Source organism: Anomaloglossus baeobatrachus, chromosome 10, assembly GCF_048569485.1.
Source record: "Anomaloglossus baeobatrachus isolate aAnoBae1 chromosome 10, aAnoBae1.hap1, whole genome shotgun sequence".
Taxonomy (NCBI): Eukaryota; Metazoa; Chordata; class Amphibia; order Anura; family Aromobatidae; genus Anomaloglossus; species Anomaloglossus baeobatrachus.
In genome coordinates, this window is record NC_134362.1 from 9,391,764 (window position 1) to 9,535,942 (window position 144,179).

The following is a 144,179-nucleotide window of genomic DNA, read 5'->3' on the forward strand; positions in this document are numbered from 1 at the left end:
ACAATGTGGACATACTAACGTTCACCAAGATGAGGAAGTCATGGCTCTCAGAGGACTTTTCTTCCCCTGGGTCAGCCAGGGGAGGCGAAAGGCACGTGTATTTTTGAGAGTACTTCATGCAAAGCATCTTTTTCATTTTGAAAATGGGGGTCAACTGATGCCAGTCAAGTGGGGTGTGTGTGGCCCAATTAGTGGAATTGAGGGAGATTGTAGTTGGAGTCCCCTCACTGTATTTTACATGCTTTTAGAAGGGCATGACATGGCTTAGAGGTTGACTTTCAGCATCTGCAAACTGTTGGCTACCGAAATGCTGCCTTTCCAACCTTTTTAACCGAGGATTTTCAAGACCTTATGCCCATTGCAGTGCCCCAAGAGCCGATGCCCAGGCGCCACTCCTTCTCCAACAAAGGCCTGCCCGCGTTACACCAGCATGTCGCACAAAACATCACTGCTTCTTAGAGAAACTGTGTGTGACAGGATGCATTTCACCACAGATACTTGGCCCAGTAAGCATGGACAGGGGCGTTACATGTCGCTGACTGGGCAATGGGTTACTATGGGGAAAGATGGAGAAGGGTCTGCTGTAGAAGTCTTGCCGTCCCCACGAGTTGTGTCAATCCTTCTTCTGTATGTTGAAGTTAATACACTGCTTCTGCCTCCTCAACCTCGTCTGGGTCCTCCACCTCAGCCCAAACCCTGTGTGGTCAGGCCACCCTTCCTTGTAACTGCGCACAAGGAATCCCACACACCTCCTTACTATGCTGGCAGCAGAGCTCAATGCCATCAGGCGGTCAAATGTTTACTTTCAAATGTATGGGAAATATGAGTCACACCGCTGAGTAATTGTGGACGGTTAGCTCTGGAGACCGAGTTTCATCAATGGTTGTCTCCACTCAACCAGCAGCCAGGGAAGGCCGGGTGCGACAATGATGCAAACATGGGTGCGGCCCTTCACCGTGACAATGTGACACACGTGCCTTGTGTGGCTCATGTGTTGAACCTGGTTGTCCAGCAATTTTTGAAAGCACTATCCTGGCCTACATGGCCTTCTGCAGAGAGTACGGTGTAACGCCTTCCTTGATCCACACACTCAGATGGGCTGTAAAGGATAGGCTAGAGGGAAGCCACTCACCAAGCAGGACCCCCAGAACCCTGAAACCCTTTAACCCCTATACAGGGATTTGGAATTACCCAGGGCCCAAGTTGATGAATACCTGTGGAAGGCTGCAGTAGAGAATAGTAGTCATGCAGGGTCAAAACATTAATTGAGGAAGAGGAACAGAATGGGATGGCCAGGACTTAAGCAGAAAACAAGCAGAGGTGAAATGCGGATCGGCCAACGAGGTACATAAACAGTAAGCAGGAAAAGTAGTCAGGTAACAAGCACACAAAATCATAAAACTGAACTGGGGGTAACAGTAACCTGAGGTTCATAGCTATGTCTGACAGTGGTCTGCAGACAGGATGGGCCTAAAAAAGGGTGTTGTGTCTTCCCATTGGTTGTAGCTGAATGATGGTACTTCATCTGTGAGATACCCACCACCTACATTCAGCCTGTGGTTCTGCATCTGTCAAGGTAACGCAGCCCAGTGGGTGAGCATAACCTGCATCCACCTGCGCCGCTGGCATCGACTCCTCTCCCATCATCAGCACTATGCACGAAAGGAACACGTTGTCACCTGGCGACTGGAGTACAAATTGATGGAGCGGACTCCGGTGGTGACTTAACATCCGTGTGCGGCAATGATGCAAACCTGGCTGCGGGCCTTCGTCAGGGCAATGTGACACACGTGCCTTGTATGGCTCACGTGTTGAATCTGATTCTCCAGCAATTTTTGAACCACCATCCCGGCCTACATGGCCTTGTGCAGTGGGCATGCTCGCTATGTGCTCACTTCCATCGTTCGCACCCAGCAGCTCAACAACTTTCATCGCTCCCGAAGTCTTTTGGTCTGGAGGTTCAACGCCTGAAATGCGATGTGCCGACACGTATGAATTTGAAACAGCACATGTTGCAGCGTCTGTGGCAGCACCGCCGTGACCTGCTGAAATACGTTATGATGTATACCCTGGGCTAACTTGATCCAGAGGTGGTGCAGATCACTGTTGTGAACGTTAGTTATGTTTTGGCTGCTGGGAGGCTCCCTCTGGTGGCCAGGAATGGTTTGGACTTGGACCAGTTGTGTTGTGCAGTGTATGTTTCCTTTGCTAACTCTCTGCTTATTTAAATCCTGGTCTGATTGTAGGATGTTGCCGGATGTCAGTTGTTCTTTGTATCTCCAGCCTGCTTAATCCTGCTCTACACCACATCTTCCCCAGATAAGTGCTTGCTTTTTATTTATTGTCTGGTTGTTTTGTTTATCTGGGTTTGTCATTTGCTGTGGTTGGTTTCAGTTTATTTGCTTGCAGGGATTTTCCCCCTTAGTGGATTGTTGAGGAACTCCCTGCAGTTCTGTGTGGAGTATAGCTCCTTTGGGTCCATGTGTTTGTGGCTTGTTGACTTTGTTATGATTCTTGTTTTCTGTTCATTGGTATGACAAGGGCACCTGGTATAGGACGGAGTTCAGATCATGCGATCTGAGGGCCTTTTTGCACTATCAGAAAGTTGGTATTTTGCAGGGTTTTTCTCTGGCCACCATCAGTCCCTTTCCGGTCCTTTCCTATTTTAGTCAGCGGAGGCCTCACCTTTTGCTAATCCTGTCATCTACCTGTGTATTGTGTTTTTCCTATATCACCGCAGTCTTTGAATGTAGGGGACATGGTGTGGTTGTCCTCTAAACATATTCCTATGAGAGTTCCGTCTCCTAAATTTAAGCCCAGATTTAGTGGACCTTATAAGATTTCGGAGATTATTAACCCTGTATCTTTCCGTTTGACTCTGCCTGCGTCATTTAAGATTCACAATGTCTTCCATAAGTCCTTGTTGAAGAAACATGTGGAGCCAGCAGTTCCTGCAGCAGCGCCTCCTGACCCTGTTTTGGTACAAGGGGATCTGGAGTATGAGGTTGAAAAAATTCTGGATTCCCGTCGCAGTAGGCGTCAGCTTCAGTACCTTGTGAAATGGAAGGGTTATGGGCAGGAGTATAACTCTTGGGTTGTGGCTTCTGACATTCATGCGGACAGGTTGGTTCGCGCCTTCCATCATGCTCATCCCGATTGACCCGGTGGCGTGGGTGAGGGTTCGGTGACCCCTCATCAAGGGGGGGTACTGTTGTGAATGTTAGTTATGTTTTGGCTGCTGGGAGGCTCCCTCTGGTGGCCAGGAATGGTTTGGACTTGGACCAGGTGTGTTGTGCACTGGGTGTTTCCTTTGCTAACTCTCTGCTTATTTAAATCCTGGTCTGATTGCAGGCTGTTGCCGGATGTCAGTTGTTCTTTGTATCTCCAGCCTGCTTAATCCTGCTCTACACCACATCTTCCCCAGATAAGTGCTTGCTCTTTATTTATTGTCTGGTTGTTTTGTTTATCTGGGTTTGTCATTTGCTGTGGTTGGTTTCAGTTTATTTGCTTGCAGGGATTTTCCCCCTTAGTGGATTGTTGAGGAACTCCCTGCAGTTCTGTGTGGAGTATAGCTCCTTTGGGTCCATGTGTTTGTGGCTTGTTGACTTTGTTATGATTCTTGTTTTCTGTTCATTGGTATGACAAGGGCACCTGGTATAGGACGGAGTTCAGATCGTGCGATCTGAGGGCCTTTTTGTACTATCAGGAAGTTGGTATTTTGCAGGGTTTTTCTCTGGCCACCATCAGTCCCTTTCCTGTCCTTTCCTATTTTAGTCAGCGGGGGCCTTACCTTTTGCTAATCCTGTCATCTACCTGTGTATTGTGTTTTTCCTATATCACCGCAGTCTTTGAATGTGGGGAGCTAGCTATTCTTGTCTATTTTCTGAGGCAGAGAGTTATTCATCTTTCCTACCTTTAGGATAGTTAGTTCTCTGGCTGGGTTCGCGGTGCACAGGATGTTAGTTCACCCCTCGGCTACTTCTAGTTGTGATGGTTAGTAAGGGGATGGCGGCCAGATTAGTTGCCAATGCTCTTGTCACCTTTTGCCAATGATTTGTGGTGGTCTTCCATGGTTCCGGATCATAACAGATCACGCTGCTGGAGTGATGTCAGATCAAGGACCTATGCACCCTTCTACACAGTTTACAAATGTCGACGAAGATGTTTAGCACTGGCGATGCCATGCTCAGCGTGACAATTCTGGTCATCTACATGATGGAGCACACTGTAAGCATTATTCTGAGTCAGGTGTTGGGACAAGAGGAAGGGGAGGAAGTACAGGAGGAGTCATATGCATGCGGAAGGGATAACAAGATCTCTAAGGTCCAGATGGTCAGCGGCACCTAGGCGGCAGTCATGGGACGGTGGGGGAGAGGGATTAACAAGGGCGCATAGAATTAGCAAAACTGTGGAAGAAGGTGCAGGAGCCAATGAAGAAATGGAGCACGAACTAGCGATGGGCATGGAAGACTCAGCAGATGAGTGAGAGCTTGCTCACATTTCGGTTGTACGAGGTTGGGGGGGAGAGGGCAGAGGAAGGAGGCATGATTTTCACCTCTCCGCCACCAACATACCAAGGACTTGGTCCTCCTGGATGCACAAGACACATGAGCGCCTTCTTGTTGGACTACCTACAACATGACCCTCGGATTGTACGAATTCCAAGTAATGCTGAATACTGGGTTGCCACACTGTTAGATCCCTGGTACAACACAAAATTTTGCGAAATAATTCCGGCCATAGAAAGGGACGCACGTATGCAGGAGTATCATCAGAAGGTGGTACGCAATCTTAGATTTGCTTTTCCACTAAACACCTGTGCTGCACAGAGTGAATCTCAACGCTTTGTCATGGATAGGAGGAAATGGGCTTTTACTTGTCCACATCTAAGGGACCGAGGGCTGGCTGCTGTGCTGAGACGGCGTTGAATACGGTGTCCCCACAGATTTGCATTTTTGGTCATATACAAAATGAGTTGAAAAAGGACAGATGCTGGTGGAAAGGGGAACAGGTGTGTTGGAAAGGGGAAAAAAGTTTGTGTGCGTGGATTTGGTGGTTAAGCAACAGTAACATTTGCTGAAGAAACATCTGTTATTTTGGGAATGGCAGATTTGGATAAGGTGATATATACTATGTTACCGCTATATAAAAAAATTAAGAAGAAAAGAAAGAGAAATGTATATATCCCCATCACCAGTAGATGTCCACCGTGCTCCCAAATGGAAAAAAAGAGGTTTGACACTGGAAGGTTAGGTGGAGGATACAGAGCTGGGTGACTCTGAAACTAATAGTAGCCTGAACAGAGTTAGACGACACTCGTATCTGGAGACTGGGAGCCCTGTTAGCATCACAGGGTCCACACGCCCACCCAGCCCAGGAACTCCCTGTTAACAACACAGGGGCCATTGAGAACGCTGACCGTGTACGTAGGGGACACACCTGTGGACAGCAGGCGCATCAGCAGCAGCAGGCCTATTAATGCCACTGGGCTGCACTAGCAGGACTGGTAGGACAGGGGCTGGTCTTAACCGTTCTGCGTTACCAACTGTGGTGGCGGCCTGCATCGATGACCTATCCCTGCCTACCTCTGGCCTAAAGCCGCAATGGGTTCAACACATGGAGGTGTGCTCTTTCAGAGCATAATAGAAGACTGCGCACCTCCTTGTTGGCTCCAGCCACTTTTACAACCTGGGTCCGCCCCAAACCAGGGTGGACCACAATGCACCTCCTGGAGACAAAAGCAGAGTGACACGTCATGAGTGGCATAACTAGCGTCCTATTCGGAACCGCCACTTCAATGATGACCTCATGGCAGCCACGACCCAAACACCTCACTAGTCATCGTCTGACCAACAATAATGAGGTGACAAGTCATAGGGGCGGGCCTCTGCAAGCCAGTTGGGAGTGGCCTGGCCACATCATCAGGACACCTGATGCCCTGTGGTCTATATGGGACCCCCTCATCAGGGGCAGGGCCAAAGACTTCATTACCGGACCTAGCCTCTGATGGAGTAACTGCCTGAGCATGCTCAATAGCATGAAATACAGTCTCCGAAAAAAGACTATCAGCTTCAGCATACTGTCTAGGCACAACACAGGACTTAGAACCGGCACGGAGCGCAAGTACCTGTGCAAAGTGGCTTTTCGCACTAAGTGTGGGAGCATGCGCTGTAGCCCAAAATGAAGACTAAAGCCTGCTTTACACGTTACAATTAAGCATACGATATCGTATGCGATCGTAACCGCCCCCATCGTATGTACGGCATGTTCAATTTGTGGAACGTGTCGCACAATCGAGTAACCCCCCGTCACATGATATGGGGGTTACATACAGAATACATATACAAGTAAAAATAGACAGAGTGGTACAGAGGGAAGAGGGCCCTGCCCTTGTGGGATTACATTATAAAGGATTTTTGGGAGGAGACAGTAGGTGGGGTGTAGGTTGGGCATCAGGTACGCACGGTGGTGGTGTCATTGAAGGTTATAGTCATTTCTGAACAGATGAGTTTTCAGATTCCGTTTGAAGCTTGCGGGTGTAGCAGATAATCTGACGTGTTGAGGTAGCGAGTTCCAGGAGACAGGGGAAATGATCTGCACAGATGGCCAGAAGCTTTGTGAGTCAGATCCAGGCCCCGATGAAGAAGGTGCTGAGCCTAATCTACACCCTCATTTCCAAACAGTAAATCCTCCTGGTGGAGACAATGGGGAACATGATGAGGAGACACAGATACCTGATTGGAGCGACAACTTTACTATTCGGTCAGGGCAGGAAGAGGTTGTCTCGGAAGACTCAGGACGAGGGGAAAGAAAACACACAGGGTGATTGATGAGGTTGGAGACCCCACTTACTGTCAAACCAAAGTCAGCCAGTCAATGAGGTCAGCAGAGGAGGTGGAGGAGGATGCTACTGACGACGAGGGTACGTTGCGTCTTCCTGGCCAGAGACAAAGTACTGGAAGCTTGTCAACAACTGAATCCTGGGCCACAACTTTGCCTCTGAGCAGAAGTCGTGTTGGCTATGCAGGTCGCATGGGCTGTGAGCCTCGCCTAGCCTGGGACTTTTTGGACATCGCAAAGGATCACCCAAGTGATGGAATCTGTAAGATTTGTCAACAATCTCTAAGTAGAAGGCAAAAACTCACACCTTTGACTACTTGCTCCATGAAGTGTCACATGGATATGAATTGATAGCATGAAGGTGTATTGCTCAGCTTTAGCCACTGTCAATGCAACATGCTTATTTGCCGTTCATTGCATGCATTGTTGCAGACTACACACTAGGGGCTGCTGTTTTTTTGGATCTGCCTTTGGTCACTATAGCAAAAGCAAATTGGTCTTCGGGTGTGGACTTGGAGATGCTGTCTATGAACAGAAGGAAAAACGAAAGGTGTGTGTTACAACAAGGAGCCACCGCGGAAACACTTCGTTCAATTGTGAGGGGAGTCGTGTTGTACTTTGGTGAGGAGCACTGTAACGCCAGTGAGCAGCATCCGGTGCCACAGACTAACATTCTTCCGCTGCTGTCTATACTGTTTACCGTGAGAGGAGTGTAAAGTCTGTATTTCTGGCAACTGGACATCACAGTACCTGCGTACGGTAGGCTGTGCCCAGACAGTAATGCGTGCACGCAACACTTTGTTTTATTAGCAAAACACATATCTGTTTTGGGTAGGCCGACTATATAGACAATCACACTTGCTGCCTCTGCACTGTCAAATTGTCACGTATAGTTTAAATGATAGAGGGACAGCGACACATGTTTGCATTGACTGTTGCTTTTCAAGATTTCCATGACTGTGTTGCAGAGCTGTGTGGTTTGCATTCACACTGTTATCATCTGCCTTATCTGTGAGGCTTCAGCTAACAAGGGTATTCAGTGGGGGTAATGTGTTTTGGCTATGTTTAGGTAGATAACTTTGAAGCTCTTGTGATGCGCCACAGGTAAGTCGTGTTCGCACACACACACACACACGCACAAACACACAATTACTGCTGCTACACAGAGGGATTAGCAAGTAGTAGGCAACTGAAAAGATTGTTCTATTATTTCAATTTTAAGCATGGTTCTTATTGTTTGTTTTGGGAAAGTTAAACAATCTTTTATCAACCCAACTGCCTAGAGTGCATTTCCTGTTGCGTGGTTTTGCTGCATACTGAGGAGCCCACCAAGTACAAGACTTAAAATGAAGCATAAGTCGCAATGGGAATTTCACTGTGCTACAATGCGGCCTAGCGGGGCTGTGCAACCACCGCCTGCCCCATCACGTGCATCTGCGTGCTCTTCATCCTCTGTGACTGTGGGGACAGCAGTCACACATGCTTTTTCAAGCTGAACTTCCACCCCTTTACCCGTAAGCGGGAGTGTGATTGGCAGGTCGTCACTTGTTTTAGAAGTGGAAACAGATGGTATTGTTGAGCTGTCAGACAACGAGAGAACCACCATTGGATGAAGGCAACATTATATGCACGCCTGCACCTTCGTCACAGATTGGCTGGACTACCTGCAGTTAATAATTGCGTTCCACAAATGAAAAGGAGTGTAGAATGCACATGTGTTGCACCTTGCTTGGCAAAGGAACACTAACTTACTGTTCCAGACACTTTTAGGATGGAAGAAAAAGTTACAGCTGTTTGGGCAAATTAAATAGCGTAGCAAAAGTGGGCAGGTGGGTACAGTGGCTGTGTTCTGTGGGTACCAGAACAGTAAAGGAAGCCTCACTTTCTATCCCTCCTAATGATGAAATGCAGCAAGGAATTCCCTTACTTTGCTATAAAATTTGCGCAGCAAAATGAGCAGGAGGGTGGAATGCAGACGTGCTGGAAATTGCTTGGCACCAGTGGGACACTAATGGAGTCCAACAGCCACTTTTTGGATGCCACTAAGTTTCAGCAGTGTTTGCTATTATAATAGCTTTGTAAAAATGAGCAGGAGGGTGGAATGCAGAGGTGCTGGAAATTGCTTGGCACCAGTGGGACACTAATAGAGTACAGCAGTCACTTTTTGGATGCCACTAAGTTTCAGCAGTGTTTTCTATTATAATAGTGTTAATGTGGTTCATAAATTTACTGTGATGAAATTCAATCATGCATCCCTCTTAAACTGTCTGCAGTCCAAATTATGAGTCACTTGTGGTAGCATGCATACCACTCTCTTTCACACACACCAGAGACGTACTCGGATATGAATAGAAAGTAAGACTGATTTAATCCAGAAGTTGGACAAACATTTAAACGGAGTTATTGGCTAGGTGCCAAGAATACGTAACACGTCTCCTATTGGATAAAATAGAACAGCTTATTCTGTGATATACAATTTACTGTAATGTGCTTGGTTCCTCATTTATATTAAGCAATGTCAGCATGATTCACTCATCACATGAATAGTCCAGACTGTCTGAGTCTTATTTCCAAATGCAGAACTAGGTAGGGTACACAGTCTCAAACAGCATCTTAAATCCTGTATTTGGATATCTTCATATATACTCCTAATAGTTCATAATCTTGTCCTTAACAGTCCCCCCTTTGGAGATAGCCAAAAGTCTTTCCTTACTTTCCCAAGTCTATTGATCTGTCCTAATGCCGATGGTTACCTCACTCACATACGAGATAACCCATCCCTTGTGGATGAATCTCCCCACCAAACACACTACGCATAGGAAGCCAGATCCTGACCGTATTCTCTAGACTGTCCTCATGGCTATGTTCTGCTGGCACACGTTATTCAGGAAGGGGAACGTGAACGTAGTCCTCTAATTAGCTCATATTTATCATGGTTGGTTTCACCCAAAGTCTCATGCTCCTCAGTCCTCAGGCGGTAATGGTGGGACATCATCAAAAGGTGGGATGCACAGTCATCTTTTGGGCCACAGGCTTGGATATCATCTTCTTGGCACAAAGTATCGGGTAGAAGGGGGAAGACAGCCATCTCCTGGTCCCAGGTCCGCCATCTTTTGTAGTGGGATGCATGGATCTTCGTAAGAAAGAAAAAAGAGAGACAGAGAGAGAGAAAAGAGAAGATTGAGATGAGAGAGAGAGAAGGAGAGAGAGAGAGAGATATTGAGAAGAGAGGAAGAGAACGAGAGAGAGAAAAGAAGAGAGAGAAAGAGAGAAAAGAGAGAAATCTAGATCTGGTTGGATCTGGAGGAGAAAACTCAAAAACATATATTAGGCAAATGTTTAGTTAAACAAACAACAAGCTTAGTTGAAGTATCTGGGGGTACTTCTAAACAGGATTTCATAGGGTCTCAACCTAGTGGTCCCTGCTGGGGTGTGTCTGACACTGAACAATTCAAGGGGAAGACTCTCATGCCCTTGCCTTCTACACTGCCCCATCTTCCCAACCTTCCCTTTATTCTGTGGCTGGTATGGGGTGTGTAGAGTCAGTTCTGTGTTTAAGGCCTACCATATCTCTTTGGCTGGCAGTAAAAGCAGGTCACTAGCCACTTTCCATGGTCTCCGGGAGCCCACAGCTGCACCCTATCTCAGTCCTCTTCTTCTTCTGAGACTTGCTCTTGTAGGGTCAGGACAACGTTTTCTCAAGACTTTCCATCTTTCCTTTGTTCTTCACATCTGGGTCATTCAAAGAACACAGATTGACTGACTGTTTCTTTGGTAAGTGGTCTTGGGGCTTCTTTGGATGTTCTGTCAGTGAGGGCACTTCTTACTGCTTCCCTTGACTCCTCCAATGTGGGCCTCAACCCTGCTCACCGCGACTCTGCTGGCAATAGCAAAGCTTCCATCCATTCTTCTATGGCCTCATGGCGACGTACAGTTCCATTGGCAGTGATCAAGTCTCTTGTCTTCCATACAGAGTAGATGCTGGCTGCCATCTTGCAGGCTTCAGCGAGAGCACATACATCTGCTTCTTCACAGACAGGCATGCAGGTAGTGACTGCTCTATCAGCACAGCGTCTTCTGCTACCACCAGCATACCCATGTGGAACCGTCTTCTTGATGCACATCTTGATCCATTCGCAAAAGGGTTAAGTCAGGGTCCAAAGGTGTATCCGTCACTGTATCGAATCCAGAGTTTCCTCAGCTATGCCAGAGTCGACTACCTCTTCCACCAAGGTGTCCGAGGTGGGACACTCCTCTGTTACGAGGGGGACCCGGGGAAGCGTGCCAAGATGGTATATGGACAGCTTCCGCCGGTCAAGGTCCACTGTGCGGTGTAAGGGACCGCTGCTATGGTGGGAGAAGAGTGAGCGGGTTGCTGCTAGCGATCGTCTGGAATGTCACAGACGATCTGCGTACACCTGTCCGCCCTAACCCGTGAGGGTTGTATGGCACGGGGCTCACAACTCGTGTACCTGTTGCACGGGGACGCACAGAGGTGCCTACGCACGTGTGCCAGTGGGAGTCACAGGAATATGGCACGAGGGTAGCACAGAGGTGCCCACGCACGTGTGCTTCAGAAACCAGGTGAGTCCGACAGAGATTCAAGGAGCTCACCAGGGACAGGAACACAGCCTGTTCAACGGAATACTGCCGGAGCAGCAAGGCAGGGGCGAGACCTGCAAAATACAATGACGTCTGTACAGTGGCGTGGCAGCACGCTGCCAGACATCCAAACATAGAAGGACGGTCGCGCGCCGCCATGATGGCAGGAGGGGTTTTTAAGGAGATGTAGCTCCAGCCAAGGGCGGGCGCGAGACGGATGTGACCCAATCATGATCTGTGACGTCCTGGCCCGGCCAGTCAGGATTCAGCACATCACCAGCCTCATTATCTGGCCGTGTGATACCAGTGAGCGAATCAGAAGACGTCACGTGGGGCACATGCTCAACCTCCTGCCTCTGGGTCATAAAGGCGGGATCTTCGGTTTCACAATGTGTAGAGCTAAGGGAAGTCTTGCTGCTTCCCTGAGCATCTATCCTTTGCACACTGTGCAACCACTCCGACCCTCTGTGATGCCGAGCAGGAGGGCACGTGGCAGGCAAGGGATGGGAGACCACTCCATTCCTTACAAGGAGTAAACCACTAGGTGTCACCCTACTGCTGCATCTAGGAGGAGGAAACTCCTGCAGTCTCCCAGACCTTTGGCGCTGCTGAGCAGGAGGGCTCGCGGCAGACAAGGATTGGGGGACCACCTCATTCCTTGCAAGAGGAGAGCCACGAGATGTAACACTCCTCCCCCCTTGGAAGAGGGAGAAGTTTAGCAGGATTAAGGACCCCACACCGGGAGATGGTGACTTTGTCAGGGAGCAGTTTGTCACTGGTGCTTTAGGTAGGTGTTCAATCTGGCTGAGTAGTAGTATTCAAAGGGCTGCTGTCTTCCTCCTTGGCAAACGGGTAGAATGACTTCTGGGCTGGAGATGACGTGACGATACTCTTCAGGTGACTGTGAATGCAGCACATCTGTATGTGGGGTGATCTTGTAAGCTGCTAGATTCATCTCCACACGTCTTGCCACTTGAATGAGGGTGTCTTGGTCCTTCACTCTTTAATCAGGAGTTACCAACTGTAGTTTGTTTGCATATGGGCTCTCGGAGACCTGATACAAAGGACTATACCTAGGTTTGTAAGAAAGAGCAATGAGTGTAACTTGGGGTCAGGAGAACACTGAAATTCTAAAAACTAAGACTCCCTAAAACCCCGGGGAAAGAGAAAAGAGCAGAAGAGGGTTTGGAAACTACCAAGCAGCACCCCCTGACTACATATACACAACTAGGAAAAAGCAGTGGAGCGTATCTACTCTACCTCTCCTGTGCTGACCCTGTAACTGGGGGCCCTGCACTCTCCCTCATCCCGATGGTAGACCTGATGGTGGTCAGGGTCGGGCCTCCAGCGTATCCCTCTCTCCTGTCAGACCCTGCACAGACACAAAGGATTACTGGGTGCTGCCAACAAAAACCCTAATATATGCCAACTCCTGATGATCAATGTCCCCTTGGGACCACATGAACCTCCACCCTCTCTATCAGGGAACTCTTGTGCAAGATACCAGGCAGGATAACATACAAGTGAAAATATCTCAAACCAGGCTAAGCAGCAACTGCCATAGGCAGAAAAATATTCACTGTCCACCAGGACTAATAGTGAGCAGTCTATTTGGTCTACTAAATTGTATACTAGATACAGCAAAAACAAACATGCAAAAGTGAGGGGAAAAGGTTTCCACAGGACTATCAGCAATAACCCCTGCTAAGGTTCATTAGTGGGAACACAATGAGGCACAACTGCATATATGACCAAAAATGGAGTGCGTGTTTCAGGTCCCTATGTCCCCCCTCTGCAGTCTCTGCTATATCAGCAATAAACAGAGCAGTGGCTTTGGCCGCTGAAACAAAAATGGGGAACTGGGTGTCGGCTGGACTAAAATGGCGTCAATAGATGAACTATGTAGTGTCTGAGTTAAAACGGCCGCTAAAGATATTTACCGATAAGAAACAGCTGCTAAAAGAGGAAGTAGGTGTTTGCCAAAAATGGCGCCTGAAGAGGCCTGGGAGGGAGTGACATGTATTGTGACATCTACATTTAGGAGGTATTCAATCTGTCACTGGTAATACGGATTATGTAGGGACCCCTGGGCTGACCCTGTAACTATCCCCATACCATACCCCACCCAGGACCGGGCAAAACACTGAGTGACAGAAAGAAATCTACATTCAGGACAGGAAATAATGGGGCGGGCTTACGTGGACACAGTGCTCCACAGACAGCACACAAGTCCACCCTATATATCAGCTTATATCATCTTATATTCACAGACAGGTAAAATACACATAGTGTAGTTACTAGATTCAGAATTACATCTCTTCAAATCATCTCAATACTTTCACTATATTGACATTCAATATAACATCCTGTACCTTCAATCAAGTCTCATCTAATCTCCTCTCTTGGGAGAATTCTCTTTTTCAACATACGTGTGTCATTACAATTAAACTTCACAGAAGATGAAATAGAAACTAACACTTCTCTTTTTTTCCCATTTCAACTCTCCTACGGTGTTCCACACCAAAAACTGCGTACATTATACATACAAACGTCTTCCAGGAAAACCTAGAGCACCAGTGACACTTGGGTGATAATAAAGTACACTCACCACTCACCCTTACTGTAACACTGTAAACCTGGTTCCATTAATGGCCAGAAAGAATCCCCAGCTTTAATTTGGGTAAGCCCATACAAATCAGCATATGTGGCAGAGTGGGTTTTCTGGATTTGGCACATCTTCCTATAGAAAGGCATGGGATGCAAATCAGGATCAGGGAGAGAATTCACAATACATACACCTCCATGAGGACGGTCCATCCAATACTCAATAATTCTGATTAAGGCCAAAGTTTAGGTTTCTTCCCCAATGTATTCAATTCCAGGTAAGAATACATTGACATCCACTAAAACAAGACCAGTAAGTACGCATACAACGTTCAACTCACTGCTTAGCAGGAAAACCATACCAGGTAACAGTCAGGGCTTCTAAACCCTCCTTTTCCATAACACTGCACCTGTACATAGAAAACCCCCTCCTTGCAAATCTTCTATCCACAAAGACCAGGTCCAAGGCCTTATCAAACATCAATTATTGATGACACGTCACTCATCGGAGTATATATCTCAGTGTTCCTTCACAAGGACTGCAGCCTCCTGAGGCTTCCATGTCACATATTTAGGGCGTTCTTGTCCGGGACTATAGGAATAATGGTGCGATGCCATGTGTGGGCTGACATCCTCAAATAAGGACAGCACCTGTGGTTTATTTCTATAGCTGGAGGTTGTGGGTTTGGTCTCTTGTGGGGACAGTTTTGGTGGTGGGGTGGATCATTCTTAAATCATTGTCATCTTCCTGCCCCCCCTCCCCTCGGTGGCTTCGGTTGCTCCAGCCACAAATAGGCCAGTGGCCTTGGGACTTAAGATGGCTGGAAAAGGGAACTAGGTGCGGCCCGACCTGAAATGGCATCTGGGAAGGCTAGGGAGGGCGTTAGACAACCCTCTGGGGACGACTGATGAGGAGGGGGGCATTGTTTCCTAATGGGCTTGGCCACTTCCTGAGGTGCCATTTTCTGAGCTGATGCAATATAGAAATATCTGCCATCTCCATCACATTCCTCTTTCCATTTTTTTTTTTAACATCTTTAGACGTCCTTCAAAATCCCTCGCTTATTTAACAAGACATTTTTCCATTCTTGCTCCTCTAATCTCCCTTTCTTTGCAGTGATTCCTGCCACATTCAGGAGCGACTTCATATTTTTAACATATTTCCTTCCTTCTCGTTCGCTTACTAATTCTTCTGCCATTAACTTGACAGGTGTAGATTGATTAGACCCCATATTCAAAAGGGTAAACAACCTAAACTAACACGTCAACCTGGATGTCTGGTCTGTGCCGTAGTGCACTTCCTCTCCTGGACCAGCAACTATACACATCCACAGAATACCCAGATTTCTATCTCAATCCACAAAACCACAACACAAACGGGTTGTCCTACCAGGAAGAAGTGTCACGTGGGTGATAGAAACTAAATTCACCCTCACTATATCTTACTTCAAGTGCTAGTAACCTCTGTTCACACTATATACACCTTATTTGAACGGTCTGTCCAGAACATCAATTGACACTGATTAAGACCAAAGTCAAGGGATTCTGCCAATGTTCCTCCTACCTAGGATCGCGGAGAACACATCGAATTCCACCAGATACAGTCAGGGCTCTTACCATAACTCTGTACTGGCCAAAACCAAAGTCAACCCCCTTTTTCGTCTCCTCTCTGTGGGAGACGTACCAGGATACAGTCAGGGCTCTTACCATAACTCTGTACCTGGCCCTCAGCCTTATCAACTACTGACTATCGACCGGACATGTCACACACCAGTGTATCTCACAGTATACATAAACAGTATACATAAACAGTTAACCTTCTCAAAGTAAAGCTGCAGTTTTTTTTTTTTCTTTTCTTCTTCTTTCACTCAAAAGAAAGCTCTATACATTATCGTGACACTTCCCCTTTTTCTGCCGTATGAACAAAGCACACAGGACTTCCCGTTCCAGGCAGCCAGCCTGCTGCAACCACAGCGATTAGCACGATAAACAGACATTTCAACAGGTAGACACAGGTAAACACAATGACATAACAATAGGGACACTATATATATATCATCCAGGTGGCTGATCTCACCTGCACATATAACCATATATATATATATCCATATAACCAGCGTATATAACAACTTCCTCATTTTCCTCTACCGTTAACTCAGAGAAAAACAAAACTTAAAACTTCTGCTTTCTCCAAAGAGCAGACAAAAACCCAAAACCACATTACATTATGTGATTTAGAATTACATTTATACAGACAGCTTAAGGTGAACCTGGCCACCTTGGTGTGGGATCTCTTAGGACGGCTTATCTCATGCGAGATGGCAGTCATTAGATGTCTAGACTGGGACAGCCCAACCCCCCCTTTCGAAATGCAAGTACACGCATGAGGTTTGCAAGGTGAGATTAGACATATTTTCTCACCTGCATGTGGAGTGCGCAATTCTCCCCTCTCGTGCAGTTGCCTTTCGAATCAAGGTGTCAGCACGGCCGTCCGTCATCCAGAGCTCCGTCCTAAGGTTCGTTGGGCGCCACTGTTAATGTGGTCCATAAATTTACTGTGATGCAATCTAATCATGCATCCCTCTTAAACTGTCTGCAGTCCAAATTATGAGTCACTTGTGGTTGCATGCATACCACTATCTTCCATACACACCAGAGACGTACTCGGATATGAATAGAAAGTAAGACTGATTTATTCCGGAAGTTGGACAAACATTTAAACGAAGTTATTGGCTAGGTGACAACAATACGTAACACGTCTCTTATTGGATAAAAATAGAACAGCTTAATCTGTGATATACAATTTACTATAATGTGCTTGGTTCCTCATTTATATTAAGCAATGTCAGCATGATTCACTCATAACAAGAATAGTCCAGACTGTCTGAGTCTTATGTCCAAATGCAGAACTAGGTGGGGTACACAGTCTCAAACAGCATCTTAAATCCTGGTTTTTAGATATCTTCATATATACTCCTAATAGTTCATAATCTTGTCCTTAACAATAGGTTAGTAAAAATGAGCAGGAGGGTGGAATGCAGAGGTGCAGCAAATTGCTTGGCACCAGTGGGACACTAATGGAGTACAGCAGCCACTTTTTGGATGCCACTAACTGGCAGCACTTTTTGCAATTAAAATGGCTTTGCAAAAATGTGCATGAGGGTACAATGCAGAGGTGGTGGAAATTGCTTGGCACAAGTGGGACACTAATGGAGTACAGCAGCTACATTTTGGATGCCACTAAGTTTCAGCAGTGTTTGCTATTAAAATAGCTTAGTAAAAATGAGCAGGAGGGTGGAATGCAGAGGTGCAGAAAATTGCTTGGCACCAGTTGCACAATAATGGAGTACAGCAGACACTTTTTGGATACCACTAAGTTTCAGCACTGTTTGCTATTAAAATTGCTTAGTAAAAATGTGCAGCAGTGTAGAATGCAGAGGTGCTGGAAATTGCTTGGCACAAGTGGGACACTAATGGAGTACAGCAGCCACTTTTTGGATGCCACAAAGTTTCAGCAGTGTTTTCTATTAAAATAGCTTAGTAAAAATGTGCAGGACGGTGGAATGCAGAGGTGCTGGAAATTGCTTGGCACCAGTGGGACACTAATGGAGTACAGCAGCCACTTTTTGGATGCCACTAAGTATCAGCAGTGTTTGCTATTATAATAGCTTTGTAAAAATGAGCAGGAGGGTGGAATGCAGAGGTGCTGGAAAATGCTTGGCACCAGTGGAACACTAATGGAATACAACAGCCACATTTTGGATGCCACAAAGTTTCAGCACTGTTTGCTATTAAAATAGCTTGGTAAAAATGTGCAGGAGGGTGGAATGCAGAGGTGCTGGAAATTACTTGGCACAAGTGGGACACTAATGGAGTACATCAGCCACTTTTTGCATGCCACTAAGTTTCAGCACTGTTTGCTATTAAAATAGTGTAGTAAAAATGTGCAGGAGGGTGGAATGCAGAGGTGCTGGAAATTGCTTGGCACCAGTGGGACACTAATGGAGTACAGCAGCCACTTTTTGGATGCCACTAAGTTTCAGCAGTGTTTGCTATTATAATGGCTTAGTAAAAATGTGCAGGAGGGTAGAATGCTGAGGTGCTGAAAATTGCTTGGCACCAGTGGGACACTAATGGCGTACAGCAGCCACTTTTTGGATGCCACTAAGTTTCAGTAGTGTTTGCTATTATAATAGCTTTGTAAAAATGAGCAGGAGGGTGGAATGCAGAGGTGCTGGAAATTGCTTGGCACAAGTGGGTCACTAATGGAGTACAACAGCCACTTTTTGGATACCACTAAGTTTCAGCACTGTTTGCTATTAAAATAGCTTAGTAAAAATGTGCAGGAGGGTGGAATGCAGAGGTGCTAGAAATTGCTTGGTACCAGGGGGACACTAATGGAGTACAGCAGCCACTTTTTGGATGCCACTAAGTTTCAGCACTGTTTGCTATTATAATGGCTCAGTAAAAATGTGCAGGAGGGTAGAATGCTGAGGTGCTGGAAATTGCTTGGCACCACTGGGACACTAATGGCGTACAGAAGCCACTTTTTGGATGCCACTAAGTGTCAGCACTGTTTGCTATTAGAATAGCTTAGTAAAAACGTGCAGGAGGGTGGAATGTAGAGGTGCTGTAAATTGCTTGGCAAGAGTGGGACACTAATGGAGTACAGCAGCCACTTTTTGGATGCCACTAAGTTTCAGCACTGTTTGCTATTAAAATAGCTTAGTAAAAATGTGCATGAGGGTGGAATGCAGAGGTGCTGGAAATTGCTTGGCACAAGTGGGACATTAATAGAGTACAGCAGCCACTTTTTGGATGCCACTAAGTTTCAGCACTGTTTGCTATTAAAAAAACTTAGTAAAAATGTGCAGGAGGGTGGAATGCAGAGGTGCTGGAAATTGCTTGGCACAAGTGGGACACTAATTGAGTACAGCAGCCACTTTTTGGAGCCACTAAGTTTCAGCAGTTTTTGCTATTATAATGGCTTAGTAAAAATGTGCAGGAAGGTAGAATGCTGAGGTGCTGAAAATTGCTTGGCAACAGTGGGACATTAATGGAGTACAGAAGCCACTTTTTGGATGCCACTTAAGTTTCAGCACTGTTTGCTATTAAAATAGCTTAGTAAAAATGTGCAGAAGGGTGGAATGCAGAGGTGCTGGAAATCGCTTGGCACAAGTGGGACACTAATGGAGTACAGCAGCCACTTTTTGGATGCCACTAAGTTTCAGCTGTGTTTGCTATTATAATAGCTTTGTAAAAATGAGCAGGAGGGTGGAATGCAGAGGTGCTGGAAATTGCTTGGCATTAGTGGAACACTAATGGAGTACAACAGCCACTTTTTGGATGCCACAAAGTTTCAGCACTGTTTGCTATTAAAATAGCTTAGTAAAAATGTGCAGGAGGGTGGAATGCAGAGGTGCTGGAAATTTCTTGGCACAAGTGGGACACTAATGGAGTACAGCAGCCACTTTTTGGATGCCACTAAGTTTCAGCAGTGTTTGCTATTATAATAGCTTTGTAAAAATGAGCAGGAGGGTGGAATGCAGAGGTGCTGGAAATTGCTTGGCACCAGTAGAACACTAATGGAGTACAACAGCCACTTTTTGGATACCACAAAGTTTCAGCACTGTTTGCAATTAAAATAGCTTAGTAAAAATGTGCAGGAGGGTGGAATGCAGAGGTTTTGGAAATTCCTTGGCACAAGTGGGACACTAATGGAGTACAGCAGCCACTTTTTGGATGCCACTAAGTTTCAGCACTGTTTGCTATTAAAAAAGCTTAGTAAAAATGTGCAGGAGGGTGGAATGCAGAGGTGCTGGAAATTGCTTGGCACAAGTGGGACACTAATTGAGTACAGCAGCCACTTTTTGGATGCCACTAAGTTTCAGCAGTGTTTGCTATTATAATGGCTTAGTAGAAATGTGCAGGAAGGTAGAATGCTGAGGTGCTGAAAATTGCTTGGCACCAGTGGGACACTAATGGAGTACAGCAGCCACTTTTTGGATGCCACTAAGTTTCAGCACTGTTTGCTATTAAAATAGCTTAGTAAAAATGTGCATGAGGGTGGAATGCAGAGGTGCTGGAAATTGCTTGGCACCAGTGGGACACTAATGGCGTACAGCAGCCACTTTTTGGATGCCACTAAGTTTCAGTAGTGTTTGCTATTATAATAGCTTTGTAAAAATGAGCAGGAGGGTGGAATGCAGAGGTGCTGGAAATTGCTTGGCACAAGTGGGTCACTAATGGCGTACAGCAGCCACTTTTTGGATGCCACTAAGTTTCAGTAGTGTTTGCTATTAAAATAGCTTAGTAAAAATGTGCAGGAGGGTGGAATGCAGAGGTGCTAGAAATTGCTTGGCACCAGAGGGACACTAATGAAGTACAGCAGCCACTTTTTGGATGTCACTAAGTTTCAGCACTGTTTGCTATTATAATGGCTCAGTAAAAATGTGCAGGAGGGTAGAATGCTGAGGTGCTGGAAATTGCTTGGCACCACTGGGACACTAATGGCGTACAGAAACCACTTTTTGGATGCCACTAAGTTTCAGCACTGTTTGCTATTAGAATAGCTTAGTAAAAACGTGCAGGAGGGTGGAATGTAGAGGTGATGTAAATTGCTTGGCAAGAGTGGGACACTAATGGAGTACAGCAGCCACTTTTTGGATGCCACTAAGTTTCAGCACTGTTTGCTATTAAAATAGCTTAGTAAAAATGTGCATGAGGGTGGAATGCAGAGGTGCTGGAAATTGCTTGGCACAAGTGGGACATTAATAGAGTACAGCAGCCACTTTTTGGATGCCACTAAGTTTCAGCACTGTTTGCTATTAAAAAAACTTAGTAAAAATGTGCAGGAGGGTGGAATGCAGAGGTGCTGGAAATTACTTGGCACAAGTGGGACACTAATTGAGTACAGCAGCCACTTTTTGGAGTCACTAAGTTTCAGCAGTGTTTGCTATTATAATGGCTTAGTAAAATTGTGCAGGAAGGTAGAATGCTGAGGTGCTGAAAATTGCTTGGCAAGAGTGGGACATTAATGGAGTACAGAAGCCACTTTTTGGATGCCACAAAGTTTCAGCAGTGTTTTCTATTAAAATAGCTTAGTAAAAATGTGCAGGAGGGTGGAATGCAGAGGTGCTGGAAATTGCTTGGCACCAGTGGGACACTAATGGAGTACAGCAGCCACTTTTTGGATGCCACTAAGTTTCAGCAGTGTTTGCTATTATAATAGCTTTGTAAAAATGAGCAGGAGGGTGGAATGCAGAGGTGCTGGAAATTGCTTGGCACCAGTAGAACACTAATGGAGTACAACAGCCACTTTTTGGATACCACAAAGTTTCAGCACTGTTTGCTATTAAAATAGCTTAGTAAAAATGTGCAGGAGGGTGGAATGCAGAGGTTTTGGAAATTCCTTGGCACAAGTGGGACACTAATGGAGTACAGCAGCCACTTTTTGGATGCCACTAAGTTTCAGCACTGTTTGCTATTAAAAAAGCTTAGTAAAAATGTGCAGGAGGGTGGAATGCAGAGGTGCTGGAAATTGCTTGGCACAAGTGGGACACTAATTGAGTACAGCAGCCACTTTTTGGATGCCACTAAGTTTCAGCAGTGTTTGCTATTATAATGGCTTAGTAGAAATGTGCAGGAAGGTAGAATGCTGAGGTGCTGAAAATTGCTTGGCACCAGTGGGACACTAATGGAGTACAGCAGCCACTTTTTGGATGCCACTAAGTTTCAGCACTGTTTGCTATTAAAATAGCTTAGTAAAAATGTGCAGGAAGGTGGAATGCAGAGGTGCTGGAAATTGCTTGGCACAAGTGGGACACTAATGGAGTACAGCAGCCACTTTTTGGATGCCACAAAGTTTCAGCTGTGTTTGCTATTATAATAGCTTTGTAAAAATGAGCAGGAGGGTGGAATGCAAAGGTGCTGGAAATTTCTTGGCATTAGTGGAACACTAATGGAGCACAACAGCCACTTTTTGGATGCCACTAAGTTTCAGCACTGTTTGCTATTAAAATAGTTTAGTAAAAATGTGCATGAGGGTGGAATGCAGAGGTGCTGGAAATTGCTTGGCACCAGTGGGACACTAATGGAGTACAGCAGCCACTTTTTGGATGCCACTAAGTATCAGCAGTGTTTGCTATTATAATAGCTTTGTAAAAATGAGCAGGAGGGTGGAATGCAGAGGTGCTGGAAAATGCTTGGCACCAGTGAAACACTAATGGAATACAACAGCCACATTTTGGATGCCACAAAGTTTCAGCACTGTTTGCTATTAAAATAGCTTGGTAAAAATGTGCAGGAGGGTGGAATGCAGAGGTGCTGGAAATTACTTGGCACAAGTGGGACACTAATGGAGTACATCAGCCACTTTTTGCATGCCACTAAGTTTCAGCACTGTTTGCTATTAAAATAGTGTAGTAAAAATGTGCAGGAGGGTGGAATGCAGAGGTGCTGGAAATTGCTTGGCACCAGTGGGACACTAATGGAGTACAGCAGCCACTTTTTGGATGCCACTAAGTTTCAGCAGTGTTTGCTATTATAATGGCTTAGTAAAAATGTGCAGGAGGGTAGAATGCTGAGGTGCTGAAAATTGCTTGGCACCAGTGGGACACTAATGGCGTACAGCAGCCACTTTTTGGATGCCAATAAGTTTCAGTAGTGTTTGCTATTATAATAGCTTTGTAAAAATGAGCAGGAGGGTGGAATGCAGAGGTGCTGGAAATTGCTTGGCACAAGTGGGTCACTAATGGAGTACAACAGCCACTTTTTGGATACCACTAAGTTTCAGCACTGTTTGCTATTAAAATAGCTTAGTAAAAATGTGCAGGAGGGTGGAATGCAGAGGTGCTAGAAATTGCTTGGCACCAGAGGGACACTAATGGAGTACAGCAGCCACTTTTTGGATGCCACTAAGTTTCAGCACTGTTTGCTATTATAATGGCTCAGTAAAAATGTGCAGGAGGGTAGAATGCTGAGGTGCTGGAAATTGCTTGGCACCACTGGGACACTAATGGCGTACAGAAGCCACTTTTTGGATGCCACTAAGTGTCAGCACTGTTTGCTATTAGAATAGCTTAGTAAAAACGTGCAGGAGGGTGGAATGTAGAGGTGCTGTAAATTGCTTGGCAAGAGTGGGACACTAATGGAGTACAGCAGCCACTTTTTGGATGCCACTAAGTTTCAGCACTGTTTGCTATTAAAATAGCTTAGTAAAAATGTGCATGAGGGTGGAATGCAGAGGTGCTGGAAATTGCTTGGCACAAGTGGGACATTAATAGAGTACAGCAGCCACTTTTTGGATGCCACTAAGTTTCAGCACTGTTTGCTATTAAAAAAACTTAGTAAAAATGTGCAGGAGGGTGGAATGCAGAGGTGCTGGAAATTGCTTGGCACAAGTGGGACACTAATTGAGTACAGCAGCCACTTTTTGGAGCCACTAAGTTTCAGCAGTTTTTGCTATTATAATGGCTTAGTAAAAATGTGCAGGAAGGTAGAATGCTGAGGTGCTGAAAATTGCTTGGCAACAGTGGGACATTAATGGAGTACAGAAGCCACTTTTTGGATGCCACTTAAGTTTCAGCACTGTTTGCTATTAAAATAGCTTAGTAAAAATGTGCAGAAGGGTGGAATGCAGAGGTGCTGGAAATCGCTTGGCACAAGTGGGACACTAATGGAGTACAGCAGCCACTTTTTGGATGCCACTAAGTTTCAGCTGTGTTTGCTATTATAATAGCTTTGTAAAAATGAGCAGGAGGGTGGAATGCAGAGGTGCTGGAAATTGCTTGGCATTAGTGGAACACTAATGGAGTACAACAGCCACTTTTTGGATGCCACAAAGTTTCAGCACTGTTTGCTATTAAAATAGCTTAGTAAAAATGTGCAGGAGGGTGGAATGCAGAGGTGCTGGAAATTGCTTGGCACCAGTGGGACACTAATGGCGTACAGCAGCCACTTTTTGGATGCCACTAAGTTTCAGTAGTGTTTGCTATTATAATAGCTTTGTAAAAATGAGCAGGAGGGTGGAATGCAGAGGTGCTGGAAATTGCTTGGCACCAGTAGAACACTAATGGAGTACAACAGCCACTTTTTGGATACCACAAAGTTTCAGCACTGTTTGCTATTAAAATAGCTTAGTAAAAATGTGCAGAAGGGTGGAATGCAGAGGTGCTGGAAATTGCTTGGCACAAGTGGGACACTAATGGAGTACAGTAGCCACTTTTTGGATGCCACAAAGTTTCAGCTGTGTTTGCTATTATAATAGCTTTGTAAAAATGAGCAGGAGGGTGGAATGCAAAGGTGCTGGAAATTTCTTGGCATTAGTGGAACACTAATGGAGTACAACAGCCACTTTTTGGATGCCACTAAGTTTCAGCACTGTTTGCTATTAAAATAGTTTAGTAAAAATGTGCATGAGGGTGGAATGCAGAGGTGCTGGAAATTGCTTGGCACCAGTGGGACACTAATGGCGTACAGCAGCCACTTTTTGGATGCCACTAAGTTTCAGTAGTGTTTGCTATTATAATAGCTTTGTAAAAATGAGCAGGAGGGTGGAATGCAGAGGTGCTGGAAATTGCTTGGCACAAGGTGGTCACTAATGGAGCACAACAGCCACTTTTTGGATGCCACTAAGTTTCAGCACTGTTTGCTATTAAAATAGCTTAGTAAAAATGTGCAGGAGGGTGGAATGCAGAGGTGCTAGAAATTGCTTGGCACCAGAGGGACACTAATGAAGTACAGCAGCCACTTTTTGGATGCCACTAAGTTTCAGCACTGTTTGCTATTATAATGGCTCAGTAAAAATGTGCAGGAGGGTAGAATGCTGAGGTGCTGGAAATTGCTTGGCACCACTGGGACACTAATGGCGTACAGAAGCCACTTTTTGGATGCCACTAAGTTTCAGCACTGTTTGCTATTAGAATAGCTTAGTAAAAACGTGCAGGAGGGTGGAATGTAGAGGTGCTATAAATTGCTTGGCAAGAGTGGGACACTAATGGAGTACAGCAGCCACTTTTTGGATGCCACTAAGTTTCAGCACTGTTTGCTATTAAAATAGCTTAGTAAAAATGTGCATGAGGGTGGAATGCAGAGGTGCTGGAAATTGCTTGGCACAAGTGGGACACTAATTGAGTACAGCAGCCACTTTTTGGAGCCACTAAGTTTCAGCAGTGTTTGCTATTATAATGGCTTAGTAAAATTGTGCAGGAAGGTAGAATGCTGAGGTGCTGAAAATTGCTTGGCAAGAGTGGGACATTAATGGAGTACAGAAGCCACTTTTTGGATGCCACAAAGTTTCAGCAGTGTTTTCTATTAAAATAGCTTAGTAAAAATGTGCATGAGGGTGGAATGCAGAGGTGCTGGAAATTGCTTGGCACAAGTGGGACACTAATGGAGTACAGCAGTCACTTTTTGGATGCCAATAAGTTTCAGCAGTGTTTGCTATTATAATAGCTTAGTAAAAATGTGCATGAGGGTGAAATGCAGAGGTGCTGGAAATTACTTGGCACAAGTGGGACACTAATTGAGTACATCAGCCACTTTTTGCATGCCACTAAGTTTCAGCACTGTTTGCTATTAAAATAGCGTAGTAAAAATGTGCAGGAGGGTGGAATGCAGAGGTGCTGGAAATTGCTTGGCACCAGTGGGACACTAATGGAGTACAGCAGCCACTTTTTGGATGCCACTAAGTTTCAGCACTGTTTGCTATTAAAATAGCTTAGTAAAAATGTGCATGAGGGTGGAATGCAGAGGTGCTGGAAATTGCTTGGCACAAGTGGGACATTAATAGAGTACAGCAGCCACTTTTTGGATGCCACTAAGTTTCAGCACTGTTTGCTATTAAAATAGCTTAGTAAAAATGTGCAGGAGGGTGGAATGCAGAGGTGCTGGAAATTACTTGGCACAAGTGGGACACTAATTGAGTACAGCAGCCACTTTTTGGAGCCACTAAGTTTCAGCAGTGTTTGCTATTATAATGGCTTAGTAAAATTGTGCAGGAAGGTAGAATGCTGAGGTGCTGAAAATTGCTTGGCAAGAGTGGGACATTAATGGAGTACAGAAGCCACTTTTTGGATGCCACAAAGTTTCAGCAGTGTTTTCTATTAAAATAGCTTAGTAAAAATGTGCAGGAGGGTGGAATGCAGAGGTGCTGGAAATTGCTTGGCACCAGTGGGACACTAATGGAGTACAGCAGCCACTTTTTGGATGCCACTAAGTTTCAGCAGTGTTTGCTATTATAATAGCTTTGTAAAAATGAGCAGGAGGGTGGAATGCAGAGGTGCTGGAAATTGCTTGGCACCAGTAGAACACTAATGGAGTACAACAGCCACTTTTTGGATACCACAAAGTTTCAGCACTGTTTGCTATTAAAATAGCTTAGTAAAAATGTGCAGGAGGGTGGAATGCAGAGGTTTTGGAAATTCCTTGGCACAAGTGGGACACAAATGGAGTACAGCAGCCACTTTTTGGATGCCACTAAGTTTCAGCACTGTTTGCTATTAAAAAAGCTTAGTAAAAATGTGCAGGAGGGTGGAATGCAGAGGTGCTGGAAATTGCTTGGCACAAGTGGGACACTAATTGAGTACAGCAGCCACTTTTTGGATGCCACTAAGTTTCAGCAGTGTTTGCTATTATAATGGCTTAGTAGAAATGTGCAGGAAGGTAGAATGCTGAGGTGCTGAAAATTGCTTGGCACCAGTGGGACACTAATGGAGTACAGCAGCCACTTTTTGGATGCCACTAAGTTTCAGCACTGTTTGCTATTAAAATAGCTTAGTAAAAATGTGCAGGAAGGTGGAATGCAGAGGTGCTGGAAATTGCTTGGCACAAGTGGGACACTAATGGAGTACAGCAGCCACTTTTTGGATGCCACAAAGTTTCAGCTGTGTTTGCTATTATAATAGCTTTGTAAAAATGAGCAGGAGGGTGGAATGCAAAGGTGCTGGAAATTTCTTGGCATTAGTGGAACACTAATGGAGCACAACAGCCACTTTTTGGATGCCACTAAGTTTCAGCACTGTTTGCTATTAAAATAGTTTAGTAAAAATGTGCATGAGGGTGGAATGCAGAGGTGCTGGAAATTGCTTGGCACAAGTGGGACACTAATGGAGTACAGCAGTCACTTTTTGGATGCCAATAAGTTTCAGCAGTGTTTGCTATTATAATAGCTTAGTAAAAATGTGCATGAGGGTGAAATGCAGAGGTGCTGGAAATTACTTGGCACAAGTGGGACACTAATTGAGTACATCAGCCACTTTTTGCATGCCACTAAGTTTCAGCACTGTTTGCTATTAAAATAGCGTAGTAAAAATGTGCAGGAGGGTGGAATGCAGAGGTGCTGGAAATTGCTTGGCACCAGTGGGACACTAATGGAGTACAGCAGCCACTTTTTGGATGCCACTAAGTTTCAGCACTGTTTGCTATTAAAATAGCTTAGTAAAAATGTGCATGAGGGTGGAATGCAGAGGTGCTGGAAATTGCTTGGCACAAGTGGGACATTAATAGAGTACAGCAGCCACTTGTTGGATGCCACTAAGTTTCAGCACTGTTTGCTATTAAAATAGCTTAGTAAAAATGTGCAGGAGGGTGGAATGCAGAGGTGCTGGAAATTACTTGGCACAAGTGGGACACTAATTGAGTACAGCAGCCACTTTTTGGAGCCACTAAGTTTCAGCAGTGTTTGCTATTATAATGGCTTAGTAAAATTGTGCAGGAAGGTAGAATGCTGAGGTGCTGAAAATTGCTTGGCAAGAGTGGGACATTAATGGAGTACAGAAGCCACTTTTTGGATGCCACAAAGTTTCAGCAGTGTTTTCTATTAAAATAGCTTAGTAAAAATGTGCAGGAGGGTGGAATGCAGAGGTGCTGGAAATTGCTTGGCACCAGTGGGACACTAATGGAGTACAGCAGCCACTTTTTGGATGCCACTAAGTTTCAGCAGTGTTTGCTATTATAATAGCTTTGTAAAAATGAGCAGGAGGGTGGAATGCAGAGGTGCTGGAAATTGCTTGGCACCAGTAGAACACTAATGGAGTACAACAGAAACTTTTTGGATACCACAAAGTTTCAGCACTGTTTGCTATTAAAATAGCTTAGTAAAAATGTGCAGGAGGGTGGAATGCAGAGGTTTTGGAAATTCCTTGGCACAAGTGGGACACAAATGGAGTACAGCAGCCACTTTTTGGATGCCACTAAGTTTCAGCACTGTTTGCTATTAAAAAAGCTTAGTAAAAATGTGCAGGAGGGTGGAATGCAGAGGTGCTGGAAATTGCTTGGCACAAGTGGGACACTAATTGAGTACAGCAGCCACTTTTTGGATGCCACTAAGTTTCAGCAGTGTTTGCTATTATAATGGCTTAGTAGAAATGTGCAGGAAGGTAGAATGCTGAGGTGCTGAAAATTGCTTGGCACCAGTGGGACACTAATGGAGTACAGCAGCCACTTTTTGGATGCCACTAAGTTTCAGCACTGTTTGCTATTAAAATAGCTTAGTAAAAATGTGCAGGAAGGTGGAATGCAGAGGTGCTGGAAATTGCTTGGCACAAGTGGGACACTAATGGAGTACAGCAGCCACTTTTTGGATGCCACAAAGTTTCAGCTGTGTTTGCTATTATAATAGCTTTGTAAAAATGAGCAGGAGGGTGGAATGCAAAGGTGCTGGAAATTTCTTGGCATTAGTGGAACACTAATGGAGCACAACAGCCACTTTTTGGATGCCACTAAGTTTCAGCACTGTTTGCTATTAAAATAGTTTAGTAAAAATGTGCATGAGGGTGGAATGCAGAGGTGCTGGAAATTGCTTGGCACAAGTGGGACACTAATGGAGTACAGCAGTCACTTTTTGGATGCCAATAAGTTTCAGCAGTGTTTGCTATTATAATAGCTTAGTAAAAATGTGCATGAGGGTGAAATGCAGAGGTGCTGGAAATTACTTGGCACAAGTGGGACACTAATTGAGTACATCAGCCACTTTTTGCATGCCACTAAGTTTCAGCACTGTTTGCTATTAAAATAGCGTAGTAAAAATGTGCAGGAGGGTGGAATGCAGAGGTGCTGGAAATTGCTTGGCACCAGTGGGACACTAATGGAGTACAGCAGCCACTTTTTGGATGCCACCAAGTTTCAGCAGTGTTTGCTATTATAATGGTTTAGTAAAAATGTGCAGGAGGGTAGTTTGCTGAGGTGCTGAAAATTGCTTGGCACCAGTGGGACACTAATGGCGTACAGCAGCCACTTTTTGGATGCCACTAAGTTTCAGCAGTGTTTGCTATTATAATAGCTTTGTAAAAAATGAGCAGGAGGGTGGAATGCAGAGGTGCTGGAAATTGCTTGGCACAAGTGGGTCACTAATGGAGTGCAACAGCCACTTTTTTGATGCCACTAAGTTTCAGCACTGTTTGCTATTAAAATAGCTTAGTAAAAATGTGCATGAGGGTGGAATGCAGAGGTGCTGGAAATTGCTTGGCACCAGAGGGACACTAATGGAGTACAGCAGCCACTTTTTGGATGCCACTAAGTTTCAGCACTGTTTGCTATTAAAATAGCTTAGTAAAAATGTGCATGAGGGTGGAATGCAGAGGTGCTGGAAATTGCTTGGCACAAGTGGGACACTAATGGAGTACAGCAGTCACTTTTTGGATGGCACGAACTAGCAGCACTCTTTCAATTAAAATGGCTTTGCAAAAATGTGCATGAGGGTAGAATGCAGAGGTGCTGGGACTTGCTTGGCACAAGTGGCACAATAATGGAGTACAGCAGCCACTCTTTGGATGGCACTAACTGGCAGCACTCTTTTCAATTAAAATGGCTTTGCAAAAATTGCATGAGGGTAGAATGCAAAGGTGGTGGGACTTGCTTGGCACAAGTGGCACAATAATGGAGTACAGCAGCCACTCTTTGGATGGCACTAACTGGCAGCACTCTTTTCAATTAAAATGGCTTTGCATAAATGTGCACAATCTCCTAATGGTGAAATGCAGCAAGGAATTCCCTGAGCTTAGGTACACAGACGCTGTTATCTGAAGCTGTATACAGCGTTTCTACGGACCTGACTATCACCTATAGCTCTGAGCCCAAGAAAATGAGCCCTCAAAAGGGCTGAAATAAACTTCTGTCCCTATTCTGTATAGTGCTGTGTGTATAGCGTATACAGCAGTATCGGCGACAGGAGCTGCGTGAGCGGTGACTGACACCCAGACGCAGAAGACAGATAATGGCGTCCTGAGGGAAAATGGCCGTATTTATAATGCAAGGACATGTGACATGGACAGCCTATGACACATGCCCTTGCTTGTCTGGCAAAAAGTCCACTTAGCTTTGTGTGTGTCTGTGATTGGCTGACATGCTGGTCCGCCCCACTACACGCGCGACTCACACTATTACAGTGAAAAGCCAGCTAGTAATTAGCTAGGCTTTTTGCTGATAGAACCGTTCTCGAACGTAACTCGAGCTGCCAAACTTTTAGCAAAAAGCTCAAGTTCTAGTTCTATCTAGAACACCCCCCAAAATCATTCAAACCTAGAACTGGCGAACCTCGAACCCCGAACCGCGCTCAACTCTAGTCTTGTACATATGTTCAGTATTGGTGAGTATTTACCTCTGTATGTGTAAGGTCTCGTGCACATGCTCAGTATTGGTGAGTATTTACCTCAGTATGTGTAAGGCCTCGTGCACACGTTCAGTATTGGTGAGTATTTACCTCAGTATGTGTAAGGCCTCGTGCACACGTTCAGTATTGGTGAGTATTTACCTCAGTATGTGTAAGGCCTCGTGCACATGGTCAGTATTGGTGAGTATTTACCTCAGTATGTGTAAGGTCTCGTGCACATGCTCAGTATTGGTGAGTTTTTACCTCAGTATGTGTAAGGCCTCGTGCACATGTTCAGTATTGGTGAGTATTTACCTCAGTATGTGTAAGGCCTCGTGCACATGGTCAGTATTGGTGAGTTATCACCTCAGTATGTGTAAGGCCTCGTGCACATGGTCAGTATTGGTGAGTATTTACCTCAGTATGTGTAAGGTCTCGTGCACATGGTCAGTATTGGTGAGTATTTACCTCAGTATGTGTAAGGTCTCGTGCACATGCTCAGTATTGGTGAGTATTTACCTCAGTATGTGTAAGGCCTCGTGCACACGTTCAGTATTGGTGAGTATTTACCTCAGTATGTGTAAGGCCTCGTGCACATGGTCAGTATTGGTGAGTATTTACCTCAGTATGTGTAAGGCCTCGTGCACATGGTCGGTATTGGTGAGTATTTACCTCAGTATGTGTAAGGCCTCGTGCACATGGTCAGTATTGGTGAGTATTTACCTCAGTATGTGTAAGGCCTCGTGCACATGGTCGGTATTGGTGAGTATTTACCTCAGTATGTGTAAGGCCTCGTGCACATGGTCGGTATTGGTGAGTTATTACCTCAGTATGTGTAAGGCCTCGTGCACACGGTCAGTATTGGTGAGTTATTACCTCAGTATGTGTAAGGCCTCGTGCACATGGTCAGTATTGGTGAGTTTTTACCTCAGTATGTGTAAGGCCTCGTGCACATGGTCAGTATTGGTGAGTTTTTACCTCAGTATGTGTAAGGCCTCGTGCACATGGTCAGTATTGGTGAGTTATTACCTCAGTATGTGTAAGGCCTCGTGCACATGGTCAGTATTGGTGAGTATTTACCTCAGTATGTGTAAGGTCTCGTGCACATGGTCAGTATTGGTGAGTTTTTACCTCAGTATGTGTAAGGCCTCGTGCACATGGTCAGTATTGGTGAGTTTTTACCTCAGTATGTGTAAGGCCTCGTGCACACTGAGAATTTGATGAGTATTTTACTTCAGTATTTGTTACACTATGTTCACACAGGGAGTTTTTGCTCTTTTTTTTTTTTGCAATAGTCTAGTTTACAGATTAGGCCGGCTTGTCAAATGTGATTTTCTCGCAGTAGTGCAATGCGAGAAATTGGACCGATGTTAAACAGTGTTAATGCACTCGGACCCATGTTAAACAATGAGGCAGCTCCCATCTGCTATTTTTTTCTCAGTCCAAATCGGACTGAGAAAAAAATCGCAGCAGGCTGCTATTTGTAGAGTTTCTCGCACGAGTCTCTCCAATGCAACTGTATGGGAGCGTGAAAAGAAAGCATGTCACACGGACCGGTACTCACACCATCCTAGTGACATTTGTTTTTCTAAATACATTAATCACATTTTTCTCAAAAGACTGGAAATGAGTGAGGTCCCACAATGTCGGTCAATCATAGAGATTGACCGACATTGTGAGACCTCACTCATTTCCAGTGTTTTGAGAAACATGCGATTATTGTCATTCGGTCTCTCCCTCTCGGTCTCTATTCTCTCTCTGTCGGTCGGTCTGTCGGTCTGTCTCTCTCTCTGTCGGTCTCTCTCTCTCTCTGTCCATGTCGGTCTATCCCTCTCCCCCCCTTTCTCATACTCACTGATCCCCGGTCACCGGCACGGCGCTGCACGGCGTTCTTACTGCTCCAGCGGCTTCTCCTCTTTTGAAAAAGCCAGCTGCTCATTATTCAATCTCGTATCCCCTGCTTTCCCTGACCACCGGCGCCGATGATTGGTTGTAGTCAGACACACCCCCACGATGAGTGACAGCTGTCTCACTGCAGCCAATCACAGCTGCCGGTGGGCGGGTCTACATAATGCAGTAAAAAAATAAATAATTAATTAAAAAAAAACGGCGTGCGGTTCCCCCCAATTTTAGTATTAGCCAGGGTAAAGCCACACGGCTGCAGGCTGGTGTTCTCAGGATGGGGAGCCCCACGTTAAGGGGAGCCCCCCACCCTAACAATATCAGCCAGCAGCCGCCCCGGAATAGCCGCATCCATTAGATGCGACTGTCCCGGGACTGTACCCGGCCATCCCGAATTGCCCTGGCGCGGTGGCAATCGAGGTAATAAGGAGTTAATGGCAGGAGCCCATAGCTGCCACTAAGTCCTAGATTAATCATGGCAGGCGTCTCTCCGAGATACCTTCCATGATTAACCTGTAAGATTAAGAAAATTACGACATAAACCCAAAAATCCTTTATTTGAAATAAATAACAAAAAAAAAAAACCTCTTTCACCACTTTATTCAAGACCCCAAATACCCTTCCATTTCCGACGTAATCCACAGAGGTCCCTCGGCGCTGTCAGCTCTGCTACATCGGAAGCTGACAGAGAGCGGTCCCAGACCATGACCGCTCTCTGTGAGCTCCCCGCAGTGACTGAAGTGAGTCGCACTATCAGCGATGCCGTCACTGAGGTTACCCGCGGCCACAGATCTCAGCGGGAGGACTTCTGCTGTGGCCGCAGGTAACCTCAGTGGCGGCACCGCTGATAGCGCGGCTCACTGCGGTCACTCAGGGGATTTGCGGTCACCGGTGAGACCTTCACCGGTGACTGAAAATCAGGCCATGCCACACAGCCAGAGCCGCGGGATGACAATGAAGTCGGGTGACGTTCATCCGACTTCATTCTGATCGTGCGGCTGTCTGTGTCTGCTGTCAGCGGCCATTCAGCTCTGCTACATGGCTCTGTCAGCGGCCATGTAGCAGAGCTTTATGGCAGATGACAGCTGCTGAGAAAAAAAAGGATCATACATGGATCAAACACGCATTGCACATGCTCTACTAGTCATTAAATAATTAAAAAAAACATTGCACTTGCATTGCACACTGACCTAACGTGAACTAAAATCGGACGACGTTTTTTCCAGCTACTCGGACCGATTTTACACGCATAAATGTGATTCCAGCCTTAAAGTTGGACTGTTCAGTACTAGGCCTTAGGCTACATTCACACAACTGTCCCGCTTTTGCGGCCTGCAAAATCCGTCCGTTTTCTTCACGGATGCATCCGTGTGACTTCCTTTCTGTATACGGGCCGTGTGGAAACCGTGTGACTTCCGTTTTTTTTGTGAACCGCATAACATGGAAGCAGCTAGATAGATAAATAGATATGGATAGATAGAGGGATAGATAGAGGGATAGATAGAGGGATAGATAGAGAGAGAGAGGGATAAATAGAGGAATGAATGGAGGGATAGATAGAGGGATAGATAGATAATGGATGAGAAAGACATATATAATGTCCCACTCCCCAGTATTTTGTAATCTTGCACCATTTAGTTCCTTTCATGTGGCACTAAAGGGTGCCTAGCCTTTTATTTAACCAAAAAATAAATAAATAATTAAAAAAACACGACGTGAGGTCCCCCTGTTTTTTGTAGCCAGCTCGGGTAAAGCAGAAAGCTGCAGCCTGCAGACCACAGCTGGCAGCTTCACCTTGGCTGGTAATCCAAAACAGAGTGCACCCAGCGCTGTTATTTTAAATTAAATAAATAATTTAAAACAAAAAAACGTGGGGTCCCCCCCAAATTGCATCAGCAGCCAAGGTAAAGCGGACAGCTGTGGACTGGTATTCTCAGACTAGGGAGGTCCACGATTCTTGGACCCTCGCCAGCCTAAGAATAACAGGCCGTAGCCGCCCCAGAAGTGGCGCATCCATTAGATGTGCCAATCCTGGTGCTTCGCCCCAGCTCATCTCGTTGAAGTGGTACAGTGGCAAATGGTGTAATGTATGGGGTTTATACCAATGTGTAATGTCACCTGGCATCAATCCCTGGGGTTGTGATGTCACAGCGTCTATCAGATACCCGACATCACTAACCCAGTCAGTAATGAAAAAAAAAAAAAGACGACAAACAAATTTTTATTTGAAAAAACACTCCTCAATACATTCCCTCTTTCATCAATTTATTGAAAAGAAAAGACAAATCCGGGTCCGGCGTAATCCAATAAGGGGGTCCCACGACGATCAATACTCACTGTACCAGTCAATGAAGAACAGAATGTTCCCCATTGGCTGAGAGAGCAGTGCAGTGACCTGAGCTAACATCATCAGGTCAGCCCAGGTCACTACAGGGGATGACGAGCGCTGCTGTCAGGAGGTTAGCTAGGTACATTATCTTCGGTGAGGAAAGCCGCTGGACTCCTGATGTCAGCGCTGGTCACTATCTTCTATGCCAGCCACATTCTCACATCACCTCTAGCAAGTGGCCTGTGACGTCGCCACTAGTCACAGTCTCGGGCCACCCGCGGGAGGTAATGTGACTAGTGCTGACGTAAGGAGAGCAGGACTTCATCACCGCAGGTAATGATCTCACCTAATCTCCTGACGGCGACGCTTATCATCCCCGCGGCTGCTCGCACTGCAGTGCGGGCATCTACCGACACACTGCAGTGTGGACATCTGCCGACAGACAGCAGTGCGGTCAGCCGCGGGGCTGGCGGGGGAGCGGGACACACTGCAGGGGCACCCAACGGAAGTCACATGGAAGTGCTTGTGTGTGGCTTCCGGGGATTTTGCGGGCCCATTGACTTGTACTGAGTCACGGTCCGTTATTACGGAACAGAATAGGACATGTTCCATAATAACGGAATGGACATACGGCATCCAATGTGTTTGTTGTAGGATCGGATGCACATGGAGGTGCTACCGTGTGCCATCCGATCCTACACAAAAGACATTGAAAAGATGGTCCTGTCCTTGGGTCCACAAAAAAACAGGAACTGACCAGGACAGACAGTGCGGTCATGTGAATGAGGCCTTAGTGGGGTTTTTTTAAACTGAAGGGAATATTTATTAAATTTGTCAATGTGTTTTAGGTTATAGTTTAATCACTATTTTTCAGAAATTATGTTTCAGGTGTATGATGGACCGGTCACATGACCCATGTGTAGGGATGGGGGGGAAACAGATCCTGAACAGCCCGGGGCCCTGGTTACCCTTAATCCGCCCCTGGTCACGAGATACAATTTTCCGTTTATATGTAAGGGTTTTATCATCTGCCTTAGTATAACATATTAATAACGTCTGATTTATACCTACATTTACTATTGGGGCCTCAGTGTGGCATGTGGCCTTTTTATGGCGGTGCTTCAGTTTTACTAGTGGTGATACAATGGAGGCCGCCAATCAGACACTGTTTATGGCAGTGATAGCAGTGCCTGCGCAGTGTTCCCTGATGAGAGATTATGGACTGTTAGTTTACACTGTTGTCATGAGAATGACACTTGCCCATTGAAAAGAGAGCCAGGATTGGCCGTTTTCGTAAGGATGCGTCTTTACTGTAGAGGACCTGCGGGATGTAACCATGTGATTTGAGGACCTGCCAAATATCAACCAATGAATTCAGGACGCCGGAGCATGTGCACATCTAAGTACATGACGATTGGCTGAGAAGAACATGTGATTGCTCTATGGCCTTACTATTGGCAGTTGGTTGCTATGGTGACGCGATCGTGCTACTACTATATGGGTATAGAAAGAGGAGCATTGATTTATTTATCATTTTACTATATGTGCAATATTTGATGCAATTCCTCTAGATGTGATTCAATGATAGTACGAGGAATGTGATTGTGATATATTGTCATCTGTGGCTGCTTTCTGAAAGTATTTCACTTTTGCATTTATATGATTGGATGGGGTTTTTGTGGGGGTGTTCTCTATAGTGATTGGTGACAGCTGTGCCTGCTGACCTATATATATGGCACCCGGCAGTTCCGCTCCATTACTGTTCTGGTGACATTTAGTGGTTTAGTGTCTAGTGGCCCCAGTTACACAGGGTTTGTCAGATAATGAAGGAAATTAGCACCAGGTGTAGATTAACACCAATAACTTACAGGGATCTTAAAGTGTTCTCTAATTGTGATCTGGGTTCTCTCATTGTGATCCATGTTCTCTCATTGTGATCCGTGGTCTCTCATTGTAATCCGTGATCTTTCATTGTGATCCGTGTTCTCTCATTGTGATCCGTGGTCTCTAATTGTGGTCCGAGGACTCTAATTGTGATCTGTGGTCTCTAATTGTGGTCTGTGGTCTCTCATTGTGATCCGTGGTCTCTCATTGTGATCCGTGGTCTCTCATTGTGATCCGGGTTCTCTCATTGTGATCCGGGATCTCTCATTGTGATCCGTGATCTCTCATTGTGATCCGGGTTCTCTCATTGTGATCCGGGTTCTCTCATTGTGATCCGTGATCTCTCATTGTGATCCGGGTTCTCTCATTGTGATCCGGGTTCTCTCATTGTGATCCGTGGTCTCTCATTGTGATCCGTGATCTCTCATTGTGATCCGTGGTCTCTCATTGTGATCCATGGTCTCTCATTGTGATCCGTGGTCTCTCATTGTGATCCGTGATCTCTCATTGTGATCCGGGTTCTCTCATTGTGATCCGGGTTCTTTTTACATTTTTATTATTTGCTTTAGAATAAATTCACTCTATGAAATAAGTGGAGAATCCTGCAGTTTCCTCATGTTCGGAGATAATCACAGAGGATGACACAAGGAGCGCAACATTTAGGAAATTGTGTGTTCTCTAATTTTCATCTCCAGTGTGTATAATGGAAAAAAACCAAAGTGAAACCTTTTTTTAAAAAAATAAACAAACAAAAACACCTTCAACATATTGAAAACTGAAAACTGACGTCAGGTAGTTTATTAACCCTTTAGCTGTTTTTCATGAATTAACACAAAGTATAATAACATTAATGAAAAATGTTATTCTTACCACTAAAATGTTGCTAAGATCTGAAGAGGCCACTGTAGTTGGCAGATTCTAAGGCCATTACTGTACATTGGATTGCCATGGCGACCATCAGAAATAAAAATTGTCATAAAGAAATTAAAATCCATAAGAAATCTCTCTGGTCTGTAGAGAGGACATATCCCCCCCCCCTTTCCACAATGAACAAAAGGGATACCCTTATTATAACAGAGGAGGAAAGAGAGCTTGCAATATAACACTCCACAAGACCCCTATGCAGCTGACCCCCTCCTTTGGGATGTGGCCGTATAGTGTCAGACATATGTACATAACAATGTACTGTCAGACCCATGCGGTGATAGTGCAACAGTAAACTATGAGGAATGTACAGATGCAATATAACAGTCTAGTGTGAGACCCATGCAGCTAGTATAAGGCACATGCAGCTATAGCATTATAGGGTAGTGTCATACATATGTAGATGCAGTATGACAAGATGTGTCATGTAATCCTGGGAAGACACTGCAAAAAGGGTAATGTAACAGCTAAAGCAGTTTAACATCAAAAGGATACTGAAGTTACCTGGACCAAAATGGAGCCTGTGAACACAAGTGATGCCCACCCCGACGCGCGTTTTGGTGTCATCTTCATCAGGGGGTCACATTATACATACTACATCTGTATGTGTTACACCATACTGCTTCATTGTACTTGTCTGTGTTTTGACCTTATACTACCACACTGCATCTGCATGTGTCTAAATTTGGCTGCTCTGTAGCGATGCGAGTGCCCCCATGTATGCCACGCTGTTGGCAATGTGGTGGCTACATCGATCTTTACGCTGTGACAGACAAGAACTACCGGGGGCGTGGCTTGATAGATCACATGATGTGGATGGCTTTAGCCCTTGCGGTCATGTGAATGTCTGTAGCTATGTGACCTATATAGTCATTGACAGCAGGTCATTTGATTCATGTATGTTGTGGGGGTGGTTTTGAACTCCTCCCCAAACACATGCGTAAAATGGTGAAGATGGGTGGGATCGTGCTGCCATTGACATGAATACTTTATTGTGGACCAGATTTTGAAGGAAATTTTCGTGTGACATCTTGGATGCATTTTCCTTCTATATTTCAGGAAATAATTATGAATAATGTATTGATAATGATGTGTTCTGTCTGGATATGTTTTTAACTATGATTTTATGTTTATTTGTTTAGTATTGATATGTCTATGGAGGCGGGACCTGCTGGGTGGGCGGGACCTGCACCCTGACTTCCATAAATTGCACTGTTTTTTATACTGTACATTGAGACCTTTAAAGATGTTTCTAATTGATGAAGGAGTCTTCGGTGCCTTGGATTTTACAAAATTGAATTTGCTTTGGAGCATTTGGAGGGCTGCACCAAGCTGCACAAATGGTTGGAGTGATGTGTGGGAGATACCTGTTTTTCGTGCGTGGATATAATAGATACGAATGTCATACTTTTAGAAACATGATGAAATGGCAAATGCAAAGCGTGTTTATGCGTCACTGGGTGATAGCTAGGGTTGCACAAAACTGATATTGGCCAGATAGAGGACAATATCTATAACGTTTCCTATCTATGAACAGACAAAGTCATGATAAGAAAGATGATTCTAATATCTCCCGTCTGGAACCTCTAGGGGTGAAAATATTGTGAAAGTTGTGGATCTCACAAAATTCTGAAAGGCCCAGCTCATCCCACAATCAGCCCCCACATGAGCTCATCAAGGGGAAGTATGTTGGCGTGACGGTTTGTTTATAATTACAAAAGCCTGAATTGATTCTTTTTTAAATACCAGGAAGGTACATTGCCATGTAGAATTGTTCCACGTTCCATTGGAGTCCTTCCCTCTTAAATCTGAAGCCATTTCTGTGAGCCAGGTTTAGTAATTTTCTTTCATTATTCCCTTTTATTTTATGTAAATGTATTTGCTGTATTAGTTTTTTCCTCTTTGTAACATCTTTTGTAAATTTTTATAAACGCTATCTACTTTCAGATTAAATATATAAAATGTAATAGCTTTGTTCCTCTTGCTCTATAAACCATATCCCCAAAGTCATATACTATCTGTGACAGGTAAAAAGAGAAAAAAGCAGCCAGCACGATCTGAAAATGGCATGCAGCATAAAAAAGTGCAAATTCACAGATTTATTCCAACTGTACTATAATAAAAAATGAGATTTTTAACAAATAATTGATCAATTTTTGAGCCACCCCTGCCAACGTCACGGCAAATCTCAATGGGGGGATCCTACTCTGTATTATGTATTTCATGTGCCATGCGGCCTCCTAGATAGTTGGCAGGGGTGGCTCAAAGAAATAATCAATTATTTGCTAAAAATCTAAGTTTGTATTATAGTACAGTTGGAATAAATCTGTGAATTTACACTTTATATATGATGCAATCCATTTTCAGATAATGCTGGCTCCCCTCTCTCTCTCTCTATTTGTGACAGGCGTCCAATCGGCCTGTAAAATGATTTTTGGTATCAAATAGTAGTAGTTCCTTTTGTTATTGTGGCAGTGGCAGTGACTGTAACTCATTCGGACAAGCTGGTATTTGCTTTATCCCGGATCCGAGCTCAACTATGCTTCTTTCTGGTGAATGGTTGGTGGTTAAAAACAACTAGATCTCTTCAGTCTAGAAGGGAAGGAACTTATCATGTATGCAGGATGCAGGCTACTCAGGCCAAAAGGCAAGGACATCTGAGTCTACCATTCCTCCCATTTAAAAAAAAAAAAAAGTCTCCCCTCCTTTCTGCCCCGAGACCTCCTTAGACCAGGAATGACCTATAAAGAAAACTTCACTTGATTTTAGATCTAATTGCTGTGGAGATGCTGGACAAATAGTAACATCCCACTTCTCTGCCAGGGTAGGAGGACCTTCGCACCAAGCCAGAGGCACAAATTGGTTATCAGTCTGCAAAACTAGTTTCCCTACCCCAGCTAATCTTCTTATAGACTAAAAAGGGCTAGTACTGTTTCCCAAAGAGCACAAGAGAGTGTTTGCTGGTTAAAGACTGTATGTCCTGGGTAAAAACAAGTTCAGCATTTCAGGCACAGGCAGGAAAAATGGAGGAGCTGAATAAGCATTTGGTCCAGGCCAATGTCCAGCAGCAGCAGCAGTTTCAGCAGCGGCACCAGCCTGGCAGAGGCTGTCAAAGGCAAGGAAACTGCACAAACCCCAAGTTGCAGTGATGAGAGCCAGATGAGGAAGACTGTAAGAGGGGTGTTGCAAAAGGTGACTCAAGGGTAGGATGTAGGCATTCCTGTCTGTTTTTAAGAGGTTGACAGATTGGGAGAGGTTGTCTCCTGAACAGTGGGTGGAGGTTCTAGTGTCATATCTGGCTGGAGAACCTCAGAAGGAGTACTGTGACCTGGCCCTTCAGGATGCCAAGGGGTATAATACACTCATGTTGCAGATTATGGTTAGGTGTAAACCTAGCAGTCAGGGCACAACGCATGGACCACTGGGGCTACCACAGGAACAAATCTCTCAGGTCTCAGATGTTTGACCTTATGCACTTGTCATAGAAATGGCAGCAGCAAGAAACTTGATCCCCAGCCCAAATGGTGGAGTGTGTGGTGATGAACTGATTCGTTCACACTCTGCCAGTGCCAGTTCATGTTGGGATACCCAGGGAGATCCCCAAAACGCAGATGAACTGGTGGGCCTGGTGGAGAGGTACCTGGTGGTCAAAAAATCTCTGGTGAGTCAAGGGGGCTTAAGGTCACCCCACTGGGGTTCCCAATGAAATGTTGAGGCCAAATGAAAAAAAACAAGTCTTCACCTGTGGAGTCTGCATAGTCCCAGGAGAGGTCTGAGCTGTGTTCGAGGGGTACATCTCAGGACATTATCTGTTGAAGGTGTCATGCCCCAGGGCATAAATCAGCCAATTATCCCATAACCTCTGAGCCAATGGCCTGCAGAATGAGTCTAATATGAGGCCATTTTTGTCATGGTATGCTGCTAATCTATTACCATGTCTCAGGTCTACAGACATGTATGAACATGCTCTATCTATTTATCTATTTACCTAGTACATGTTTCCTTGTATTTAGTTCAGGTTTAAGCAGAATTACATAACATTTAGGGAAAAATATGCAGCCTAGGAGTCCAGCATTAGAGGTCAGGATGGCAAATATCTCCACAGTCACCATATATTTGCCTTTGGTGCTGAGATAAGCCGGGATCATGGCTATCCAGACGCTGCAGAACACCAGCATGCTGAAGGTGATGTACTTGGCCTCATTAAAACTGTCTGGTAATGTCCGGGCTAAGAAAGCTGTAATAAAACTAACAGCGGCCAGAATCCCCATATAACCCAGGACAGAGTAGAACCAAAGATCGGAGCCTTCATTACACTGAACTATGATCTTCTCCATATAAGACTGTGTGTCCAGCTCCTGGAAGGGGGGACAGAGAGTCACCCAACTCATACAGAGGACCACCTGGATGGAGGAGCAGATCAGGAGCACACAATTAGGGAGTTTTACTCCAGTCCATGTTCTCCATACACTTCCAGGTTTGGTGGCTTTGAACGCAATGTAAACTGTTATGGTCTTGGCCAACAACGAAGAGATGGATATTGAGAGAAGTAGTCCAGTGCAGATCTGACGTAACATGCAGGCAATATCCACAGGACGACCGAGGAACAAGAACACACAGAGGAAGCTGAGCATAATGGAGACCAGGAGAACGAAGCTCAGGTTCTTGTTGTTTGCTCTCACAATCGGGGTGTCGCGGTGTGAAACAAAAATTGCAAAAATTAAAGTAGTCAGAATACAGAAGAAGGTCGATAAACAAGAAAAAGCTACAGAAATTATGTCCTCACTATAAGATAAATATTCTATCTTCTTTGAGGTACAGAATGTTCTGTTCTCACTTGACCAGGCGTCTTCTGGACACTTCATGCAGTTTTCACTATCTGTAGGAGAAAGTCCATGTGAGATCCGCTCATTAGTTGAGGTTATATGTGCAGTTACAGTTAGGTCCAGAAATATTTGGACAGTGACACAAGTTTTGTTATTTTAGCTGTTTACAAAAACATGTTCAGAAATACAATTATATATATAATATGGGCTGAAAGTGCACACTCCCAGCTGCAATATGAGAGTTTTCACATCCAAATCGGAGAAAGGGTTTAGGAATCATAGCTCTGTAATGCATAGCCTCCTCTTTTTCAAGGGACCAAAAGTAATTGGACAAGGGACTCTAAGGGCTGCAATTAACTCTGAAGGCGTCTCCCTCGTTAACCTGTAATCAATGAAGTAGTTAAAAGGTCTGGGGTTGATTACAGATGTGTGGTTTTGCATTTGGAAGCTGTTGCTGTGACCAGACAACATGCGGTCTAAGGAACTCTCAATTGAGGTGAAGCAGAACATCCTGAGGCTGAAAAAAAGAAAAAATCCATCAGAGAGATAGCAGACATGCTTGGAGTAGCAAAATCAACAGTCGGGTACATTCTGAGAAAAAAGGAATTGACTGGTGAGCTTGGGAACTCAAAAAGGCCTGGGCGTCCACGGATGACAACAGTGGTGGATGATCGCCGCATACTTTCTTTGGTGAAGAAGAACCCGTTCACAACATCAACTGAAGTCCAGGACACTCTCAGTGAAGTAGGTGTATCTGTCTCTAAGTCAACAGTAAAGAGAAGACTCCATGAAAGTAAATACAAAGGGTTCACATCTAGATGCAAACCATTCATCAATTCCAAAAATAGACAGGCCAGAGTTAAATTTGCTGAAAAACACCTCATGAAGCCAGCTCAGTTCTGGAAAAGTATTCTATGGACAGATGAGACAAAGATCAACCTGTACCAGAATGATGGGAAGAAAAAAGTTTGGAGAAGAAAGGGAACGGCACATGATCCAAGGCACACCACATCCTCTGTAAAACATGGTGGAGGCAACGTGATGGCATGGGCATGCATGGCTTTCAATGGCACTGGGTCACTTGTGTTTATTGATGACATAACAGCAGACAAGAGTAGCCGGATGAATTCTGAAGTGTACTGGGATATACTTTCAGCCCAGATTCAGCCAAATGCCGCAAAGTTGATCGGACGGCGCTTCATAGTACAGATGGACAATGACTCCAAGCATACAGCCAAAGCTACCCAGGAGTTCATGAGTGCAAAAAAGTGGAACATTCTGCAATGGCCAATTCAATCACCAGATCTTAACCCATTTGAGCATGCATTTCACTTGCTCAAATCCAGACTTAAGACGGAAAGACCCACAAACAAGCAAGACCTGAAGGCTGCGGCTGTAAAGGCCTGGCAAAGCATTAAGAAGGAGGAAACCCAGCGTTTGGTGATGTCCATGGGTTCCAGGCTTAAGGCAGTGATTGCCTCCAAAGGATTCGCAACAAAATATTGAAAATAAAAATATTTTGTTTGGGTTTGGTTTATTGGTCCAATTACTTTTGACCTCCTAAAATGTGGAGTGTTTGTAAAGAAATGTGACAATTCCTACAATTTCTATCAGATATTTTTGTTCAAACCTTCAAATTAAACGTTACAATCTGCACTTGAATTCTGTTATAGAGGTTTCATTTCAAATCCAATGTGGTGGCATGCAGAGCCCAACTCGCGAAAACTGTGTCACTGTCCAAATATTTCTGGACCTAACTGTATACGCAATATGTCACTAAGCTCTTTAATCATAATTATTTCATGGTTGTTTTCTTCCACTTACATTACGTGTTTGAAAAATTGAAATTGTACAAATGGGCTCCATAAGGGAGTGGATGGGACTTTTTCTTATTAATTTCACACTTGCCTTACATGAGAAATCATCCTTCACTGTGGATCTCTCCATCTACAATGATTCTGACGACTCATCATCACCAATTACTGGTCATTGGTTTGAATCACAGAATAGCCCTTTACTTGTCTTGTAAGTAGATTTCAATGACTGTAGCTAACCATTGTTAGAAGGATTCTACCTATTTCAGAAAATAGGTCACCTACAGCGGACGATCAGAAAATAGGCCACCTACAGCGGACGATCAGGGTGTTGAGTTCTCATTTTCTTGGGTGGACTTGCTTGGCCTGGAGGAGGTCTGAGTTGTGTTTATTGCACTGTGTCATGGCTGTAGACTTTAGAAGTCTTTGTAATCTATAATACTATCGCTGTCAATGCTGATCTGTTTTTTATGTTAATATAATTTACAGTTAGGTCCAGAAATATTTGGACAGTGACACAATTTTGGCGAGTTGGGCTCTGCATGCCACCACATTGGATTTGAAATGAAACCTCTACAACAGAATTCAAGTGCAGATTGTAACGTTTAATTTGAAGGTTTGAACAAAAATATCTGATAGAAATTGTAGGAATTGTCACATTTCTTTACAAACACTCCACATTTTAGGAGGTCAAAAGTAATTGGACCAATAAACCAAACCCAAACAAAATATTTTTATTTTCAATATTTTGTTGCGAATCCTTTGGAGGCAATCACTGCCTTAAGTCTGGAACCCATGGATATCACCAAACGCTGGGTTTCCTCCTTCTTAATGCTTTGCCAGGCCTTTACAGCCGCAGCCTTCAGGTCTTGCTTGTTTGTGGGTCTTTCCGTCTTAAGTCTGGATTTGAGCAAGTGAAATGCATGCTCAATTGGGTTAAGATCTGGTGATTGACTTGGCCATTGCAGAATGTTCCACTTTTTTGCACTCATGAACTCCTGGGTAGCTTTGGCTGTATGCTTGGAGTCATTGTCCATCTGTACTATGAAGCGCCGTCCGTTCAACTTTGCGGCATTTGGCTGAATCTGGGCTGAAAGTATATCCCAGTACACTTCAGAATTCATCCGGCTACTCTTGTCTGCTGTTATGTCATCAATAAACACAAGTGACCCAGTGCCATTGAAAGCCATGCATGCCCAGGCCATCATGTTGCCTCCACCATGTTTTACAGAGGATCTGGTGTGCCTTGGATCATGTGCCGTTCCCTTTCTTCTCCAAACTTTTTTCTTCCCATCATTCTGGTACAGGTTGATCTTTGTCTCATCTGTCCATAGAATACTTTTCCAGAACTGAGCTGGCTTCATGAGGTGTTTTTCAGCAAATTTAACTCTGGCCTGTCTATTTTTGGAATTGATGAATGGTTTGCATCTAGATGTGAACCCTTTGTATTTACTTTCATGGAGTCTTCTCTTTACTGTTGACTTAGAGACAGATACACCTACTTCACTGAGTGTCCTGGACTTCAGTTGATGTTGTGAACGGGTTCTTCTTCACCAAAGAAAGTATGCGGCGATCATCCACCACTGTTGTCATCCGTGGACGCCCAGGCCTTTTTGAGTTCCCAAGCTCACCAGTCAATTCCTTTTTTCTCAGAATGTACCCGACTGTTGATTTTGCTACTCCAAGCATGTCTGCTATCTCTCTGATGGATTTTTTCTTTTTTTCAGCCTCAGGATGTTCTGCTTCACCTCAATTGAGAGTTCCTTAGACCGCATGTTGTCTGGTCACAGCAACAGCTTCCAAATGCAAAATCACACACCTGTAATCAACCCCAGACCTTTTAACTACTTCATTGATTGCAGGTTAACGAGGGAGACGCCTTCAGAATTAATTGCAGCCCTTAGAGTCCCTTGTCCAATTACTTTTGGTCCCTTGAAAAAGAGGAGGCTATGCATTACAGAGCTATGATTCCTAAACCCTTTCTCCGATTTGGATGTGAAAACTCTCATATTGCAGCTGGGAGTGTGCACTTTCAGCCCATATTATATATATATATATATATATATATATATATATATATATACATATATATATATATATATATATATAATTGTATTTCTGAACATGTTTTTGTAAACAGCTAAAATAACAAAACTTGTGTCACTGTCCAAATATTTCTGGCCCTGACTGTATGTTACTGGAAAAAAAGATGCAAGACTGATTATACCTGTGACATTAGATGTTTCTCCTTCTGAACAAGGGGCACAATCGTAACAGCAGAAGTGTATCTTAGATGTGGCCACTTTCCTCTGTCCAGGTTCACAGCTTGTTGAGCATTGGGACCTTGGAGCCTGTAGAAAGCAGACATGGTTCATACATTTGTATTTTCAGTGTCATTAAAGGGAACCTGTCACTGGATGTTCATAATACTCACCTAACGGTTGGTGCAGAGCAGACAGGTTGGATGGGCGTCTCCCTTCTCCGGGTGCCAAGATGGCCGAAGAGGAGGCATGGGACCCGGAGAACGGAGATGTCCATCCGACCAGACTGCTCTGCACCGACGGTTAGGTGAGTATTATAAACATCCGCTGACAGGTTCCCTTTAAATGCCAACATTGGTACAAATAAAAATTTGATGATACATTGTATTTGACCTTGTCCGAAAGATTAGAGAAGATAAACATGATGACAGTGTCAACCAAAGATCACCGGACACCAATAGTGATGGGCGAACCCCCCGATGTGCGTGTTCGGGAGACTCCCCCGAACGCTTTGAAAAGTTCTAGTTTGGGTTCTGAGATAATACGAACTTGCGTCTGAACACCGAACTTTGACTTTTCAGTTAGGGGATGGAGCAAGGGGGCTGTAAAAGAAAGATTATAGTTAATAATAAACATTGTAATTATACTTACCAGTCCCGCAACGCGTCCTACAGACTCTGTCTCCTGGCTGCTTCTGCTTCCAACTCTGATGATTGCTGTGCCGAGTAACCACCTCTGACTTACAGGACCTTCCATGATGTCATAGCTATGTGACCAGTCTGGTGTGAATGTTGTACAGACATTGGGTTGCTGACTGGTCACATGGCTATACTATCACGGAAAGTTCTGTAACCCACGAGGTAACAAAATTCACACCAGACTGGTCACATAGCTATGACATCATGGAAGGTCCTGTAGTCAGTGGAGGTTACCCGGCGGCACAGCTAAGTGGCCTCAGCTATGCACTTGGGTGAAGTCTGTGTGAGCAGACTTACGTTTGTCTCCTCACACAGATGTAGCAGAGCTGAAGATGCTCGCCTGCCTTTGGACTACGTCGGAGGTTTTTTTTTGAGTAATAACGATGGAGTCATAAATATCTTATGTTTTATTTCTAATAAAATATTTTTCCTCTGTGTTGTTTTATTTTACTGTTAAAATAACAGACAATCACAGATACTGTCACAGTGTGGGCGTCTGTAATTGGATGCTGGAGTAACCTGAAACCAGCCCATACATTCTAGCATCTAGAATGTATGGGAAGATTTCAGGTTACTCCAACAGCCAATCACAGACCCCATTCTGTGTGTGAGCGTTTGTGAGTGTCTGTAGGGTTCCGCACACATATAGTAGTGTAAAAATATATAATTAAAAAAATAATGTAGCGCTCCACGGTATTTTTGATTCTCAGCGCGGATACAGTGGACGGCTATGGGCTACCCCTCCAGCTGCCTGGCTTTACCTTGGCTGCCAATCGAAATACAGGAAGCCCATTAATTTTTTTTATTAATTATTTTACGAAATAATAAAAAAAAATGCATGAGCTCCCGCCGTACTTTGACCGCCAGCCAGGTAAAAGCAGGCAGCTGGAGACTGGGATTCTCAGCGTTGTAAGGCCCAAGCGTTCTGGGCCCCCCCACGCTAAAAACAGCGTCCTGCAGCCACCCATGGAAATGGCATATTGTTTCTAAGTGCCATTTCCAGGCACTTTACCCGGCTCATCCAGAAAAGCAAAATACTAAGAAAATTGTGTAAATCCTACAGATGATCAACTATGTGAAATGATACTTGTATGATCTTCTGCGTCTGTTGTAAGGTGCTGACTGCAAGGAAATATGGTAGACAAATGAGCCAAAATTTAAAGAAGCACTCCAGTAACTTTTTATTCATTCTCTATGTAGTCTCTCAGTACATATAATTCACAAATTATTACCCTATTTAGTTATTTGTATCAGAATTTTTTTTATTTCGTGTTTGTTGGGTCATGTGACCCCCAAAGAATTGCATGTCATTATGTTCTCTCAAGAATGTCACCATCTGAGTCACCAGCACTTTCTGTATGACGAAATTGTATAGATTGTACCCCTGAGATTATCCAGAGGGCTGAGCACAAACTTCTATGATGGTTACTGATGATGATTACACAGCTCCTGATCACTATAATCATGGCAGGAAACAAAAGTCAGGCTCCAAGATTGAAAATGTAAAATATGTTAGGTTATCCAGCTAAAAATTGAGGGGTTATCAACAGTAGGCAGAGATAATACTGTCTCGAACTGTAATTCTGTAATGGAGCATCAAAGTATTGATAGCAGAAATAAAATATATGATGTGTGTGTGTGTGTGTGTGTGTGTGTATATAATATATTTATATACAGCTCTGGCAAACATTAAGAGACCAGTGCAAAATTGTCAGTTTTTCAGATTTTTTCCCATGAAAAAGAGTGGGATGTTTCCCGTGCGAATCCTGCTTAGCGTGCCGTAATTTGGTTCGCACAGATGTGTTCTCTACTGCGGACGCTTCGAAGGAGTATAAAATCAAGAGTTTTATATCATGCAATATGACCTATGTCATCTATTATGCCGTATGCGATTGCAATTTGGTATATATTGGATTGACTTCAAGAGAACTCAGTGTCCGCACTAGAGAACACGTCAGAAATATAATCGTGGCACGGGAGGTGAAAGATCTAGAATCTGTCAGGACGATCCCGCGCCACTTCAAGCTGCGCCATAACTGTGATCCCACAAACCTCAAAATTAGAGGGATCGATCAAGTTCAACTTGGATCAAGAGGGGGGAATAAAAAACAGATCTTGGCGCAGTTGGAGTGTCGCTGGATCGTACGTTTAGGGACAATGTCCCCATATAGCCTGAACGAAAAACTGTCTTTTTCTCGATTCTTGTAATACTGAGGGATCCTCCGTTTTTCCTTCATTATATTTTTTGTGTGTTTTTTTATTCCTGTTTTTAATGTTCGTTTTTTGTATTTTTCCTTTCTATTTTTCTGTTTTTCTAATTTTTAGGGTATTTTGATGGACTGCCATCTATGTTGTTTGTCAAATAACCAGACAAGGATAGAAAACGCGAACCTGACTACTAGAGATGAGCCACCCCCTAGAGTTCGAGTTCGGTTCGGTTCGACGAACGGTGCCCCGTTCGACGAGCCGTTCGTCGAACGATTCGTCGAACTCTCGAACCCCTTAGGAAACAATGGGAGGCAATCACAAACACATAAAAACACCTGGAAAACACCCTCAAAGTTAAGAGGAGACACAGATATAGGCATGGCATGCCCTTCTAAAATCATGTAAAACACAGCAAGAGGACTCCAAGCAGACTCTCCCTTTTTTCCAAAAATTGGGCCCAACAGACACCACTTCAGTGGCAGCACTTGTGCCCCAGTTGCAAACTGGACAGGTTGATTTGCATCAAACACATTCAAAAATACGCCAGCCTTAACTGTCCCCAGGATGACACCGGGGTAGGTAGCAAAGTCTTTGCTGAACCATGACTTGTTCATCTTGGCTCATTTTTAAAAACACCGCAAGGGTTACTCTAAGCAGAGTCTCCCTTTTTTCCAAAAATTGTGCCACACAGACACCCCTTTAGTGGCAGCACTTGTGCCCCAGTTGCAAACTTGACAGGTACATTTGCATCAAGCACATTCCAAATCCACAAGCCTTTACTCTCCCCAGGATGACACAGGGGTAGTAAAGTCCTTGCGGATCCATGTCTTGTTCATTTTGATGAACGTTAGTCTGTCCACATTGTCACTGGACAGACGCGTGCGCTTATCTGTCAGCACACACCCAGCAGCAATGAAGACACGTTCTGAGACAACGCTGGCAGCTGGACACGACAATATATCCAAGGCGTAAGTGGCGAGCTCAGGCCATTTTTCAAGATTTGAAGCACAAAATGAGCAAGGCTCCATTTGCAAAGTCATGGCATCGATGTTCATTTGGAGATACTCCTGTATCATCCTCTGCAGCCGTTGACTGTGTCAGACTTCTTGTCTCTGTTGGCCTTGCAAAAGATGGTCTAAAAAAATTATGAAATGATTCAATAAAATTTGCTGTTACCAGCACCAGATACGGTGCTGCTGGTACGGTTAGACTGTTGATGACGAGACCGTCCCATGTTTGTCAAGTTACAACTGGGAGATTCACTCCGTGCACCATTGGGGTTTGGTGGAAAAGCCGAGCTAAGATTAACAGCGTCTGCTGATACTCCTGCATACGGCGTCCCTTTCTATGGCTGGAAATATTTCACAAAATTTGGACTTGTACCGGGGATCTAATTGTGTGGCAACCCAGTAGTCATCATCACTTCTAATTTTGACAATCCGAGGGTTATGTTGTAGATAGTGCAGCAAGAAGGCGCTCATGTGTCTTGCGCATCCATGCGGACCAAGTCCTTGCTGTGTTTGTGGCATAGACGTGCTAACCGTTCTTTCTTCCTCTGACATCTCCCCCCAACCTCTTTCAACTGAAATTTGACCAAGGTCTCCCTCATCTGCTGAGTCTTCCATGTCTATGGACAGTTTGTCCTCCATTTCTTCATGTTCTCCTGCACCTTCCTCAACATTTTGCCTGCTACCATGCACCCTTGTTAATCCCTCTCCCCCACCGTCCCATGCCTGCCGTCTTGGTGATGATGAACGTCTGGACCTTGGTGATGTTGTTATCCCTTGCGCATATGAATCCTCCTGCAGTTCCTCCCCTTCCTCTTGTCCCACCCCCTGACTCTGAATAGTGTTTAGCGTGTGCTCCAGCATGTAAATGACTGGAATTGTCATGCTGATAATGGCATTGTCAGCGCTAAACATATTCATCGCCATGTCAAAACTGTACAAAAGGGTGCATAGGTCCTTGATATGAGACCACTCCATCAGGGTGATCTGCCCCACCTCTGCATCTCGTTGGCCCAGGCTATACGTCATGATGTATTTCACCAGGGCTCAGCGGTGCTGCCACAGTCGCTGTAACATGTGGAGAGTCGAATTCCAGCGTGTCGGCTCATCGCATTTCAGGCGATGAACCAGCAGGCCGAAAGACTTCTGGAGCGATGCAAGTCGCTCAGCTGCGGCGCTTGAACGGCGGAAGTGAGCAGACAGTTTTTGTGCCCTGTGCAGAAGGCCATCTAGGCTGGGATAGTGTGTTAAAAATTGCTGGACAACAAGGTTCAACACGTGAGCCATACAAGGCACGTGTGTTACCTTGCCCAGGCAAAGGGCCGAACACAGGTTTGCAGCATTGTCACACATGGCCTTACCTGGCTGCAGGGTGAGTGGAGACAACCATTTATGAAACTCGGACAGCAGAGCTGCCCACAACTCAGCCGCTGTGTGACTCTTATTTCTAAGACTTTCAAGCTAAAGATCACCTGATGCCGTTGCGCTCTGCTGCCAGCATAGTAAGGAGGTGTGCGTGATTCCTTGTGCGCAGTTACAACGCTGGTGGCCTGACCAGGCAGGCTTGGAGCGGAGGTGGAGGACCCAGACGAGGTTGAGGAGGCAGAAGCGTTGGAGGAACTTATATATACAGAGGATTGACGCACAAGTCGTGGGGACGGCAAGACTTGTTCAGCAGACCCTTCTCCATCTATCACCATAGTTACCCAGTGCCCAGTCAGCGACATGTAACGCCCCTGTCCATGCTTGCTGGTCCAAGTATCGGTGGTGAAATGCACCTGTTCACACACAGAGTTTCTCAAGGAAGCGGTGATGTTGTGTGCGACATGCTGGTGTAGCGCAGGTACACCTTTCTTGGAGAAGTAGTGGCGACTGGGCATCTGGTACTGGGGCACTGTGACGGACATAAGGTCTTGAAAATCCTGTGTGTCCACCAGGCAGAAAGGCAGCATTTCTGTAGCCAAGAGCTTACAGAGGGATAAAGTCAACTTCTTAGCTGTCATGGGTCGGAGGAAATGTCCACATCTGAGGGACAGAGATCTGGCTGCTGTGTGTAGACGGTGGTGAGTAGCGTGTCTTTGTAAAAATGCAGGTTTGTGAGGAAAGTGCAGGCGTAGACATGATGTTGCCTTCATCCAACGTTGGTGCTATCGATGTCTGAGAGAGCTGTACACACGCACTTGTTTCCCCTTCCAAACCAACTGATGACCTACCAAGCAAACTGCCTGTTGCGGTTACAGTGGTGGAAGGTGTGTGTGGAAAACCAGGTGTGACAGCTGTCCCCACAGTAATAGAAGATGAAGAATGCGCGGATGCACTGGAAGGGGCAGGCGGTGGTTGGGCCGCTATGCTAGGCCGCATTGCAGCACAGTAAGCTTCCCACTGGGAATTATGCTTGGTATTCATGTGACGATTCATGGAAGAAGTTGTCAAACTGGTGAGCTTTTTGCCTCTACTTATAGATTCCCGACAAATTTTACAGATCACATGATTTGGGAGTTCCTTTGCAAGGTCAAAAAAGGACCAGGCTAGGCAAGGCTTAGAGGACATGCGACCTGCAGAGCCACCCCGACTTGTGCTCAGAGGCAGAGTGGTGGCTGAGGATGCAGCTGTAGACGTGCTACCAGTACTCCGACTCTGTCCAGGAAGGCGCAAGGTAACTTCGTCGTCAGTTGCATCCTCTTCCACCACCTCTGTTGACCTCCTCAAGTGCCTGACTGTGGGACAGTAAGTGGGATCTAGAACTTCATCATCAAGCGTTATGTTTGCATTACCCTCGCCCTCTGACCTAGTCTCTTCCTGCCCTGACCGAATATTTAAGTTGTCATCCCAATCTGGTATCTGCGTCTCATGGTCATCAGTATGTTCTTCATTGTCTCCACCAACAGGTGTTACAGTTTGGGAATGAGGGTCTACATTATGCTCAGAAACTTGGTTATCAGGGCCTGAATCTGAGTCACAAAGGTTCTGGGCATCACTGCAGACCATTTCCTGGTCTGTACTCACTGTAGCTTGGGAGCAGACCTCTGATTCCCACCCTATAGTGTGACTGAACAGCTCTGCAGACTCAGCCATCTCTGGCACACCATACTGTGCAGGGCGGGTGGAGACTTGATAGCTGGGAGAAAGCAATTGTGATTGAGATGACAACTCAGAGGACTGTTTTTTTATGTGGTAGTTGAGGTGGAGGAGAGAGCACTTGTTGGAGCACTTGATATCCATTCAAGCATGTTCTTTTTTGTGCATCATCTACCTTTCTTACAGTTGTTCGGGTCCGTAAAAAAGGGAGCACATCGGATTGTCCACGGAAAGTAGTAGACATCTTACTTTTGCTGGAAGATGGCTTATCTTCAGCCGATGTTAATGTAGCTTTGCCACCTTCCCCACGGACAAAAACTTTTTTTAATTTTCCAACACGCCTCTTCCCCTTTCCACCAGCATCTGTCATTTTGCCACTCATTTTGTTAGCGACAAAATTAGTCACTTAAAATGTGGTAGCTAAAATTGAGAGGTGGTGTAGATTGCAGAGGTGGTCTAGCTTTATTGACAGCTGAAGAACCAACACTGACTATCCCTGACAATGCAACTATGGCCCTATAACTGGCAGCACTGTTTGCTATAAAAATAGCGTAGCAAAATGTGCATGAGGGTTTAATGCAGAGGTGCTGGAAAATGCTTGGCACCGGTGGGACACAAAATTAGTATAGCAGACACTTTTTGGGTGCCACTTATGTCCAGCACTGTTTGCTATAAAAATAGCGTGGCAAAAGTGGGCAGGTGGGTACAGTGGCCAGGTTCTCTGGGTCAATGGACATGAAAGGAAGCCTCACTTTCTATCCCTCCTAATGGTGAAATGCAGCAAGGAATTCCCTGAGCTTAGGTACACAGACACTGTTATCTGAAGCTGTATACAGCGTTTCCACGGACCTGACTGTCACCTATGGCTCTGAGCCCGAGAAAATGAGCCCTGAAAAGTACCGAAATAAACTTCTGTCCCTAATCTGTAGAGCGCTGTGTGTATAGCGTACACAGCCGGAGCGACGCCAGGAGCTGCGTGAGCGGTGACTGTCAACTACACGCAGAAAGCAGATAATGGCGCCGTGAGGGAAAATGCCCGTATTTATAATGCAAGGACATGTGACATGGACAGCCTATGACACATGTCCTTGCTTGTCTGGCAAAAAAGACCACTTAGCTGTGTGTGTGTCTGGGATTGGCTGACATGCTGGCCTGCCCCACTGCATGCGCGCTAAGGGAAAAAAAAAAAATGGCACTGATCTAAATGTGCCGCCTCCGCACACTATACGCTGAAATTAGATAATAATGTGAATCACAGAGTGACTCACACTATTACAGTGAAAAGCCAGCTAGTAACTAACTAGGCTTTTTGCTGATCGAACCGATTGTCATGATGTATGTGCTTTTCTCCATCCCATATTTTTTGTATAAGATGCCATGTGATGTATTTTACCTTCTCACTGTATTTGCTGTAATACTATGTCAGGATGTGATGTAACTTTCCTTTGGTTGTACTTACTGAACACTTTGAAATGTCTTGGGATGTAAGTAACCATACCTTCCCCCCATCTCCTGTGTCTCTGGGCCCATAATGCAATTATCTCTTGTCCACACAGCCAGGGGAACTTCCCATTGTTTCGTAAGCAGTGGATAACGCCGACTACACAAACCTGTAGACATCTCGGAGCCAACCTTCTAGAATCTTCTAGTGGGCCCAACCATTGCATAGACCCCTACCCTTGAGGGGCGGGCCCACGAGCTCAGACAATACACTCCTGTTTTTAAGTGCAGTTGGGAGCTGAGTTTTGAAGAGGAAGGGAGCGAGATCTGTTTCTGTGGACAGATCTCGCCGTCCAGTGGATTGTGTGGGATTTCTGGGACTCGGAAAAGGACTATTACGTCGTGATCTGGCACTTTGGATTATCGGGAGGTGCCCCCGACTCTGTTTTATTTGGACTTGTCGTGTGCTGTTCCTGTATTCCTGTTAGTAAACCTGTTGGATCATCCTCGGCCTGTTGTCTCTCCTTGCTCTGCTATACACCCCGTCACAAACTGGTTGGCAGCGGTGGGATCAGAGCAGAAGGAATGGAGGACAACGGCCCATCAACAGCTGGAACCAGAACCTCAGAGTACAAGAACTGGACTGCGGTGAACCTACAAACAAAGGCCCGTGAACTGGGAGTCAGCTACAAGGGACTCTCCAAGGAGCAGCTGATTGAGGCGTTGGAAGGAGTGTGCTCGCAAAATGACGCTGAGGAAGGATCCTCTCAGCAAACGGAAGAAAGATGGCATCTGGAGGTAAATACCCAAAAAAGTCAGTGGGTTGTGTGGTACGAGGAGGAGATGGCCTTGCTGGGAGAGGAGACCACCATAGAATATAAGATGGAGGTCATGCGTGGAGCTAAAGAGAAGGAGCGCAGGATGGAGGAGATGGCATTGCTGGATAAGCAGCTCGCTGTGGAAGCCGCTAGAGGTTCCAGACAGACTGTAACCCCAGCACCCACCATGAGGGAACTTCCCAGAGTGTCCCGCAAAGACTTCAAGCAGTTTAATGAGGCTGCTGGTGACATTGAGGGCTTCTTCCAGGACTTTGAGCATCAGTGTCGATTAATGGAAGTCCCAGAAAGGGAGCGCGTCCGGCATCTGGTTGGGCTCTTAGAGGGTGGAGCTGCCGCAGCCTATAGAGTTATGGACCCTCGGTGGAACTGTGAGTATGCAGATATTAAACAGACTATTCTAGAACATTATGCTGTAACGCCAGACACTTACAGGACTCAGTTCCGTACTTTAGCATGTGATGAGGAAGTGTCTTTCAAGATGTATGCCCACAAACTCAAACATCTGTGGCATCATTGGCTGGAGGCAGAGGAGGCCTTAACCTTGGAGACCGTCCTCCAGGTCCTCCTAAAAGAGCAGTTTTACTTCAAGTACCCCGCTGAGATCCGGGAATGGGTGCGTGAAAGGAGACCAGCCACTGTGGCGGAAACTGCAGCTCTAGCTGATGAGGCTCTCACCATCAAGCCTCAGTGGAAAAAACTACTACTCAGTGAGAAAAAAACCACCAGCCCCCCAACGCTGGCGGCCCCTGGTCCTTCTGGCCCCAATGTTCACCATCACCCTAGACCATGAACTCATGGGGACCTTCGTGTGACTGTGCCTCGCATTACTCCTGCTCCACCTTTGGGAATACGACGTGGAGGAAGAATCCCAGAGCGCTGATGTTATGGATGTGGGCAGCCTGGGCACATGCAATTCCAATGTCCAGGTGTTCGGAGGCAGAACAACTACAGACCATCTTTGCCTGTTCATTATCTACAGACACCTTCACCAGGAGAAAAGCTGGATTCTGTGCCTGATGTGGGGAATCTTCATTGCCACTTTGTTGGTGCGGTAACCAGAAGTCAAGCCATGAGAGCAGCCCACGTGGACGTGTACAACCCATCCATGGAAATGAGGCCACCAGAACTGCCATTACAGCCGGTGAGTGATTCTTCTTGTGGGGATAATATGACTGTTACTTGGGAAAAAGTTCAGTTCAGACAAGAAGTAGAGACTGACCCCACCCTTGCTAGTTTTAGAGCTCGAGCTGAAATAGGGCAGCTAGGGGAGAACAGACAAAGAATTATCAGAGAAAATGGACTTCTGTATCGGGTTGCCAATGCCGACTCCCTAGATAAGCCCTGGACTTATAGCAAACAGCTGATTGTTCCTCAGAAATACAGAATTCCACTATTACACCTGGCTCATGACATTCCTACTGCTGGCCATCAAGGCAAAACCCGCACCGAAAGACGATTGACTCAAACGTTTTATTGGCCGGGGATTTCCCAAGCAGTGGCGCATTTCTGCCGAACTTGTGACATATGTCAGCGTAGAGGGCGACCCGGAGATCACCCAAAGGCACCCCTGCAACCGCTCCCTATAATAGAAGAACCCTTTCAAAGAGTAGCTGTTGATATCATTGGACCTCTTGCTAAACCAAGTAAATCTGGAAAGCAGTACATTCTCACTGTTGTGGACTATGCCACCCGAAATCCAGAAGCCATGGCCTTGTCAAGTATTTCTGCAGCCAAGGTGGCCGAGGCCTTGGTTATTATTTTTACCAGAGTAGGATTCCCCAGTGAGATCTTGTCGGACCAAGGTTCCCAGTTCATGTCAGAGTTGGTCCAGTGTCTGTGGCGCACCTGTGGAGTACGAGCGATCCGAACGACCCCGTATCATCCCCAAACAAATGGACTTTGTGAACGATTCAATGGCACTCTGAAGAATATGCTGAGGGCCTTCACGGACCGAGATTCAGACTGGGAGAAGTACCTACCCCATCTCTTGTTTGCCTATCGGGAAGTTCCCCAGGAGTCTACTGTGTTCTCCCCCTTTGAACTACTCTATGGAAGAAAGGTCCGAGGACCCTTAACCCTGCTCAAGGAATACTGGGAGGGGCAAGTTGAAGATACAGGAGCCCCTGTTGTCCCTTATGTCCTAAAGCTGCGAGAAACCCTGGCCCAACTTGCTAGTTTTGCCCAGAGTCATTTGCTTATGGCTCAAATCAGACAGAAGACATGGTATGACCGTAAAGCACGCTATCGGGAGTTTGTAGAAGGACAACAAGTCTTAATGATTGTTCCCCATCGGCAGAATAAACTGCAGACCACATGGGAGGGTCCCTTCCGGGTTCTCAGAAAACTGAATGATACCAATTACCTTCTTGCTTTAGATGATCAGGGGCTAAGACAAAAGACTGTCCATGTGAATATGATTAAGACGTACCACGACCAGAACATTCCAATGATAGCAAGCTGTCGGTTGGCTTCAGAAGATGGTCAAGAGGATGAGGACTCTATACCTGATCTCGTGGAAGCAGCGAGAGCCCCATCCACTGTGGAACAGGTTCCCCTGGGTGATCACCTGGATTCCTTACAGAAAATCTAGATGCTGGAAGTGCTTCAACAGAGACGGGCTGCTTTCTCATCCCAACCAGGTCGAACCACCGTCACCCAACATCATGTGGACACTCAGGGCATCCGTCCCATACAACAGGCTCCTTACCGGGTCCCTGAATCAGTTCGAAACACCATGCAGCACGAACTGGAGGAGATGTTACAGCTTGGGGTAATCCAGACCTCCCATAGCCATTGGGCCTCCCCTGTGGTGTTAGTACCCAAGAAGGATGGGAGTACTCGATTTTGTGTGGACTATCGGCGACTAAACGACCATACCGTCAGCGATCCTTACCCAATGCCTCGTATTGACGAACTTCTAGACCGACTGGCTGGGTCCCGATATGTCACTACCTTGGATCTCAGTAAGGGATACTGGCAGATTCCTCTAACGGAGGAAGGGAGAGAATGGTTCGCTTTTATAACCCCCTTTGGTCTGCATGAATTTCTAAGCATGCCTTTTGGAATGAAAAATGCCCCGGCCACCTTCCAGAGAATGGTGGACCAGATCCTCCGGGGATGTGGTGACTTTGCTTGTGCCTACTTGGATGATATCGCCGTCTTCAGCCACACATGGAAGGAACATCTGAATCAAGTAGCCGTTATTCTGGACCTGATTCTTGCAGACGGCCTAACCATTCGACCTGATAAATGCCAATTGGGGATGGGGGAAGTCCAGTACCTAGGGCATAGAGTGGGAGGAGTTAAGCTCCGTCCTGAGCCTGCCAAAATCTAGGCTATTAGAGACTGGCCTGTACCCCAAACTAAGAAACAAGTTATGGCTTTTCTGGGCACTGCCAGTCATTACCGAAAATTTGTTGCTCATTTCAGCACTGTGGCCAAGCCTCTTACCGACCTGACCAGGAAAACAATGCCCCGGCTGGTGATCTGGACTCCAGCCTGTGATGAGGCTTTTAACCGGCTGAAGGACGCTCTGATCTGCGATCCTGTCCTGGCTGCTCCAGACTACAAGCGGAGATTTATTGTGCAAACGGACGCCTCTGCTTATGGACTGGGAGCTGTCCTCAGCCAGGTGAATGCAGCTGGGGACGAACACCCCATCACCTATCTCAGCCGGAAACTGCTGGACCGAGAAGTGGCCTATGCAACTGTTGAAAAAGAATGTCTGGCTGTAGTGTGGGCCCTTAGGAAACTAAGGCCATATCTGTATGGGCGAGAATTCACTGTGGTTACTGATCACAATCCCCTCACCTGGATGAACAGAGTCTCTGGGGACAATGGACGCTTATTACGATGGAGCCTGGCTCTGCAGCCCTATAACTTTACCATACAGTATAGAAGCGACAGCCAACACCAAAATGCAGATGGACTGTCCAGGCAAGAGGAGCCTTGAGTCCTGTCAGCCATGCCTGCGTGTACTTAACCAGCGACCTGTAGAGGTCCCTAGTACGTACACAAGTTGGGAGGGAAAGGGATTGTCATGATGTATGTGCTTTTCTCCATCCCATATTTTTTGTATAAGATGCCATGTGATGTATTTTACCTTCTCACTGTATTTTCTGTAATACTATGTCAGGATGTGATGTAACTTTCCTTTGGTTGTACTTACTGAACACTTTAAAATGTCTTGGGATGTAAGTAACCATATCTTCCCCCTATCTCCTGTGTCTCTGGGCCCATAATACAATTATCTCTTGTCCACACAGCCAGGGGAACTTTCCATTGTTTCGTAAGCAGTGGATAACGCCAACTACACAAACCTGTAGACATCTCGGAGCCAACCTTCTAGAATCTTCTAGTGGGCCCAACCATTGCATAGACCCCTACCCTTAAGGGGCGGGCCCACGAGCTCAGACAATACACTCCTGTTTCTAAGTGCAGTTGGGAGCTGAGTTTTGAAGAGGAAGGGAGCGAGATCTGATTCTGTGGACAGATCTCGCCGTCCAGTGAATTGTGTGGGATTTCTGGGACTCGGAAAAGGACTATTACGTCGTGATCTGGCACTTTGGATTATCGGGAGGTGCCCCCGAATCTGTTTTATTTGGACTTGTCGTGTGCTGTTCCTGTATTCCTGTTAGTAAACTTGTTGGATCATCCTCGGCCTGTTATCTCTCCTTGCTCTGCTATACACCCCGTCACACCGTTCTCGAACGTAACTCGAGCTATTGAGCTCTTAGCATAAAGCTTGCGTTCGCGTTCGATCTCGAGCACCCCCAAAATCACTCGAACATGACATTGGCGAACCTCGAACCTCGAACATCGCTCAACTCTACTGACTACATCTCGTTTTTGTACAGCGCTACTTATGTAATTGAATGACATTTACATTGAGGTGTATATTCTGTATATGTGGTTGAAATATCTCATACTGGATTCTGTATGATGGATGTATGAGCTCTTATATGAACATACTTTTATGGTATATGTGTGAGGAGCTCGTATACCCACCCTGCTAGGGGTCTAGTATTTCCCCTTTTCTCTCTCTGTGATATTTTTCTATCTGGCTCCATATCTATTTTCTCTTTCTCTGTGGATGCACTCTTATTTGCCCACAACTAACATGGCGTACCTGAGCGCATGTGATGGGCGTTTGCATCTGACACCGGCCGAAGATGCTTCCTCAAAGGGGAATTTTGGGTATATGACGTCAGGAGGATTTCCTCCCACCTATGCTTCCCCTGGAATGATCGGAGGGCGGAGATCACGTGTGCATAACACCGCCTCCCACATGCGCTAATTCTATGGCGTCCAATCTATTTAAACACACATCCTTTTACTTTCCCCATGGCCTCAGAAGATTACATCGAAACGTGCGTCGGGCGAGGGACGGGACTTGGCATCTGAGCCTCACATTTGATTAATATGGGTAAGTCTGGAGGACGGTGACTTTATTATACCGCTAGAACAGACAGGCACATTTAAGGTTGTAAATTGCTGCTTGAGCGCCACCTAGTGTCTATCTGCATAATAGCTCGGATTTCTTTATATTGATTTTAGCTATGTGTATCTGTGCTCCAGTTGCGATATTGAGTGCTTACCATTACCCATGTATAGATTTGGCAGGTGAAGGCTCTGATGTCCAGTTCCGTCCTATTGGGCTTTTTACTGGTGTCCTCACTTTCTGTCCTGGCCCTTTTGGACTTTATGTGATTAATAGGTTATTAAATTTAACCCCATAGTGTGTAAAGATCTTAATGTACTAAACTGTTTTTTGTATTTTTCAATAAAAATAAATTAATTATAAACAGTTTTTTCGAGTTTATTAGCAACATGGTGGTACATATAATCTGGGTCATACAACTCCCAGATGTCTGAGTTCATGGGATTAAGTGTATATATAGGGAGTGACACGATGATTCAACAATGAAGTTCCAATTTTCCCTTGCTTTTGCTGTTAATGTGTGGATGAAAGACTACCACATCAAAAAAACCTTTATTGGCCAGCCCAGTCTCCAGACCTGAACCCCATTGAAAATCTCTGGAATGTAATTGTGTATGTACAGTATACAGCATTTGTTTCTCTGTAGGGGTATATGAGTGCAGATGGAAAAACTATCAAAAGAGAACACCACGCACTGAGGCAGCAGAGGGAAGGTGAGTAAAATGTTTACAGTTTTTTTTAAAGTGTGCAGTGTGATGGGGACCATATGTACCAGGATGGGAACGTATATACAAGGATGGAGGACAAAGATTCAAGCAGGGTATGAAAAGCTGGTGAACAAGGCTCTTTCCTTCAGCACCCAACTTTTCCATGCTCTGCTATACATCTTTCCCTCAGCATCCCATTTTTCCATGCTCTGATATCAAGGAAAAGCTGGGTGCTGAGGTAACGATAAATAGCAGAGCATGGAAAAGCTGAGTGCTGAGGTAAAGATATATAGCAGAGCATGGGAAAGCTGGGTGCTGAGGGAAAGATGTACAGCAAAGCATGGGAAAGCAGGGTGCTGAGGTAAAGATGTATAGCAGAGCATGGGAAAGCTGGGTGCTGAGGGAATGATGTACAGCAAAGCATGGGAAAGCTGGGTGCTGAGGTAAAGATGGATATCAGAACATAGGAAAGCTGGATGCTGATAGAGAGAGGGATTTCAAAGCATAGGAAAGCTAGGTGCTGAGAGAAACAGTATCGGTATCATTATCCCGTACCGAGTGTCAGTATAATTATCCCATATCTCGAGTGTCGGTGTATCGGTGTCCAGGTCCTAATTTTGCACTGGGGCCCATTGAACTTTAGTTACGCCACTGCTTTGGAGGTTCAGTTTGCCAGATACATTCGAACCTTAGATAAGGTTTGATTGGTGATCCTGACCTGATCTGAACCTCAATGGAAGTCAGTAATTGGGCACTTCATGTCTCCGCCCACATGCAGCCAGTTATAGGCAGAACATTTCTGGGGGAGGATGGGTTTTTAAAATTTTTTTGTTGTTTTGTGTGCACACTGCATCAGATCACGCTGCTGTTACCCCCAATATGAGCTGTTCAAACACTGCACGTGGCTCGCGCAGGACTGAGCATCACTCATACCCAGCACAGCGCTGCTCGCTTCAGTGGTTTGCACTCGTAACTCACTCGAACTTCGAAGCCGAACTATGTTTTTTTGGAAGTTGGTTTCTGAAACCAAACATCGAACCTCAGGTTCGCTCATCTCTACTGTTAATGTATCTTAAGGAGTAAGATGCTTTTGCAAACAGAAAAGCAAAACCGGAGTGTGCCATAGTACATTCATCTCACAGCTGCAGAGAAGAAGAAGCCGTAAAGTTTAGAGATTTTCATATTCCAATATGAAGGCTATGAGACTGGCCTATAATATCATACTGGCCGTTACTGATGAGCGAATAGTAACTATTCGGGGTCGGATTATTCATAACAAATCCCAAAGTAATATTCTGGTATTCATCACGAATAATGAATCTAATGCAAGACATTGTGGGAAATCTTCAAGAAAAATAGTTTATTCGTGCTGAATACTGGAAGAGTACTTTAGGATTTGTTACAAATAATACAAACACAAATAGTCACGATTCCCCCATCACTACTGGCCTCTATAACCTTAGGTCTATAATATAAACATTTGCACAAGATCTCACGTTTTTTGCATTGTTTTTCCATCTTATGTCTTTTGTAGAAATTGAGAACTCCAGATCATTGATATCGCTCAGACTGTAGGATCCCACCGCAGATAAAGTCGCATTCGTCTTCACGATTAAAATGTCATTATATATTACATAGCTGGATTCTATTTCTCCTTTGTCATTAAAACACTTTGTCTCTGTCCCGGATTTAGTAGGACAAGTCATTGCCTTCAGGAACCGATGCACCTGTCATGGAGAGAAGGTCACATCAATACAGTAAACAGAAAAATATACAACATTTAGAGCATTTTCTTGATTTCTGAGCTTTGATGCTAAGTTATTATTAACATAGTTGTTTTTCTGAAAAATGTTATATTTGTGGATTTTATGAATAATTCAGTGGTTGACCTCCTGTTACTCAAACTCAAATTTACATCCAAAACTTGTCTGGATTGTCTTGATTCTATCAAAGTAAACTGAGTGTCTGTTCATCTACCCCTGGACCTGCTCCTGAGACATCTGCTTCTGTCACCAGACGCCGCCATATTCATCCTGCAGGTGGCGCTGGTGATGGAGGAGATGTCAGAACCAGAAGCTCTAGACAGCACCGGCTCAGGGTCAGGGTGGCTGCTTCCATCAAGTCCAGCAGTATAAGTGTGTGTCCTGTCCAGCTGGAGTAATCCGGTCCCTAATCCAGCCAATTGGAAAGCACCACACCCTACTAAAACTCCCAGCATATTGGTGGATGCTGCCAGATATAGCCTTGTGCCCCTCTGGTTCAGTTTTGTGTATTTTTTGGCCTGTTTTGACCCAAGCCTGTTTACTGTAGACCTTCTCTATCCTCCTGGTTCTGAACCAACTACTTGCCATTCATGCCAGCTGTAGCACTGGCCAGAAACTCAGGGGCCCCTGTGTTGGTCCAGATGCCTGTACATGAGATAAAGGGTCTGCCAGCACAGAATGGCTGTTCATGCCAAGTACAGGCACTGGTGCATCATGGCGGGTAATCATTTAAGTACAGACTTTGAGCACAATTTAGTCATTTTCACTAAGGGGTGTACTCACATTTATTGCCAGAGGTTTAGACATTAACGGCTGTGTGCTGAGTTATTTACACTGTTATACAAGATGCACACTGACACTGCACATTGTATCACATGGTCGGATCTTCAGTGTTGTCCCAGGAAAAGATACAATACCATATTCACAACCATGGGAGGGGTGTACTGACTTTTGTGATATACTGTATGAATTATAACACACACATATACATTACAACATAGCGTGTGATTCTATATTGTCCATGTTTTGTATTTCTCACTAATTCACCTTTTTTGTCTGTTGATGTATCTCAGGATCTGTAGATTGATGGCCGCGAGTAATGTCCATATTGTGTAAGGCGGTGGCCAGAGACCGGACAGCGTGACACATTTGGAAACTGTTTCCATGGGCTAACGATAGACAATAATGAAGCAATTTGTCAAATGAATGTGTTATGTTACATTTACGAAGGCGTATATTATATAATCTCGAAAACCTTTCATCCTTTTCCTTTTTTCCTGTTAAACAACAAAATATTCCAATCAAGAAATTTTCAAGGATCATGTCTTTAGGGTTCTTCAAGATTTGGAAATTATTTAAGTAACTTTCCAGATTTGGTATTTTTACTGAATTTAGATCAAATAAAAAGCTGAGGTTGAATACCTGAGGGTAATTTTTCATATTTACAATCTGAGAATAGAAGGTGGGATTGAGAATGAAGATCCGGTCATGTGTCACATTCATTATTTTACTGAAAAATATCATTGTTGCAGAAGAAATAGTTCCGCATGTTATAATTATCTGGGCAGACGACTTCTTTATTATCTTGATGCTTTTCTCCAAAAGAATTTCATTATCAGGAATACTTTTCTTCCCATAACGTCCAAGTTCACTTTTTATGACAAAGTCCACGCAGATCTCATGGCTGGTGAGAAGGTTCCTCAGTAGACTTGTTTCTGTATCTCCAGTGTCATCATCAGAGCTTATAATTCCAACCCAGGTCCATCCAAAGTAGTGCAAAAAATGACATATGATGGTATAAGTTGTGTAGTCATTGGGGACGGTCCGGAAAAAAGACGGAAACAGAGATCTGTCACTAAGAAATGTGTCTGTTGCTCCGTAACTAATCTGATATGAAATAAAAGAAGATGAGTAGAGATTCAATTGATAGAGGAGGAACGAGATAGGAAAGGTGACAGCAGCTGTGCCCGACTCAATGAGATGTTGTCGGCAGGCGCGTACTCCACAAAAGCAAAATGGGAACTTTTTTCCAGTTTCCAAAATTGAAATGATTATGTTAACAGTTTTAGCTGTGCTCCCTGCTGAGCTGAGCTTTTGCTGAGAACATGTCTGCCGACAACATGCTTGATTAGGAGAACCAACCTCATCCAAATCCACCAACAGAGATGCTTACTCCTTTCTCTGGAAACACCCTGAACCCATGGACTTCTGGGTCATCAGATTGGATCAGTGGCAACCAGTAGCTCTGTTTACCATAGGCGTACTATGTTATCTAGCCTTTAGTTTACTGTCGGAGAAGGTATTCAGCTTGGCAGTTGGCTTTGTCACACCCATGCAGATTATTTTGTCCTACATAAGTATGGAAAACCTTAGGGTGGCTTTGCACATTGCGACATCGCAAGCCGATGCTGCGATGTCGCACGCGATAGTCCCCGCCCCCGTCGCAGGTACGATATCGTGTGATAGCTGGCGTAGCGATAATTATCGCTACGCCAGCTTCACATGCACTCACCTGCCCTGCGACCGTCGCTCTGGCCGGCGACCCGCCTCCTTCCTAAGGGGGCGGGTCATGCGGCGTCATAGCGACGTCACACGGCAGGCGGCCCATAGCGGCGGAGGGGCGGAGATGAGCAGGATGTAAACATCCCGCCCACCTCCTTCCTTCCGCATATCCTACGGAAGCCGTGGTGATGCCGGTAGGAAATGTTCCTCACTCCTGCAGCTTCACACACAGCGATGTGTGCTGCCGCAGGAGCGAGGAACAACATCGGACCGTCGCGTCACCGTAATTATGGATTACGCCGACGCTGCACCGATGATACGATTACGACGATTTTGCGCTCGTTAATCGTATCATCTAGGCTTTACACACTACGATGTCGCATGCGATGCCGGATGTGCGTCACTTTCAATTTGACCCCACCGACATCGCACCTGCGATGTCGTAGTGTGCAAAGCCCGCCTTACATTTGTCAACATGAATCAGGTAAGGATCACTGAGGATTTTAATCACATACATCAAAGCGGAACTAAACAAAAGATGTTTCAACCCATCTGAATATTTTGTCGTATGGAACTTGTAGTAAAGAAAAATAAAGCGGGGAGGGAGAAAAGAAGTGAAAAAAAACAATACATTTTTTGTACAAAAAAATCCATAAGAACATAAAGTTAGATGCATATAGTACCTGTCAGGGTCAGCCGGGGAGTCACTCAGATATCTCACCACTGCCATTAATATGTCATGAAAAGGGAGAGGGAGAAAAGGACACCCCCTTTTCCAAAGGCGAGACTCGCTCTCTAGCGCCCCCTTATCGTCAGGCCAATTGTGGAATTGCCAGACGATAAGCAATGAGGCCGATATTCTACCTTAATGACGATTATTGAACGGCTCCCGGTGAGAGTAAGGTATATATTCCCGTAACTCCTGCGAGCAGAATATATCTAATCTTCCCCTGATCTCACTGGTCGAAGCACAATGCTCCTTGGCATAAACTCGCTGAGACCAATCGATTACAATAACTATTAAGCCGAGCACACAGACATGGAAATCGGGTATCGAGATTAAAGAAACAGCTCAAGATTAAATTATATATTTAATCGCTTTAAGGGCACACTATATATTACAATATATACGAGATAACAGAGAGCGGTAGAGATGGGTTTCAAAGCCGCGCCAATGACCGACAGATCAGGAAGGTTTCAGATTAATGTTGCTTTATTTTCAAATGAGATTTGATGTTCTTTGCCAGCTTGTCCTGAGGAAGAGAGCTGAGTCTCTTGAAACGCGTTGACCTGTGCACAAAATAAAGCAACATTAATCTGAAACCTTCCTGATCTGTCGGTCATTGGCGCGGCTTTGAAACCCATCTCTACCGCTCTCTGTTATCTGCCATTGTTACATGCATTTATAGGAGTTGTGACTTTCACAACCCCTCTTGGTGAGTAGGATTGCTCATTTAGGACCCCGTATATACTGGGGTAAGACCCTATTGCGCTTTTTTCTCCACAGATTCTCTTAATATATACGAGATGAAATTTACAGAATATTTGTCAGAATACATTTACAGGTAGGACGTGGTCACAAACAGATATACAGATTGAACAGTTACCTTATGCATCTGGCCATAGTGGGGGCGCTGTGGGACCAGGGTTTCATGGACTTCCTCACATTTGTAAAGTACGCATGACCCCCAAGTAAAGACCAAGTAAAATGGCCGAATTGGGGTTATCAATCCACACAAACTCCCTGCTCCCTCCCACCTGGTGACCTCGCAGAGCTTTACTTATCCACCCTCTGTCCGGAGTCTAAAATAATATCCAAAAGTGAATATGACCTGCAACTCCGGACTGGGAGGTCCGATCGGGACGGGTCTGGTGCCATCAGATCCGCCTGAGTCCAAGCACGACTTCTCTACCTGACTCCTACTTGCAGTTCTCTGAATCTCCCTGCCCAAGGGTGCTACAATGAATCCAAGGGTATGCATAGATGCGGCTTGGGGTCCCGATTCTAACGATGTAGTGGGTATGTGGCTCAGGCGCATGGTAATATCATAACAGTGTATGATGTGACGGAGTCAGGAATATGGCCTTCTGCTGAGGCAGAGTTTTCTGGACCCCTTTGAAGCTTGTCAAGGTTCTGCAGTTTCCCACCCACTTCCTTGATGAATGGACATATGCCCCCAGCGGGTGTGCTGGCTCAGGAATTGTCCTAATTAAATTTTCAAACCTGTCCAGATGCTAAGTAGATCTGAGAGGAATCCCTACTGCAGGGTGTTGGGTGCATAAACAGTACCAGCTGACTGACTTTCTCATAATTATCATCATGTCAGAATATTCCTCACAGTACCATAAACACACAACTGTTCTAAATACATGAAGGATAGGCAGGAGCAAACTTTAAAATGTTCCTCCGGATGGATGGCCACTAGAAAATTTGAGAGATGAGCCAAATAATTTTCTTCCACACGGCATAGCTAGCCATTCCAGAAGAGTGTCCCCACAGCAAGACCGGTCTCCTAACAGACTTTTCCACAATTTTTTTCCCAGGAGGTAGCTTGGAGAAGTTCACTGGGGCTAGATAAACTTATTCTGGTGGGTTCTATCAAACCATTGTGTAATCTACGTGGAGGCAACATCTCAACTTCTTTTCTTGTCGAGGGCATCAACGCTTGACTGTAATGCAGGAGGCAAACTGTGGGCTAGACCAAGTCCAAGCCACCTGAGATGGTCAAAACAAGTTGAGACATCCTTAGAGACATGATCGACCCCAGCGGAGCACTTCACCGGATCTTCAGTCTAGAATGGGTTCATGAGTGTGCAGTAAAGGCACTCCCAGAAGGAGAGGATGTGACTGGTTTGGAAGCACCAAAAAGGAGATCTCTGTATGCTCCACCTGCTCAGTTACAAAGTGTACAGACTCAGATAGTGACCTTCCATCATCGGAATACAGTTGTGCGCAAACATTTACATAGTCTGGCAGATTTTTGCTTTCTTGTCCTTTTTTCACTGAAAATGAATGATAACACAAAAACTTTTTCCATTCATAGTTAGTGGTTGGATGAAACCATTTATTGTCAAACTACTGTGTTTTATCTTCTATTTGATAGAAGATATCTGAGCATCAGAATTGGTTGTCATTCCCTTTTCTCCCAGGCCTCCTGATGATCCAAAAAAAGGGCGGGGAAACGCGTCAAGGCTGTGCAGATTGCACCTACTCAAGGGAAGTGATTTATTTTTATAATGGCATCTATGACTGTCTTTTGGGACAAGGATGCTGAACTGGCTTTGTACCACTATATGATATGCGTCTAATGATTGTTGTTTTTGTACCAAATGGGTTGGTAACGGCTAGTATCTAAGGTTATGATCTGTATCCCAAAAATATTAATTGTTTTGGTTGACTATCATTGTATACATTTGGTCAAGTGCCTTAAGCGGGCTTTACACGCTACAATATATTTTACAATATGTCGGCGGGGTCACGTCGTAAGTGACGCACATTCGGCATTGTAAGATACATTGTAGCGTGTGACAGCTACGTGCGATTACGATTGAACGTTAAAACGTTCATTGCACGCACGTCGTTCAATTCCTATAAAATTGAACGTGAGGTTGTTCAATGTTCCCGAGGCAGCACACATCGCTGTGTGTGACATCCCGGGAACGATGAACAGATCTTACCTGCATCCCGCGGCTCCCGCTGGCAATGCGGAAGGAAGGAGGTGGGTGGGATGTTTACGTCCTGCTCATCTCCGCCACTCCGCTTCTATTGGCCGGCTGCCACGTAACGTCGATGTGACGCCGAACGTCCCTCCCACTCCAGGAACTGGATGTTCGCCACCCACATTGAGGTTGTATGGACGGGTAAGTACGTGTGACAGCAAATAATTGTTTGTGCGACACGTTCAACAAATTGAACGTGCCGCACATACGATGGGGGCGGTTACGATCGCATACGATATTGTATGCTTAATCGTAACATGTAAAGCAGGCTTTACACTGTCTAATTGGGTGTATTGATTCGGCACCTGTGGGGAATTAGAGCTGAAAGACCATGATCTATCATTATTGTTTGTTTTTTTTTAAAAATGAATTTTCATTAGTGGCATAATTTTTGTCCTCATATAGTAGGAAAGGTGAAGGGGAAGTAAGGGATATCTGACGAAGGAACGGGGGCGCCCAGCTAAGTTAGGGTACCAAACCCTCCATTAGCAGGTAGGGGGTCAGGTATAGGTATATACTAGGGTCATTGTTGTAATTTGAGTATATTATCTCTCCAAATTTTATGACCTATATTGTCATTAAGGAGATTTTTCTCCAATATTTTATGACCTCTACTGTCAAATATTTAGAACAATAAACATATTTTCTGAGAAAAAACATAAAATATTAAAAAAAATCAGAAAATATTGTTATATTGTTATTTGGAGGATCCCTCCTAGTTATATGGTACTTCCCTTCACTACTAGTGTGTGTGGGTGATTCACCTGGGCAATTTTAATAATTAAATAAAGAGATTTTTAATAGGGATTTGTGTTCTTCACGTAAACTTGAATTTTTTGACTGTCCCAATATTATTGGTGTATGTTAGCCATCCAGTCAATCAACACTAAGGGGTACTTTGCACGCTGCGACATCGCTAGCCGATGATAGCGATGCCGAGCGCAATAGTCCCCGCCCCTGTCGCACATGCGATAACTTGTGATAGCTGCCGTAGCGAACATTATCGCTACGGCAGCTTCACGCGCACTTACCTGCCCTGTGACGTTGCTCTGGCTGGTGACCCGCCTCCTTCCTAAGGGGGCGGGTCATGCGGCGTCACAGCGACGTCACACGGCAGGCGGCCAATAGAAGCGGAGGGGCGGAGATGAGCGGGACGTAACATCCCGCCCACCTCCTTTCTTCCACATTGCCGGTGGAGGCAGGTAAGGAGATGTTCCTCGCTCCTGCGGCTTCTTACACAGCGATGTGTGCTGCCGCAGGAACGAGGAACAACATCGTACCTGTCGCTCCAGCGAAATTATGGAAATGACCGCCGCTACACAGATCACCGATTTTCGACGCTTTTGTGATCGTTTATCGGTGCATCTAGACTTTACACGTTGCGACGTCGTTACTGGCGCCGGATGTGCGTCACTTTTGATTTGACCCCGACGATATCGCAGTAGCGATGTCGCAATGTGCAACGCACCCCTAAGGAGCAGGAGGGAAAAATTGCTCTGTAGGACAGACTGACTCATGCATTGTGGATGTATAGAAGGTGGTCGATTCGCTCCTCCTCCTACTGTACAGTGTTTTCCTTAATGTACAGTACTGCGATATCATTGTGCTTGATGTTAAATGAATATAAATGCAGAATGTTTATTGTAGGGAAACAAATGTGCTGGAGTAGATGACAGGAGCAGTTAGCAACTTGCTTAGATTAGTGTAGGACAGGTGCAGACAGGTCAGTGGTAGATAGTGTGTTCATAGAGTGTTAGCAATAGCATGTGCAGGATGTTAGCAGACCAGCTGGATAGCGATACATTGGTAAATAGGAAATGGCGCACAGTGGGTGGAGTAAAGGTTGTAAATGCAGACAGAGCAAGGAAACAGTTCAGTTTAGTGAAGATGGATCAGTGAGCTGCACAGGAGGTCGGGGGACCACGAGCTCTGTTCCAGAGTTTGCCCAGGCCCTCAGGAGAAATCCTCCATTGTGACCTACTGGCACGACTGCAAGAGACGGGGACTATAGAAGTCAGACTTGGCAGCTGGAGGATTAGTGCCAAAAGCAAGTGCTGGACAGAAGGTTAGTCCGTTGAGCAATGGCAGCAGATGGTAACACAAGAGAAAGTGGCATGTCTGTCCTAGGAAGGTTAATATGAAGATTGAAATGTGTGTTATGAATAGAGATGAGCGAACCGGCCGTGGTTTGGCTCGAGTTCGGTTTGCCGAACCGAGGTTTGGTTCGCGTTCGGTTCGGCGAACCACTCGAACCACATAGGAAACAATGGGAGGCAATCACAAACACATAAAAACACCTAGAAAACACCCTCAAAGGTGTTCAAAAGGTGACAAACAACTCACAACACAACAAAAACACATGGGAAAGTGACAAGGACATATACTCATGCGAAAACAAAAGAGCTGGACAAGGAAAAAAAGGAGGAGACATAGATATATGAGTATATGCAAGGGAATATCGATGCCATTACTGTGCAACTTGAGCCCTGCTCATTTTAGGCTTCCAATCTGGATAAAATGCCTGAGCTCACCACGTACGCCTTGGGGATCCTGTCGTGTCCCGCAGCCAGTGTTCTCTCGGAACGTGTCCTCCGTGCTGCTGGGGGTGTGCTGACAGATAAGCACACGCGTCTGTCCACTGACAATGTGGACATACTAACGTTCACCAAAATGAGGAAGTCATGGGTCACAGAGGACTTTTCTTCCCCTGGGTTATCCAGGGGAGATGAAAGGCAGGTGTATTTTTGAGAGTGCTTCATGCAAAGCATATTTTTCATTTTGAAAAGGGGGGTCAGCTGATGCCAGTCAAGTGGGGTGTGTGTGGCCCAATTAGTGGAAACGAAGGAGACTGTGGTTGGAGTCCTCTCGCTGTGTTTCTAAAAGAACCAAGATGAACAAGTCATGGCTCTCAGAGGACTTTTCTTCCCCTGGCTCATCCAGGGGAGGCGAAAGGCACGCGTATTTTTGAGAGTGCTTCATGCAAAGCATCTTTTTCATCTTGAAAATGGGAGTCAACTGATGCCAGTCAAGTGGGGTATGTGTGCCCCAATGAGTGGAAACGAGGGAGACTGTGGTTGGAGTCCCCTCGCTTTTGAAAAAAGAACCAAGATGAACAAGTCATGGCTCTCAGAGGACTTTTCTTCCCCTAGCTCAGCCAGGGGAGGCGAAAGGCACGCGTATTTTTGAAAGTGCTTCATGCAAAGCATCTTTTTCATCTTGAAAATGGGGGTCAACTGATGCCAGTCAAGTGGGGTATGTGTGGCCCAATTAGTGGAAACGAGGGAGACTGTGGTTGGAGTCCCCTCGCTGTTTTTTACATGATTTTCGAAGTGCATGAGATGCCTAAGAGGTTTAGTTTCAGCATCTAAAACTTGTTGGCTACAGAAAGGCTGCCTTTACACCCCTTTGTTACCGAGGATTTTCGAGACCTTATGCCCATTGCAGTGCCCCAAGAGCCGATGGCCATTCGCCACTCCTTCTCCAAGAAAGGGGTGCCCGCCCTACCACAGCAGGTCGCACACAACATCACCGCTTCCTTGAGAAACTCTGTGTGTGACAGGGTGCATTTCACCACAGATACTTGGCCCAGTCACCACAGACAGGGGCGTTACATGTCGCTGACTAGACACTGGGTAACTATGGTGAGCGATGGAGAAGGGTCTGCTGTACAAGTCTTGCCGTCCCCACAAGTTGTGTGTTTCAATCTTTCCTCTGTATGTACAAGTTCCTGCACTGCTTCTGCCTCATCAACCTCGTGTTGTTCCTGCACCTCAGCCCAAACCCTGTGTGGTCAGGCCACTCTTCCTTGTAACTGCGCCCAAGGAATCCCACATACCTCCTTACTATGCTGGCAGCAGAGCTCAAGGCCATCAGGCGGTCAAATGTTTACTTTGAAATGTAGGGGAAATGTGAGACACCGCTGAGGAGTTGTGGACGGTTAGCTCTGGAGAGTGAGACCGAGTTTCATCAATGGTTGTCTCCACTCAAACAGCAGCCAGGGAATGCCGGGTGCAACAATGATGCAAAACAGTCTGCGGCCCTTCTTCAGGGCAATGTGACACACGTGCCTTGTATGGCTCACGTGTTCAATCTGAATCTCCAGCAATTTTTAAAACACTATCCCGGCCTACATGGCCTTCTGTCGAGGGCACGGTGTAACGCCTGCCTGGATCGACACACTCAGACGGGCTGTAAAGGATAGGCTAGAGGCAAGCCACTCACCAAGCTGGACACCCAGAACCCTGAAACCCTTTAACCCCTATACAGTGATTTGCAATTACACAGGGCCCAAGTTGATCAATACCTGTGGAAGGCTGCAGTTCCAGAGAATAGTAGTCATGCAGGGTCAAAAACATTAATTGAGGAAGAGGAACAGAATGGGATGGCCAGGACTTAATCAGAAAACAAGCAGAGGTGAAATGCGGATCGGCCAACGAGGTACATAAACAGCAAGCAGGAAACGTAGTCAGGTAACAAGCACACAAACTCCTAAAACTAAACTGGGGGTAACAGTAACCAGAGGTTCATAGCTATGTCTGGTAGTGGTCTGCAGACAGGAGGGGCCTAAAAAAGGGTGTTGTGTCTTCCCATTGGTTGTACCTGAATGATGGTACTTCATCTGTGAGATACCCACCACCTGCATTCAGCCATTGGTTCTGCATATGTCAAGGTAACGCAGCCCAGTGGGTGAGCATAACCTGCGTCCACCTGCGACGCTGGCGTCGACTCCTCTCCCATCATCAGCACTATGCATGAAAGGAACACGTTATCACCTTGAGACAGGAGTACAAATTGATGTAGCGGACTCCGGTGGTGTTTAGTCGTGTGCGGCAATGATGCAAACATGGCAGCGTGCCCTCGTCAGGGCAATGTGACACACGTGCCTTGTATGGCTCACGTGTTTAATCTGATTCTCCAGCAATTTTTAAAACAACATCCCGGCCTACATGGCCTTGTGCAGCGTGCACGCTCGTTATGTGCTCACTTCCATCGTTCGCACCCAGTAGCTCAACAACTTTCATCACTCCTGAAGTCTTAAGGTCTGGCGGTTAAACGTCTGAAATGCGATGTTCCGACACGCAGGAATTGGAATCTGCACATGTTGCAGCGTCTGTGGCAGCACCGCAGAGCCTGCTGAAATACATTATGATTAGTGATGAGCGAGTACCAAAAAGCTCGGGTGCTCGAGGCTCGGGCCGAGCATCCCAAGATACTCGTATACTTGGCCCGAGCCACCGAGCCCAATGTTATCCTATGGGAGACCCGAGTATTTTTATGAAATGACCCCCGGCAGCATGTAGAAACCCTAAAAATGTCACAAAAGTCTCAGAAGAGTGCTCAAATGACATGGCAACAGCATGGGGAAGACCCCTTGAAGCATTTATCACTCAAAAGTCACAGCTGTGAACAATTTTGTCCGAGTTTTACGCCATTTTTACGGACTCGCCAGAAAACCTTCCAAAATGACACCAAAATGAATTTTCATGGCGGAAATGTTAAGGGCACATACCCAATAGTGAGATAGAGCTGGTGTATGTTACTTTTTGAGATTATTACATGAAAGATTTTACGTAAAAACATTGTGTGGCACTCCGATGTCCAAAACGCACGTTTTGTGCTTTTTACTAGCGATGTCGGTCATTTTTTTTTTTCATTCTATCTCCCTCAGTCCGTCGGTCAGTCTCTCTGTCTGTCTGTCCCCCTCTCACAGTCTGTCGGTCATTCTCCCCCCTCTCTCATACTCACCGTTCCCCGATCACTGCCGCGGCACTGCACAGCTGTTCACTAAACTCCAGCGGCTTTTCCTCTTTTGAAAAAGCCGGCCGCTCATTAATCAATCTCGTATTCCCTGCTTTCCTGCTTTTCGGCGCCTATGATTGGTTGCAGTGAGACGCCCCCACGCTGAGTGACAGGTGTCTTACTGCACCCAATCACAGCAGCCGGTGGGCGTGTGTATACTGTGCAGTGAAATAAATAATTAAATAATTAAAAAAAACGGCGTGCGGTCCCCCCAATTTTAATACCAGCCAGATAAAGCCAGACGGCTGAAGGCTGGTATTCTCAGGATGGGGAGCTCCACGTTATGGGGAGCCCCCCAGCCTAACAATATCAGTCAGCAGCCGCCCAGAATTGCCGCATACATTAGATGTGACAGTTCTGGGACTGTACCCGGCTCTTCCCGATTTGCCCTGGTGCGTTGGCAAATCGGGGTAATAAGGAGTTATTGGCAGCCCATAGCTGCCACTAAATTCTAGATTAATCATGTCAGGCGTCTATGAGACACCCTCCATGATTAATCTGTAAGTTACAGTAAATACACACACACACATGAAAAAATCATTTATTAGAAATAAAAAACACAAACCAATTCCCTCGTAACCAATTTAATAAGCCCCAAAAAGCCCTCCATGTCCGGCGTAATCCACGGACCTCCAGAGTCGCTTCCAGCTCTGCTGCATGGAGGTGACAGGAGCTGCAGCAGACACCGCCGCTCCTGTGAGCTACACGCAGCAAATGAGGTGAGTAGCACGATCAGCTGAGCTGTCACTAAGCTTATCCACGGCCACCGCTGGATACAGCGGTGGCCGTGAGTTACCTGACTGACAGCAGCTGATCACGCTATTCCCTTCATTAGCTGCGTGGAGCTGACAGGAGCGGCGGTGTCTGCTGCAGCTCCTTTCACCTCCATGCAGCAGAGCTGGAAGCGACGCTGGAGGTCCGTGGATTACGCCGGACATGGAGGGCTTTTTGGGGCTTATTAAATTGGTTACGAGGGAATTGGTTTGTGTTTTTTATTTCTAATAAAGGATTTTTCGGGTATGTTTTTTTATTTACTGTAATTTACAGATTAATCATGGAAGGTATCTCGGTGAGACGCCTGACATGATTAATCTAGGACTTATTGGCAGCTATGGGCTGCCAATAACTCCTTATTAGTGATGAGCGAGCATGCTTGTAACTACTCGGTACTCGCACGAGTATCGCTGTACTCGGGCTGCTCGGCGGGGACCGAGTAATCTCGCGATACTCGTGCTGTACTCGTGGTCTTCATTTCTGCATGTTGGCGCTCTTTTGAGAGCCAGCCCTCATGCAGGGATTGGCTGGCAGACCACTGCAATGCCACAGCCCTGTTAGTTGTGGAATTGCAGTGATTGGCCGGCCTGCACAGCGTGACCGAGCCTTTATACCGGCCGGCACGCTGTGCTCTGCTCACAGCTATCCAGACAGTGAGTGCAGGGAGAGTGTCGCTGATTCAGGGAAAGCTTTGCGGCCCTTTATAGCTTTTTCAGTTGCAGGGCTGCAAACAGTGTGACCAAAAGTCCTTCTCAGGACTATTCTAGTTGTATACAGGCAGGCAGGGTATAGCCAGGTCGGAGTACAGTAGCAGAGTCCTTCTCAGGACTATTGTTGCTATATACAGGCAGGGTATAGCCAGGTCTGAATACAGGCTAGTGACCAGAAGAGTCCTTGTCAGGACTATTGTACCAGTATACAGGCAGGCAGGCAGGCAGGGTATATAGCCATTCCTAGTGGTGACCGTATACCAGCCTTCATCATATCTGGGGCTGGTGTACACAGTGTAAAACAGTCCAGATAGTGTCAGACTTCTCAGTAATTGTCGCTCCTAAAAACCAGTTAGGTTCTTATTGCGTCCGTGCTTGCATTTAAAAACAGCACGTGTGTGTCTGTCGGTGGCAGCGTACAGGTGCGCGTTTTGCACAAACAATTATATAACGCACAAGTCTAGTGTATAATACACGTCAGTCAGCAGTGTCTGATAGTGTCAGACTTCTCAGTAATTGTCGCTCCTAAAAACCAGTTAGGTTCTTATTGCGTCCGTGCTTGCATTTAAAAACAGCACGTGTGTGTCTGTCGGTGGCAGCGTACAGGTGCGCGTTTTGCACAAACTATTATATAACGCACAAGTCTAGTGTATAATACACGTCAGTCAGCAGTGTCTGATAGTGTCAGACTTGTCAGTAATTGTCGCTCCTAAAAACCAGTTAGGTTCTTATTGCGTCCGTGCTTGCATTTAAAAACAGCACGTGTGTGTCTGTCGGTGGCAGCGTACAGGTGCGCGTTTTGCACAAACTATTATATAACGCACAAGTCTAGTGTATAATACACGTCAGTCAGCAGTGTCTGATAGTGTCAGACTTCTCAGTAATTGTCGCTCCTAAAAACCAGTTAGGTTCTTATTGCGTCCGTGCTTGCATTTAAAAACAGCACATGTGTGTCTGTCGGTGGCAGCGTACAGGTGCGCGTTTTGCACAAACTATTATATAACGCACAAGTCTAGTGTATAATACACGTCAGTCAGCAGTGTCTGATAGTGTCAGACTTCTCAGTAATTGTCGCTCCTAAAAACCAGTTAGGTTCTTATTGCGTCCGTGCTTGCATTTAAAAACAGCACGTGTGTGTCTGTCGGTGGCAGCGTACAGGTGCGCGTTTTGCACAAACAATTATATAATAGTGTTGAGCGAGTATGCTTGTCACTACTCGGTACTCGCATGAGTATCACTGTACTCGGGCTACTCGGCGGGGACCGAGTAATTTCGCGATACTCGTGCTGTACTCGTGGTCTTCATGTTGGCGCTCTTTTTACAGCCATCCCTTATGCAGGGATTGGCTGGCAGACCGCAATGCCACAGCCCTGTTACTTGTGGAATTGCAGTGATTGGCCGGCCCTCACAGCATGACCGTGCCTTTAGCCCGACACTTCCCCGCTCGGCTACGGCCCCTCCCGCATTCCACTCCACGTGTATATATATATGCACGCTTACACACACACGCACGTTTTTTTGTTTAATTTACAGTTTTATGGTTTCTACATGCTGCCGGGGTCATTTCAGAATAATACTCGGGTCTCCCATAGGATAACATTGGGCTCGGTGCTCGGGCCGAGTACACGAGTATTTTAATATGCTCGGCCCGAGCCTCGAGCTCACGAGCATTTTAGTACTCGCTCATCACTATTATATAACGCACAAGTCTAGTGTATAATACACGTCAGTCAGCAGTGTCTGATAGTGTCAGACTTCTCAGTAATTGTCGCTCCTAAAAACCAGTTAGGTTCTTATTGCGTCCGTGCTTGCATTTAAAAACAGCACGTGTGTGTCTGTCGGTGGCAGCGTACAGGTGCGCGTTTTGCACAAACAATTATATAACGCACAAGTCTAGTGTATAATACACGTCAGTCAGCAGTGGCTGATAGTGTCAGACTTCTCAGTAATTGTCGCTCCTGAAAACCAGTTAGGTTCTTATTGCGTCCGTGCTTGCATTTAAAAACAGCACGTGTGTGTCTGTCGGTGGCAGCGTACAGGTGCGCGTTTTGCACAAACTATTATATAACGCACAAGTCTAGTGTATAATACACGTCAGTCAGCAGTGTCTGATAGTGTCAGACTTCTCAGTAATTGTCGCTCCTAAAAACCAGTTAGGTTCTTATTGCGTCCGTGCTTGCATTTAAAAACAGCACGTGTGTGTCTGTCGGTGGCAGCGTACAGGTGCGCGTTTTGCACAAACTATTATATAACGCACAAGTCTAGTGTATAATACACGTCAGTCAGCAGTGTCTGATAGTGTCAGACTTCTCAGTAATTGTCGCTCCTAAAAACCAGTTAGGTTCTTATTGCGTCCGTGCTTGCATTTAAAAACAGCATGTGTGTGGCAGTCGGTGGCAGCGTCAGGCTCCATATTGTCCCTGGATAGAGACGTGCATGATGGCCTGTAAACATGAAGTGCCCATTGTAAGGAAGTGGGTCTATTGTAGTATAGCCCTTAGGCAGGGCAGCCAAAAATTGGGAGGCTCCACATTGTCCCTGGATAGAGATGTGCATGAGGGCCTCAAAACATTGTTCCCATTGCAAAGGAGCGGGTCTCCTGTCGTTGTAATGCCCATTCAGAAAGAATGGGCGAAAAAATTTACCACTGGGGGTATACCTGAAACAACGGCTTAACTATTGTAACGGTCACCATGATGGCGCATGAGGAGAAGGAGGAGCAGTCCAGCGATTAGCCAAAGTCCAGAAGTGTGTTACCATGGGTGAGTGGAGGTACATGGCAAATTCCCGTTACAAACTTTAAATTCCGCTGTAATTTGCTGTTGGTGTGTGTGGTGAAGTCTGGCCAAATCCAACCCTTGTTCATCTTGATCAGAGTCAGCCTGTCAGCATTTACAGTTGACAGGCGGGTGCGTTTATCTGTAATGATTCCACCTGCGGCACTAAAAACACGCTCTGACAAAACGCTAGCGGCAGGGCAGGCCAGGACTTCCAAGGCATAGAGAGCCAATTCATGCCACGTGTCCAGCTTGGATACACATTAATTGTAAGGCACAGAGGAATGTCGGAGTACAGTTGTTTGATCTGCAAGGTACTCCTTGAGCATCTGGCCAAACTTAGGATTTCTTGTGTCACTATCCCTCACCTCAGGGGCTGTGGTATGTGAGGGGCTGAGAAAACTGTCCCACATCTTAAAGACTGTTCCCCTACCTCTGGCGGATTGGACTTGTGCCCCTCTCGGCTGTACGCCTTGGTTGTCCAGTGATTCCTGACCTATGCCGCTAGCGTTTTGTGAGGGGAATGCTTTGCCTACTTCCGTGACTATGGCCTTCTGGAACTGCTGCATTTTGCCTGACCTCTCCGCCTCGGGAATAAGAGACATAAAGTTCTCCTTTTAGCGTGGGTCTAACAGTGTTACCAACCAGTAATGATTGTCGGCCAAGATGTTCTTAACGCGAGGGTCACGAGACAGGCAGCTTACCATAAAGTCAGCCATGTGTGCCAGACTCTTAACAGCCATCACTTCAGTATCCTGACCAACACGATGACTGAACATGCTGTCCTCCTCCTCCTCATCATCTACCCTGTCCTCTGGCCAGCCACGCTGAACCGAGGATATGACTGCATGTCATATCCTCAATTTGGCCAGAGAGTTGCTCCATGTCTTCATCCTCCTCCTCGTCATAGTCCTCCACTGCACGTTGTGATGAGACGAGGCTGGGCTGTGTGTTATCATCACCCACACCCACTACTGTTTCTTGCTCAAACTCATCGCGCTCCGCCTGCAATGCATCATGGTTGTTTTTTGAGCAGAGGCCATTTTAGAAGGCAGAGAAGCGGTATGGTGACGCTAATAATGTCGTCATCGCCGCTCACCATCTTGGTGGAGTCCTCAAAGTTTTGGCGGATGGTGCATAGGTCGGACATCCATCTCCACTCCTCAGGTGTTATGTGTGGAGTTTGACCCATTTCCCGACGGCTTAGGTGATGCAGGTACTCAACAACTGCCCTCTTCTGCTCACATATCCTGACCAACTTGTGCAGAGTTGAATTCCAATGCGTGGGGACATCACACACCAGTCTGTGTGCCGGAAGATGCAAACGGCGTCTTAAGCCGGCAAGGCCGGCTGAAGCAGTAGGTGACTTTCGAAAATGTGCAGACAGGCGGCGAACTTTTACCAGCAGATCAGACAGCTCTGAGTATGACTTTAGAAACCGCTGAACCACGAGGTTGAGCACATGGGCCACGCATGGAACATGTGTCAGCTGGCCTCGCCTCAAAGCCGCCACCAGGTTCCGGCCATTGTCACACACGACCTTTCCTGGCTTTAGGTTCAGAGTTGTGAGCCAGTGATCTGCCTGCTGTTTCAGAGCTGTCCACACCTCTTCTGCATTGTGGGGTTTGTCACCTATGCAGATTAGCTTCAGCACTGCCTGTTGCCGCTTCGCCGAGGCAGTGCTGCAGTGCTTCTGTGTCGCCCTGGACAAGCCAGGGGCCACAGAGCACAACACTTAAACACCCCACACTCCCTGCAGGCATATCATAGTCAAAACACAAAATCCTTGTTGCCTTCCCCAGGGGCTGTTGTCCACACCAGGGTGTGGAGCCAGGCGGTTGGTCTCCACCCACCGAGGAGGAGGGAAAACACAGGCAGTGAGAGTTAAGCTAAGGAAGTGGAAGGAGGAAAGTAGTAGAGAGGAGAAAAGTGACAGCAAAGAGCCTGAAGTTGGTCCGGGTGTGTGGCCCGGACAGGACAGCAAGGTTGGCAGGATGTGGTGACCGTCTGCAGTGGAGGCCGATTGGAATCTGCCGTAAGGACCGTGGACGGGTGGTGACCCGGCCGTACCGGACCGGTATACAAAGAGAAGCCAGCACCATTGGCAGAGGACTTTCGGATCCCGGCAAGGCTTGGTGTCGCCGTGAATTTGCCAAAACCGTTAGTGAAGGGAACCTCAGGGTTTCCAAACAGCCAAGTCCAGATAGAAGGCAACCGTACAACCGTGAAGGGGAGACACCGCCACCGCTAAGGGCAACCGTCTCCCAGGGCCAGCGCCTGTGGGCAAAAGGGGCTCCTCCGGCCCATATCCAGGTCGGGGAGCGGGTTACCGTTGGGAAACCATCACTACCAACACTTAACTTAGGTGCAGGGAGAGACAGTCATCACTAACCTGCAGGGAGGAACAACCGCAGCCGTCCGAGTGACCCGTCCATCCAGCCACTTGTTTTACCGTGAACTGTGTCATCATCATTGGGCTGAGTGAGTACCTCCGTGCCGTGCGGCACAGCGCTGCCCCTGCGACCCTGCACCTCATCAGGCCCCGCAACCCGCCTGTCATCCATCTCTACCCCATCACCAGGCCCCGGGACAACCAACCCCCCTACCCACGGAGGGGAGAAATAACAACAAAGCTGCTCCCTGTCACAGGCTCCCGGGATCCCCGTCCAGAGCAGCGGTGGTGTCCACACAATCACCACAACCGTGGGTGGCGTCACGGACAATATCCCCAAAACCCAAACCACCCCTTTTCACTCACGGGCGAGTAGCGCCGCTCGAGTCCCCGGGATCCGGCCATCGCTCGAGCCAACGAGCAGCAGCAGCCGTAGAGCAGCGTCAGCCGGACCCGAGCAGTGGGAGAGCGCACCGTCCCCTCCTCCGCCCGCGACACTTCCAGCTTGGGACTGGTGTGGAGGGTAAAGTGGATCAGGATGCGCAGGAGGAGGAGGAGGCTGAGGAGCATGACATTCCGGAGCTGTAGAGTGTGTGTGAAACCCTGACTGAGGTAGGGCCTGCAAAACTTGGTGTGTGAAGGCCGTGTTCCGTCCCTCGCTCAGACTGGGTCCCAGCTTGCACAATATTAACCCAGTGTGACGTCAACGAGATGTAGCGGCCTTGCCCACATGCACTTGTCCACGTGTCTGTGGTTAGGTGGACTTTGGCTGAAACAGCGTTGTTCAGGGCACGTGTGATGTTTTGTGACACGTGGTTATGCAATGCGGGGACGGCACACCGGGAGAAATAGTGGCGGCTGTGGACCGAGTAACGTGGGACAGCTGCCACCATCATGTCGCGGAATGCTTCTGTCTCAACCAGCCTAAAAGGCAACATTTCCAGCGCAAGCAGTCGCGAAATGTTAGCATTTAGAACTGTGGCATGTGGGGTGTTGGCAGTGTATTTGCGCCTGCGTTCAAAGGTTTGCTGAATGGATAACTGAACGCTGCGCTGGGACAAGGACGTGCTTGATGATGGTGTTCTTTCTGCGTAGGCAACTGCAGGTGCAGGAGTGGAGGAGGCTTGTTCGCAGGCAGCATGGACAGGGGATTGGCTCGCATGCACAACCAGCGAAGACGTAGCAGTGACATCAGCAAGCACTGCTCCTCGACTCTGTTGTACTTCCCACAAAGTCGGGTGCTTGGCTGACATGTGCCTGATCATGCTGGTGGTGGTCAGGCTGCTAGTTTTGGTACCCCTGCTGATGCTGGCATGGCAGGTGTTGCAAATGGCCTTTTTAGAATCATCTGGAGCCAACTTAAAAAACTGCCAGTGTCAGAGTTCCGAGTTTTCCAGTTTTCTTTTGAAAGAGCTTGCCCTTTGTTAACATGGAGTTTTCTGTTCTGTTGCCCTACTTCCTGTCCATCTGTTTAAAAGCCGCCCCTAAAGCTTAGTCCAGTGCCTGAGTATACTGCTTCCTGTGTGCTCCTGCCCTGCAGCTTTTGGTTCCTGATTGTTATTCGGATCCTCTTGGAAAACAACCGACACCGACTCTGGACTTCATCTGGTATCATCTAGCTGTGCCCGGACTCCGTTTGCCGTCTTTGGTCGGCACTTCTGCCCGGTTCCTTCCGTTTAATACCACTCTGGACTCAGATCACGTACGGACATTTTTGGACTTACCTATTGCCCTTTTGTGTCCCGGCTGCTGCGCATTTAGGGCTTCTGGGGTGATTGCCAGACAGTCCCTGTATAGGGGTTCGCTCTTGGTGGTCTCCCTGGGGGAGTCCGGTGCGCGGTCCCGGGAATTCCCTTTCGCTCCGTCCCTGGAAGGTATTTCCTGTATTTATGTTCTACTGTGTTTTTGTTCCGTTTATGTACATATTTGCTGGTTGCATATTATAAACGTATTGCACCAAGAACTCGTCTCTGGTTGTCATTGCCCTAACGCAATCGAAATCCTCAATACATACAATAGTATTACAGCCAGACTCGGGAAGACCTAACATTTGTACAGGCACCTTGTGTCGTGTTGTTCCGGGGAACAGTTGCCTGACGTCTGCCTGGGGCCACCACTCTGCTTCTTACTGCCTGTTGGGATGCTACGCCTCCCTCCCCCTGTGCACTGCTGTCCTCGCTCTGCATATCCTCCTGCCAGGTTGGGTCAGTTACTGGATCATCCACCACGTCGTCTTCCTCTTCCGCACCCTGCTCCTCCTCCTGACTTCCTGACAATTGTGTCTCATCATCGTCCACCCCTTGTTGAGACACGTTGCCAACTTCGTGAGAACGTGGCTGCTCAAATATTTGGGCATCTGTACATACAATCTCATCATGGCCCACTTCAACAGGAGCTGGCGAGAGGCCAGAATTTGTGAATGGAAACGTGAACGAACAGCTCTTCCGAGTGTCCAAGTGTGGGATCAGTAATGTCCGTGGACGTGTACTCGGCCTGGTGGTAGGAAGGAGGATCAGGTTCTGAAATGTGCGGTGCAGTATCACGGCTACTGACACTTGACCGTGTGGAAGACAGAGTGTTTGTGGTGGTGCCAATCTGACTGGAAGCATTATCCGCTATCCAACTAACAACCTGTTGACACTGGTCTTGGTTCAAGAGCGGTGTACTGCAGCGGTCCCCAAGAATTTGGGACAGGACGTGCGAGCGACTAGATGTGGCCCTTTGTTGTGGCGAAATTAGAGCTTGCACACAACCTCGGTCTCTGCCTGCACCACCATCACGTCCACTTCCTTGTTCGTTGACAACGCCCTTGCGCATTTTGCAATGCTGTGCTGATGTGTATTCACTAGACTTGTGCGTTATATCCAAGTTTTTGCAAAACTCACACAAATGCAGCGGAAAGCTGCCACCAACAGGCACACACGTGCGGTTTTTAAATGCAAGCACGGAGGCACTAAGAACCTAACAGGTCTCTATCCAGGGACAACATGGAGCCTCCCAATTTTTGGCTGCCCTGCCTAAGGGCTATACTACAATAGACCCACTTCGTTCCAATGGGCACTTCAGGTTTACAGGCCCTCATGCACGTCTCTATCCAGGGACAACGTGGAGCCTCCCAATTTTTGGCTGCCCTGCCTAAGGGCTATACTACAATAGACCCACTTCCTTCCAATGGGCACTTCAGGTTTACAGGCCCTCATGCACGTCTCTATCCAGGGAGAACGTGGAGCCTCCCAATTTTTGGCTGCCCTGCCTAAGGGCTATACTACAATAGACCCACTTCCTTCCAATGGGCACTTCAGGTTTACAGGCCATCATGCACGTCTCTATCCAGGGACAATGTGGAGCCTCCCAATTTTTGGCTGCCCTGCCTAAGGGCTATACTATAATACACCCACTTCCTGACAATGGACACTTAATGTTTTGAGGCCCTCATGCACGTCTCTACCCAGGGACAACGTGGAGCCTCCCAATTTTTGGCTGCCCTGCCTAAGGGCTATACTACAATAGACCCACTTCCTTACAATGGGCACTTCAGGTTTACAGGCCATCATGCACGTCTCTATCCAGGGACAATGTGGAGCCTCCCAATTTTTGGCTGCCCTGCCTAAGGGCTATACTATAATACACCCACTTCCTGACAATGGACACTTAATGTTTTGAGGCCCTCATGCACGTCTCTACCCAGGGACAACGTGGAGCCTCCCAATTTTTGGCTGCCCTGCCTAAGGGCTATACTACAATAGACCCACTTCCTTACAATGGGCACTTCAGGTTTACAGGCCCTCATGCACGTCTGTATGCAGGGGCATTGGTGAACCTCACAATTTTGGACTGCCCTGGCAAAGGAAAATACTACAAAGACTCACTTCCTCAAAATGGGCACATTAGACTCAAGAGGCCTTCATGTACGTCTCTTCTCAGGGACATCGGAGTGCCACACAATGTTTTCACGTAAAATCTTTCATGTATTAATCTCAAAAAGTAACATACACCAGCTCTATCTCACTATTGGGTATGTGCCCTTAACATTTCCGCCATGAAAAATCATTTTGGGGTCATTTTGGAAGGTTTTCTGGTGAGTCCGTAAAAATGGCGTAAAACGCGGACAAAATTGTTCACAGCTGTGACTTTTCAGTGATAAATGCTTCAAGGGGTCTTCCCCATGCTGTTGCCATGTCATTTGAGCACTCTTCTGAGACTTTTGTGACATTTTTAGGGTTTCTCCATGCTGCCGGGGGGTCATTTCACAAAAATACTCGGGTCTCCCATAGGATAACATTGGGCTCGTTGCTCGGGCCGAGTACACGAGTATCTTGGGAGGCTCGGCCCGAGCTTCGAGCACCCGAGCTTTTTAGTACTCGCTCATCACTACTCCTTATTACCCCGATTTGCCAACGCACCAGGGCAAATCGGGAAGAGCCGGGTACAGTCCCAGAACTGTCGCATCTAATGTATGCAGCAATTCTGGGCGGCTGCTGACTGATATTGTTAGGCTGGGGGGCTCCCCATAACGTGGAGCTCCCCATCCTGAGAATACCAGCCTTCAGCCGTCTGGCTTTATCTGGCTGGTATTAAAATTGGGGGGAACCGCACAATGTTTTTTTTAATTATTTATTTATTTATTTATTTATTTTTTTTTTACAGTTTTACCGGCGGCAGACTATTGTGAACGATCAGCTGATCGCTCCCAGAAGCCGGCCGCCGGCTGATCAGGTAATCGCTCCCTGCAGCAGGCCGCCGGGTGATCAGCTGATCGCTCCCAGCGCCGGGTGATCAGCTGATCGCTCCCAGCGCTGGGTGATCAGCTGATCACCCAGAAGCAGAAGGCAGATAATGGCGTGCAGATGGGAAAATGGCCGTTTTTATAATGCAAGGGCATGTGACATGGACAGCCTATGACACATGCTCTTGCTTGTCTAGCAAAAGTCCACTTAGCTGTGTGTGTGTCTTGGATTGGCTGACATGCTGGCCCTCCCCACTACACGCGCGCTTAGGGAAGGAAGAACAGAAAAAAAAAAAAATGGCGATCACCATTATCCCAGGATCAGTGATCTGAACGCGCTGTCCCCGCACACTATACGCTGAAATTTCATAATAGTGTGAGTAAATAAATAGAGCTGTGGAAATAAAAGCGCAGATGGGGTATTACCCCAATAACATGGGGTGAGGGGGGGAGTAAAAACTCACCAGATGTGGTTGTGCAAGTCACAACTCCTTTACTCGCGTGTAATACTCTGATCCAGGCTGCAGCCACCCGATGGCAGATAACAGAGAATAGTGGAGAGGGGTGATAATGCCGCGCCAAAAGATCACTTGCAATGTGATGTTTCTTTGATGCTTGTCGGTCCTGAGGAAGGGAGCAGAGCTCCTGAAACGCGTAGACCTATGCCAATAATAAAGATACGTTAATCTGACATTGCAAGTGATCTTTTGGTGCGGCATTATCACCCCTCTCCACTATTCTCTATAATAGTGTGAGTCACAGAGTGACTTACACTATTACAGCGAAAAGCCAGCTAGTAATTAGCTTGGCTTTTTGCTGCTAGAACCGTTCTCGAATAGAACTCGAAATATCGAGCTTTTAGCAAAAAGCTCGAGTTCTAGTTCGATCTAGAACAGCCCCCAAAATCACTTGAACCTCGAACTGGAGGACCACGAACCACGAACCGCGCTCAACTCTAGTTATGAAGATGTCTCAAAGAAAGTTTGTAGAATGAATAAAGAAGATAAAATTTGAGTTCAAAGAAAATTTTTTCTGTGATGTGTTGCCCAAGTACAATGCCTATGGCAGTGACCGGTGACGAGATAGCGGACAAGACATCGAGGGCGCAAGTAAGTGTCACACCCCCCAGCCGGGGTGTAACACATGCACAATACTTGAGTGAGAAAGAAAAGCGGAGCAATGCGGCCATCACACGGCTCCCCCTACAGATGCACCTATGGACTTTCCCTTTATTCTTTTTCATCCCTCTGTTGAAGTTGATGAATACGTCTTTTTTCAATCAAGCTAACTACGCAACTGTCACTGTCAATCCTTCTAAAAAAAAAAAGCAAAGTTTATATTATGTGTGACTTACACCAAAGTGACTGACCTGTGAGTACGGATATATCCCCAGGAGCCGCGCCACAGGTAAAGCGGTCAATGAGTAATGATCTCCAATGAAACCAACAACCTTCTTCTTAGTACAGGAATAATTTGGTACCATCTTTCCGGGCCCAGATAAAATTTGTAGAATGCTCTTTATCGCCTTCCTGGGATCTGAACAAGAGTCATATAAGTGATATCCCAGAGTCTTGTTTGGTAGAATAAGAGGATTTTTATTGATTTCTTCAATAGAATAAAGAAAAGCCAAGAGATTCTTGTAGTAATAAAGGTATGGACTGAAATATAACGGGATTGATTTATAACTTGCATATCTGAAGTGTTTATATAGAATTTGTTTTAACATATTTCTTACATCTGTAATTTTATTAGTTAGTAAAAGTATCTCAATGAAAATAAACTTATAGCACAGCTTCAGCATAGGTTTATCAAAGATTGTGGTAGACATAGAGACTGAGCCAGAAGTGAAGGAAGTGCTGCTGAGGGAATTGCCAACAGATTGTTGCACATACAAGTACAATGTGGCAAGTGTCATTATCTTATTACTGTATATGAACTGTCTACCTCTGCTTATGTCCTTTAACCCCTTCATGACCTGTGACATACATGTATATCAAAGGTTGCATGCCGAGCCCGCATTTTTCTCAGCAGATGATGGCTGATTTAATAACCCACCTAATCTAATAGTAAGGGCGTGGTAATAGGTTGCTGGCTGGACACCATGTGCATACAAGTGTGAACAGTGCCCTATGCGCGCCACTAGTGTGCAATTTACCTTGCACCTGTGAAGTGTCCATCATGTTGAGAGGTTTGTCTGCATCCTGTTTGTGCATTAAATGTGTTGGCCTGGGCTAACTGGACTGGTTGCCCTTTTTTGCTGTGAGTACATTTTATAATACATTTTTTGGAGAGTTTTTATCTCCTCTTCTTGTTGCTATTTTTGATATTTATCAGTGTAGGGACCCGCAAGCGTGAGGATCCGTGATGAGGATTGTTGGCTTACGTACATTGGCCAATTTACAAACTAATACCTCACATTTATTTTATATGTATTTTTTTGCACTTTGATTATGCGGGGTGCAGCCGGGCCTCTTAATTAGAGATGAGCGAACTGGCCGTGGTTCGGCTCGAATTCGGTTCGCCGAACGGAGGTCTCATTCGAGTTCGGTTCGTCGAACGTTCGACGAACCGAACTCGAACCTATAGGCTATAATGGGAGGCAATCACAAACACATAAAAATGCATGATAAATGTACACAAACAGTTAATAAACATTGCCATAACACTTACCGGTCCCCGCGATCCCTCCTGCACTCTGTCTCCTGCCGCTATTCCATCCGATGATCGCTGAATCCTCCCGGTGACCAGCACTGCCAGCAGTGATGCAGGACCTATCGTGACGTCAAAATAGCCATGTGACCAGTCACGTGGCTATTATCTCATTGGCTACAGACTGGTCACATGACTATGACGCGTCATGTAGGACCTGCGAGTGCATCTCTCCGGTACACAGTGCACATTTGTGTATCGCTGTGTACCGGCGACATGCTCTAGCACACGGTCGACTCCCCGTTAGGAACCGGCTGACACAGCAACGCTAACCGCGGCTCCGGGAGCACCGTTGCTATGGTAACGCGTTACCGCTGTTACCGCTAGCAGCACTGATCTCTCACGGAGTGAAAGCTCCACGGGAAGCAGCGTCTTCCCCCATGCAGCAGTGATGTAGCAGAGCTGCATTTGTTGAACGAGAAAGACAGTAGACCTTGGATCGTGGAGGGCTGACAGGGGGTAATAAAGATGGAGTCTCTAATGTGTCTGTGTATTTATTTCTATTAAAGTATTTTTTCTCTGTGTGGTGTCTTTTTTTTAACCCTTTATTGGAGATTCTTAATGGCCGGGTCAAACGTGCCTGACATTAAGAATCTCTGGCTTAATACTGGCTAGTAAAACAAAGCCAGTATTAACTCATGATTACCCAACAAGCCACCCGGCTCCAGGGCTGTTGGAAGAGTTGGATACAGCGCCAGATGATGGCGCTTCTATGAGAGCGCCATTTTCTGGGACGGCTGCGGACTGAAATTCGCAGCAGAGGCGCCCAGAAACCTCGGGCTAACCTGTGCTGCGGATTCCAATCCCCAGCTACCTAGTTGTACCTGGCTGGACACAAAAATGGGGCGAAGCCCACGTCATTTGTTTTTTAATTATTTCATGAAATAAGTGAAATAATTAAAAAAAATGGGCTTCCCTATATTTTTGGTTCCCAGCCGGGTGCAAATAGGCAACTGGGGGTTGGAGGCAGATCGTGGCTGCCTGCTGTACCTGGCTAGCATACAAAAATATGGCGAAGCCCACGTCATTTTTTAAGTGGGCAAAAAACTTCTGCATACAGTCCTGGATGGAGTATGCTGAGCCTTGTAGTTCTGCAGCTGCTGTCTGCTCTTCTCTATACAGACAGACAGCAGCTGCAGAACTACAAGGCTCAGCATACTCCATCCAGGACTGTATGCAGAAGTTTTTTGCCCCCTGAAAAAATTATGTGGGCTTCCCCATATTTTTGTATGCTAGCCAGGTACAGCAGGCAGGTACGGCTGCCCTCAACCCCCAGTTGCCTATTTGTACCCGGCTGGGAACCAAAAATAAAGGGAAGCCCTTTTTTTATTATTTCATGAATTTCATGAAATAATTAGAAAACAAATGACGTAGGCTTCGCCCCATTTTTGTGTCCAGCCAGGTACAACTAGGCAGCTGGGGATTGGAATCCGCAGCACAGGTTGGCCTGAGCTTTCTGGGCCCCACTGCTGCGAATTGCAGTCTGCAGCCGCCTCAGAAAATGGCATTTTCATAGAAGCGCCATCTTCTGGCGCTGTATCCAACTCTTCCAGCACCTGCCTGCTATACCTGGCTAGCATACAAAAATATGGCGAAGCTCACGTCCTTTTTTTGTAGTTTTTTGGCAAAAAAAATAAAAAATGCTTTCCTGGATTTTCCATTGCCAGTGAAAGTAACACCAAGCAGTGGGGGTTAGCAGCCAGTAGCTGCTTGGATTACCCTTAGCTAGCAATACAAAAAATGCAGCGGGAGCCCATATATATTTTTTTTAATAATTTATTTAAATAACTAAAAACAAAATGGGCTTCCCTGTATTTTGATTGCTGGACATCACAGTGCTGTAAAAATAAATCTTTAAAAAAATGACGTAGCGCTCCGCGGTATTTTTGATTCTCAGTGCAGATAAAGCAGACAGCTATGGGTTGCCACCCCCATCTGCCTGCCGTTACCTTGGTTGGCAATCAAAATACAGGGAAGCCCATTAATTTTTTCTATTTAAAAAATAGTTAAAAAAAAAAAATGACGTTGGGTCCCCCCATTTTTGATAGCCAGCTAGGGTAAAGCAGACGGCTGTAGTCTGAAAACCACAGCTGGCAGCTTTACCGTGGTTGGGGATCCAATGTGGAGGTCCCCTCAGGCTCTTTATTTTATAAATATTAATAATTACACAATAAAAGTAGGGTCCCCCCCAAATTGGATCACCAGCCAAGGTAAAGCGGACAGCTGTGGTCTGGTATTCTCAGGGTGGGAAGGTCCATTATTGGGCCTTCACAGCCTAAAAATAGCAGGCCGCAGGCACCCCAGACGTAGCGCATCCACTAGATGCGCCAATCCTGGCGCTTCACCACAGCCCATCCCGTGCCCTGGTGCAGTGGCAAACGGGGTAATAAATCGGGTTGATACTAGCTGTAAAGTCACCTGAGATCAAGCCCAGCAGTTTGTGATGTCATGGCGTCTATTAGATACCCAACATCATAAACTGTCAGTACTAACAAAAAAAAAAATCGACAAAAGAAATTTATTTGAAAAAACAGTCCCCAAAACATTTCCTCTTTCACCAATTTATTGTAAGAAAAAAAATAAAGGGGTCCCACGACGACTCTGGACCGTCTAGAATATGGGGGGGAGACACTCAGGGAACGTATCCCCCATTTTCTAGGAGTGCGGACCCTTCATGTGAGGAGTGTGGGTGCAATGAATCTGCACTCACTCTCCCCGGGTCCACAGCAGCAGAGTCCATGTCGTAATGGTTGCTACCAAAGCTGCAATGCCCTGCTCATGAGGTAAGGGCATGCCTAATCAGGAGAACTACTGTAGAGGAAGCTCTGCTCACTGGTATATAGGTGCTCAGAGGTAATAATAGATAAAATTAGTGAGTAACCTCGGCACGCTAAATCTCCCAGACTAAGTCAGTAAGTCACAACGGATAGTAATTAGTGATGAGCGAGTATGCTTGTTACTACTCGGTACTCGCACGAGTATCACTGTACTCGGGCTACTCGGCGGGTACCGAGTAATTTCGCGATACTCGTGCTGTACTCGGGGTCTTCATCCCTGCATGTTGGCGCTCTTTTGAGAGCCAGCCCTCATGCAGGGATTGGCTGGCAGACCACTGCAATGCCACAGCCCTGTTAGTTGTGGAATTGCAGTGATTGGCCGGCCTGCACAGCGTGACCGAGCCTTTATACGAGCGGGCGCGCTGTGCTCTGTACACAGCCATCTCATATTCCCTGCTTTCCACGCCCACAGGCGCCTATGATTGGTTGCAGTGAGACACGCCCCCACGCTGAGTGACAAGTGTCTCACTGCACCCAATCACAGCAGCCGGTGGGCGTGTCTATACTGTGCAGTAAAATAAATAAATAATTTAAAAAAACGGCGTGCGGTCCCCCCAATTTTAATACCAGCCAGATAAAGCCATACAGCTGAAGGCTGGTATTCTCAGGATGGGGAGCTCCACGTTATGGGGAGCCCCCCAGCCTAACAATATCAGTCAGCAGCCGCCCAGAATTGCCACATACATTAGATGTGACAGTTCTGGGACTGTACCCGGCTCGTCCCGATTTACCCTAGTGCGTTGGCAAATCGGGGTAATAAGGAGTTAATGGCAGCCCATAGCTGCCACTAAATCCTAGATTAATCATGTCAGGCGTCTATAAGACACCTTCCATGATTAATCTGTAAATTACAGTTAAAACACACTCACCTGAAAAAATCCTTTATTAGAAATAAAAAACAATAACAAAGTCCCTCATCACCAATTTATTAACCCCGACAAACCCTCCATGTCCGGCGTACTCCACAGTCCTCCAGCGTCGCGTCCAGCTCTGCTACATTCAGGTGACAGGAGCAGCAGAAGACACCACCGCTCCGGTCAGCTTCACACAGCAACTGAGGTGAGTAGCGCGATCAGCTGCTGTCAGTCAGGTAACTCACGGCCACCGCTGGATCCAGCGGTGCCGCGATTAACCTCAGTGACAGCAGCTGATCGCTATACTCACCTCAGTTGCTGCATGGAGCTGACCGGAGCGGCGGTGAGTAGCGCGATCAGCTGAGCTGTCACTGAGGTTACTGCGGCCACCGCTGCATCCACCGCTGGATCCAGGTAACCACAGTGACAGCTCAGCTGATCGCTATACTCACCTCAGTTGCTGTGTGAAGCTGACCGGAGCGGCGGTGTATTCTGCAGCTCCTGTCACCTTCATGCAGCACAGCTGGACGCGACGCTGGAGGTCCGTGGATTACGCCGGACATGGAGGGTTTGTCGGGGTTAATAAATTGGTGATGAGGGACTTTGTTAGTGTTTTTTATTTCTAATAAAGGATTTTTCGGGTGTGTGTGTTTTTTAACTGTAATTTACAGATTAATCATGGAAGGAATCTCGGGGAGACGCCTGACATGATTAATCTAGAATTTAGTGGCAGCTATGGGCTGCCAATAACTCCTTATTACCCCGATTTGCCAACGCACCAGGGCAAATCGGGAAGAGCCGGGCACAGTCCCAGAACTGTCGCATATAATGTATGCGGCAATTCTGGGCGGCTGCTGACTGATATTGTTAGGCTCGGGGGCTCCCCATAACGTGGAGCTCCCCATCCTGAGAATACCAGCCTTCAGCCGTATGGCTTTATCTGGCTGGTATTAAAATTGGGGGGACCGCATGCCGTTTTTTTTAATTATTTAATTATTTATTTCACTGCACAGTATACACACACACACCGGCTGCTGTGTTTGGGTGCAGTGAGACACCTGTCACTCAGCGTGGGGGCGTCTCACTGCAACCAATCATAGGCGCCGAAAAGCAGGAAAGCAGGGAATACGAGATTGTTTAATGAGCGGCCGGCTTTTTCAAAAGAGGAAAAGTCGCCGGAGTTTAGTGAACAGCTGTGCAGCGCCGCGGCAGTGATGGGGGAACGGTAAGTAAGAGAGAGGGGGGGAACTAACCGACAGACTGTGAGAGGGGGACAGACAAGACAGAGAGAGACCGACAGAGCGAGACCGACGGGAGATAGCATGAAAAAAAAAATGACCGACATCGCTAGTAAAAAGCACAAAACGTGCGTTTTGGACATCGGAGTGCCACACAATGTTTTACGTAAAATCTTTCATGTATTAATCTCAAAAAGTAACATACACCAGCTCTATCTCACTATTGGGTATGTGCCCTTAACATTTCCGCCATGAAAATTCATTTTGGTGTCATTTTGGAAGGTTTTCTGGTGAGTCCGTAAAAATGGCGTAAAACGCGGACAAAATTGTTCACAGCTGTGACTTTTGAGTGATAAATGCTTCAAGGGGTCTTCCCCATGCTTTTGCCATGTCATTTGAGCACTCTTCTGAGACTTTTGTGACATTTTTAGGGTTTCTACATGCTGCCGGGGGTCATTTCATAAAAATACTCGGGTCTCCCATAGGATAACATTGGGCTCGGTGCTCGGGCCGAGTACACGAGTATCTTGGGATGCTCGGCCCGAGCCTCGAGCACCCGAGCTTTTTAGTACTCGCTCATCACTAATAGTAATGCAAAATCACTCTTTATTGGTCCGTATTAAGAAAAAAAAATTTTTCATAAGCATATATGTTTTTGTGCAAAACAAGTTACAAATGACGTTTCGGCCTGAGCCTTTGTCAGATTGGACTTATCTGCATGTAATCATGAAAAATGACAATAATCAGTATCACGTAAGAGTGTGAGAACAATAACATAAACTCGAACAATGTAGAGGTACAATTGGGATGCAGCAAAAAAATTGCAACACAGCAAGAAATGAAACACATGATACAAATGTCATAATACAGTACAAGGACAATATAGTAATGACAAATATGGGGTCAGAGAAGGCTTAGACAGCTCTGGTACGAAAGAGATGTCAATCATAAAGTAACATGTGCAGTAGGTGTAGAGCTACAGTATGCATGGCAGAGCTAATGGGTAGACCGACCATAGAAAAAGAACGGAGAAAAAGTGGAGAAAAAGTGGAGAAGAAGTGGAGAAGAAGTGGAGAAGAAGTGGAGAAAAAGTGGAGAAGAAGTGGAGAAGAAGTGGAGAAAAAGTGGAGAAGAAGTGGAGAAAAAGTGGAGAAAAAGTGGAGAAAAAATGGAGAAAAAGTGGAGAAAAAGTGGAGAAAAAGTGGAGAAAAAATGGAGAAAAAGTGGAGAAAAAATAGAGAAAAAGTGGAGAAAACGTGGAGAAAAATGGAGAAAAAGTGGAGAAAAAGTGGAGAAAAAGTGGAGAAAAAATGGAGAAAAAGTGGAGAAAAAAATGGAGAAAAAGTGGAGAAAAAGTGGAGAAAAAGTGGAGAAAAAGTGGAGAAAAAGTGGAGAAAAAATGGAGAAAAAGTGGAGAAAAAATGGAGAAAAAGTGGAGAAAACGTGGAGAAAAATGGAGAAAAAGTGGAGAAAAAGTGGAGAAAAAGTGGAGAAAAAATGGAGAAAAAGTGGAGAAAAAAATGGAGAAAAAGTGGAGAAAAAGTGGAGAAAACGTGGAGAAAAAGTGGAGAAAAAATGGAGAAAAAGTGGAGAAAAAGTGGAGAAAAAGTGGAAAAGAAGTGGAGAAAAAGTGGAGAAAACGTGGAGAAAAAGTGGAGAAAAAGTGAAGAAAAAGTGGAGAAAAGTGGAGAAAAAATGGAGAAAAAGTGGAGAAAAAGTGGAGAAAAAGTGGAGAAAAAATGGAGAAAAAGTGGAGAAAAAGTGGAGAAAAAGTGGAGAAAAAGTGGAGAAAAAGTGGAGAAAAAATGGAGAAAAAGTGGAGAAAAAGTGGAGAAAAAATGGAGAAAAAGTGGAGAAAAAGTGGAGAAAAAGTGGAAAAGAAGTGGAGAAGAAGTGGAGAAGAAGTGGAGAAGAAGTGTTTGTTCATGCCAGATGGGAGATAAATAATTTTTTACCGGCGCTGTCATTTACTGTAACGTGATCATCGGTGTACGCTGTATACCTGTGATCACGTGAGCGGGGACCGGAAAAAACGTCCTGAATCATGATCTCCAGGGTCTCAGCTAGCCCTGAAACCCCGGAGATTTTCTGACGCTGGGGGGCGTTATTCACTTATTTCTGACTGCTGTTTATAAACGGCAGATCAGAATAAGGCTACATTAACACGACCGATCCATTTTTGCGGTCTGCAAAAAACAGTCCGTTTTTTTCACGGGTGCATCCGTGTGGCATCCGTTTCCGTTCCGTAGACGGTCCGTATGTCATCTGTTTGTCATCCGTGTGCCTTCCGTTTTTTTTGTGTACTGCAAAAAAACTGAAGGAGGGTAAATGCATAAATTTACCCAGGATCCATAGCTTCATCCTACATGAGGTGGTCACATGTTCACTCCAGTGCCATTTTCTACTGCTTTTCACAGCGTAGAGCGCTCTGGTGATTTTCTTGTGCTTGTGCACTTCATATCAGTCTTTTCTGTCATTATAATGGCAGAAAGACACATAATGTCCCACTCTCCTGCATTTTGTAATTTTGCACCCTTTGGTGCCTTTCATGTGGCACTAAGGGGTGCTTAGCTTTGTATTTAGCCAAAAAAATGAAAAAAAAATGACGTAGGGTTCCCCCTATTTTTGTAGCCAGCTAGGGTAAAGCAGACAGCTGCAGCCTGCAGACCACATCTGGCAACCTCCCCTTGGCTGGTAATCCAAAACTGAGGGCACCCCACGCTGTTATTTTAAATTAAATAAATAATTAAAAAAAAAAAAACACGTAGGGGTCCCCCCAAAATTGGATCACCAGCCAAGGTAAAGCAGACAGCTGTGGTCTGATATTCTCAGACTAGGGAGGTCCATGGTTATTGGACTCTCCCCAGCCTAATTATAGCAGGCCGCAGCCGCCCCAGAAGTGGCGCATCCATTAGATGTGCCAATCCTGGTGCTTCGCCCCAGCTCATCCCGCGCCCTGGTGCGGTGGCAAACGGGGTAATATATGGGGTTAATACCAGATGTGTAATGTCACCTGGCACCAAGCCCTGGGGTTGGTGAGGTCAGGCGTCTATCAGATACCCGACATCACCAACCAAGTCAGTAATAAAAAAAAATAGACAACAAACACATTTTTATTTGAAAAAATACTCCCCAATACATTCCCTCTTTAACCAATTTATTAGAAAGAAAAACAAATCCAGGTCTGGTGTAATCCAAGGGGTTGCCATGACGATCCACACTGTCCCAGTCAATGAAGAGCAGAATGTTCCCCATTGGCTGGGAGAGCAGTGCAGTGACCTGAGCTAACATCAATGGGTCAGCCCAGGTCACTGCAGGGCATGACAAGTGCTGCTGTCAGCGAGGTACATTACCTGCGCTGATCTCCTGCACTGCCGACAGCACCTGTCACTGAGTTCAATGACCGCCGCCTTCACAGCCAAGTATCGCGAGAGGCCCGTGACGTCACCGCTAGTCAGTCTCGGGTCGGAAGCGAGAGAAGGTGATGTGACAAGCGGCGGCCATGGAGGACAGTGACAGCGCTGAGGTCGGGACTTCATCACCGCAGGTAAGCTGAGCGGGACCATGTGTGCAGAGTGCCAGGAGGACGTCAGTGTCATGGACTGCATGGCTGGGGACGTGTGTGTGTGTGTGTGTATGTATGTGTACATGCCGCGTGCAGGAGGGGGCGGAGTGAGCTGAGCGGGGAAGTGTGGGCTTCCTGCACGTAACTAGGATAAACATCGGGTTACTAACCAAAGCGCTTTGCTTGGATACCCGATGTTTATCTTGGTTACCAGCTTCTGGCAGGCTGCCAGCGATGGCTCCTGCACACTGTAGCTGTAAAAAGCCCTGCTTTTTGCTGCTAGAACCGTTCTCGAACGTATCTAGAACTATCGAGCTTTAGCAAAAAGCTCGAGTTCTAGTTCTATCTAGAACACCACCAAAAATCACTCGAACCGCGAACTGGAGAACCTCGAACCGCGAACCGCGCTCAACTCTACTCTTAATACGGCCGTGCATAGTGGAATTTCTGTCCCTTACGTGCTGCAGTGAGTTGTGTCCGAGTAACCCGCCTAATCTAATAGTAAGGGCGTGGTAATAGGTTGCTGGCTGGACACCATGTGCATACAAGTGTGAACAGTGCCCTATGCGCGCCACTAGTGTGCAATTTACCTTGCACCTGTGAAGTGTCCATCATGTTGAGAGGCTTGTCTGCATCCTGTTTGTGCATTAAATGTGTTGGCCTGGGATAACTGGACTGGTTGCCCTTTTTTGCTGTGAGTACTGATTTAATAAGCCATCATGTGCCTTTAACAGCTGCAAGTGGAGAGGATTTCCACCCCCTGTTGGTAACATGTTAATTTCAATCTCTGACAGTGGCATATAACATGTGCTGGCAGGGGGATGTGCCATTGCATCCTCCCATCGGTGCAGCTGTGAAGTGATGGCGGGGTGCCAATGGGTTTCCATGACAGTCAAGGGTCTGCTGATGACCCCATGCCTGTTATTACATATCTCCTGCAAAAAAAAACCTGTATCTGGCATTCATAGGAGTTTGTGATTTTAGCTATAGATAGCAATGTAGATGCACTGCTATGTATATTACAAGCGATTGGATGATCGCAGCTTCAAGTCAACTAAGAGGACTACTTAATACAGTAAAATGGTTAAAACCTCTTTTTCAAAATATGAAAAATAACTCATAAGAAGGTGTACTTTTTTCTTGTTATAGTTCATAATGGAGACAGTGTATGTTATGATCCGATGTTCAATGACTACAATGAGCACAATCTACCAGAGTCGTAGGTAATAACGTACCTACCGCAAGCCCTGAACTTAACACCACACTAGAAGTAGCCGGGCAGTATACCTGACAATCCTAGATGCCTCAAACCCAGCCAGAGGACTACATAACCTACAAGGCAGAAAGTGAACAAAACTATCTTGCCTCCGAGCAGATTTCCCCAAAGATCATAGGCAGCTTCTCACATGTACTGACTGTGAGCGAAGAGAGGCCACACTATACTAAATACAAAAGACAGGATAGGGAACTCTTGCGGTCGGTATGAAAAAACCCTATCAAAACGTCCTCCACGGAATGTGCAAAAAAGGAGGAGTAATCTAATACTCGCACATTCACAATCCGTACAAGACTCTGGTGAAATTGTAGACAAAAACTATTAATCACCCTGCTGACTAAGGGGTACTTCTCACATAGCGAGATCGCTGCTGAGTCACGGTTTTTGTGACGCAGCAGTGACCTCATTAGCGATCTCGCTGTGTGTGACACTGAGCAGCGATCTGGCCCCTGCTGTGAAATCGCTGCTCGTTACACACTGCTGGTTCATATTTTGGACGTTGTTCTCCCGCTGTGAAGCACATATCGCTGTGTTTGACAATGAGAGAGCAACGATCGGAATGTGCAGGGAGCAGGGAACCGGCGTCTGGCAGCCTGCGGTAAGCTGTAACCAAGGTAAATATGGGGTAACCAAGCAAAGCCCTTTGCTTGGTTACCCGATATTTACTTTGGTTACTAGCGTCCGCCGCTCTCAGGCTGCCAGTGCCGGCTCCCTGCTCCCTGCACACGTAGCCGGAGTACACATCGGGTAAATAAGCAAATCGGTTTGCTTATTAACCCGATGTGTTTTCTAGCTAGGAGTGCAGGGAGCCAGCTCTAAGCGGTGTGCGCTGGTAACCAAGGTAAATATCGGGTAACTAAGGGTAGTGCTTTGCTTGGTTACCTGATATTTACCTTAGTTACCAAGTGCAGCCTCGCTTCCACGCGTCGCTGGTGGCTGGGGGCTGGTCACTGGTGAGATCTGCCTGATTGACAGCTCACCAGCGATCATGTAGAGATGCACCAGCGATCCTGACCAGGTCAGAACGCTGGTGGGATCGCTGAAGCCTTGCTAAAGTGTGACGGTACCTTAACCCTTGCTAAAATAAATAGCATAGACTAACTAGGAAGATAAATCTTCCTTATCTGAAGGCACAAACAAAACAGGATATGATACAAAAAAAACCTTCAGAGATAATTCACAGAAGAATAAGCAAATAACACACGAAAAGTATGAAGCAAAACCATGAACTTAGCTTAGCTTGGTAGCGGGGAAGCCAGAGGGACAAGAGACAGACTCCTATAGTCTCTGGAATTTCAGACAACTGGCAGAGATAAACAGCCAGCACACACCTACATCCAAAATCAAGGTTTGAGCTGCAAACCAGGTGTGTAGAACTGGGGAACAGAATCTAACCACTAACCTTAGTGACCACAGGAGGGAGTCCAAGAGCGGAACTCCACCAGACAGTATTCACAACAGTACCGCCCCCCTTGAGGAGGGGGCACCGAACCTTTACCAGGACCTCCAGGACTATCCGGATGCGACTGATGAAAGACACAAACAAGCTCATCAGCATGAAACTCAGAGGCTAAAACCCAAGAGTTATCCTCCTGTCCATATCCCTTCCACTTCACAAGGTACTGTAGTCTACATCTAACAAGACGAGAATCCAGGATCTTCTCCACCTCATACTCCAACTCACCATCGACCAACACTGGGTCAGGAGGGGCCGCAACGGGAAGCACAGGCTCAACATGTCTCCTTAACAAGGATTTATGGAAAACATTATGAATGTTGAAAGTATTTGGAAGAGCCAAACAAAAAGAGACAGGATTAATCACCTCCACTATACAATAAGGGCCAATAAAACAAGGCTTAAACTTAGGTGAAGAAACCCGCAAAGGAATAAATCTGGAGGAAAGGCAAACCAGATCCCCCACACGAAGCCGAGAACCAACACACCGACGTCGGTTAGCAAACCGCTGGGCACTTTCCTGAGACTGAGCCAAATTATCAAACACACGGTCCCAGATCAGCTGCAAACGCTGAACCACCGAATCAACACCCGGGCAGGCAGAAGGCGCATCCTGCCCAGAGGAAAAGCGAGGATGAAATCCAAAATTGCAAAAGAAGGGGGACACCAAAGTGGCCAAACTGGCTCGATTGTTAAGGGCAAACTTGGCCAAAGGCAAAAACTCAAACCAATCATCCTGATCGGCCAACATAAAACATCGTAGATAGGTTTCCAAGGTCTGATTGGTTCTCTCCGTCTGACCATTAGACTGGGGATGAAATGCAGATGAAAATGACAACTTAACCCCCAGCTTACTACAAAAGGACCTCCAAAACTTGGAAACAAACTGAGTCCCCCTGTCGGACACAATATTCTCCGGAATGCCATGCAAACGCAAAACATGCAGAAAAAAACAAGGAGACCAACTCCGAGGAAGACGTCAACTTGGACAAAGGCACCAAATGTACCATCTTAGAAAACCGGTCACAAACGACCCAGATGACAGTCATCTCCCCGAGAGACATGGAGCTCAGAAATAAAATGCATGGATATATGCATCCATGGCTTCTCAGGTACAGGCAATGGCAGGAGCAACCCACTAGAATGCGAGCAAGAAGGCTTCGTTCGCGCGCAAGTCTCACAGGACTGCACAAAGGCACGCAGATCACGGGACAAGGAAGGCCACCAAAATGATCTGCTAACTAGGTCCCTGGTACCAAAAATACCAGGATGACCAGTCAATGCAGAACAGTGACAGGACACCACCCTCTTAGTCCATGCCTCAGGAACAAATAATCTTACCGCAGGACATCTCTCTGGCTTATTCGCCTGGAAGTTTTTAAGAGTCCGTCTGAAATCAGGCAAAACAGCAGACAAAACAACTTTCTCCTTGAGGATACCAACAGGCTCCAAGGATTTGAGAGAATCAGGGACAATGCTCCTAGAAAGGGCATCCGCCTTAACGTCCTTAGATCCCGGAGGATAGGACACCACAAAATCAAAGCAAACAAAGAACAAAGACCAATGGGCCTGCCTAGAATTCAGCCTCTTCGCTGACTCAAGATAGATCAAATTCTTATGATCCATCAGGACAACAAAACGATGCCTAGCCCCTTCGAGCCAATGTTTTCACTCCTCAAAGGCCCATTTCATGGCCAGTATTTCCCGATCGCCAACATCATAATTCCGCTTGGCAGAAGAAAATTTCTGAGAGAAGAAGGCACATGGTCTCAATTTAGAATCCTTAGGATCCCTCTGGGACAGAACAGCTCCGGCACCAATTTCAAAAGCATCAATTTCAACTTGAAAGGGGCAAGACAAATCCGGTTGACACAAAACAAGAGCCGAAGTAAAACGTCTCTTTGGCTGCGACCGCACTTTGCGTTCACCTACTTGCAGTTCTAAACGCACATTTTGTGCTTAATTGATTTGACCAAAGTTGCCTTTTTCAGAAATTTAGCGCTGAAAATGCATGCGTATTTGCCGCGTTTTTGATGCGTTTTCAGCGCTTTTTACCTGCTTTTCCACCTGCGTTTTGTAAATCAAGACACTGCTAAATAAAGGTTAAACATTCAAATATGTTGAAAAAAGAGAAAAAAAAGGATTAAATACATAAGTTCAAAAATTAAAAAGAAAATAGAAATATATAATGGAATTATAGCGGTAATATAGTATTTAATAGAAAAATAGCACTAAAATTAACAATTTCATTAATTTAATTGTCGGATTTTGTATGTGTGTAAAGGGACATATGAAATCATTAATTTAATGGGCAAAAAGCATGTGTTTTGTAAGTCCAAAACGCATGTTTTCTGCACTGAAAAAGCAGGTAAAACGCAGGAATTTGTAGGAATCTTGTTTTTTGCCATTTCTCATTGACTACAATGTTAGCAAAACGCACCCAAAATGGCAAAAACAATTGACATGCTGCTTCTTTGAACGCATGTTTTTTGCCACAATATATGCAAATTAACCGCAGCGTTTAGAAACGCAAAGTGCGGTCTAGAAATACCCATTTTCCATATCCTTTGCTGTGAAATCAAAACGCATGCCATTTGGCATGAAAAAGGTGCTTCTCAAAATGCACCTAAAAGCACCTAAAATGCAGGTGGAAACGCAAAGTGTGGTCACACCCTTAAGCTCCAGAAAAGCAGAAACCGCCTCAGGAGTCCAGTTCTCCACATCAGCCCCTTTTCTGGTCAGATCAGACAGCGGTTTAACGATACTAGAAAAATTCGCAATAAACTTCCGATAGAAGTTAGTAAACCACAAAAATTTCTGGAGACCTTTGACAGAAGAGGGTTGAAGCCATTTGTGAATAGCCTGAACCTTCTCCTGGTCCATCTCAATGGTGAAAGGAGACAAAATGAAACCCAAAAAAGAAACCTTCTGAACCCCAAAAAGGCACTTGGACCCCTTGACAAACAAGGAATTATCGCGAAGGACCTGAAAAACCTTCCTGACCTGGTCCACATGAGAATCCTAATCCAGTGAAAAAATCAAAATGTTGTACAGATACACAATCAAAAACTTGTCGATAAAACATCGAAAAAACTCATTCATGAGGGACTGGAAAACAGATGGGGCATTCGTAAGTCCGAACGGCATCACGGTGTATTCGAAATGGCATTCGGGCGAATTGAATGCCGTTTTCCATTCATGACCCTGCTTAATACGAACCAGATTATATGCCCCCCTCAAATCAATCTTAGTGAACCAACATGCTCCCTTAATTCTGGCGAACAAGTCAGAAATCAATGGCAACGGATATTTGAATTTCACCGTAATCTTGTTAAGCTGCCGATAATCAATGCAGGTTCTCAGGGAGAAATCCTTCTTAGAAACAAAAAAGAACCCCGCACCCAAAGGTGAAGAAGAAGGTCTGATGTGTCCCTTCTCCAAGGCCTCCCTAATATAAGCCCTCATAGCCTCGTGTTCTGGCACAGACTGATTGAAAAGTCTTCCCTTAGGGAACTTACTACCTAGTATCAAGTCAATGGCACAGTCACACTCCCTATGCGGAGGAAGGGGACCAGATTTAGGTTCATCAAAAACCTCCTGAAAATCAGACAGGAACTCAGGGATCCCTGATACAGATGCGGATATTGTTCTTAGAGGCAAAGCATTATGTATCCCCTGACCGCCCCAACTAGTAACAGACGTGTACTGCCAATCCAATAGCGGATTATGAGTCTGCAGCCATGGGTACCCCAACACGACAACATCATGCAAATCTTGCAAGAGAAGAAACTGACACTCCTCAGAATGATAGGGTGCCATACGCATAGTCAAGACCGTCCAAAACTGTGGCTTATTCTTTGCCAAAGGAGTTGCATCAATCCCTCTCAAAGGAATAGGGACCTGCAAGGACTGCAACGGAAAACCACAACTCTTGGAAAACTTCAAATCCATGAGATTCAATGCAGCACCTGAGTCCACAAATGCCATCACAGTAAAAGATGATAACGAGCAGACCAGTGACACAGACAACAAAAATTTAGGCTGTATATTATTGATGGAAAAGGAGCTGGCAATCCTCAAACTCCACTTAGGACAAGCCGAAATTACATGAGATGGTTCTCCGCAATAAAAACACAGCCTATTTTTCCAACTGAAACTCTGTCGATCACCACGAGATAATGTCCTATTACACTGCATAGGTTCTGGAATGTGATCAACAGATGCAGAAGCCTGATTTCCAGGCTGAAAACTGAGTCATTCAGATTTACGCTCCTGCAAACGCCTGTCAATCTGAATAGCAAGAGACATTGAATTATTCAGACCTGACGGCGTGGGGAAACCCACCATCACATCTTTAACGGCTTCAGAAAGGCCTTTTCTGAACAGCGCTGCTAAAGAATCATCATTCCATTTAGTCAACACTGACCATTTTCTAAACTTTTGACAATAAATTTCAGCTGTCTCAGAACCCTACTGCAAGGCCAGCAAGGCTTTTTCTGCTTGATCTACCGAATTAGGCTCATCATAAAGTAGACCCAAAGCCTGAAAAAAGGAATCAACACTATGAAAAACAGGATTCTCAGAAGACAGAGAAAAGGCCCAATCCTGTGGGTCACCACGCAGCAAGGAAATAATTATCTTAACCTGCTGTACGGCGTCACCAGAGGATTGCGGTTTCAGTGTCAGATATAATTTACAGTTATTTTTGAATCTCAAAAATTTTGACCGATCACCAGAAAAAGTTAGGAATAGGAATGTTAATTTCAGATACAGAAGGCTGAGTAACATAATCTGCTATACCCTGAACTCTAGCTTGCAAGCTGGTCCAAGCGAGCAGCCAAATCCTGTGCACTCATACTGAAGAAGTAATAATCAAACACCCTGATTACAAGAGGGGAAAAAAAAATATTTCAAAACACCTCCCCCCCCTGCTTCTGTGGAACAATAATCAGTAGCCAGTTGTACTGTTATGATCCGATGTTCAATGACTACAATGAGTACAATCCACCAGAGTCATAGGTAATAACGTACCGACTGCAAGCCCTGAACTTAACACCACACCAGAAGCAGCCAGGCAGCAATGACAATCCTAGATGCCTCAAACCCAGCCGGAGACTACATAACCTACAAGGCAGAAAGTGAAAAGAAACTATCTTGTCTCAGAACAGATTTCCCCAAAGATCATAGGCAGCCTCCCACATGTACAGACTGTGAGCAAAGATTAAAAAGACATACACAGTTAGAGCAAGATGGAGCAAAGAGAGGCCACACTATACTAAATACAAAAGACAGGATAGGGAACTCTTGCGGTCGGTATGAAAAAACCCTATCAAAACTTCCTACATGGAATGTGCAAAAAAGGAGGAGTAATCTAATACTCGCACATTCACAATCCGTACAAGACTCTGGTGAAATTATAGGAAAAAAACTAGCAGCTACCCTGCTGACTAACCCTTGCTAAAATAAATAGCATAGAATGACTAGGAAGATAAATCTTCCTTATCTGAAGGCACAAACAAAACAGGATACGATACAAAAAAAACCTTCAGAGATAATTCACAGAAGCATAAGCAAATAACATACGAAAAGTAGGAAGCAAAACCATGAACTTAGCTTAGCTTGGTAGCGGGGAAGCCAGAGGGACAAGAGACAGACTCCTATAGTCTCTGGAATTTCAGACAACTGGCAGAGATAAACAACAAGCACACACCTATATCCAAAATCAAGGTTTGAGCTTCAAATCAGGTGTGTAGAACTGGGGAAAAGAATCGAACCACTAACCTCAGTGACCACAGGAGGGATTCCAAGAGCGGAACTCTACCAGACAGTATTAACAACAAGTGTGGCTGTTCTTGTTTATAAGGGAAGACAGTGTGACAGTTATAGTTCAAGCATGAGGACAGAGTAGTGCTTATAGTTCATAAGAGTGGGAAATGTGGTGGTATGGATTTAAATTTAGGTTGATGCCATTCATATGATACGCATCTATCCCTTTGACACCTGCACTCCAAATTAGTAATTAAAGACCTTTATCGCATGCAATATATATCTCTACACAATTAAAGACAGCCAGTCATGATCGATGCAGAATTCTGATTTATTGAGGAAGTGCAAAAGATAATATAAGAAGCCCCTTGGCTGAGGGCCAGGGGTGCCTACTATAATCCTATTGGTTAAGTTGCAAAAAGAGTTTACGTCGAGTAATATATTTGTATGCATTTCATAATGTTATATTAAGCTCACTCAGCATGTATTAGAATAATGGTATGTCTTATGATTAAGGGAAAGTCCCAAAATCTGAAGTAACTAGACATGGATGTGTTAGATAAAATCAAGCACATTTTATTAGTCCAGCATTTTTGGTTATATTCAATATGTATTAAATTCCATCCATAACAGTCCCCCCTTTTGAAGATAGCAAAAAATCTTTTTCCCATTTTTCATTAAGTCCATCCATCTGTCCCAGTATGTTCTAGCGTGTCTTGGAGTATATATTATGCAGGGTGTTCCTAAGCTGACCCTATGACTGGGGACCCTGTGCTATCCCTCATCCCAATGGTAGACCTAAAGGTGGTTAGGACCGAGCCTCCAGCGTATCCCTATCTAACTAACAGACCTTGATCTAACATCCCCATACCCTGATCCCAGGACTAGGCAAGACACGCTATATATCATCTCCCATAAGGACAGACCAAATAGACTCATTCAGCAAATGATCGAAGGGGAATAGAAAGCACAGGTTGGAAGAAAGAAATCAGTTCCTGTCCCTTAAGTGTCCTCTTGGCCATGCTCCACAGTGGCATACAGGATCCAAGGAGAAGGGGGAGGAGTAGGAGGCGGTGGTGGTAGTCCTCTCATCAGTTCATATTCACCGGGGTTGGTTGCACTCAGAGCCTCATATTCCTCAGGCGGTGGTGGAATATCATCAAAAGCGGCATGCATGGTCATCGTCTCATCCATAGATTTAGATATCATCTTCCTGATGCATGGAGCTACGCAGCACATGGTCAAGGCCAACACTGTCAAGACACAGATAACAATTATTCCTAATTTAATAAGTGCATCTTGCAACCCTCTCCACCAACCAAACCAAGTGTCCAATTGTTGTGTGCCTGAGTTTTTGGCCAGTTCCTTGGACAAGTCAGTGAGACCTTTTAGGGCTTTAGTTATGCTACCATCGGGGCCAGTATTATTGGGTATGTAAGTAAAGCAGTTAGATCCTATCATTTTACAGACCCCCCTTTTTTGCCAGGAATGTCATGTTAAGGGCCATCCTATTTTGAAAGGCCATAACTGAGGTGGGTCCTAGTTGCTCAACAATTCCTTTTAGGGCGTCTCTGGTGTAATTTGCGAAGCGTTGTTGGTTGTAATACAGGTAGTTTATCCAATCTACATTTTTGTCCAAACAGAATTGCAATTTGTTTTTTGATGCTTTACATCCATTTAGTGCAAGGAATTGTAACAGTGAGATCGAGTTTTCCTGGGCCTCTTCCAGAGAATCACAGCAGAGCAGGAGATCATCAACATACTGAAGCAGAACTACATTGGGGTGAGTCATTCTCCATGGTTCTAATACATCAGTCATTGCTTGGCTGAACATTGATGGGCTGTTCTGGGCCCCTTGGGGCATCACTGTCCATGTATACTGTTGGCCCTCATGGGTAAAAGCAAAAAGATGTTGACAATTTGAACTTATTGGGACACTGAAGAAAGCATTAGCTAGATCCACAACCGTAAAGCAGGATGCAGTAGGAGAGATTGATGCTAGCACAGTATGTGAGTTAGGCACAATTGGAGTGTTCAGCACTGTGGCTTCATTAACTGCACGCAAGTCCTGTACCATCCTGTACTTGGCTGGTTCTTCTTTCTGTGTTTTCTTTTTGGAATGGACTGGAAACAACGGTGTGTTAAAAGGGAGATTTGGTGGGAATGATTGCTCCATTCTTGAGATAGCATTCTAACTGATGAGAGATTACAGCAGACTGTTGAATGGAGAGCGGGTATTGTGGCTTGCGGGGAGGTAGGGCTCCCGGTTTTAGTCTTCACCTCCACTGGCTGGACTGGAAGTCTTCCAATATCCTCCGGGCCTTGTGACCAGAGTGTATCAGGGACCTGTGACAGCCAGGTGTCAGAGGTGGGCTTCACATCTTCGGATATACAGAAGAGACCGAACACTTGGGACACTTCATCCTGATCCAGTGGGGTAGTTAAAGAGACAGTACCATCATTGTTGAAAGAGATACGTGCATGCAATTTCCTGAACAGATCTGTGCCTAATAGATTGACTGGACATGTGTTTGATACAACGAGCTGTGAAAGCATACTGTGTGTAGGTTGTAAGCTGAGATTTAAAGGACATGTCATTGGGGTATTTCAAGTTGTTCCATCAATACCCACACATGGGACAACTTCATTTGTGAGACAATCTGGGTCAGGTAAATCTGCAAACCTAATGACACTTCTGGCTGCACCAGTATCCACCAAAAAGGGAATGGATTTCCCTTCTACTTCCACTTGTATGGTAGGAGTAGGACTGCTAGCTTGCTTGGGAGTATGATTGAATAGCAGGTGAAAAGACGGTGGTGGATCCAGCTTGCCAATCTCCTATTGAAGAGGAGGGGGAGGTGGGGGAGGCAGATCACATGGCGATTTTCTGCTGATGGTCGTTGTGTTGAAGGACTGTTTTACACCTTCTTTTGATATGACCAGGCTGTCCACACCCATAGCAGATGATGTTGGACTTCTTGCGTCCCTGATTCTCTCCGGGTGACTGTGCAAGTAGCACATTTGTACGTGGGGTGGTCTTGGACACTGCTAGATTCATCTCCACACCTCTTGCCACTTGAAAGAGGGTGTCTTGGTCCTTCACTCTGTAGTCAGGAGTTACCAGCTGCAGTTGTTTGCGTATGAGCTCTCGGAGACCGGAGACAAAGGATTGTACCCATGTCTGTGTGTGGGCTTTCTCTCTATAGATGAACCCCAAGTCTAAAAACATCTGGTTGAGTCGGTGATAGAATTTCTCCACCGTCTCTCCCTTCTCCTGTACCATGTCTTGTAGAGAGACAGACTGGTGTGTAAGACGTTCTTTTGCCCACTCACAGAGCATGTGGCAGAACTGTTCCCCTGACTCATAGGTCTGCAAATAAGCTGGAGAGGCCCCAAACCCTAACTCTAAACCTGGTTCCATTACTGGCCAGAAAGAATCCCTAGCTTTAATTTGGGTGAGCCCATACAAATCAGCATATGTGGCAGAGTGGGTTTTATGAATTTGGCACATCTTCCTATAAAAAGGCATGGGATGCAAATCAGGATCAGGAAGAGAATTCACAAGGACTGCAGCCTCCTGGGGCTTCCATGTCACATATTTGGGGCGTTCTTGTCTGGGACTATTGTGATCATGGTGTGATGCAGTGTGTGGGCTGACGTCCTCAAATAAGGACAGCACCTGTGGTTTTTCTCTATAGCTGGAGATTGTAGGTTTGGTCTCTACTGGGGACAGTTTTGGTGGTGGTATGGATGTAAAATCATTGTCATTTTCCTGCCCCCCCTCGGTGGCTTCTGTTGCTCCAGCAACAAATAGGCCAGTGGCCTTGGGTCTTAAAATGGCTTCTGAAACGGAACTGGGTGCGGCACGACCTGAAATGGTGTCTGGAGAAGCTAGGGAGAGCGGTACATAGGGCATGCCCTCCGCAGTCACGACAGGAAATAATGGGGTGGGCTTACATGGACGTGGGGCCCCACACACTGCACAAGTTTCATGCCAATTGGGATTTTGAGTTAGACAAACTACACAAGTCCAACCCTCTGGGGATGACTTATAGGGCGGTGGGCGTTGCTTTCTAATGGGCTTGGCCACTTCCTGAGGTGCCATTTTCTGAGCTGGTGCAATATAATAATAATAATATAATAGTAATATTTATTCATTTATATAGAATATAGAAATATCTACCATCTCCATCACATTCCTCTTTTCATGCCAAATTTTTAACATCTTTAGACGTTCTATACCATGCCTCAGCATCCATAAGGAGATCTTTATCTTTCAAAACCCCTCACTTATTCAACAAGACATCTTTCCATTCCTGCTCCTCTAATCTCCCTTTCCTGGCAGTAATCCCTGCCACCTTGAGGAGAGACTTCATATTTTTAACGTACTTCCTCCCTTCTCACTCACTTACTAATTCCTTTGCCGTGAGCTTGACAGGTGTGGACTGATTAGACCCCATCTTCAAAGGGCAAACGACCTAAAACCAACACTTCAATCCGGATGCCTGGTCTATTCAGCAATACACTTCTCCTCTGCACCAGCAACTATGCACATCCAGAGAATTAAACAGAAAGACGAAGAAGTGTCACGTGGGTGATAAGAAATTACACACCCTCACTATACGCCAGCTGTTGTTGATACCTCGAGTACTAGTAAAATCTGTTCACACTATATACACCTCATGAGTACGGTCCATCCAAGACTCAATAACACTGATTAAGACCGAGGTTAGGGATTCTACTAATGTATTCTTAAAGTATACATCGCCATCCACCAAGCAAACAATGAGCCAGTGTACAAACGTTCAACTCACTGCTTAGCGGAAACCGTACCAGGTAACAGTCAGGGCTCTTTCACCCACCTTTATAACTCTGCACCAGTACCTTAAAAACACCCCTTTCAAATTCTCTTTCCATCGAGGACCAGGCTCCCGGGCCTTATCAAACATCAATTATCAACCGGACACGTCACACATCGGTGTATATCAGCAGTATACCTTTTCCCTCACAAACAGTTAACTTTACAGAGTACAATTTTCTTTTTTTCTTTTTTTTGTCACACAGCTGCTATTTCACCATGAACACTTCCTCATTTCTGCTGTAAGCCACCATAGCACAGAACTTCCCGTTTTTCCAGATAAGCATGATGACAGGTGTCAAAGTATTAATATGACCGGGTTCAGGAGCTAGGACTTCACACAGGTCGGTCATCAAGTGTCTGGACTCTGGTAGCCGACACCTCACTCTCCCCCGAAAAAAAAATTAACACAGGAGGATAAGATAAGATAACACAGAATTTCTCACCTCCTTGGAGTTGCAATCTCCGAGCCTCCTGTGGTCGAGGTAGAGTGAAGGTGATGTCATGGCTTCCCTCGGTCCAGACTATTCCACCCTAGCCCCGCGCTAGGACGCCAAATGATATGGATTTAAATTTAGGTTGATGCCATTCATATGATACGCATGTATCCCTTTGACACCTGCACTCCAAATTAGTAATTAAAGACTAGTGATGAGCGAGCATGCTTGTAACTACTCGGTACTCGCACGAGTATCGCTGTACTCGGGCTGCTCGGCGGGGACCGAGTAATCTCGCGATACTCGTGCTGTACTCGTGGTCTTCATCCCTGCATGTTGGCGCTCTTTTGAGAGCCAGCCCTCATGCAGGGATTGGCTGGCAGACAACTGCAATGCCACAGCCCTGTTAGTTGTGGAATTGCAGTGATTGGCCGGCCTGCACAGCGTGACCGAGCCTTTATACCGGCCGGCGCGCTGTGCTCTGCTCACAGCTATCCAGACAGTCAGTGCAGGGAGAGTGTCGCTGATTCAGGGAAAGCTTTGCGGCCCTTTATAGTTAGTTCCGGAGCAGGGCTGCAAACAGTGTGACCAGAAGTCCTTCTCAGGACTATTATAGTTGTATACAGGCAGGCAGGGTATAGCCAGGTCGGAGTACAGTAGCAGAGTCCTTCTCAGGACTATTGTTGCTATATACAGGCAGGGTATAGCCAGGTCGGAATACAGGCTAGTGACCAGAAGAGTCCTTGTCAGGACTATTGTAGCAGTATACAGGCAGGCAGGCAGGCAGGGTATATAGCCATTCCTAGTGGTGACCGTATACCAGCCTTCATCATATCTGGGGCTGGTGTACACAGTCTAAAACAGTCCAGATAGTGTCAGACTTCTCAGTAATTGTCGCTCCTAAAAACCAGTTAGGTTCTTATTCCGTCCGTGCTTGCATTTAAAAACAGCACGTGTGTGTCTGTCGGTGGCAGCGTACAAGTGCACGTTTTGCACACACTATTATATAACGCACAAGTCTAGTGTATAATACACGTCAGTCAGCAGTGGCTGATAGTGTCAGACTTCTCAGTAATTGTCGCTCCTAAAAACCAGTTAGGTTCTTATTGCGTCCGTGCTTGCATTTAAAAACAGCACGTGTGTGTCTGTCGGTGGCAGCGTACAGGTGCACGTTTTGCACAAACTATTATATAACGCACAAGTCTAGTGTATAATACACGTCAGTCAGCAGTGGCTGATAGTGTCAGACTTCTCAGTAATTGTCGCTCCTAAAAACCAGTTAGGTTCTTATTGCGTCCGTGCTTGCATTTAAAAACAGCACGTGTGTGTCTGTCGGTGGCAGCGTACAGGTGCACGTTTTGCACAAACTATTATATAACGCACAAGTCTAGTGTATAATACACGTCAGTCAGCAGTGGCTGATAGTGTCAGACTTCTCAGTAATTGTCGCTCCTAAAAACCAGTTAGGTTCTTATTGCGTCCGTGCTTGCATTTAAAAACAGCACGTGTGTGTCTGTCGGTGGCAGCGTACAGGTGCACGTTTTGCACAAACTATTATATAACGCACAAGTCTAGTGTATAATACACGTCAGTCAGCAGTGGCTGATAGTGTCAGACTTCTCAGTAATTGTCGCTCCTAAAAACCTGTTAGGTTCTTATTGCGTCCGTGCTTGCATTTAAAAACCGCACGTGTGTGTTGCAGTCGGTGGCAGCGTCAGGCTCCACATTGTCCCTGGATAGAGATGTGCATAAGGGCCTCAAAACATTGTTCCCATTGCAAAGGAGCGGGTCGCCTGTCGTTGTAATGTCCATTCTGAAAGAATGGTCGAAAAAATTTACCACTGGGGGTATACCTGAAACAACGGCCTAACTATTGTAACGGTCATCATGATGGCGCATGAGGAGAAGGAGGAGCAGTCCAGCGATTAGCCAAAGTCCAGAAGTGTGTACCCATGGGTGAGTGTAGGTACATGGCAAACTTTAAATTCCGCTCTCATTTGCTGGTGGTGTGGTGAAGTCTGGCCCAATCCAACCCTTGTTCATCTTGATCAGAGTCAGCCTGTCAACATTTACAGTTGACAGGCAGGTGCGTTTATCTGTAATGATTCCACCTGCGGCACTAAAAACACGCTCTGACAAAACGCTAGCGGCAGGGCATGCCAGGACTTCGAAGGCGTAGAGAGCCAATTCATGCCACGTGTCCAGCTTGGATACCCATTAATTGTAAGGCACAGAGGAATGTCGGAGTACAGTTGTTTGATCTGCAAGGTACTCCTTGAGCATCTGGGCAAACTTAGGATTTTTTGTGGCACTACCCCGCACCTCAGGGGCTGTGGTATGTGAGGGCCTGAGAAAACTGTCCCACATCTTAAAGACTGTTCCCCTACCTCTGGCGTATTGGACTTGTGCCCCTCTCGGCTGTACGCCTTGGTTGTCCACTGATTCCTGACCTATGCCGCTAGCGTTTTGTGAGGGGAATGCTTTGCCTACTTCCGTGACTATGGCCTTCTGGAACTGCTGCATTTTGCCTGACCTCTTCGCCTCGGGAATAAGAGACATAAAGTTCTCCTTGTAGCGTGGGTTTAACAGTGTTACCAACCAGTAATGATTGTCGGCAAAGATGTTCTTAACGCGAGGGTCACGAGACAGGCAGCTTACCATAAAGTCAGCCATGTGTGCCAGACTCTTAACAGCCATCACTTCAGTATCCTGACCAACACGATGACTGAACATGCTGTCCTCCTCCTCCTCCTCCTCCTCCTCATCTACCCTGTCCTCTGGCCAGCCACGCTGAACCGAGGATATGACTGCATGTCATATCCTCAATTTGGCCAGAGAGTTGCTCCATGTCTTCATCCTCCTCCTCGTCATAGTCCTCCACTGCACGTTGTGATGAGACGAGGCTGGGCTGTGTGTTATCACCCACACCCACTACTGTTTCTTGCTCAAACTCATCGCGCTCCGCCTGAAATGCATCATGGTTGTTTTTTGAGCAGAGACCATTTTAGAAGGCAGAGAAGCGGTATGGTGACGCTAATAATGTCGTCATCGCCGCTCACCATCTTGGTGGAGTCCTCAAAGTTTTGGCGGATGGTACATAGGTCGGACATCCATCTCCACTCCTCAGGTGTTATGTGTGGAGTTTGACCCATTTCCCTACGGCTTAGGTGATGCAGGTACTCAACAACTGCCCTCTTCTGCTCACATATCCTGACCAACATGTGCAGAGTTGAATTCCAACGCGTGGGGACATCCCACACCAGTCTGTGAGCCGGAAGATGCAAAAGGCGCTGAAAGCCGGCAAGGCCGGCTGAAGCAGTAGGTGACTTTCGAAAATGTACAGACAGGCGGCGAACTTTTATCAGCAGATCAGACAGCTCTGGGTATGACTTTAGAAACCGCTGAACCACGAGGTTGAGCACATGGGCCACGCATGGAACATGTGTCAGCTGGCCTCGCCTCAAAGCCGCCACCAGGTTCCGGCCATTGTCACACACAACCTTTCCTGGCTTTAGGTTCAGAGGTGTGGGCCAGTGATCTGCCTGCTGTTTCAGAGCTGTACACACCTCTTCTGCATTGTGGGGTTTGTCACCTATGCAGATTAGCTTCAGCACAGCCTGTTGCCGCTTCGCCGAGGCAGTGCTGCAGTGCTTCTGTGTCGCCCTGGACAAGCCAGGGGCCACAGAGCACAACACTTACACACCCCACACTCCCTGCAGGCATATCATAGTCAAAACATAAAATCCTTGTTGCCTTCCCCAGGGGCTGTTGTCCACACCAGGGGGTGGAGCCAGGCGGTTGGTCTCCACTCACCAAGGAGGAGGGAAAACACAGGCAGTGAGAGTTAAGCTAAGGAAGTGGAAAGAGGAAAGTATTAGAGAGGAGAAAAGTGACAGCAAAGAGCCTGAAGTTGGTCCGGGTGTGTGGCCCGGACAGGACAGCAAGGTTGGCAGGATGTGGTGACCGTCTGCAGTGGAGGCTGATTGGAGTCTGCCGTAAGGACCGTGGACGGGTGGTGACCCGGCCGTACCGGACCGGTATACAAAGAGAAGACAGCACCATTGGCAGGGGCCTTTCGGATCCCGGCAAGGCTTGGTGTCGCCGTGAATTTGCCAAATCCGTTAGTGAAGGGGACCTCAGGGTTTCCAAACAGCCAAGTCACGATAGAAGGCTACCGTCCAACCGTGAAGGGGAGACACCGCCACCGCCAAGGGCAACCGTCTCCCAGGGCCAGCGCCTGTGGGCAAAAGGGTCTCCTCCGGCCCATATCCAGGTTGGGGAGCGGGTTACCGGTGGGAAACCATCACTACCAACACTGAACTTAGGTGCAGGGAGAGACAGTCATCACTAACCTGCAGGGAGGAACAACCGCAGCCGTCCGAGGGACCCGTCCATCCAGCCACTTGTTTTACCGTGAACTGTGTCATCATCATTGGGCTGAGTGAGTACCTCCGTGCCGTGCGGCACAGCGCTGCCCCTGCGACCCTGCACCTCATCAGGCCCCGCTACCCGCCTGTCATCCATCTCTACCCCATCACCGGGCCCCGGGACAACCAACCCCCCTACCCACGGAGGGGAGAAATAACAACAAAGCTGCTCCCTGTCACAGGCTCCCGGGATACCCGTCCAGAGCAGCGGTGGTGTCCACACAATCACCACAACCGTGGGTGGCGTCACGGACAATATCCCCAAAACCCAAACCACCCCTTTTCACTCACGGGCAAGGAGCGCCGCTCGAGCCTCCGGGATCCGGCCATCGCTCGAGCCACCGAGCAGCAGCAGCCGTAGAGCAGCGGCAGCCGGACCCGAGCAGTGGGAGAGCGCAGCGTCCCCTCCTCCGCCCGCGACAATTCCAGCTTGGGACTGGTGTGGAGGGTAAAGTGGATGAGGATGCGCAGGAGGAGGAGGAGGCTGAGGAGCATGACATTCCGGAGCTGTAGAGTGTGGGTGAAACACTAACTGAGGTAGGGCCTGCAAACCTTGGTGTGGGAAGGACGTGTTACGTCCCTCGCTCAGACTGGGTCCCAGCTTCCACAATATTAACCCAGTGTGACGTCAACGAGATGTAGCGGCCTTGCCCACATGCACTTGTCCACGTGCCTGTGGTTAGGTGGACTTTGGGTGAAACAGCGTTGTTCAGGGCACGTGTGATGTTTTGTGACACGTGGTTATGCAATGCGGGGACGGCACACCGGGAGAAATAGTGGCGGCTGGGGACCGAGTAACGTGGGACAGCTGCCACCATCAGGTCGCGGAATGCTACTGTCTCAACCAGCCTAAAAGGCAACATTTCCAGCGCAAGCAGTCGCGAAATGTTAGCATTTAGAAGTGTGGCATGTGGGGCGTTGTCAGTGTATTTGCGCCAGCGTTCAAAGGTTTGCTGAATGGATAACTGAACGCTGCGCTGGGACAAGGACGTGCTTGATGATGGTGTTATTTCTGCGTGGGCAACGCAGAGGTGCAGGGCCGGAGGAGGCTTGTTCGCGGGCAGCATGGACAGGGGATTGGCTCGCATGCACAACAAGCGAAGATGTAGCAGTGACATCAGCAAGCACTGCTCCTCGACTCTGTTGTACATCCCACAAAGTCGGGTGCTTGGCTGACATGTGCCTGATCATTCTGGTGGTGGTCAGGCTGCTAGTTTTGGTACCCCTGCTGATGCTGGCACGGCAGGTGTTGCAAATGGCCTTTTTAGAATCATCTGGAGCCAACTTAAAAAACTGCCAGACTCGGGAAGACCTAACATTTGTACAGGCACCTTGTGTCGTGTTGTTCCGGGGAACAGTTGCCTGACGTCTGCCTGGGGCCACCACCCTGCTTCTTACTGCCTGTTGGGATGCTACGCCTCCCTCCCCCTGTGCACTGCTGTCCTCGCTCTGCATATCCTCCTGCCAGGTTGGGTCAGTTACTGGATCAGCCACCACGTCGTCTTCGTCTTCCGCACCCTGCTCCTCCTGACTTCCTGACAATTGTGTCTCATCATCGTCCACCCCTTGTTGAGACACGTTGCCAACTTCGTGAGAAAATGGCTGCTGAAATATTTGGGCATCTGTACATACGATCTCCTCATGACCCACTTCAACAGGAGCTGGCGAGAGGCCAGAATGTGTGAATGGAAACGTGAACGAACAGCTCTTCCGAGTGTCCAAGTGTGGGATCAGTAATGTCCGTGGACGTGTACTCGGCCTGGTGGTAGGAAGGAGGATCAGGTTCCAAAATGTGCGGTACAGTATCACGGCTACTGACACTTGACCGTGTGGAAGACAGAGTGTTTGTGGTGGTGCCAATCTGACTGGAAGCATTATCCGCTATCCAACTAACAACCTGTTGACACTGGTCTTGGTTCAAGAGCGGTGTACTGCTGCGGTCCCCAAGAATTTGGGACAGGACGTGCGAGCGAGTAGATGTGGCCCTTTGTTGTGGCGAAATTAGAGCTTGCACACGACCTCGGTCTCTGCCTGCACCACCATCACGTCCACTTCCTTGTTCGTTGACAACGCCCTTGCGCATTTTGCAATGCTGTGCTGATGTGTATTCACTAGACTTGTGCGTTATATCCAAGTTTTTGCAAAATACACACAAGTGCAGCGGAAAGCTGCCACCAACAGGCACACACGTGCGGTTTTTAAATGCAAGCACGGAGGCACTAAGAACCTAACAGGTCTCTATCCAGGGACAACGTGGAGCCTCCCAATTTTTGGCTGCCCTGCCTAAGGGCTATACTACAATAGACCCACTTCCTTACAATGGGCACTTCAGGTTTCCAGGCCCTCATGCACGTCTCTATCCAGGGACAACGTGGAGCCTCCCAATTTTTGGCTGCCCTGCCAAAGGGCTATACTACAATAGACCCACTTCCTTACAATGGGCACTTCAAGTTTACAGGCCCTCATGCACGTCTCTATCCAGGGACAATGTGGAGCCTCTCAATTTTTGGCTGCCCTGCCAAAGGGCTATACTACAATAGACCCACTTCCTTACAATGGGCACTTCAGGTTTACAGGCCCTCATGCACGTCTCTACGCAGGGGCATTGGTGAACCTCACAATTTTGGACTGCCCTGGCAAAGGAAAATACTACAAAGACTCACTTCCTCAAAATGGGCACATTAGACTCAAGAGGCCTTCATGTACGTCTCTTCTCAGGGACATCGGAGTGCCACACAATGTTTTCACGTAAAATCTTTCATGTATTAATCTCAAAAAGTAACATACACCAGCTCTATCTCACTATTGGGTATGTGCCCTTAACATTTCTGCCATGAAAAATCATTTTGGGGTCATTTTGGAAGGTTTTCTGGTGAGTCCGTAAAAATGGCGTGAAACGCGGACAAAATTGTTCACAGCTGTGACTTTTGAGTGATAAATGCTTCAAGGGGTCTTCCCCATGCTGTTGCCATGTCATTTGAGCACTCTTCTGAGACTTTTGTGACATTTTTAGGGTTTCTCCATGCTGCCAGGGGGTCATTTCACAAAAATACTCGGGTCTCCCATAGGATAACATTGGGCTCGTTGCTCGGCCCGAGTACACGAGTATCTTGGGATGCTCGGCCCGAGCTTCGAGCACCCGAGCTTTTTAGTACTCGCTCATCACTATTAAAGACCTTTATCGCATGCGATATATATCTCTACACAATCAAAGACAGCCAGTCATGATCGATGCAGAATTCTGATTTATTGAGGAAGTACAAAAGATAATGTAAGAAGCCCCTTGGCTGAGGACCAGGGGTGCCTACTATAATCCTATTGGTTAAGTTGCAAAAACAGCTTACGTCGAGTAATATATATGTATGCATTTCATAATGTTATATTAAGCTAACTCAGCATTTATTAAAATAAAAGTATGTCTTATGATCAAGGGAAAGTCCCAATGTCTGAAATAACCAGACATGGGTGTGTTAGATAAAATCAAGCGCCATTTTATTAGTCCAGCATTTTTGGTTATATTCAATATGTATTAAATTCCATCCATAACAGTGGTCGCTATATTTCATAAGGGGGTACAATATGCCAGTAATATTTCACAAGGGAAGGCAGTATAGTAGATATTGTTCATTAGAGTGGAAATCACATATGGTTTATGGTTTTGGTGATATATTCCCCTACTGATGATGGTTCTGGTGCTTTATCCATGTGTCGCGGGCGGGGAGGAGGGTGTCAGCACACCGCGCTCACCCCTTCTGCTCGGGTCCGTCTGCTCAGTGGTGGCTCGAGCCGTAGGCCGGATCCCGGAGGTTTCCTCAAGCGGCACTCCTCGCCCGTGAGTGAAAGGGGGGTTGTTTGGGGTGTGGGGATAATGTCCGTGACGCCACCCACGGTTGTGGTGATGTGTAGCACCACCGCTGCTCAATGCGGGGATCCCGGGGATGGTGATGGGGAGCAGCCAGGTGTTGTGTTGCCCCTCCGTGGGTAGGGGTTGGTGATCCCGGGGCCCGGTGATGGCTTGTGAGGTGCAGGGCCTGGTGGGCGCAGGGACGCGGGGGCAGCGCTGTGCCTTGCGGCACTATCGTACTCACTCAGCCTGAGACTTGGACACAGTTTGTACGGTAAACCAAACGGCTGGTAGGACGGTCCCACAGACGGCTGCTTTGCTTCCCCGGTAGGTGACAGTGATGTCCCTCTTCCTTGCACCTGTATGTACGGATGGTTGCGATGGGTCCCCACCGGTAACCCGCTCCCCGGCTTCAAGCTGGGCCGGAGGAGCACTACACTTTGCCCGCAGGCGCTGGCCCTCAGAGACTGGTGCCCTGGCGGTGGCGGTGCCTCTGTTGTACAGGTTGGACTGTTGCCTTCAATCGGGACTTGGTTGTTGGGGGAATCTACGTCCCCTTCACTGACGGATTCGGCAAATTTGGCGACTCCTAGCCTTGCCGGGGTCCGAGAGGCCCCTGCCCTGGTGCTGACTGTCTTTCGGAACACTGCTCCAGACCACCGGGCACACAGCCAACGGGGTCCTTCCAGGAACTTCCAAACGGTCCCCCTCCGGACAGTCACCGCCGTCGCTGACCTTGCTGTTCTGGCCCTACACAAAGCTGGACCTTCAGGCTTCTCTCTTTCTCTGTCACCTCACTTGCTTTCCTCCTTTACCACTTCTCTTTCTTACTGTCACTTTCACTTAGTTGTTTACACTTGCCCTCCCTGGGCTAATCTGCCTGACACTTCCTGCCTCCAGAGCTGTGAGCTCCTTGGTGGGCGGAGCCAACCGCCTGGCCCACCCCCTGGTGTGCATCAACAGACTCCTGGAGGAAGGCAACAAGGATTTCTGGTTAGCAGATGTGCCTACCTGGAGTGTGGGGTGTGGTGGTGTTGTGACCTGTGTCCCCTGGCTTGCCCAGGGCGACACATTCCCCCTTAGCAAAATGCAGACCGTCCGCGGGCTGCCGTCCTACACCGGTTTTATTTTTCTGTAAAAAGGGGATAACAGGGTTAAACAAACAATAAACATTTTTAATACATCTTCCCAAGACGGGAGGCACATTTTACTTTTAACGTTTCAACGGTGTACGGTCACGGTTTCCGCTCTCTCCCACCCAAGTAACCTGGCCCTGATGCTGCCCCTAAAACCCAGGCAGCACCCCTTGACCCACAGTCCAGCACACGGTACCCGAGCGGGATCTGTCCTTCCCTCCAGAGGGTAGCCACCGGTTCCTTTGGTGGCTGGGCCCTGGCCTGCTCTGCTCAGGGCCCTCCCTCCAACCTGCCTCTCCGGAGGCGGCCTGCGGAAACGGTAACAGTACCCAACATATTTACAAGCCACTAACGTCTGTGGTTGCCCTGCAGAGTTCACGGGCTTGTCCATGGATAGTTCCCATGCATTTTTAACGGTCCCCACGGGGACAACGGTGCCGGCTCCAGCCGGTTGCTAATCACAGCAGACAATCAGGTGAAAACTCGGATAATCATCTTTCTTATCATTGCAAAACTTTCAAAACTTTTCAAACAAGCAGGTGGTCCCAACGGGGACGGTGCTGCGGGCATCCATGGATACTACTGGGCATTTTCGTCCTCCTCACCCGGCTCGGGGTGAAAGGACACGGGCACCAGTCCCTCCAGTGCATAGCAAGCACGGTGTGGAAGGGCCGCCCGATACCCGTTGTTCCCGGTTCGGGGGACATATGTGGCCTCCATGCCAGGCAGAGCAACGACCCCCTCCTCTTCCTCCGACACAGGCTCCGTGTCAGGACCGGAGTCGCTATCTTCTGCCCCTGCCGCGGACACAGAGGGGTGCACGTCCGGCAGGTCAGGTGCGGTGCAGCGCACGAGCGAGCAGGACGGAGGTAACACAGGAGCCAGGGGCAGACCGGGTCCCTCAGCCGCAGCGACCGGTCCCTCGGGGACACAGGGGCGTGGGTCATTCTCCAGCTCCTCCATCACGGCCTCCACTCCATACACTCGCGCCACAGCAACTAGGGCCTCCACCTCCGCGGCCCACTGCTCCATCAGCCCGGCGATCCGACTCTGGTAGTGACGGCAGATCCCTGCCGCCCGAGCCCTCAGCCATCCCGCTGTTCCAGCCACCCACTCGGTAGCTTCTGCAGAGCTAGGTGGGGCAGACATCTCGGCGGTCGTGCCTTCCAGGAACCCAGTCCGTCTGCAGAGTCCTGGCGTCCCTGCTTTTATAGCCGCAGCTACATGCGGCCGGCCGCCATCGCGTCCCCCTTAGCTCTTTCCGGCCCCTCCTCTCTCGGGGCGGGGTTTTGGCCTTCGCGCCTCTACTGCTCGAGAAGACCCTCGAGCGGGAACTTTTCGCGCCAAAGATGGCGGCTTCTGAAATTTTTCTGCCGGATACCTCCGGCGGTAACAAGGCGCACCTCTACCAGACGGCAGAGCGGTAAGATCCTGTTCGTGACGCCAAGTTGTCGCGGGCGGGGAGGAGGGTGTCAGCACACCGCGCTCACCCCTTCTGCTCGGGTACGGCTGCTCAGTGGTGGCTCGAGCCGTAGGCCGGATCCCGGGGGTTTCCTCGAGCGGCACTCCTCGCCCGTGAGTGAAAGGGGGGTTGTTTGGGGTGTGGGGATAATGTCCGTGATGCCACCCACGGTTGTGGTGATGTGTAGCACCACCGCTGCTCAATGCGGGGATCCCGGGGATGGTGATGGGGAGCAGCCAGGTGTTGTGTTGCCCCTCCGTGGGTAGGGGTTGGTGATCCCGGGGCCCGGTGATGGCTTGTGAGGTGCAGGGCCTGGTGGGCGCAGGGACGCGGGGGCAGCGCTGTGCCTTGCGGCACTATCGTACTCACTCAGCCTGAGACTTGGACACAGTTTGTACGGTAAACCAAACGGCTGGTAGGACGGTCCCACAGACGGCTGCTTTGCTTCCCCGGTAGGTGACGGTGATGTCCCTCTTCCTTGCACCTGTATGTACGGATGGTTGCGATGGGTCCCCACCGGTAACCCGCTCCCCGGCTTCAAGCTGGGCCGGAGGAGCACTACACTTTGCCCGCAGGCGCTGGCCCTCAGAGACTGGTGCCCTGGCGGTGGCGGTGCCTCTGTTGTACAGGTTGGACTGTTGCCTTCAATCGGGACTTGGTTGTTGGGGGAATCTACGTCCCCTTCACTGACGGATTCGGCAAATTTGGCGACTCCTAGCCTTGCCGGGGTCCGAGAGGCCCCTGCCCTGGTGCTGACTGTCTTTCGGAACACTGCTCCAGACCACCGGGCACACAGCCAACGTGGTCCTTCCAGGAACTTCCAAACGGTCCCCCTCCGGACAGTCACCGTCGTCGCTGACCTTGCTGTTCTGGCCCTACACAAAGCTGGACCTTCAGGCTTCTCTCTTTCTCTGTCACCTCACTTGCTTTCCTCCTTTACCACTTCTCTTTCTTACTGTCACTTTCACTTAGTTGTTTACACTTGCCCTCCCTGGGCTAATCTGCCTGACACTTCCTGCCTCCAGAGCTGTGAGCTCCTTGGTGGGCGGAGCCAACCGCCTGGCCCACCCCCTGGTGTGCATCAACAGACTCCTGGAGGAAGGCAACAAGGATTTCTGGTTAGCAGATGTGCCTACCTGGAGTGTGGGGTGTGGTGGTGTTGTGACCTGTGTCCCCTGGCTTGCCCAGGGCGACACACATGTCCTAATGCAGGATCTGTTGCTGTATTTATGTATCATATATGTGTCATATATATCACATCATTATGCGAGTGCAGCACTGACATATAATCCATTGCAATGATTGTGTATTGCATTGAATTAATTATATGAATGATCAGACTGATGAAAAGGAATGTCCCATAAAGGGACTAAGTAAAAAAGTAAGAAAAGTAGAAAAAATTGATAAAAATATTTTTTAAAAATCTGAAAATAAAGAACAAAATAAAAATTGCAATAAGTATGTAAAGTATGTAAAAATATAAAACAATAGATGAAAATAAAAGATAGATCATTCTGTGTGTAATGATTCTATATAATATATAATAAACACTTGAAATAGATCCCTCCTGTGTGTAATGAGTGACTCTAACATATAATATACACGGGAAATAGATCCCTCTGTGTGTAATGACTCTATATGACATATAATATACATGTGAAATAGATCCCTCTGTGTGTAATGACTCTATATGACATATAATATACATGTGAAATAGATCCCTCTGTGTGTGTGATGACTCTATACAACATATAATAAAAACTTGAAATAGATCCCTCTGTGTGTAATGACTCTATATAATATATACGTCTTTGATTTGGTTTTGAGCAGTGTGAGGGGTGCAGTCTTTAGAATGGGGTCACTTTTGGATATTTTCTGTCACCACGGCCTCTCAAAGTCACTTCATATGTGATATGGTGCCTAAAAAATGATTTTGTAAATTTTATTGGAAAAATAAGAAGTTGCTGATAAACTTTGACCCCCTCTAACTTCCTAACAAAAACAAAACAATATTTCAAAAATTGATGTAAAAATCTGATGTAAAGTGACATGTGAGAAATGTGATTTAGTAACTATTTTCTGTGACATAACTCTCAAATTTAAGGTCATAAAAATTAAAAGTTTTAAAATTGCAAAATTTTCCAAATTTTCTCAAAATTTCCGATATTTTGACAAAGAAACACAAAAAATATCATCTTGGATTCAACTTTATCATGAAGAAAAATATGTAATGAAAAACCAATGTCAGAATCATCCGTTGATTCTCCAGAGTTATAACCTGTTGAAGTGACGCTGGTCAGAAATTAAAAAAATGGCCGGGCCAGGAAGGTGAAAATGAGCTCGAGGATAAAGGGCTAAAAGCAAAAGGTTAGGGAACAAAATAATAATATGGCAGTGTAAGCAATACATGACTCTCTATGCTGTGATCAGTAAATAGTAAAGGCAATACTTTTGGCAGTCAGGTTCCTTTAATTAAATGACGAACGATTTTCTAAAGCATTTTGGTTAAAATTAAGGTTTTGCATGACAACAACTTCATACACTTTCAATTCATTCATTCAGGGCCTATGTCATTTTTATATCCAATGTAACAATATCTCATATTCAGCAATTATAGAATGAATTAAATAATACAACACTTACAAATAACACGCCATGACTTTCATAGCTCTAGGATCTGATATATGAGGTTCAGACTCTACATATGAATTGACACTGACGACTCCTCCGATCATAATGTCTCCCTCCTGGACATATTCGTAATCTTCATATACAGGTTGAGTCTCGAGGCGACACGCCGGTGACAGAGTCGGACTTGTGGACACCAAATGCATCACACACAGGAAAGAAATATGCAATTTGGTTTTCAAAGTTAATAATGCTATTAAAAATAACAAATAATAAAAAGTCCCACATGCGATAGAAAGGAGGAAAAGCCCCAGGCTGGAGGCATTCAGTAATATGGTGACAGGCAGAAACTTCTGCAGCATCGTAGTGTCTGCACAGCCGGAGAAATCCTCCCTCGTTTTATAGACGTTCTGCTCTCCAGAATAGTCGGTGCCCTAAATGTACACACACGTCTTGTAGGATTTATTTTGCAGAAAGTCTATTTTCACTTATCTAAAAACAATAGATTCTAAAATATGGAATTAAAACAATAAAATACACTTTTTTTTAACCATTTGAATAATATACTGCTCAAAAAATTAAACTACAATAACACATCCTAGATCTGAATGAATGAAATATTCACATTAAACACTTTATTCTGTACAAAGTTGAATGTGCTCACAACAAAATCGCATAAAAATAATCATCAGTGGAAATCAAATGTTTTAACTAATGGAGGCCTGGATTTGAAGACACACAAAATGAAAGTGGAAAAAAGTCAAAATGAAAATCAAAAGAAGACAAAACAAGACAAAATGAAAGTGGAAACAAGTCAAAATGATGCTCATTATTGTGTGTGGCCTCCACGTGCCGGTATGACCTCCTTACAGTGCCTGGGCATGCTCCTAATGAGGTTGCAGATGGTCTCTTGAGGGATCTCCTTCCAGATCAGGATTAAAGCATCCGCCAACTCCTGGACAGTCTGTGGTGCAACGTGACGTTGGTGGATGGAGCGAGACATGATGTCCCAGATGTGCTCAATCGGATTCAGGTCTGGGGAAAGTGCGGGCCAGTCCATAGCTTCAATGCCTTCATCTTGCAGGAACTGCTGACACACTACAACCACATGAGGTCTGGCATTGTCCTGCATTAGCAGGAACCCAGGGCCAACTGCACCAGCATATGGTCTCACAAGGGGTCTGAGGATCTCATTTCGGTACCTAATGGCAGTCAGGCTACCTCTGGCAAGCGCATGGAGGGCTGTGCGGCCCTCCAAAGAAATGACACCCCACACCATTACTGACCCACTGCCAAACTGGTCATGCTGAAGGATATTGCAGGTGGCAGATCTCTCTCCAAGGCGTCTCCAGACTCTGTCACGTTTGTCACATGTGCTCAGTGTGAACCTGCTTTCATCTGTGGACTGTGGAGAACACGGTACCAGTGGCGAATTTGCCAATCCTGGTGCTCTTGGCAAATGTCAAGCACCCTGCACGATGTTGGACAGTGAGCACAACCAACATCAGTGGACGTCGGGCCCTCATGACATCCTCATGGAGTCGGTTTCTAACCGTTTGTGCAGACACATGCACATTTGTGGTCTGCTGGAGGTCATTTTGCACTCCGGCAGTGCTCCTCCTGTTTCTCCTTGCACAAAGGTGGAGGTAGCGATCCTGCTGCTGGGTTGTTGCCCACTTACGGCCCTCTCCATGTCTCCGGGTGTACTGGCCTGTCTCCTGGTAGCGCCTCCGCCTCCATAGCAAACCTTCTTGCCACAGCTCGCATTGATGTGCTATCCTGGATGAGCTGCACTACCTGTGCCATTTGCGCGGGTTGTAGAGTCCGTCTCATTCTACCAGGAGTGTGAGAGCACAACCAACATTCAAAAGTGACCAAAACATCAGCCAGAAAGCATTGGTACTGAGATGTTGTCTGGGGTCCCCACCTGCAGAAACACTCCTTTATTGAGTGTGTCTGACTCTTGATAATGGCCAATAATTTCCATCTGATGTCTATTCCATTTACACAACAGCATGTGAAATTGATTGTCAATCAGTGTTGCTTACTAAGTGGCCGGATTCATTTCTCAGAAGTTTGATTAAAGGGGGTGTTACATGCAGTGATATCGCTAGCGATATCGCTGATGAAAGCACCCGCCCCCATCGTTTGTGCGTCATGGGCAAATTGTTGTCCGTGGTGCACAAAATCATTTGGAGCCGTAGCACGGACTTACTTGCTTAGCGACTCTAAGGGGGCGGTTCATTCGGCGTCACAGCGGTGTCACTAAGCGGCCGCCCAATAGAAGCGGAGGGGCAGAGATGGGCGGCCATAACATGCCACCCACCTCCTTCCTTCCTCATTGCCGGCGGCCGCAGGTAAGCTGCAGTTCGTCGTTCCCGAGGTGTCACACGTAGCGATGTGTGCTGCCTCGGGAACGACGAACAATCTGCATCCTCTACAATCAACGATTTTATGAAACTGAACGACATGTCAACAATCAACAATAAGGTAAGTATTTTTGATCATTAACGGCCGTTCGCTGGTGTCACACGCAATGACGTCCCTAACAATGCCGGATGTTCGTCACGGAATCCGTCACCCCGGAAATATATCGTTAGATACGTCGTTGCGTGTAACAGGGCCTTTACTTGGAGTTATATTCAGTTGGTTAAGTGTTCCCTTTAATTTTTTGAGCAGCGTATGTGTGATGCCCCAGGGCTGTGGGGTACTAGGTCCCGGGCGTGTGGTGCGCAGGGGGGAACAGTTGTGGTCGCGGCCGATGCCCGGTTCCGTGACCCTGGGGGATTGCTCCAATAAAAGGGGTGAAAAATGAAAAAAAAAAGAAAAGAAAGAAAAGAAAAGAGTTTTCGACTACGCCACTTGTGGTGTGCGGCCAGGTTATTGAAGCCGCCGCTGCAGGGTCCTGCTGGGGCTGGTGGAGTAATGCAGCTTAGGTGTTTTGGGCACTCCGCAAGCAGGGCTAGGCCCCAGCAGTGGATGATGAGGGGGCTATAGTAGGGGACAGTCAGTGTATATGTACGGAGGTAAGAAGGATTGCAGTTTCAACTTGCCTTTTTACTTTGGCTTGGTACCTGGTGCTGGTTTCAGGTGTTTCCGCTCCCCTTGTTCTCCGAGCCAGCTGTGTCCTGGGATAGCTCCCCTCCATGCACACTTGTTGATATTGGGCTCCCGTGGCTTAGAGCTTCTGGGGGAGCCCCTCTATTTCAGTCTTGGTTCTATTGCAGGCAGCCTGGACTATTCAATGGGTGGACTTTCGTCCCTGATCCCAGGTACCTACTTTGCTGCTGATGTTTCAGACTCTTTGTGTGGTGAGGGACCCTGAAGATTCCCTGACCTGGCAGATTTAACAGTTGACCAGAAAGTATCCAGCTGTCCTAGGGTCTGCACCCCGCCTTGTGCTGAGTCCTGTGAGCCTTGGTTCCATACTACCATAGGCGTCCCGCGGTTCCTGGCGTCCTATACTTTCACAGGTAACCCACGGTTCCTGGAGTCTCCCGGTTCCTTACTCCACAGTCCTTCTCTCCTTTACAGCGTCCCGATGTTACTTTAGGTCTTTACACCTTTCCTTCTTTACTTCACTCCTCACTCTTTCTCTCCGCACTCCTAACTCTCTTCTTCACTTCCTCCCACCTACTTTCCAACTGACCACTGGCCCCTCCCCTTGCTGGGTCTCTCCCTAGAGATTGGGTGGCAATTAGTCAATAAGTTCCCATCCCTTTTACCTGTTGCTAGGCAGTCTCCCAGTCTGGAATTGGGGTTATGTTTGTGGCCTGAGAGTGCTGGTGTGTTAACTGGAATGGATATTCTGGGGTATGGGTTTCCACAGGTTACATTTTTTACAGCCTGCAGACGTGCTGGAGTTAACCACCTTAGGGGTGCTACATTCCCCCTTGGTTAACTCCAGCATGTCCGCAGGCTGTAAAAAGTAAAACAATTTGACACATGTTCATTTTTCAATAAAAACTCATCCACCCACTCACCCATTCACCCACCACCCAAAGGTCCTAGTCCCAAAACCCCTAGGAGGAAGGTAACCGGTTTCCATGGTGACCGGGTCTCGACCGGCTCTACCACAGACCTTTCCTGCGACCTTTTCCTTTCCTGTTGGTGGTGTTAATGAGGGTTGTACTCTGGTGGTAGGCACAACTGGTGCAACTATTTAGAAGGTCAGTTCTTGTCACAACCAGTCCTGTCAGTGTGGTCCATTTTTAAAGCAAGCTATTATGCAACATTTATTATTTTTTATTTTTAATGGCAGAAATCAAACAATACAACTGCAAACTGGGTAGCCTGGTCCAGCTACCAAACTTTCAGCACTGGAAGCTTGGATCTGGGGAGGAAGCGGGGACTGGTACCGCAGCAGCGCCCCCTGCTGGATGCATTTTTACATCCAGGGCATACCAGCCCCGCTCCCCATGATGCTGGGTGTAAGTGACGACATTACCCGGATATAATTCCTGACCAGGGTGATCTTTCGGGAGGTGGGCCATCATGTCTCACTGGGAAACAAATACACCAGCTTGCAACCCAGGCTCAGTGATGAAGCCCCACCCCTTTTTCTGATTGAATTCTTACACACCTTGGAAACGAACTCTGCGGTCCTTCCAGCTGGCCCGACACAGACTCTCCTTTTCACGGAGGTCGCGAGCCTTCACCTGCACCCTCTGAGCATCCTGCTCCTCCTGCTCCAAGGCCAATTGGCGGATCGTGGCCTGACATGCCGCGCAGGTTTCCTCTGGGACAGCGGCTCTCAGCCTGGCCACCTGGACCACCCAGAGGCGGATTATAATGAGGGCAATCTGGGCTACCGCCCGGGGCCAATGCCTCCAGGGGGCCCATGCTCCAAAAAGTAAATTGCCCCCATTATAATCTGCATGAAACTGCTGGTTCGTCCGCCCGCCGTGCAGCAAGTCGGAATGACCAGGGCCGCCATCAGGGCCATCAGGGCAATGATTGGGCCCAGGTCGCTCATAGAGAGCAGCCCTCTCTCTTCCTGGCTGCACTGATCTATGTGATCAGCAGGAGAGGAAATATACTGGAACAGAATGGAGGCTGAGATGGTGAAGGACCTTGCCTAATCACATGACCGGCGGTGAACTGGCAGGTCCTGTAGCTCTTCAACTGCTGCAGCCTCTGTGCAGATCCCAGTGGCTTCTCTCCTGCTCTGCACCGTTCAGGAACTGTGAGATGTAGTAATGCATAGTGTCGCGGGCGGCGGGGCGCTGCTCACTCGCTAACGCTCGGGTCCGGCGCTGCTGCTGCTGCTCGGTGGCTCGAGCGGTGGGCCGGATCCGGGGACTCGAGCGGCGCTCCTCGCCTGTGAGTGAAAAGGGGGAGGTTGGTTTAGGGATTGAGTCCGTGACGCCACCCACGGTTTGTGGTGAAGGTGGGCACCACCGCTGCTGGTGACGGGGATCCCGGGAGCGATGTTAGGGAGCAGCTGGGATGTTGTTTTCCCCCCCTCCGTGGGTAGGGGCTGGTGGTCCCTGGGCCCGGTGAGGTGACGGGGAGGCAGGGTTGGCGAGGTGAAAGGTTGCTGGGACAGCGCGGCGCGGTGCCGGATGGCACTGGTGTACTCACTCAGCAATAGAAAGTCACAAGAGTCTCCGGTAAACCAAACGGCTGGATGCACGGGTCCCGCAGCCGGCTGCAGTGTCTCTCCCCGGACAGGTGATGGTGGCTGTCTTTCCCTGCACCTTTGTGGTCTGTTTTGACTCAGATGGCTTCCAAACGGTGGTCCGCTCCCCGGCGTATAGGTGCCGTAGGAGCCCGATTTGCCCGCAGGCGCTGGCCCTTGGGTCCCTAGCCTACGGCGGTGGCTGTATACCCTCACGGTGCGGACGGTTGCCTTCAAACGGAACTTGGTAGTTAGGAAACCCCTGGAGTTCCTGTCACATTCAGATTTGACAATTAACGGCGGCTCCAAGCCTGGTCGAGGTCCGATGGCCCTGCCTGTGTGTGCTTAGTTTCACTCCGTTCCCCATTCCGGTACCGGCGGGCCGACGCCCGACCCCGGTCCTTTCGGCTCTGCGGAGCTCCACCAACTCCTGCAGATGGCCATCACCATCTGCCAACCTTGCTGTCCGTGCCTGGGCTCCGACCCAGACACACAGTGCTGCTCCTCTCACTTCTACTCCTAAAACTGAACTAACTGTTTCTCCCGCCTCCAGGACTGTGAACTCCTCGGTGGGTGGGGCTAACCGCCTGGCTCCTCCCCACCTGGTGTGGACATCAGACCCTGGAGGGAGGCAACAAGGGTTTTGTGTCTGACTAGTGTTTCTGCCCAGGGGGTGGGGGTGTGAATGTTATTCATGTGGCTACCTGGCTAGTTCAGGGTGCCACATTCCCCCTTGGTAAAATGCAGACCATCCGCGGGCTGCCGTCCATCACCGGTTTTATTTTAAACTGGAAAAGATAAATAACATGTAAACATTTTAAACTTAAGCATTTTTGAGGTCACTTGAACGTTGCAAAACATATATATATATTTTTAATAATAACGGACGGCTTCCGCTCTCCCACCCAAGCAACCTAGCCTTGATGCTGCCCCTAAGAAGTGGGCAGCACCCCTTTACCCCAGTCCAAGTCCAGGCTGCCCGAGCGGGAACGGGTACGGTAGCACGCACCCGGATGTCACTTTAGGGGACCCCACGTCCAAGGGGGAGCCCCTGACCCCCGGAGGAACGCCACCGGTTATGGTATTGGTGAGCTTGGGCCATCCCTTTCCTCCAGGCCCATCCTCCAAATCAGCCTCTCCGGAGGCGACACGGACGGAAACAGGCCACAACATTATTTACAAGCCCACTAGTTCGTGGGTGGCCTGCAAGTTCTCGGCCATTGTTCATGAGTAGTCTCTCATGCGGACGGTAAACAACAAAGGGTCCCTCCGGGGACAACCCGCCGGCAATGGCCGGGACAATCACGGTGATAATCAGGTGATCTTCTCAGGTTGATTAGTATTTATCATTCACTCACATATTTACACAATCAACAGGTTGCACCCCTAAACGACGGTTTCCCTATACCTAAGCGGGGGCCTACCTAGGTTGGGGCGTGTGGAATTTCAGGGCCCAATGTCAGTAGTAACAGGAGAGGGGACAGAGGAGACAACCGGTTCCTCTTCCCATATATCGTGCGGGGCAGGCAGAGACTCAGGGGAACTAGGGATAGGCGAAGCCCTGGGCACTGGTTCACTGGTGGTTACTTCCGTCTCCTTTTCCTCCACGGGTTGTGGGAACACTATCACCGGAATAATCACCGCGCCATTCTGTGCAGGCCAGTCCGCTGGGAAATCACCCATCACTGTGTGGATCACCTCTTTTCCTCTCTCCCCGGTTGGTCTGGGGGCCGGTACTTCAGCTGCCACCCTCAGTGGAGATGGGCACCTCTTCATGTGGTCCCTGGAAACCGTGGCCGAAGTCTTTCCCTGGTCACGACTAATCTGGTAGGCCTTCTCATTCTCCCATTCAGTGGGTTGTATGACATACGGGGTTTTCTCCCATTGGTCGTCAAGCTTATGGGTTCTTTTTTTCCTTTTCAGCACTACACCCCCAGGCTTAAAGGGACCAGCTGGGGCCCGTCTGTTGAAGCACTGTTCTTGCTGTTCCTGGCTCCGAGACAGGTTCTTTTCTACGTACTCCTGGACCTGTCAGTACTGCACTCTCCGCTGGGTGTCCCAGTCAGCAGTCGAAGGAAGGGCCTCTGGAGCTTCCAAGTCTATTTCCAGGTCCACCGGCAACCGGCCCGGTTGGGTTCTCATCAGATACGCTGGCGTGCATTTGGTAGAGCTACTAGGAATGTTATTGTACATGTCTACAAGGTCAGGCAGTTTTTCTGGCCACAGGTTCAGCTCTTCTAACGGTAGCGTCTTAAGGAGGTCCAGGACCAGATGGTTCATCTTTTCACACATGCCTTTAGTCTGGGCATGATAGGGCGTGGTCCGAATCTTCTTGCAGCCGTATAACTGGCAGAATTCTTGAAACACCTCCGCTTCGAAAGTCGGGCCCTGATCGGTAAGCACCCTCTCTGGGTAGCCGTGCGGTCAGCAAAAGTAGGCCTGGAGTGCTCTAGCCGCAGTACAGCCGGTCAGATCCTTGACTGGGACAACCACCATGAATCTTGAATAGTGGTCTACGATGGTCAGGGCGTAGGTGTACCCACTTCGGCTGGGGGTGAGCTTGACGTGGTCCAGGGCGACCAACTCTAGCGGTTGATGGGTAATGATTGGTCGTAATGGGGCTTTCTGGCTGGCTTCGTCCCTTCTTCTGAGTGCACAGGGACCACACTCTCGGCACCAGGCCTCTACAGACTCCTGCATCCCACTCCAATAGAACCGCTCTCTCAACAGCATCTCCAGCTTCTTCCACCCAAAGTGCCCGGCACCGTCATGGTAAGCTTGTAAAACTGTGGGCACGTTAGCCTGGGGAACCACCAGCTGGCAAACCTTCTCATGAGTCTTCGGGTTGATCAGTTCCCGATACAGTTTCCCCTGGCACAGGTGCAGCCGGGCCCGTTCTTTCCACAGCCATTGGGCCTCGGGAGGAGCGGCAGGGTCCATCCCAGCGGAGCCTCGTTCAATCATGGTCTTGACCAATTTGACAGCAGGCGCTTGGTCTTAGGCTTCTCGCCATTCCTGGCTGGGTAGCGGGTCCAAGTTCACCTGTTGCTGCTGGACATGCAACTTCTCGACTGGTGGCCGGTGGAACGCGGGTAGCTCGATCTCTTCGAGGTCATCGTCTTTCGACCCCTCATCCGATAGGTGGGGCATCCGGTTCTTGCGGCCGGCTCGGTAGTACTTAATGGTGAATTCATAGTTAGACAGCCTGGCCACCCACTGCTGCTCCTACGCTCCCAGCTTGGCTGTGTCCAGATGAGTTAACGGATTGTTGTCCGTATAGGCGGTGAACTTTACTGCTGCGAGGTAATGGCGGAACCGCTCGGTAATGGCCCACACCAGGGCTAGGAACTCAAGCTTAAAAGAGCTGTAGTTCTCAGGGTTCCTTTCTATGGGCTGGAGTTTTCTGCTGGCATAGGCGATCACCTTTTCTCTCCCGTTCTGGACCTGGGACAGGACTGCTCCCAAGCCCACGTTACTGGCATCGGTGTAGAGGATGAATGGGAGGTTGTAGTCGGGGTACGCCAGGATTTTGTCCCCGGTCAGGGCCGTCTTCAGCTGGCGGAAGGATTCTTCATGCTTTTCTTCCCACGCCAACGGGGATCCTGGGGCTCTGCCACCTTTGGTCTGTCCCACAAGGAGGTCTTGCATGGATGCAGCCATCTTCGTATATCCCTTAATGAAGCGGCGATAGTAGCTCACCAGGCCCAGGAACTGTCTCACCTCTCTCACTGTGGTCGGTCTCGGCCAGTCCTGAATGGCAGTGATCTTTTCGGGATCTGGGGCGACGTCTTCCGTGCCCACCACATGTCCGAGGTACTGCACCCTGGGCTTCAGTAGGTGGCACTTCGAGGGCTTCAGTTTCATCCCATACTTGGCAAGGGACGCGAACACTTCCGCCAGGTGCTCCAGATGAACCTCGTACGTCTGGGAGTATACAATCCCATCATCCAGGTACAGCAGGACAGTTTCAAAGTTCAGATGTCCCAGGCAACACTCCATCAGCCGTTGGAAGGTTCCAGGAGCGTTACACAGCCCGAACGGCATGCTGTTGAACTCACAGAGTCCCATAGGTGTAGCAAAAGCGGTCTTCTCTTGGTCCTCTGGCGCAACTGCCACCTGCCAGTACCCACTAGTGAGGTCAAGGGTAGAGCGACTCTTCAATACGGGGCAGAGTATAGGTATCTTTATGCGTTATCTGGTTGATCTTCCGGTAATCCACACACATTCTCATGGTGCCATCCTTCTTCTTTACCAGCACCAGTGGGGCTGCCCAGGGACTACAACTATCCCGAATGACCCCTGCCTCCTTCATGTTCCTCAACATGTCTTTAGTGCATTAATAGTGTGCTGGCGGGATGGGCCTATACCTTTCTTTGATGGGTGGATGTAGGCCTGTAGGGATATGGTGTTGAACCCCTTTAATCCTCCCGAAATCTAGTGGGTGCTTGATGAAAACCTGTCTATACTCCTGTACTACCCTGTGTACCCCCTCTTTGTGATGCATTGGTGTGGCTTCGGTGCCTATATGTAACTCCTGGCACCACTCTTCTAGCTGTTCGGATGGTAGGTGGTCACTGGCCGGGGGTGCTGAGGTAGGCGGGGCGGCTTCGTGAATGGTGTGAGGGTCTAAGGTAAGCAACTTGGCCAGTGTGGCGTAATGGGGAAGCCTAACCTCTTCCTCCCCACAATTCAACACTCTCACAGGCACTCTCCCCTTTTTGACGTCAACCACCCCTCTGGTCGCCATCACCGTGGGCCATTGTTCGGAAGGCGTGGGTTCCACCATCGCCGGGTAGTCGCGCCCCTGGGGGCCCACTGCTGCCCTGCACCATATCATCATCTTACTTCTGGGGGGCACTACCAAGGGGGCCACGTCCATCACTCTTACGGCACCAATCTCTCCACCCTTTGAATTCACTTGTTGCCGATATAGGAGGGCCCGGATCTCACGCTGCACAGCCCTCTGTCGGCCTCCTCCTACTGTGTCGGCCAACTACTGTAACAAACTCAGCACCTCACTCATACAATGCTCCATCACATTGGTCCCTAGGATTACTTTTGGGTTATGGTCACTAGGTTCATTCATCACCACAATCATCCCTTGGTGTTTTAGCTCCGCACGTCCCACGGTCAGGGTCACTTGTTTGTATCCCATTTGTGTTAAAGGAAGTCCATTGGCCGCTACAAGGGTTAGGCTATCATCAGAGGGGGCAAGTTCATCAGCACCCCAATATTGCTGGTACAGTGTATATGGGATAGTGGTTACCTGTGATCCTGTGTCCAATAGGGCCATAAGCGGGACGCCGTTCACTGCCAGAGGGATGATGGGGCGAGCTCCGACGTAACGGTCTTGCCAGTCGGGGGGGCCGTTGGTGTCTACTCCTGAGGATTGGCCCTTGGCCCCAGAGGTTGCTCGTTTAACAGGCACCGCCTAGAGTAGTGGCCAGGCTTGCTGCACCTGTAACAAATAGGAGGCCCATACCGTGAGTCATTGGCCCTTCTCCGCTGCATCCAGGGGACGTCCTCCGGGCTGTCGGCAAGCTGGATCTTCTCGGGGAGCTTGACTCGTCGGAAGCTGGAGTGCGGCGAGGATCTTGGATAGGTCTCCATCCATGCGGCGGACCTGGGCAGCCAGCTCCTCCATCATCCCGGCGGGGGCTGCAGGGGCCGGGACAGCTGGGAGGGGAGAGGCCACTGTGATGGGAGCAGTTTCAGCCGGCCATGGGGCCGCCTCAGGGGCGTCTGGCTTTGGGGCCTGCAGGGCCTTGATGGCCCGCTCTTTCAATACTGCAAAGTCCAGATCAGGGTGTTCTAGGGCCCACAGCCGTAACTGCTTGCGGTCTTCCGTGGACCCCAGCCCTTGCAAGAATTGCTCCACTACCATCTTATTGCTGTCCACATTATTAATGGTGTCCACTCACTTCAGCGCGTGGAGGGCTGTTTGCAGGCGCAAGGCATAGTCTCTTATATAATCCACAGGCCGCTGCTGGCACTGATAAAACTGCATCCGCAGCTCCGCTTCCGTGCAGGTCTCAAAAGCAGTTTGGAGTTTCTCAAAAATGGTAGTCACTGAGGCCCGGCCCGCGTCGGTCCAGGTCTCCGTCTCCTGCTCAGCCGCGCCGGTTAGCTGCCCTAGCACTACCGCTGCCCGTTGCCTGTCTGTCAAGGGGTATAAATCGAGGACCGGGCTAATCTTCTTCCGGAACACCTGCAAAGTATCAGGCTTCCCATCGTATTGCGGTAGCCAGGTAGCACCAGGCACATAAGGCAGAGAAAACGGCATCACCTGGGCGACCGCTGGACCCACGGCCTCCCCCGCTCCTGGGGGGCCGCTGCGGCTGCGACCGCCGCGCCTCCAACAGCTCCGTCGGGCACAGACATCTTTTTCCGTCCCCCCTTGGTACTCTTCTGGCACTCCCTCTTTTGGGGCGGGGCTTTGCTTTTCGCACCTCCCTCCTCTACTCGAGAAGGCGCTCGAGCGGGAAAATCCTCGCGCCCAAGATGGCGGAATCTGAAATTTTTTGGCCGGACACCGCCGGCGGGGCTACAAGGCGCACTTCTACCAGCCGGTAGAATGGTAAGGATCCTGTTCGTGACGCCAAGTTGTCGCGGGCAGCGGGGCGCTGCTTGCTCGCTAACGCTCGGGTCCGGCGCTGCTGCTGCTGCTGCTGCTCGGTGGCTTGAGCGGTGGGCCGGATCCAGGGACTCGAGCGGCGCTCCTCGCCTGTGAGTGAAAAGAGGGAGTTTGGTTTGGGGATTGAGTCTGTGATGCCACCCACGGTTTGTGGTGAAGGTGGGCACCACCGCTGCTGGTGACGGGGATCCCAGGAGCGATGGTAGGGAGCAGCTGGGATGTTGTTTTCCCCCCTCCGTGGGTAGGGGCTGGTGGTCCCGGGGCCCGGTGAGGTGACAGGGAGGCAGGGTAGGCGAGGTGCAGGGTTGCTGGAACAGCGCGGCGCGGTGCCGGATGGCACTGGTGTACTCACTCAGCAATAGAAAGTCACAAGAGTCTCCGGTAAACCAAATGGCTTGATGGACGGGTCCTGCAGCCGGTTGCAGTGTCTCTGCCCGGACAGGTGATGGTGGTTGTCTTTCCCTGCACCTTTGTGGTCTGTTTTGACTCCGATGGCTTCCCAACAGTGGTCTGCTCCCCGGCGTATAGGTGCCGTAGGAGCCCTATTTGCCCGCAGGTGCTGGCCCTTGGGTCTGTAGCCTATGGCGGTGGCTGTATGCCCTCACGGTGCGGACGGTTGCCTTCAAACGGGACTTGGTAGTTAGGAAACCCCTGGGGTTCCTGTCACATTCGGATTTGACAATTAACGGCGGCTCCAAGCCTGGTCGGAGTCCGATGGCCCTGCCTGTGTGTGCTTAGTTTCATTCCGTTCCCCGGACAGGTGATAGTGGTTGTCTTTCCCTGCACCTTTGTGGTCTGTTTTGACTCCGATGGCTTCCCAACAGTGGTCTGCTCCCCGGCGTATAGGTGCCGTAGGAGCCCTATTTGCCCGCAGGTGCTGGCCCTTGGGTCTGTAGCCTATGGCGGTGGCTGTATGCCCTCACGGTGCGGACGGTTGCCTTCAAACGGGACTTGGTAGTTAGGAAACCCCTGGGGTTCCTGTCACATTCGGATTTGACAATTAACGGCGGCTCCAAGCCTGGTCGGAGTCCAATGGCCCTGCCTGTGTGTGCTTAGTTTCATTCCGTTCCCCGTTCCGGTACCGGCGGGCTGACGCCCGACCCCGGTTCTTTCGGCTCTGCGGAGCTCCACCAACTCCTGCAGACGGCCACCCCCGTCTGCCAACCTTGCTGTCCGTGCCCGGGCTCCAACCCAGACACACAGTATTGCTCCTCTCACTTCCACTCCTAAAACTGAACTAACTGTTTTTCCCGCCTCCAGGACTGTGAACTCCTCAGTGGGTGGGGCCAACCGCCTGGCTCCACCCCACCTGGTGTGGACATCAGACCATGAAGGGAGGCAACAAGGGTTTTGTGTCTGACTAGTGTCTCTGTCCGGGGGGGTGGGGGTGTGAATGTTATTCATGTGGCTACCTGGCTAGTCCAGGGCGCCACACATATTATGTAAGGAAATGTGCCTGTTGTACGGCTGTGTGTATATGTGCATGCAGTCTTTCTGTCTCTTTCCATGTCTGTCTCTTTTCATGTGTGTCTCTTTTCCCTGGCTGGCAGTCTCTGTCTTTTTCTCTGGATGGCAGTCTCTGTCTGTCTCGTTCCCTGACTGGCAGTCTCTGTCTGTCTCTTTCCCTGGCTGGCAGTCTCTGTCTGTCTCTTTCCCTCTCAGGCAGTTTCTGGCTGGCAGTCTCTTTCTCTGGCTGGCAGTCTCTTTCTCTGGCTGGCAGTCTCTTTCTCTAGCTATCAGTCTCTGGCTGGCAGTCTCTTACCTGGCTGGCACACTCAGCTTTATAAATTAGATAGACGCATATGGCTGATGATTCATTTTGGTAGCCCAGAAAAGCATGCAGTCAAAATGACGACTAGCAGTTAATGTGTGATTGGTGAGGACTGTCTGCAGAATTGGAGATTTTCCAAGAGTGATGGTGGGACTGTGGACTGTGGACTGTTCGAGGTAAGTATGAATTTGAGGATCCCAGCTCACCCGGTAAATGCATCACTTGGGTCCTTTCTCTGGGGGGCGGTGCAGGGAGGTCGGGTGTGTGTTCAAAGAGGCAAAGTCCGGCAATAGAAAAAAGTTGTTTCCAGCATTATGTCCAAGAAATAAGGTTAAAAAACAATTTTGTTCCATAACCCGCTTTAGACATATCCATGCAAATCTAGCAGGATATGTCTAAAGCGGGCTTTACACGCTACAATATATCTTACGATGTGTCGGCGGGGTCACATCGTAAGTGACACACATCCGGCTTCGTAAGTTATATTGTAGCGTGTGACAGGTAGGTGCGATTGCGATTGAATGTTAAAACGTTCATCGCATACACGTCGTTCAATTACTAAAAATTGAACGTCGGGTTGTTCAATGTGTGTGACACCCCGGGAACGATGAACAGTAGCTTACCTGCATCCCGCGGCTCCCGTCTGCTATGCGGAAGGAAGAAGGTGGGATGTTTACGTCCCGCTCTTCTCCGCACCTCCGCTTCTATTGGCCGGCTGCCGCGTGATGTCGCTGTGACGCCGAACGTCCCTCCCACTCCAGGCAGTGGATGTTCGCCGCCCACATCGAGGTCGTATGGAAGGGTAAGTACGTGTGATGGGAAATCATCATTTGTGCGACACGTTCAACAAATTGAACGTGCCGCACATACGATGGGGGTGTGTCAAATCGCATATGAGATCGTATGTGAGATTGACACGTGTAAAGCATGCTTTAGACTAAAGGCCGCTTTACACGCAACGACATCACTAACGAGATGTCGTTGGGGTCACGGAATTCGTGACGCACATCCGGCATTGTTATCGACGTCTTTGCGTGTGAAACGTACGAACGACCGCTAATGATCAAAAATACTCACCTTATCATTGACCGCTGACACGTCGTTCTACTCCCAAATATCATTGCTGGTGCTGGACGCAGGTTGTTCGTCGTTCCTGAGGCAGCACACATCGCTACGTGTGACACCCCAGGAACGACGAACAAGCTTACCTGTGTCCTCCGGCAACGAGGTGGGCATCATTTTCTTTTGGCTGTTTTCCGCCCATCCGCTTCTATTGGACGGCTGCCGTGTGATGTCGCTGTTACACCGCACGAACTGTCCCCTTAGAAAGGAGGCGGTTCACCGGCCACAGCGATGTCGCTAAGCAGGTAAGTCCGTGTGACGGGACTAACGATATTGTGCGCCACGGGCAGCGATTTGCCCGTGACGCACAAATGACGGTGGCGGGTATGATCAGCAGCGACATCGCTAGCGATGCCGCTGCGTGTAAAGTGCCCTTAAGAACCTCTTGTAGGTTTGAAATATGGTGGGAGCCCTGGGCAGGACATACTTGCAACATACAGGGTGCGGCGCAGCTGAGGGAGTCCCGGCCACCTGCCTGACGAAGAGGAGCATCCTCTGTAATGGTGACGGCAGACGGCAATGTTGCAGGCCATGCTGGAGACCAGCAACCTGAAGAGTGGAGACGGACCGGTGATCTGTTTTTTTGGAGGTGCCTGCTAACCTGTTCACTAGCAGCAGGCAACGGCCGCACACTATGTGAAGGGGGGGGCAACGGCAGCACACTATGTGAAAGGGGGGAGGGATTGTAATTTTCTATAAGGTGTGGACGAGTGTGTCATCTATCAAAGTGTTCTGGGGCATCTGATCTATGTAGTTTCAATCTTCCATTCCCAATCCATACACTGTGTATGTATAGATTGGGAATGGAAGATTGAAACTCCATGGGTGAAACGCCCCAGCACACTGTGCCCCACTGACCCTTCCTCCATCTTGGATATTACCAATGTCTGACTCCGCATACTGTGTGTGCTCCGGCTCCATAAGGATATTATGCATGTATCATGATGTATGAAGTGGATATAAACACATGATACAAGCAGAATGGAGGGGCACACATAGTGTGCAGGCCAGGGACATCTGCCCAATCCAATACCCCATATATATTTTCACTACAACAATAAGGCCACGTGCACACATTGAGTATGTGAGGTTTTTTACCTTGGTATTTTTTACAAATACGGAAGTAAAAAAAAGCCACCAAATGCTGAACGTGCATACATGGCCTTACAAATAATGAGGTAAAAACTCACCAAATTCTCAACAAGTGCCCATGGCCTAAAGGGGGCTTTACACGCTACGATATCATTAATGAATTATCATCAGGATCACGTTGTTAGTGACACACATCCGGCGTTATTAACGATATCGCAGCGTGTGACACTTACCAGCGACCTTAAGAGACCTCAAAAGTGGTGAAAATCATTCACCATGGAGAGGTCATCCTAAAACCAAAAATCGATAATGGTTGATTATCGATGTTGTTCGTCGCTCCTGCGGCAGCACACATCGCTATGTGTGACACCGCAGGAGCGACGAACGTCTCCTTACCTGCGTCCTGCCGGCAATGCGGAAGGAAGAAGGTGGGCGGGATGTTACGTCCCGCTCATTTCCGCCCCTCCGCTTTGATTGGCCGGCCGCTTAGTGACGTCGCGGTGACGTCGCTGTGATGCCGAACGCACCTCCCCCTTGAGGGAGGGATTGTTCGGCACACACAGCGCCGACGACGACCAGGTAAGTGCGTGTGACGCTGCCATAGCAATAATGTTTGCTATGGCAGCGATCATACGATATCGCACGTGCGACGGGGGCGGGTGCTTATACACTCGATATCGCTAGCAATTGCTAGCGATATCATAGCATGTAAAGCCCCCTTAAGGCCTCGCGCACAAGTTCAGTATTGGAGTTTTTGTTACCTTAGTATTTGTTAGGTTGTGTTCACATAAGGCGGTTTTGAATTTTTCTCATTGTTTTTTTTCATTGGTTTAATGCTAATATATGCTAATAACAAGCTGCAGCTTTTGCTGCAGAAAAAAACACCCTGTGTGAACATAGGCTAAGGTCATGTGCCATGTTCAGTATTGGTGAGTTTTTACCTCAGTATGTGTAAGTGTGACGCCCTGGACTAGCCAGGTAGTCACAGATAGCACCCCGCATAACACCAGTCCCTCACTAGGTAACACCAGCCAACCACATTAAACCCTGGTCACCTCCCTCAGGGCTTGATGTTCACACCAGGGGGCGTGCCTAGACAGTTGGACATGCCCACCGAGGAGTTCACAAGTCCTGAGGCAGGAAAAACGTTAGTTAAGTTTTGGGAGTGGAGTTTTACAGTTCAAGGAGAATGGAGGCAGGCCTGTGACAGGGCCTGAGGCAAACTGACTAGTGATGAGCGAGCATGCTTGTCACTACTCGGTACTCGCACGAGTATCGCTGTACTCGGGCTGCTCGGCGGGGACCGAGTAATCTCGCGATACTCGTGCTGTACTCGTGGTCTTCATTTCTGCATGTTGGCGCTCTTTTGAGAGCCAGCCCTCATGCAGGGATTGGCTGGCAGACCACTGCAATGCCACAGCCCTGTTAGTTGTGGAATTGCAGTGATTGGCCGGCCTGCACAGCGTGACCGAGCCTTTATATCGGCCGGCGCGCTGTGCTCTGCTCACAGCTATCCAGACAGTGAGTGCAGGGAGAGTGTCGCTGATTCAGGGAAAGCTTTGCGGCCCTTTATAGCTTTTTCAGTTGCAGGGCTGCAAACAGTGTGACCAAAAGTCCTTCTCAGGACTATTCTAGTTGTATACAGGCAGGCAGGGTATAGCCAGGTCGGAGTACAGTAGCAGAGTCCTTCTCAGGACTACTGTTGCTATATACAGGCAGGGTATAGCCAGGTCTGAATACAGGCTAGTGACCAAAAGAGTCCTTGTCAGGACTATTGTACCAGTATACAGGCAGGCAGGCAGGCAGGGTAGTGGTGACCGTATACCAGCCTTCATCATATCTGGGGCTGGTGTACACAGTGTAAAACAGTCCAGATAGTGTCTGACTTGTCTGTAATTGTCGCTCCCCAAAAAAACCTGTTAGGTTCTTATTGCGTCCGTGCTTGGTTTTTAAAACCGCACGTGTGTGCCTGTTGGTGGCAGCGTACAGGTGCACTTGTGTGCAATTTCCAGAAACTTTAATATAACGCACAAGTAGTGAATATACACGTCAGCAGTGCACAGCATTGCAAAATGCGCAAGGGCATTGGCAAGGAACAAGGAAGTGGACGTGATGGTGGTGCAGGCAGAGGCCGAGGTCGTGGGCAAGCTCTAATTTCGCCACAACAAAGGGCCACATCTAGTCGCTCGCACGTCCTGTCCCAAATTCTTGGGGACCGCAGCAGTACACCGCTCTTGAACCAAGACCAGTGTCAACAGGTTGTTAGTTGGATAGCAGATAATGCTTCCAGTCA

The 144,179-nt window shown here is 47.2% G+C and overlaps 1 protein-coding gene across 1 annotated transcript; it reads right to left on the reverse strand.

Annotated features, from left to right (window-relative positions):
• Positions 1-41,653: 41,653 nt before the first annotated feature.
• Positions 41,654-102,715, reverse strand: LOC142255062 (vomeronasal type-2 receptor 26-like). Its single transcript, XM_075326501.1, has 8 exons — positions 102,431-102,715; positions 101,132-101,897; positions 100,736-100,757; positions 88,524-88,812; positions 64,802-65,641; positions 63,488-63,718; positions 46,541-46,664; positions 41,654-42,552 (listed from the first exon to the last, which is right to left on the reverse strand). Exons 1-8 carry the CDS (start codon positions 102,713-102,715, stop codon positions 41,654-41,656), a joined length of 3,456 nt encoding a protein of 1,151 aa, XP_075182616.1.
• Positions 102,716-144,179: the final 41,464 nt, after the last annotated feature.

What these genes read in the sequence shown, in the direction of transcription:
- LOC142255062 (XM_075326501.1), bottom strand. Translation starts at nt 102,715, where the DNA reads ATGGATCATAAGAATTTGATCTATCTTGAGTCAGCGAAGAGGCTGAAT. An exon ending in AGCCAGAGAGATGTCCTGCG is followed by an intron (nt 101,898 to 102,430) that starts GTAAGATTATTT and finishes TTTCATCCCCAG; the next exon opens with TCTAATGGTCAGACGGAGAG. An exon ending in GGATATATCCGTACTCACAG is followed by an intron (nt 65,642 to 88,523) that starts GTCAGTCACTTT and finishes ATTTCATATCAG; the next exon opens with ATTAGTTACGGAGCAACAGA.